Source organism: Dasypus novemcinctus, chromosome 17, assembly GCF_030445035.2.
Source record: "Dasypus novemcinctus isolate mDasNov1 chromosome 17, mDasNov1.1.hap2, whole genome shotgun sequence".
Classification (NCBI taxonomy): Eukaryota; Metazoa; Chordata; class Mammalia; order Cingulata; family Dasypodidae; genus Dasypus; species Dasypus novemcinctus.
The window spans coordinates 79,564,456-79,672,230 of record NC_080689.1 but is presented as its reverse complement, the minus strand read 5'-3'; the positions used below and the strand labels follow the sequence as shown (position 1 = coordinate 79,672,230).

Genomic DNA, 107,775 nt, shown 5'->3' with positions numbered 1-107,775 from the left:
CGTGATCCTTCCCCCCCCTGCACCTCTGCCCTCCTCTCTACAGTGATTCCCCTGTGGTCCTTCCCCCCCCCATGCACATCTGCCCTCCTCTACAGTGATTCCCCTGTGGTCCTTCCCCCCCCATGCACCTCTGCCCTCCTCTACAGTGATTCCCCTCGTGGTCCTTCCCCCCCCTGCACCTCTGCCCTCCTCTCTACAGTGATTCCCCTCGTGGTCCTTCCCCCCCCCATGCACCTCTGCCCTCCTCTCTACAGTGATTCCCCTTGTGGTCCTTCCCTCCCCATGCACCCCTGCCCTCCTCTCTACAGTGATTCCCCTTGTGGTCCTTCCCTCCCCATGCACCCCTGCCCTCCTCTGTACAGTGATTCCCCTCGTTGTCCTCCCCCCCCTGCACCTCTGCCCTCCTCTCTACGGTGATTCCCCTCGTTGTCCTCCCCACCCATGCACCTCTGCCCTCCTCTCTACAGTGATTCCCCTGTGGTCCTCCCCCCCCATGCACCTCTGCCCTCCTCTCTACAGTGATTCCCCTGTGGTCCTTCCCTCCCCCATGCACCTCTGCCCTCCTCTCTACAGTGATTCCCCTGTGGTCCTCCCCCCCCATGCACCTCTGCCCTCCTCTCTACAGTGATTCCCCTGTGGTCCTTCCCTCCCCCATGCACCTCTGCCCTCCTCTCTACAGTGATTCCCCTGTGGTCCTTTCCCCCCCCCCGCACCTCTGCCCTCCTCTCTACAGTGATTCCCCTCGTGGTCCTTCCCCCCCCCCCCCATGCACATCTGCCCTCCTCTACAGTGATTCCCCTGTGGTCCTTCCCCCCCCATGCACCTCTGCCCTCCTCTACAGTGATTCCCCTCGTGATCCTTCCCCCCCTGCACCTCTGCCCTCCTCTCTACAGTGATTCCCCTCGTGGTCCTTCCCCCCCCCCCCCATGCACATCTACCCTCCTCTACAGTGATTCCCCTGTGGTCCTTCCCCCCCCATGCACCTCTGCCCTCCTCTACAGTGATTCCCCTCGTGATCCTTCCCCCCCCCATGCACCTCTGCCCTCCTCTCTACAGTGATTCCCCTGTGGTCCTTCCCTCCCCATGCACCCCTGCCCTCCTCTGTACAGTGATTCCCCTGTGGTCCTTCCCCCCCCATGCACCTCTGCCCTCCTCTACAGTGATTCCCCTCGTGATCCTTCCCCCCCCCCCCCATGCACCTCTGCCCTCCTCTCTACAGTGATTCCCTGTGGTCCTTCCCCCCCCATGCACCTCTGCCCTCCTCTACAGTGATTCCCCTCGTGATCCTTCCCCCCCCCCCATGCACCTCTGCCCTCCTCTCTACAGTGATTCCCCTGTGGTCCTTCCCTCCCCATGCACCCCTGCCCTCCTCTGTACAGTGATTCCCCTCGTTGTCCTCCCCCCCATGCACCTCTGCCCTCCTCTACGGTGATTCCCCTCGTTGTCCTCCCCCCCCTGCACCTCTGCCCTCCTCTCTACAGTGATTCCCCTCGTTGTCCTCCCCCCCATGCACCTCTGCCCTCCTCTCTACAGTGATTCCCCTGTGGTCCTTCCCTCCCCCATGCACCTCTGCCCTCCTCTCTACAGTGATTCCCCTCGTGGTCCTTCCCCCCCCCCCCATGCACCTCTGCCCTCCTCTCTACAGTGATTCCCCTGTGGTCCTTCCCCCCCCCCCCCGCACCTCTGCCCTCCTCTCTACAGTGATTCCCCTGTGGTCCTTCCCCCACCATGCACCTCTGCTCTCCTCTACAGTGATTCCCCTCGTGGTCCTTCCCCCCCCCCATGCACATCTGCCCTCCTCTACAGTGATTCCCCTGTGGTCCTTCCCCCCCCCATGCACCTCTGCCCTCCTCTACAGTGATTCCCCTCGTGATCCTTCTCCCCCCCATGCACCTCTGCCCTCCTCTCTACAGTGATTCCCCTGTGGTCCTTCCCCCCCCTGCACCTCTGCCCTCCTCTCTACAGTGATTCCCCTCGTGGTCCTTCCCCCCCCTGCACCTCTGCCCTCCTCTCTACAGTGATTCCCCTGTGGTCCTCCCCCCCCCCATGCACCTCTGCCCTCCTCTCTACAGTGATTCCCCTGTGGTCCTCCCCCCCCATGCACCTCTGCCCTCCTCTCTACAGTGATTCCCCTGTGGTCCTCCCCCCCCCATGCACCTCTGCCCTCCTCTCTACAGTGATTCCCCTGTGGTCCTTCCCCCCCCCCCATGCACCTCTGCCCTCCTCTCTACAGTGATTCCCCTCGTGGTCCTTCCCCCCCCCCATGCACCTCTGCCTTCCTCTCTACAGTGATTCCCCTGTGGTCCTCCCCCCCCCATGCACCTCTGCCCTCCTCTCTACAGTGATTCCCCTCGTGGTCCTTCCCCCCCCCCCATGCACCCCTTCCCTCCTCTCTACAGTGATGCACTTCCCTCCAGCTGAGGCGGGGCAGTAGTGGGAAGGAGGGAAGGCTGGTCAGAGAGGAGCCATCACAGCCGGGGCCCTCTCTCATCAGGGCTTAGGGGGAGCCCCCTGAGGGGAGCCGCTGAGCGAGGACAAAGCCATCCCCCTGCCTGCCTAAAAGCCCCCGAGACCCGGTCACGAGGTCCCTCTGAAACTCTCATCTGAGAAGTCCCAGATGCCTCCCCACAGAAAGGCCCCCTCTTCCAGGTGCGGGTGGACAAGCAGCCAGTTAGGACAGGTAGGGGCTGAGGTCCCTCGACCCGGGGAGCGCGCACGGCAGGCCCGAGGAAGGGGCCCCACGCACGTCCCCCCGCAGCACCCCTGCACCCGTGTCTCGGGTGTTACGCCCCTTCTTTCCCATTTCTCAGTACAGTCTCGTACTGGCCTCACCTCTCTGCACTCTTTCTTGCAATGACACCGAGAACCTAGACCCCCGCAGCCCAGCGCGCTGGAAGGAGCCCCCTCCCGGGCCGAGGGCGGCAGGCGCGGGCGACGCGGGGCACCCGGCGGGCGGGGGCGCGGGGCGCCGCCTCGGGCTGTCGCCGGGGGTCGCGCCGCCCACGGCCTGCCCGGCCGCCCCGCGCCCCCGCGCGCCCCCGGGACCCGCGCCGCGCTGCCCAGGACGCCGCGCCCCGTGGGGGCAGCCACTCCCGCCCCAGCGCGGGGAGGAGCCGCCACGCGCGCCGCGTCCCTGGAGCCAGCCAAGTCGGATTCGGAGAAAAAGGCCTTGCGGCCCAAGAAGAGCCTGAGCCGCGGAGGAGGAAACGGGCCTGCACGCGGGGCCCAGCCCGCCCGGATCTCCGGGACAGCGGCCCCGCGGGGATGCGGGCCTTTCGTGCGGCTGGAGAACAGCGGGCAGTGCGCCTCTGCAGGCGCGGCGGCGCAGCCTGGTGCCGAGGGCAGAGCCCAGGCGAGGCCGCTTCCTGCCTTACCCTTCCAGAGACAGGAGTCTCCAGTGCTTGTATAAAGGAGCAAAATTACTAATCACAATAGGTCCGTAGTAGAGTATCAGTAAGTCCACTCTAATGCACACTCTACTCCTCCATCCTGTGGACCCTGGGATGGCTATGCCCACACCACCTCTACATCAAGAGGGGGCTTAGATCCCACGTGGATGCTGGATGCAATTCTCCTGCTCTCAGTTGTAGGCACTCTAGGCTCCCTGGTGTGGTGGTTGACATTCTTCACCTCCCTGTTAGCTGGCTGGGTTAAGTCCAATAAGCCAGAGGGTAGGAGTTGCAAGACTGCTGAGGCTCAGGGCCTGGCTGTCACATGGACGGTCCAGAGATTCAGGTCCCCTGAGTATACACCAACCCTGCGCCAACTACAGATCCAGTAAAAGTAACAGGAGAGGCTTGTGAACTGTGAACAAAGATGTGAAGAAAGTGGCCACAGTAGCTGCTGAGGGAGGGAGAGGGAAGAAGAGATGTGATGTGGGGCATTTTCAAGACTTGGGGTTGTCCTGGGTGGTGCTGCAGGGACAGCTGCTGGACATTGTGTGTCCTGCCATGGCCCACTGGGTGGACTGGGGAGAGTGCGGACTACAATGTAAACCATTACCCATGTGGAGTACAGTGCCCCAAAATGTATTAACCAAATGCAGTGAATGTGCCACAATGATGAAAGAGGTTGTTGATACGGGAGGAGTGGGGCAAGGGGGGTGGGGGTATGTGGAGACCTCATTTTTTTAAATGTAACATTAAAAAAATTTTTTTTTAAATAAATAAATTTTAAAAATTATCTTGGTACCAAACGATACAGGCTTAATATTGAAATAGGTTAGTTAATGTTTTTCCATGCAAACCATCAAAACGGGTGGGTGCAGGATTAAAATGCCAGTGTGATGGTGAGGAGAATGGGCAGTGCACTTAAAAATTTAAGTAGATGCCACAGAATAGTATTAGCTGCAAGGCATTTTATGTCCTCCAGTGATTTCACAGAGCATGCACTCATCCCTTGTTTTACTGCAGCTTCAGTATATTTGTAGCTCAACTGGTTTAACATTGAGGAATTTTTAAAAATGAGAGAGGGAGAGAAAGAGTCTGTCCCTTGTTCCCAAATTGCTTCATTAACTTTAGTGAACACGAATATGTGCTTTTTGGATGTTACATTAATGTGATTAAAAGCAGTTTTTAGGTTTAAAAAAAAACAACTTCTGGAAGAAACAAAGTCCTGCGCACCTTTTATCCTCCAATTTTGAATACTCCTGGGGAAAAAAAGGCATTAGGATATTAAACATTTAATATTGGAGCAAGAAATCAAAAGAAGAAAAGCGATTCAGGACATTTTTCATTTCATTTCTTTGGCCCTTTTGAAGTCTACATGTGAATGAAGAGATAGGCAACCTCTTTTGTGTGACAACTTTGCACTTAAGAAGCCCCTCTGCTGTCCAGCCTACGCAGGGAAAATCCAGAACCTCTAGAGGCACTCCCTGAGGCAGCTTGAGTCGGGTTGTTTTTGAAAGCCGCTTCGCGGCCCTGAGTCACACGGCCGACGGCGCAGAGCTGGCGTGTGCACAGCTGTCGCGCGCTGCGTGCCTGTCCTGCAGGCGCCTCCCTCTGCCCCGACCTGCTGGACCCCACGGCGCACCGCTCCCTTCTGGCCCGAGATGCTGCCAGCTGCTTTTCTAGACGCTTCCAGAGTGGACGGGGGAGGGGGGTGATTGGAGAGAGCCTGGGGCCAGGAGCCAGGGGGCCAAGAGGCCTGGCCGGCGCTGGGGCGAGGCGCACCCCCGCCTGCTTTCACCAGGACCGGGAGGAGCGCGGCTCAGGGTTTATTTTGCTGGAGTAGCTGCTTCTAGAGGGACCACAGCGCCACCTGGTGCCCACGAGGCGTGTGCGCGGCCTCTCTCTCCCCCACCAGGGTCCCTTCCGGGGGATCACCTCCTCTCCTGGGTCCAAGCACCACCCTCCATGCTGTCTTTTTTCATTCCCGTGCCAGGTCTGCAGTGGGGCGTCCTCCTCCCATCCCAGCACGTCCAACTTCCTCAAGACTCTGCCTCCTCCCGGGCCAGCCTGGACCTTGGACTCCAGAGGCTGGAAGCCCTGAGCTCACCCCCCAGCTGGCCCAGCGTCCCATCACGGGCCTCCGTGCCGGCAGGTGCGCTCTCCCAGGCACAGGACTCAGAATCGGGGCTCCTCTTTCCTTCTGCTCCCCCACCTCCACCCACGGGCAGATCCGGGGCACTCTCCCTCTGCCAGGTCTCTTTTTTTTTTTTTTTTTTAAAGATTTATTTATTTTATTTAATTTCCCCCCCTCCCCCGGTTGTCTGTTCTTGGTGTCGATTTGCTGCGTCTTGTTTCTTTGTCTCTGCCAGGTCTCTTACAACCTCTCTGTCCCTTGGCGGTGGGGAGGCCTGGGAGGGTCAGGCTCTGAAAAGAAAGGGAGTCCCCAGACCCCGCAGAGCCCGGCTCTGCCCTGGAACTTTCTGGATGCCCCTGGTCCCTGCCCAGCCACCACCCCGGACTCCTCGTCCCGCCATCAGCAAGAAACCACACAACATGCGTGTTTTTCTTTATGACACAAATAATATATATATATTGCAGAATATGTTTAAATACATATATTCATGGAAAAACAAGAATAATACATTTACTATTGCCCAAAGCCCCATCTAGAAGTACCCCCTCTTAAGAGTTTAAGGTATATTCTCCAAGACTGTTTTTCAATGCCTGTGTGTACATAGAATGAGCCAGAATGATTATACATAGACTAGATTTTTACCAACAGAACTGCATGGGCCAAACTTCCCTTTAATATTCCCCAACCTTTAATAGATGTATGTTAACTCACAGAGAGCTATCTAATCCTTTTTATGCCATATTTGAATGTACAGGCATACCTCAGAGGTATTGCAGGCACCATTCTGACAACACAAAAGCAAATATCACAAAGCAAGTCACACGAATTTTTTGGTTTCCAAGGGCATTTAAAAGTCATGCTTACACTGTACCGTAGTCTATTAAGTGTGCCTATATAATAGCACTATGTCTTTAAAAACCAATGTACATCCCTTAGTTTAAAAATACTTTTTTTTTAAAAAAAATGCTAGGCATATTCTCAGCCTTTTTGCAATGTGGATGGCTGCTGAATGATCAGGGTGGTTGCTGAAGGCAGGGGTGGGGGGAGGCCTGTGGCAAGTTCTCAAAATAGAACAACAGTGACATTTTCCACATGCATTGATGCCTCCGTTCATGAAAGATTTCTCTGTAGCATGTGACACTGTTTGATAGCATCTGATCCATGGTATAACTTCTGCCAAAACTGGAGTCAATCCTCTCAAACCCTGCCACTACTTTATCAACAAAATTTATGGAATATTCTAAATCCTTTGTTGCCATTTCAACAATGTTCATTAGCATCTTCACCAGGAGTAGGTTCTATCTCAAGAAACCACTTTCTTCGCTCATCCAGCAGAAGCAACTCTTCATCCGTTCACGTGTCATCATGAGATTGCACCAATTCATTCCCATCTTCAGGCTCCACTTCTAATTCTAGGTCTCTTGCTATTTCTACCACATCTGCAGTGACTTCCTCCACTGGGGTCTTGAAATCCTCAAATTCAACCATGAGGGTTGAAATAAACTTTTTCCAAACTCCTGTGAATGTTATTTTGACCTCCTCCCAAGAATCACAAATGTTCCCAATGGCGAATGGTGACTCCTTTCCAGAAGGTTTCCAATTGATTTTGCCCAGATCCCTCAGAAAGATCACCGTCCAGTGCAGCTATAGCCTTATAAAATGTATTGCATAAATAATAAGTCTTGAAAGTCAAAATGACTCCTTGGTCCATGGGCTGCAAAATGGATGTTATGTTAGCAGGCATGAAACATGAAAACAACATTCATCTCATCGTACATCTCCATCAGAGCGCTTGGCTGACCAGGTGCATTGTCAACAGGCAGTAATATTTTGAAAGGAATCTTTTTTCCTGAGCAGCCGATCTCAACAGTGGGCTTAAAATATGCAGTAAACCATGTTGTAAACAGATGTGCTGTCACCCAGGCTTTGCTGTTTCATTTAGAGGACAGGGTGAGTGGATTTAACATCATTCTTCAGGGCCCTAGGATTTTCAGAATGGTAAATGAGCCTTGGAGTCAACTTCAAGTCCCCAGGTTCGTTAGCCCCTAGCAAGAGAGTCGGGCTGTCGTTTGAAGCTTTGAAACCAGGCATTGATTTCTGCTAAGTATAAAAGTCCTAGATACCATCTTCTTCCAATAGAAGGTTGTTTTGTCTGCATTGAAAATCTTGTTTGGTGTAGCCACCTTCACAACTATCTCAGCTAGAGCTTCTGGATAACTCGCTGCAGCTCTGCACCAGCAGCTGCTGCTTGACCTTGTCCTTCCATGTTATGGAGATGGCTCCTTTCCTTAAGCCTCAGGAACCAACCTCTGCTAGCTTCCTTTCTTCTGCGCTTGCCTCACCTCTATCAGCCTTCACAGCTCCAGCCCTGCTCTGGATTAGGCTTTGGCTTAAGGGAACATCATATCTGGTTTGATTTTCTACCCAGAGCACTAAAGCATTCTCCTTATCAGCAATGTAAGGCCGCTTAGCTTTTTTATTGTTCATGTGTGCACTGGAGCAGCACTTTTAATTTTCTTCAAGAACTCTTCCTTTGCCCTCACACTCTTTCCTCAAGAGTGCTGGCTTTCAGCTCCTCTTGGCTTTCGACATGCCTTCCTCACGAAGCTTCATCATTTCTAGCTTTGGATTTACAGTGAGAAACATACAACTCTTCCTTTCCCTTGAACACTTAGAGCATGCTGTAGGGTTAGTAACTTGCCTAATTGCAACACTGCTGCGGGGGGGGGCTCAGGGAACAGGGAGACCTGAGGAGGGGGGGGAGATGGGAACGGCCAGTGGGTGGAGTGGTGAGAACACGCAGCAGTTATCAATCAAGTTCACCGTCCTGCATCGGTGCGGTTCACAGCACCCCAAAACAATCACAAGAGTAACATCAAAGACCACAGCCCACAGGGAAGCGGACTTGGCCCAGCGGTTAGGGCGTCCGTCTACCACATGGGAGGTCCGCGGTTCAAACCCCGGGCCTCCTTGACCCGTGTGGAGCTGGCCATGCGCAGTGCTGATGCGCGCAGGGAGTGCTGTGCCATGCAGGGGTGTCTCCCGCGTAGGGGAGCCCTACGTGCAAGGAGTGCACCCCGTAAGGAGAGCCGCCCAGCGCGAAAGAAAGTGCAGCCTGCCCAGGAATGGCGCCTCACACATGGAGAGCTGACACAGCAAGACAATGCAACAAAAAGAAACACAGATTCCCGTGCCGCTGTCAACAACAGAAGCAGACAAAATAAGAACACACAGCAAATGGACACAGAGAGCAGACGACTGGGGAGGGGGGAGGAATAAATTTTTCTAAAAATCTTTAAAAAAAAAAAAAACATCACTGGCCACAGATCACCATAGCAGATATAATAATGACAAATTAGAAATACCACAAGAATTACCAAAACGTGACCCACAGACGTGATGTGAGCACACGCTATTGGAAAAATGGCATCGATAGACTTGCTTGAAGCAGGGTTGCCAGAAACCTTCAATTTTAAGATACAATCTCTGCGAAGCACAGTAAAGCAAAGCACAATAAAATAAGGTGTGCCTGTACCTTATTACACCAATCTCTTAAGAAAAGACAGTTAGGGTGTTTTGATCTTGAACATGAATAATAATACATATTTGGCTTCTTATCAGATCACATCCTTAGGATAAATTCCTAGTAGTGGTATTGCTGGGTTAAACATGTTTCGTTTTGTTTTGTTTCCATCTGGATACCTATTGTGAAATTGCCCTTCAGAATGGTCACGTTAATTTATACTCCCAACCACACGGGACAGTGTCAGTTTATACGTTGGCCTCGACAGTCCTGAGTATTATTACTTCTCTCTTTGACAATTTGATGAGTAAAATGAGGGAGTGGATGTGGCTCAGGTGGATGAGCACCTGCTTCCCACATGGGAGGTCCCGGTGCCTCCTGAAAACAAGCAGACAAGAAGCAAAACAAATGAGAAAACCAACTCAGGGAGCTGACGTGGCTCAGTGGTTGAGTGCCAGCGTCTCACATAAGAGGTCCCGGGTTCAATCCCCAGCCCCGGTACCTCGAAAAAAAAAAAAAAAGAAAGCAAAAAAGAGTAAACTGATATCTTATTTTCAGCTGCATATTTGATTACTAGTGAGACTAAATAGCTTTCTGTGTTAATTGGGCATTTGTATTTTTTTCTAAAGTAAATTGCCTATTAATGCTTTTTGCTCTTTTTTCTGTGTGGTTCAAGTTTTTCCTAATAATTATATAAGAACCCTTTATTTGTTTAAAAAAAAACAAAAACAAGAATTGCTTAGTTCTACTTCTGGAATGACAGTGTGCAGAGCTGCACAGAACTCCCTCCTCAATGAAATAAGCAAAGGGGGTGAAAACTGTTTTCAAAATATTTTAAGTCTCTTCAAATTGTCCTAAGGACATATAGCAAATGAAGATTTATTCAAGAAAATCTACTAAATCTTGGCAAGAACACCCCCCAACCAGCTCAGATTGATGGAAGCTCTGTTCTGGACAAGTGCGGTCAAGACCTCACCACCCAGGGAATGGAGATGGCTCAACGGATAGAACATCCGCCTACTACATGGGAGGTCCAGGGTTCAAGCCCAGGAGTGTCGTGCCATGCAGGGGTGTCCCCGCGTAGGGGAGCCCCATATGCAAGGAGTGCACCCCGTAAGGAGCACCGCCCCACACAAGAAAAGCACAGCCTGCCTAGGAGTGGCACCACACACCCAGAGAGCTGACGCAGCAAGGTGACACAGCAAAAAGACACAGATTCCCGGTGCCGCTGACAAGAATATGAGTGGACACAGAAGAACCCGCAGTGAAATGGACCCAGAGAGCAGACAACTGGGGCGGGGGGAGAAATATGTAAAAAATAAATCTTAAAAAAAAAAGATATAGCATGCAAACAGTAACCATAAGAAAGGTGGAGTAGCTATACTAATTTCAGACAAAATGGACTTTAAAACAAAAACATTACTAGAGATAAAGAAAGACATTTTATAATGATAAAAGAGTCATTCCATAAGGAAATTATAGCAATTATAAACACAGATGCCTCTAACAATAGAGCCCAAAAAGATATGAAGCAAAGACTGACAAAATTGAGGGGAGAAATAGACAATTCAACAATAATAGTTGGAAACTTCAATAATTCAATGTCAATATTGGGTAAAATAACTAGGCGGATAATAAGCAAGGAAATAGAAGAGCTGAACAACTCTACACACAAGCTAGACCTAACAGACATCCACAAAATACTCCATCCATCAGCAGCAAAATATATATTCTTCTCAAGGGCATATGGAACATTCTCCAAGATAGACCATATGCTAGAACATAAAACAAGACTAAATCAATTTAAAATGATTGAAATCATACAAAATATGTTCTCTGATCATAATGGTGTGGAATTGGAAATTAATAAAAGAAATCTGGGAAATTCACATATATGTGAAAATTAACATACAACATAGTAACCAGAGTTTTTAAAAAATCTCAAGGGAAATTAGAAAATACTTTGAGATGAATGAAAATGAAGTCACAATATACCAAAATTTATGGGATACAGCTGAAGCCGTGCTTAGAGTTAAAGCAGGCAGAAGGAAGGAAATAATAAGGATTAGAGTGGAAATTAATGATGTAGAAATAGAAAAATAATAGGGAATGTCAACAAACCCAAAAACTGGTTCTTTGAAAAGATCAACAAAATTGACAAACCTTTAGCTACAATGACCAAGTGAAAAAAAAGAGAAGACTCAAGTTATTAAAATCAGAAATGAAAGAGGGGACATTATTTCTGATATAACAGAAATAAAAGGAATTATAAAGGGCTACTATAAATAGCTTTATGTCAACAAATTAGATGGATGAAATGAACAATTCCTAGAAAGATAAAAACTACCAAAACTGACTCAAGAAAGACTAGAAAAGCTGAATAGCTCTATAACAAGTAAAGAAATTGAATTAGCAATTAACTGAAAAAATAATCATAATAAACTTTCCACAAAGAAAAGCCCAGGACCATATAGCTTCATTTGTGAATTCTACCAAACACCTCACAAACTCATCCCCCAGAAAAAAAAAAAAGGAAGGGGAAGGAACACTTCCTAACTCATTCTATGAGACCAGTATTACCATGATACCAAAATCAGACAGACATAGTAAGAAAAGAAAACTACAGATCAATATCGCTTATGAGTATAGAAATAAAAATCATGAACAAAATACTAGCAATTGAATCCAGCAATATATAAAAAGGAGTTTATACCATGACCAGGTGGGACTTATCCAAGAATGCAAGGTTGGTTTAACGTCTGAAAATTAATTAATGTAATACACCATACAAACAAAATAAAAAATAAAACTACATGACCATCTCTCTATATATAGAAAGAGCATTCAACAGAAATCAACACCCCATTCATGATAAAAACTCTCAACAAACTAGGAATAGAAGGGAATTTCCTCAGCCTGATAAAGAGCATCTATGAAAAACTCACAGCTAACATCCTATCTAATGGTGAAAACTAAATGCTTTCTTCCAAAAATCAGGAACAATACATGGATATCTGACTCACCACTTTTTTTAAAAGATTTATTTTATTTATTTATTCCTCTCTCCGCCCTCATTGTTTGTACTTGCTGTCTGCTTTCTGTGTCCATTTGTTGTGTGTTCTCTGTGTCTGCTCGTCTTCTCTTTAGGAGGCTCTGGGAACCAAACCTAGAACCTACCATGTGGGAGAGAGGCACTCAATTGCTTGAGCCACCTCAGCTCCCTGGTTTGTTGTGTCTCTTATTGTCTCTTTGTTGCATCACCTTGTTGTGTCAGCTTGCTGCACCTGTCCTTTGTGCTAGCTCACTGTCTTGCTCGACTTCTCCAGGAGGCACCAGGAATCAAACCCAGGGCTACCTATGTGACAGGAAGGAGCTCAATCACTTGAGACACATCCGCTTCCCATCTCACCACTTTTTTCAACATTGTGCTGGAGGTTCTAGTCAGGGCAATTAGGCAATAAATTGAAATAAATAGGTTGAATGGGACCTCATATATTTTTTTTAATGTAATTTAAAAAAATAATAATAAATAAATATTAAAAAAAAAAAAAGATAGAAGCTGTCACAGAAGAACACACAATGAATGGACACAGCAGACAACTGGGGGGGGAGGGGAGAGAAATAAATAAATCTCTAAAAAAAAAAAAAAGAAATAAATATGCCCAGATTGAAATGAAGTAAAACTATTTCTAGTTGCAGATGACATCATCTTGTACATAGAAATTTCTAAAGAATGTACTAAGAAAAAATTACTAAAATAATAAACAGTTCAACAAGGTTGCAGAATAGAAAGTTGATATGAAAAAACAATTTTATTTCTGTACAGTAGCAATGAGCAAACCAAAAAGGGAATTAGGAAAACAATCCCATTTAAAATGGTATCAAAAGAAGAAACAAAACGTATACTCCGGAAAACTATAAAACATTGCTGAAAGAAAGTAAAGAAGGTCTAAGTAAATGCAAAGACTTCCCCTGTTCATGTAACAACTTAATGTTGTTAAGATGGTAATACCCCCCAAAAAAACTGATACATAGATTCAACACAGTTTCTAAAAAAATCCCAGATGACTTTTTGCACAAATTGATACAATGATCTTAAAAATCATATGAAATTGCAAGGAACCCTGACTAGCCAAAACAATCTCAAAAAAGAACAACAAGTTGGAGCATTCACGCTTTGTGATTTCAAAACTTACTGTAAGAAGTAGATGTAGCTCAAGTGGTTGAGCACATGTTTCCATATAAGAGATCCTGGTTTCAATTCCTGGTACCTCCTTGAAAAAAAAAACAAAACAACTTACTACAGAGCTACAATAACCAAGACAGTGCTGTACTGGTATAATGGTAGACATACAACCCAAATGAATCGGATTGAGAGTCTGGAAATAAACCCATGCACGATGGTCATTGATTTTTTTTTTTTTTTTTTTTTTACTGTGGTTCCAAAACCATTCAATGGGGAAAGAATAGTCTTTTCAACAAATGGTTCTGAGACAACTGGTTATCTACAACCAAAGAATGAAATTGAGCCTTAACCTCACACCATACACAAAATGGATCAAAGACCTACATATAAGAGTTAAAATTATATAGCTCTTAGAAGAAAATCTAAGAATTAGGCAATCTGAGTTAGATATAACACCAAAAGCACAAGCAACAAAAGAAAAAACATATATATGTATATAGTGGACCTCATCATAATTAAAACCTTTTGTGCTTCAAAGAACGCCATCAAGAATGTGAAAAGAGGGAAACGGACTTTGGCCCAGTGGTTAGGGCGTCCGTCTACCACATGGGAGGTCCGCGGTTCAAACCCCGGGCCTCCTTGACCCGTGTGGAGCTGGCCATGCGCAGTGCTGATGCGCGCAAGGAGTGCCGTGCCACGCAAGGGTGTCCCCCGCGTGCGGGAGCCCCACGCACAAAAGTCTTCGCCCAGCGTGAAAAGAAAGAGCAGCCTGCCCAGGAATGGCGCCGCCCACACTTCCCGTGCCGCTGACGACAACAGAAGCGGACAAAGAAACAAGACGCAGCCAATAAACACCAAGAACAGACAACCAGGGGAGGGGGGGGAATTAAATAAATAAATAAATCTTTAAAAAAAAAAAAAAAAGAATGTGAAAAGACAATCCACAAAATGGAAGAGAACTTTTGCAAATCATATATATAATAAGGGACTTGTGTCTAGAATGTGTAAAGAACTATTACAACTCAAGTATAAAATGACAAACAATGAAAAATGGGAAAAGATCGGAATAGACATTTCTCCAAAGAAGATACACGAATGACCAAAAAGCACATGAGCAGATGCTCCATATCATCACCTGTCAAAGAAATACAAGCCAAAACCACACCCATTAGGGTGGCTATAATAAAAAAGGTAGAAAATAACAAGTGCTAGCAAGGATGTGGAGAAATCGGAACCGTCATTCACTGCCAGTGGGAATGTATAAGGGTGCAGCTGCTTTGAAACCGCCTGGCAGTTCCTCAATCGGTTAAATATAGTTACCATATGACTCAGCAATTCCACTCCTATATATACCCAAGAGAAAGGAAAACAGATGTCCACACAACTTGTACATAATGTTCGTAACAGCATTATTCATATAGCCATAAAGTGGAAATAACCCAAATGTCCACTGACTGTAGAATGGATAAATAAAATACGGTACATCTATATAAAGGATTATTACTCAGCCATAGGAAAGAATGAAGTACTGACATGTGCTACAACATAAGTGAACTTCGAATGCCTTATGCTAAGTGAAAGAAGGCAGTTAGAAAGGACCACATGATTGCTTTTGTAGAAGTGTCCAGAAGAAGCAAATGTATGGAGACAGAAAGTGGGTAAGCGGTTGACTAGGCTTGGGGCAGGCGGGTGTGTTTTGGGGGGGCAGGTTGGGGGGTGATTGCTGAGGGGTACCGAGTTTCCTTTTGGGGTAATGAAATGTCCTAGAATAGATTGTGGTGATGGATGTGGAGCTCTGTGAATACGCTAAGAGCTGTTAAATTGCACCCTTGAAATGGGTAAATTGTACGGTTCGTGAATTCTATCCCAATAAAGCTGTTAAACATTTTTGGTCGAGTTTCCTTCCTCCTTCTGGAGATGCTCAGGCTCTGCGGCCTGCTCAGGACACCCTTTGTGGCTTCAGTCCAGGCACCAGCAGTCCTTGGCCTCTTTCGCGTCCAGCTGTAGCCAGCCTCCTGCCGTGCACCTCACCCCCTCCCCAGGCAAGACCCCTTCTCTTTGTGCTGCTAAAAGCTGCTGGGAGCAGCATACCAGAAATGGGTTGGCTTTTATGACGGGAATTTATTAGGTTAAAAGCTCACAGTTTGGGGAAACGGGTATGATTCAAGCAATTGAGCTCCTGCCTACCACATAGGAGGTCCCAAGTTCGTTTCCCAGAGCCTCCTGGAGAAAACAAGACAGCATGCTGGCGCAATGAGCAGGCGTGGCAAGCTGATGCAACAAGATGGCAGAACAAGGTCAACTATTGGCGATCATGGCAGGACCCAGAACGGCGGCTCTGCCGGTCTCTGCCTTCTCCTCCAGCCTCATTTTCTCCCCAATTTCAGCTGCTGATGATAAGCCACACGGCGGGGTCAGCTGAGCTCTCTGCTCTCCTCCAGGCCTCGTTGCTTTCAGCTTCAGGCTACTCTGTGTCTTTTCTCTCTCCCCTGCAGCCTCTTGCGTGTGCCTGGGGCTTTTATCCTCCATTTATAAAGGACTCCAGGAAGAGGATTAAAACCCACCCTGGGCCATGCCCTACCGAAGCGATCTAATCAGAAGGAAGTGCCTTAACTGAATCCAACCAAAAGGTCCCACCGACAACAGTTTTGTTTTTTTCAAGGAGATACCCAGGATTGAACCCGGGACCTCGTACATGTGAAGCTGCACTCAACCACGAGCTACACATGCTCCTGCGGTAGGTTTTACACACACAGGAATGGACTAGCGCCAAGGACATGATCTTCTGGGGTCCACCCAGCCTCAAGCTGTCACAATCGGGAGCCTCAGTGATCACGTACGGCTAATCCCGCAGCTGCCGCAGCATGACACATTCCCTGGAAAGGCTCTTCCATCTGGTCGGGGGTTGCTGCTTACCCGGCAGCTGGGTGGACGACTGCCCACAGACCCAAGAAGGCCCAGAGGTCAGCAGGGAAACATCATCTAGACCCAAGGAAGGGTGCCATGCAGCTGCCTCGGTGAGCTCCCCAAGGACAGGGGGAGACTCGAATGCCTCCCCCCATTTCCACCTCCCCCCTGTTCCCAGACCATGAATCCAGCAGCAGCCTCGACTGTGCCCTGGGGGTGATCAGCCCCCTTGCTGGGTCCTGTACACAGAGCTCCTTTCCCTGCATGTCCCAGGGCCCCGCCACAGAGAGGCAGAGTCCAGCTCCTGCCCTGCCTGAGACCCGGTTCCCGGCAGAGGCAGACGAGCCACGGAGCCGTGGAGCCTGAGCTCAGGGCTCTCGCCTGCCCCAGAGGCCCCGGAGGCCCCTCGTCATGCTTTCACGTGGAATGTGCTTTTGGAAAATTTGCAAAACTAATAATTTTAAGTTGCAATTGGTTAATACCGCTGTCTCTTTCCCATCTGCTTCTGTCACTACCCCAGTGTAGGGCGGTTTTGGTAGAGCCATAAGCATTTTTAGAGTATGGCTAGCGGGAAGTGGAGCTGGAGAGACATTTAGTTTGCGTTTAATGGGCTAGATGGACGGGCTTACCATCAATCCCGTATATAGCTGTTACTGCTAGCATCCTCCCGCCCATTGCACAAACACAGCTGCTGTCTTGAGTTCAAGGTGCAGGGTCGGAGAGCGCGCTGTGACGTAGAATGCACCTACAGCTCCTGGCGTGGGAGGTGTATGAGAATGAAAATGTAAGGAGCCCCAGGCTAGCCAAAATTCCTGCCACTTACCACACATGTAAACTTGTAAGTGGAAGATTCAGTTATCACCAATGCTTAATCCAAAAGAGAAGTTCTCTTCTACCAGGAATATACTCGATAATGCAGAATATACAATTATAAATGCACTATTTTCATTTTTGAAGTGTGAAATAGCATTCATCAGAATTTCTATGTTTGCAGGACATAAGCATGAAGCCATTCTATAAATATCAAAATATGTCTGTGTGTGAAGTCACATGATTTTAGGCATCCAACTATCATCAATGAAAACAAATTCTGGTCCATCACACTTGGGAAAGCTGGAACAATCTTTCTACTCTTTCCCTAGTGCAGCAGTTTGATATTATCGATGCATTCCAAAAAGAAATATTGGATTATGTTTGTAATCTGATCTGTACCTGGGCGTGATTGAGCTATGATCAGGGCGTTGAGTACCCACCCCTTGGTGGGTGGGGACTCACAGATACAAGGCATGGCAAAGCACAGAGTTGAGGGTTTTTAACTTTGGAGTTTTGATGTTGGAGTTTGATGCTGAAGACTTAAGCTGGAGCCCTGGGAAGTCAGCACACAGAGGAAAGAGAAGCCAGTCCCAGGAGGAAAGGAACCTTGAACCCAGAGAAAAGCAAGTCCCAGGAACGTAGGAACCCAGGAAGCCTGAGCCCTCGCAGACGTCGGCAGCCAGCTTGCTCCAAAGAGACTTTGGTGAGGGAAGTAACTTATGCTTTATGGCCTGGTAGCAGTAAGCTCCTACCCCAAATAAATACCGTTTATTAAAAACCACCAATTTCTGGTATTTTGCATCAGCACCCCTTTGCATGACTGATATACCTAGAAAATGGCATTATGAAATTTTTATCATATGAAGAAGTAACAAAAATATGTAGCCAAAACATGTTGGAAAAATGTTTTAGAAGTGCATCATGCCATTCATTAATTTATATATATATATGTATATATATGTATGTATGTATGGAAGTGGATTTGGTTCAACTGACAGGGCGCCCGTCTACCACATGGGAGGTCCGCGGTTCAAACCCCGGGCCTCCTCGACCCATGTGGAGCTGGCCCATGCGCAGTGCTGATGCGCGCAAGAAGTGCCCTGCCACGCAGGGGTGTCCCTGCCTAGGGGAGCCCCACGTGCAAGGAGTGCGCCCCATAAGGAGAGCTGCCCGGTGCGAAAAAGGCGCAGCCTGCCCAGGAATGATGCCGCACACACGGAGAGCTGATGCAGCAAGATGACACAACAAAAAGAAACACAGATTCCCGGTGCCACTGACAAGAATGCAAGCAGACAGAGAACACAGAGTGAATGGACACAGAGAGCAGACAACGGGGGGGGGGGGGTGGGGAGAGGTAGGAGAGAGAAATAAAAAATCTAAAAAAATATATATATGTATAGTGCTGTGCCTTTAAATTTTGGGGTGTTTGAAAACTATTGTTATTTCTTTTCTCATTCTAAAGAAATATGAACTTTGGTAGCTGATTTTACAGTTGTATTTTTAATTTTTGTCCAGAAGAGCCCCCTCCCCCCCAGTTCCCGGGTCTCCCCTCGTGGGGTGGGGCTGCATCTTGTGGCCCGGCTCCCCAGAGCCTGACGCAGGGGCCCCGGCAGGGCTCGGTCACGTCGCTGTGTCAATGCGTTGATGAAAGCAGGGGGCCGGGGAGCGGGGCCCCCGAGCCAGACCCCGCCCGGCGCGGGTACACGAGAGAAGACCCAGGGCTGCCCCTTCCATAACCCCAGGGTCCACTCTGCGCAAAGGCAAGTCACTGTCCAGAGGAAGCAGCGCTTTCACCCCCGCCTGCGCCTCGGCCTTGGTGCTCAGGCTCAGTGGGCGCCGAGCACCCGGGACCGGCTCCACGTGCAGTAGCAAGGGCTGCTTGTGAGTTAACGTGCTTTTTAACTGTGTAAAATTAGATCGGACTCAGGGCCATTCTCAAACCATAGTTCTTCTGTGCATTCTGATTTGCTGTTTCATTAATCGATTTTATTTTTTAGAACAGTTTCGGAGTTACAGAAAAATTGAGCGGAGAGGACAGAGAAGTCCCATCTCTCTCCCCGGCCCCGCACTCAGTTTGCCCTTATAACATCTGGCATTACTGTAGTAAATTTGTTGCAAGTGATGAGCTAATATTGATACATTAGTAACTAATGTCCATGGTTTATATTAGGCTTCACTCTTTGTGTTGTACAGTTCTCTGACTTTTGACAAATGTATAATATCATGTATCCACCATTACAGCATCATCCAGACGAGTTTCCCTGCCTGAGAAGTCCCCTGGGCTTCACTGCTCTTTCCTCTCTTCTACCCCCGAAACCCCTGGCAAACACTGACCATTTCACAGTCTCTATAGTTTTGCCTTTTCCAGTCAGTCATATAGTTGGAAACATATAATAGGGCTAAAGCCGTTGTAGACTGGCTTCTTTCACTTAGCAGTACGTGTTTAAATTCCCCAGAGTCTTTTTGTGACTTGATAGTTCATTTCTTTTTATCACTGAATAATATTCCATTGTATAGATGTAGTACAGCTTGTTTATCCATTCATCCATTGAAGGAATTTTGGTTGCTATCAGCTTTTGGCAATTATGAATTAATCTGCTATTTTTGCATGACATAAGTTTTCAATCCAATGGAGTAAATGCCCAGGAGTGCGATTGCGGGATCACATGGTAAGGCTATGTTCAGCTCTGCAGGACACTGCCAAATTGTCTTCCGAAGTGGCCATCCCATTTTGCATTCCCACCAGCAATGGATGAGAGTCCCTGTCGTTCCACACCCTCCTCAGCATTTGGTAGTGAGTTTTTTTGTATATAACCATTTCGAGAGGTGTGTAGTGGTGTCTCACTGTTGTTTAAAGTTGCAGTTCTCTAACGATGTAAAACATCCTTTCACATGCTTATTTGCCATCAGTATATCTTTGGTGAGATGTCTTCAGATTTTCTACCCATTTTTAAAAAGGTTTGTTTTATTTATTTATTTATTTATTTCCCCTTCCCCATCCCCATTGTTTGGGCTCACTACCTGCTCTCTGTTGTGTGTTCTTCTTTTTTAGGAGTCACTGGGAACTGAATCTAGGACCACCCATGTAGGAAGGAGGTGCCCAATCGCTTGAGCCACCTCTGCTCCCTGCTTGTTGTGTCTCTCATTGTGTTTCTCCATTGTGTCTCTTCATTGCATCATCTCACTGTCTTGCTTTTCTTTTTTAGGAGGCACCAGGAACGAAACCCAGGACCTCCCATGTGGTAGGCTGGTGCCCAACTGCTTGAGCCACATCAGTTTCCCCTTCCCCTTCTGCCCATTTTTTAACTGAGTTGCTTGTTTTTTTATTGTTGAGTTTTAAGAGTTCTTTGTATATTTTGGATACAAGTCCTTTATCAGATATGTGTTTTGCAAATATTTTCTCAGTCAATGGCTTATCTTTTCATTCTCTTAACAGTGTCTCTCACAGAGCGGAACCTTTTCATTTCAATAAAGCCCAACTTGTCAATTTTTTTCATTGATTTTATTTTTGGTGTTGTATCTGTAAACTCATCAAAGAACCTGAGGTCACCTAGATTTTCTCATAGGTTATCGTCTAGAAGTTTTATAGTTTTGCATTTTACATTTAGGTCTCTGATCCTTTTTTTTTTTAGGTACCAGAGTTGGGGATTGAACCTGGGACCTCCCATGTGGGAGCCACATCCACTCCCTCTGATTAATTTTCATTTAACTTTTGTGAAAGGTCTAAGGTCTGTGTCTAGATTCATTTTTTGCATGTGGTTATCCAATTGTTCTAGCACAATTTGTTGAAAAGACTACCCTTTCTGCATTGAATTGCCTTTGCTCCTTTCTCAAAGATCAGACAACTATATTTGTGTGGGTCTATTTCCGAGCTCTCTATTCTGTTCCATTGATCTAATTGTCCATTTCTTCACCAATACCATGTTGTCTTAATTCTTATAACTTTATCGTAAGTAGTGAAGTCAGGTAGTGTCTCTTTTCCTACTTTGTTCTTTTTCAGTATTATATTGCCTATTGCAAGTCTTTTGCCTTTCCATATTAACTTTAGAATTTCAGTGTGTTGATATACACAAATAAGTAGCTGGAAGTTTGATTGGGATCGCATTTGAATCTATAGAGCCTATTGGAAAGAAGTGACAGCTTAACAATACTGTCCTATCCATGAACATGGGATATCTCTCCTTTTATTTAGTTTTTCTTTGATTTCTTTCATCAGAGTCTTGTAGATTGCCTCATATAGATCCTGAACATATTTTGCTAGATTTGTACCAAGTATATCTTTGGGGTGGGTTGTTAATACAAACTGTATTGTCTTTTAAATTTCAAATTCCAATCATTAATTACTGGTATATAAGGAAAACAACTGGCTTTTTGTATATTAACCTTGTATCCTGCAACCTTGCTAGAACTGCTTATTAGTTCCAGGAGGGTTTTTTTTTTTTGTTTTAATTCTTTGACATTTTCTACATAGACAATTATGTCGTTTGTAAAAAGAAAAAAAAGACAATTTTATTTCTTCCTTCCCAATCCCTACACGTTTTATTTCCTTTTCTTGTCTTAGAGCATTAGTTAGGACTTCTAGTACAACATTGAACAGGAGAGATGCCTTGTTCTTGATCTTAGGGGGAAAGCACCTAGTTGCTGACCATTAAATATGATGTTGGCTGTAGTTATTTGTAGATGTTCTTTTTCAGGTTGAAGATGTCCCCCTCTATTCTTTTTTTTTTTTTAAAGATTTATTTATTTATTTTTAATTCCTCCCCCGCTCCCCTGGTTGTCTGTTCTCTGTGTCTATTTGCTGAGTCTTGTTTCTTTGTCTGCTTCTGTTGTCGTCAGCGGCACGGGAAGTGTGGGCGGCGCCATTCCTGGGCAGGCTGCACTTTCCTTCGCGCTGGGCGGCTCTCCTTACAGGGCGCACTCCTTGTGCGTGGGGCTCCCCTACACGGGGGACACCCCTGCGTGGCAGGGCACTCCTTGCGCGCATCAGCACCGTGCATGGGTCAGCTCCACATGGGTCAAGGAGGCCTGGGGTTTGAACCGCGGACCTCCCATGTGGTAGACGGACGCCCTAGCCACTGGGCCAAGTCCGTTTCCCCCCTCTATTCTTAATTTGCTGAGAGTTTTTATCATGAATGGGTATTGGATTTTGTCAAATGCTTTCTCTGTACCTAATGGTAGGATCATATGCTTCTTCTTCTGTAGCCTGTTGCTTCGTTGGCATGTGTTAATTGGATTTTGAATGTTGAACCAGTTGTGCTAGCCTGGAACAAATCCCACTTGACCATGGTCCTACAATTATTTTTATACATTGTTGAATTCAATTTGCTAGTATTCTGTTGAGGATTTTTGAGATATTGGTCCATAGTTTTCCTTTCTTGTAATGTCTTTACTTTGGTACTAGGGCAATGCTAGCCTAATGAGTTAAGAGAGTGTTCCCTCTGCATCTATTTTCTGGAAGTGGTTGCAGATCATTGGTATCATTTCTTACTTAAGTGTTTGGTAGAATTCACAGGGATGCCATCTGGGCCTGTTGCTTTCTGGTTATATCAATCAGTCAAAGGGGTTTTTATAAAGGGTACTTATTTGGGGTAGAAGCTTACAGTTACCAGGCCATAAAGCACAAGTTACTTCCCTCACCAAAATTCTTTGCCATGTGTTGGAGCAAGATGACTACTGATGTCTGTGAGGGTTCAGGCTTCCTGGGTTCCTCTTTTCTCAGGACTTGCCTCTCTCCAGGCTCAGCTGCTCTGGTAGTGCCACAAGGCCAGCTGTAAACTATTAGGCAAATGGCTGGCTTCTCTTCCCAGGGCCTTCTCTCCTTCCTCACAACCAAGCTCCTCTGTGTGCTTACTTCCCAGGGCTCCAGCTCAAGACTCAACACCAAACTCCAAATCAAAACTCCAACTAACTCCTCTGTTCTGCCTTGTTGTTTTATCTGTGGGGACCCCTTTAGTGGGTGGGGGCTCCATGTCTTACCGACATGGCCCAATCAAAGCCCTAATCATAATTTAATCTTGCCCAGGTACAGACCAGTTTACAAACACAATCCCGTATCTATTTTTGGAATTCATAAACCATATCACACTGCTATACTGTGTTTTTTTTAAGGTGATAGTGATTCAAAATCTTTGATAGATACAGAGCTGTTCACATTATATATTTCTTCTTGTATAAGTTTTGGTACTTTGTTGTCTTTCAAAGAACTGGCCCCTTTCACCTACGTTATGCAGATGGGGGATAGAGTTGCTCATAGTATCCCTTTATTATCCTTTTAATGTCCATGGCACAGGGAGTGATAGCAAATTCATTTCTGATGTAGCAATTTGTTCTTCTCTATTTTTTCTTGGTTAGCCTAGGTAAAGGTTTATCAATGTTATTGATCTTTTCAATGGACCATTGATTTTCTCTATTGATTTTATGTTTTCAGTTTAATTGATTTCTGCTATAATTTTTTTTCCTGGTTGCTTTAGGTTTATATTACTCTTCTTTCTCTAGTTTCCTAAGATGCAAACTTACGTAACTGATTTAAGATCTTTCTTCTTTTCTAACATTTGCTTTGAATAGTATCAGTTTACCCCTAAGCACTACTTCACTGCATTCCATAAATTTTGATAAGTTGTATTTTCATTTTCATTTAGTTAAAAATATTTTTAATTTCTTTCGAGAATTTTTCTTTGACTCATGTGTGGTGGTTTGAGACTTTTGTGGACCCCAGAAAATCATGTCCTTAGAGCTAATCCATTCCTGGGAGTGTAAACCTATCGTAGGTGGGGGACTTTTGATTAAATTGCTTCAGTTAAAGGCCTTTGATTAGATTGTATGACCCAGAGTGGGCCTTAATCCTCTGATCGGGGTCCTTTATAAACTGGAGTAATACGTAAAGAGCCCACAGGGAAGTGGCTGTGGCTCAATCAGCTGGGCTCCCGTCTACCATCTGGGAGGCCCTGGGCTCGCGTCCCGGGGCCTCCTTGTGAAGGCAGGCTGGCCCCCACGCTGCAGAGTGCCGCCCGGCCCGCAGGTGCCGTGGAGAGCCGACTCAGCAAGGTGACACAACAACAACAAAAAGGGGAGACAAGCAAAAACGCAGAAAAGCACACAGCAAATGGACACAGAGAACAAACAGCAAGCAAGCTGCAAGGGGGGAGGGGAAATAAAATAAATAAATACATGCTGAGACCAGCTCAGCAACAGGTTTGCACGAAGGGAAGGTGACACAGAACTGAAGAAATAAAAGGACAGAAAGAAAGACACAAGAGAGAAAATAAAGATGGGACCAGGGGACTCAACAGCTTTTGGAACTGAGAGCCTCGACCCTAGTTTCCACATCGTATTTATTAGAAATTACAAAGCAGGAGTTATCGATGTTTATTTTCAAGGCTGCTTGTTATTAAAGCTGCAGCACCTGCAATGCTAGGGAGCAGGCCATACAAAGTTCAAATGTCTTCACATGCAAACAATTTTCCTGCTGACCAGACAGCGTTCCGTCCAGTCAAGGCCAGTGTTCCTAAGCCCACACTTTTTATCTGCATTATGGAAACGTTTCAACTTCAAGCCAGGTTCCCATGTTCAAATTCAAGCTATTTCCCCTCAAATACAGACACAGAAGAACACACAGCGAATGGACACAGAGAGCAGACAGCACACAAAGGCGGGGTGGGGGGGATAAAAAAAAATTAAGAGAAGGCCACAGAGACAGAGAGAAAGTCCTGGGAGCCAGAAGCTAAAATCAGTGGAACACGGAAGCTGCGACGAGCCACTGAAACCAGAAGCTGAAAGCAACAGGGCCAAGGAGAAAGGAGAGATGAGCAGACGCTGCTGTGACGCTGCAGCTTGGGAAGATGGCATCTCTTGGTGATGCCTCGATCTGGACACTTTTGTGGCTTCAGAACTGTAAGCTTCTAAGTTAATAAATCCCCATTGTGAAATTCAACCCACTTCTGGTATATAGCTTTGGCATCCTTTAGCAAACTAAAACACCCAGTATTATTTAGACATCTGTTGTTCATCTGTAAACATTTCACAATTTTTCAGCTATCTTTCTGTGACCTCAATTCTCTGATGGGTAAGAAAAGTCATTATTTTTCAGTTAGCTCAGCTTTTGTCTTGTGAAGACAGGGGTGATAACTTCCAAGCTCTTCACGTATTGAACATCTCCCTGATTTGCTTTGTTTTGAGCCCGAGAGAAGGAGGTAGAGTTACAAATAGGAGGCAGTGAGTTGGGAAGTTGCAGACAGCCTCATCCCAGGGCGCCCTGAGAATTATGTGGATGACGTGTGTTCATACATGTAAGATGGAGAGGAAATATAAAGATGGGCTGGAGGTGGGCGCAGCGAAGGAGGAGGAAGCAGCAGCTTCTTAGAAGGCCTGGAGTCCATGGCCCCAGGACCAGGGAAGGTTGGGGAGCCCTGTCTGGTGTTCCCACAGGGCATTCTAGGAGAGGGTTTACAAACTCAGAGAGACCCCAGAGCCTAGGCATGAGGGGCTCTGCGGGCTTTGTTTTTGGTGTATGGGCTGGACAGCAACCATTTGGGATTTCAGCGGTTTATGTGATTGAGAGAACAGAATATTAGATATTGTAGCTGCTCCTACCAGCCACAAATCGCTACCAATCATTGTGCCAGGCACTTTGCAAACATTATCTCTAATCCTTATAATAAACTTGCAAAGGCAAGTACTACCCTCATGTCATGGATGGAAAAACGAAGGCCCCAAGTCATTCCGAGAGTCAGAGGCCAAGATTTGATCCCAGGGGTATGTTTCCAAACCCCATCCTCCATTCACGGGGCGCCGTTAGTGAAGTGTGGCAGAGAAAGGCTCGGGAGTGGCCACTCCCTTGGACCGAAGGCCCTGGAGATGCTGACTGGAAGACTCTGGTGTTGCCAAGAAGTCTAACAAATGGAAGTGTGGTGGTTTGGAGCTGACTGTACCCCAAGGAAAACATGTTCTTAAGCTTAACCCATTCCTGTGGGTGTGAGCCCATTGTAAGTAGGACCTTTCGACGAGGCTACTTCGGTTAAGGTGTGGCCCACCTCAGTTAGGATGGGGCTTAAGCTTATTACTGGAGTTCTTTAAAAGAGAACGAGGGAGGTGGACGTGGCTCAACTGATGGAATGTCCATCTACCATATAGGAGGTCCAGGGTTCGATCCCCAGGGCCTCCTGACCCATGTGGTGAGCTGGCCCATGCACAGTGCTACCAGGTGCAAGGAATGCCATGCCCCGCAGGGGTGTCCCCCGTGTAGAGGAGCCCCACATGCAAGGATTGCACCCTGCAAGGAGAGCTGCCCCATGCGAAAAAAGCGCAGCCTGCCTAGGAGTGGCACCGCACACATGGAGAGCTGACACAGCAAGATGATGCAACAAAAAAGAGGTGCAGTTTCCCAGTTCCACCGGATAATGCAAGCAGATGCAGAAAAACACACAGCAAATGGACAGAGAGAGCAGACGATGGGGGGAAAGGGGGAAGGGGAGGAAGGGGAGAGAAATAAATAAGAATAAATCTTAAAAAAAAAGAGAGAGAGAATGAAATGGAGAGAGAGAGGAGGGAAGAAAGAGAGAGAGAGAGAGAGAGAGAGAGAGAGAGAGAGTCACACAAGCAAGAAGCTGAAAACAACAGGACCCAGAAGAGAAGGGAGAGGCCAGGAAACGCCTCCATGTGCCTCGCCATGTGGCACGACGAGGACCAAGGACCACCAGTATCCAGGTCAGAATGCCACAGTGTCCAAGGAGAAAGCACTGCCTTGACGACAGCTTGATTTGGACTTCCTCTTAACCTCCAAGCCCAGAGCAAATAAAATCCCACTGCTTAAGCCAAACCATTGAATGGTATTTCCTTAAGTATAAAAAGTATATGTAAAAGGCGCATCTCACCCTGTAGCACACCCCCACCCATGTCTCGAGTGTGTACTTGTTCTTTTTTCTCATTTATCAATAAACTCTTTCCCGTAGCCTCAAAAGAAAAGTATATGTATAAGAAGTAAAAGTAAAACCCTAAATGGAAGTATGGGCAGTCTAAACATAAGAATAAGTGCAAGAACTATATGTATGAGGGGCACATAAGAAGTAAAAGTATAGAATGAAGTATCAACATGAGTGTTAAAATATCAGCGTGGTTGGGATGGTAAGAGAGGCTACAGGACCTCCTGCACGGCCAGCCCTGTGCTAGGCATCTTACACAGCCATTCTAAAACCCGCACAGCAACATGGGGACATGCAAATCACTCCCATTTTACAGATGAGGTGACAGAGGTCCAGAGAAGTCAAGTTCCTTGCATGAGATCACGTGGATGCCAAGCTTTGGGCAGGGACTGGACTCGCTGCTGCCCCTTCACATCAGGCAAACTTACACAGACACTGCCCCCTCCCCTGCCCTGAGGTTGGGGCTGTGGAGCCTCACCCACCCCAGGGGCTCTGGGCTCAGGTAAGGACCCGGGCCCTGCAGAAATCGGGAAACCACAGAACGGCCTCAATGGCACGGCAGTAGAGGAGAGTCTGGAGGGATTCAGTTAGTTATCTCTGGAGAGATGGTGCTATGAGCCAAAAGGTTATTAGACCCTTGCTGCCAGAGCTCCAGTGGAATACTCGGGCTGTCTGTTAAGAATTCTGAACTTCATTGCAGCATTGTTGAGAAATAGCAGAAAAAATGGACAATGCCTAACTGTCCAACAAAAATAAATAGACAGTGTTTGCTAGGTTCTTGCTGCATGCCAGGCAATCTTCTGAGCACTTTATATATATTATCTCATTCAAGTCTCATAACATCCTAACGAGGTGGGTACTATTATTATCTCCATTTTACAGATGGGGAAACTAAGGCACAGGGACGTTAAGCAACTGTTCCAAGGTCACACAACTAGTAAATAGTGGAGCTGACTTGCACTCTGACTCCAGAAGCTGTTATCCTCAATACTGTTCTAGTTGCCTCAATGGTAGGAGTGGATTCTAGTTGGTGCTTTATATTTTTAGAAGATTTTTTTTCATATACAAATGGGGAAAGGAACATGGATAAGAATACATAGCGCCGTTGGGCGGCAGTGTGGGCACCCACCCCTGGGAAGGGGACAGGTGCAGGACAGCCAGCGCACACCCCATCAGGTACTATGCAGCAGTTAGAGGCAAGAGACCTGGCATCTGTGCCCAAACCGGATGGATCTTAAACATCAAAGAGCTGTGTTCGAAAGGCAAATGAGAGAGTACAGGCTGTGTCAGTGTCCAAGGAGCGAAACAGAAACTGCCATAGACATTCCAGAGTGGACTGGAGGAAAACGTGTCGGAGTTGCTGTCGGAACAGAAGCAGAAGGCAAGGCTACCTGAAGACTAGTATCTGCAGGAAGCAAAAGGGGAGATGGCATCGTCCAGACGCCAGCGCTCCTCAGCTGCCGGGTCTGCCGCCCCAGCTGCCATCCTCTGTGGCTGCTGCTGCTTCTGCCAGAGCTCCTGCCGGATGTCTCACCCCCAGAAAGGCTTCTCTCTTCCTCCCCCTTCCAACCGCCCACCAGTGCCACTCGTTGGCAGAACCTAATCGGCAGGAAGGAAGAGAATCTGGGAAAGAGAATTTTCAGATTTCGCACCCCGGCCGTCAAGAGGACGGTACAGCCGGGCAGGTGGGAGGCGACACACCGGACGCAGCACCGTCCAAACAACTGTGATGTGAGAATAACCACCAAACCTTGCTTCTGCCCTACAGGATGCAGCTCTCACGCCTCTCCTGAAGACACGCTCGCCCTGTCCGCAAAGACAACACAACACCACAGTGCCTCCACTCTGGACAATGCTAATTCCTCTTCTAGTTCATCACCAGTCCTCCCTGAGTTTTCTGTTACCCAAAAACTGTATTGTAAAGTTAAAACACCACCACCAGTTATCACATAAATTATTAGGGAAAGAGAGGGGGGCAGCCACTAATAGGCACAAGGAAGAAAACAGGTTTGGCTTTTGCGGTTGCCATCTCTAACAAGACCTCGGCCGATATCGGAATTTCTGGTGTATAAGACACAGGGGCAGAGCAGTTCGACGAAAGGCATTTGGGGTTCAGGTTTGGACACTGCTGAGCACCAGTGTGGCGGGGCAGGGGCCGATGGAGTGCTGATGGGAACGCCTCCACTGGCTTATGTCGGGGAAGTGGGAGCCCGTTTCCCAATGTGGGCATCGGACATCCCGGCCCCCGAGTCACGGGACACCGTGGTTCAGCTTGAAGCCCCACAGTCCAGGAGCCAAGCTCAAGTCCACCTCGGGCCACGTCCTAGGCGGGTGGCCTCGCAAGTTACTCAGCTCCTCCAGCTCAGCGGTTCTCGTCCGTAAAGGGAGGTTGAGACGCTGGCTAGAGCACTCCAGAAATGTTAGCGGCTGTTATTATTAATAGCTGTCTGTGTGAATTGCTTTTTATGTCTGAGGGCAGTCCAGAAAGGACTTCTTACAGTTTCTCGAGTTTTAAATTAAAGTTCCTTTTATTAAAATCAAAATAACTGAGTTATCCCTAAGTCTTTATGTCCAGTCTACAAATGTCGTTATTCTGTTCATAAATATGGCACGATAAGAACAGTGACCCTCAATTTCCTTTGGTTAATGATCTATTAAGTCAACTCAAAGAGACTCAACTCCCTTTAAAAATCATTTCACAAACTTAATTAAATTTCTTTAAACATTTTGAACTGCACTTATAAATTTAATATATTGCATTTCCTTTGCAAGCCCTTCAGTTACCTAACAAAGGAAATTTATGATACTAATAAGAAAACTATCTTCAAGTAATAAACTCTTAAAGCTCCAAGAAATAAAATATATTAATACAGTGAAGCTCCAGTTTTGTTTTGTTTTTTAATTCTGATCATATTTACAGACAATGGAGTCGAATTTTCTTTCCCCCTTGAACTTAAAATCAAATGTCTAAAGTCGATGACATGTTTTAGACTAGAACCATCAGGCTAATCTGCCCGTGTTTACTGTGTTGATTTTCTTGGTGATTACAATATTTTAAAGAAGCAAACATGATGAAGCTTAACTTGCATCATTATTTTCATGTTTCACCTAAACTCTCCCAGATGAGATAAGGGCCCTGGAAACTTTTTGGTCAACGATTCAAGACAGAGGATTGTGGGTCTGGGGGCTGCAGAGTGTGGTAGACAGTGGGTGGACAGCCAGGCCCTTTTTATAGTTGCAGTGGCAGCAGGGAACCCCCTAGAGCTTCCTTTCCGGTTCCCCCTTTCTGAAATTTCCATAACCTCTTTTAATTTTCATTGATTTCATCAGGGAAGTGGAATTTGACAGTTAAAGCCTTTCCCAGGTATAGCAGTTTGGTATTTATGAAATATAAAAATAGATGTTGGATTATGTTTGTATACTGGGCTGTACCTGGGCATGATTAAATGATGATTAGAGCTTTGATTGGGCCATGTCAGTAGGGTGTTCGAGTCCCCACCCCCTGGTGGGTGGAGCCTCACAGATAAAGAAATGGCAAAAGACAGAGTTGGAGTTTAGAGCTGGAGCCTGGACAGTGAACACACAGGAGAAGAACACAGAGGAACAGAGATGGCTGCTTGGACATGGCAGAAGCCCTGGGGAGAGAGACAGGAACATTTGCCTGAAAGTTTACAGCTGGCCTTGTGGAGACAGCACAGCAGCTGAGCCCAGAGAGAAATGAGCCCCAGGAAGAGAGGAACCCAGGAAGCCTGAACCCTCACAGACGTCAGCAGCCATCTTGCTCCAACACATGGGAATAGACTTTGGTGAGGGAAGTAACTAATGCTTTATGGCCTGGTATCTGTAAGCCCCTACTCCAAATAAACACCCTTTATAAAAACCAACTGATTTCTGGTATTTTGCATCAGCACCCCTTTGGCTGACTAATACAGCAGGTTTCTGCAGTTGGATTCACTCACCTGCTGCCTGCAGCAAGAAGGTCATTCCAAGGACACGGTGTGTCCCCATTGGCACATGCTGCTGCCCAGCCCAGAGGCTCGAGGGGCAGGAACTTTCCTTGAGAGACTCATTCACCAATTGTTCTTGATATATTTTCCTCGCCCCTTTCCACTTAACTCTCCTGCTTTTATTTTTCAGACTTTTGAGCAATTTAAGGGGATTTGGCTGGGAGAGTGGGAAGTGGCTTTGAGAGCCCTCAGTGGTCAAGGAGCAGCGGGCCCCCCGGGGAGGGCAGGGCCTCCGGGGACAGGGCCGGGCTGGGTGGGACGTGGGTCCCAAGGCTGACCGTCGTGGCAAGGAAGCAGCAGGGCCTCCCTGAGGCTGGGACGGGAGCTCTCACAGTGGCCCTGGCACCCTGAGGATTCACATCAGCCACCGTCCGCTCCGTCTTCTGGCACAACATTGGGCCTCTGCTTTCAGCAGGGCCTAGAGAAGAGCGCCCCACCCCTCACCTGCTCCCCCTCCAACCAAGGACGAGTTTCCTCCGGCCCTGGCAGAGGCGGAGTCAGGGTCGCATCTAGTTTGATGTTAACGACATAAAGAAGGGTGCTATTTCCAGCAGGCCTGAGTTCTGTTGCATTAGCTGCATCATTGGGCCATTCGATGGCTGTACTTCTCTGACCCTCGGTTTTCTCTTCTTTCAAATGGGAAGGAGGTTCCAACCTGCCAGCCCGGGGGCCTGGCTGGTCCGCCTGAGTGCGGGATGTGGGGGCGCTGCCCGGGGTGGGGGACTTGGGGTCCGCCCTGTGCTGAGGGACGGCAGCCTCGGCCGGCCTGGGCAGCAGGGGGCGCTGCCGCGCCGCGCAGAGCCCTGCCTCCCCCTGCAGGAACCCGCCACGCGTCCCGGGGCTGCGCGGGGTGGGCGCGGCTTCGGGGCCACGAGCGGGTGCGGGGTGCAGCGGCCACCGTGCTTCCAGCGGCGGGCCCGATGCCGGCGTCCTCGGGCCTGTCACCCTGCAGGCCCCGGGTGACAGGCCCCCACTCGCGCTTCTTCAGCCCTGGGTGCCGTGGCCCCTTTGGGAGCCCGCGGGGGGCTGCACCCCGGGGCACCTCTGCAGCTCTGCCGGGCGCCGGGGACATCCCGCGTGACCCCCACGCGCCCCGGACGCCCGGCAGCCGCCACTCCCCAGAGCGTGGAAGCGGAGTCCGGCTCGGCCGAAACCCACCCGCGCCCGCGGGGTTCGGGCAGTCTCCAGCTTTTCCGTGGAGCAGGTCTCAGCCTCCCACAGGTGTCCGCGGCGACCCCTCTGCTGCCCCTCCTCACGGCTCCCGCTCGGCCCGCCCCCCGGCCCACCCGCGAGGGGCCAGGTGACCCACTCGAGGCGCTTACCCACGCGGTTTCCCGCCGTGAGCCTCACTCCTAATCACCCCCCTCCGCCAACGCTTCCGCTCCCACGCGCTGCCGCGGAGCTCAGATCCCTTATGTTACCATCGCTCCCTGGGGAAACTGAGGCTCAGAGACGCTCGGTACCCCCTCTTGATCTAGAGGTGGAGGGGACATCGCCATCCCAGGGTCCACAGATGGAGGAATAAAATATGGACTAGAGTGGACTTACTGATATTCTACTATAAAGCTATTGAGATGAGTAATATTTACCATCGAGATGGAGAAAGTGGCCACAGTAGTTGCTAAGGGCAGGGAGAGGGTGGAAGAGATGTGATGTGGGGGGATTTGGGGACTTTGAGTTGTCCTTAATGATATTACAGGGTCAGATGCTGGACTTTATATATCCTGCCATAACCCACTGAATGTACTGGGGGAGAGAGTGAACTACAGGGTAAACTATTATCTATGTGGTGCAGCAGTGCTCCAAAATGTGTTCACTGAGTGCAATGAGTGTGCCGCAATGATGGAGGAGGTTGTTGGTGTGGGAGGAGTGGGTGAGCGGGTAGGGCGTATACAGGAACCTCTTATATTTTTTAGTGTAACACTTTTTTTGTGATGTATATATCTTCAAAAAAATACAGTTTACAAAAATGATGTGGTGGCCAGGCTTGTGACTCCTACCCTCTGGTTTCTTGGACTTACCCTGGCCAGCTGATAGGGAGGTGAAGAGGGTCAACCACCACACCAGGGAGCCGAGAGTGCCTGCAGCTGCCAGCAGGAGAATTGCACCCATCACCCATGTGGAATCTAAGCCCCCTCTTGAGGTAGAGGGGGACTGGACATAGCCATCCCAGGGTCCACAGCATGGAGTAATAGAGTATGGATTAGAGTGGACTTACTGGTATTCTGCTGGGGAAATATTGTGATTAGTAAGGGAAGAAATTGTAGTATTAATGTGGAGAGGGTGGCCACGGTGGCTGCTGATGTTTGGAAGACAGAAGAAGAGATATGGTGTGGGGGCATTTTCAGAATTTGGAGTTGTCCTGGGTGGTGCTGCAGGGACGGATGCTGGACGTTGTGTGTCCTGTCGTGGCCCACTGGGTGGACTGGGGGAGAGTGTGGACTACAATGTGGACCCCTGTCCATGTGCTGCAGCGGTGCTCCAGAATGTATTCACCGGGTGCAGTGGATGTGCCACAACGATGGAAGAGGTTTTTGATGTGGGAGGGGTGGGGGGTATATGGGGGCCTCATATTTTTTTAATGTAACATTTAAAAGAAAAGAAAGAATAAAAAAAAGAGAGAGAGAAATGATGTGGTGGGGAGTGGGTTATATGGGAACCTCTTATGTTTTCTGTTTTTTAATGTGACATTCCTTGTGTTCTATTAATTTAAAACATTTTTTAAAAAAGAAGACACAAGAAGAGAGAGAGAGCTCTGTCAGGTTTGATCCTGGGGCTCCAGGGAGAGATGAGCCATTCACCTGATAGTGTGTAGCTGAAAAGAACAGAGCAGCTCAACAGCTGAGAAGGCCTGAAAGAAACAAACCCAGTGCCAGAGACTGATCCAGGAAGCCCTGGGAGAGGGGCAGGGGTCAGCGAGCATCTTGCTTCCACACGTGGCAACTGACTTTGGTGAGAAGACAGCCTTGAGTTGGACTCTTTAGGGCCTTGTGACTTTAAGCTTCTACCCCAAATAAATACCCTTTATGAAAGCCAAAATAAATAAATAAATTATGCCTTACCATCAAAAAAAAAAAAAAAAAAAAAGGAAAAAGAAAAGAGAGGCTAAGTGGCTTGCCCAAGGCCTCTGCGTCGCCCCGGCAGCACTAGGGAAAAGCGCGCTCTCTCCACCCCCCCAGGGGCCTCTGGGGCGTGGCCCTGGGGGTCGCGAGTGTTTGGAGGAAGCAGTGGAGGCTTGAGGGGCCCAGCACAGTCAGGTACCACCCAAACCAGAACGATGTCACCTGAGCAAGGGCAGGCCTGGAGACCTCCGCCCCCAGGACGGCCGCCCCTGGCAGGAGCTCGGCCCGGGGGGGTCCCACTTGGCTGAGACGGCCTGGCTCCCCCGCACCTGGCAACACAGTGGGGGGCGGGGAGGGGGGGGCAGGGGCCCGGGAGGCGCTCTCGCCTGGTCCCGCTGCGGCCCAGGCAGGCGGCAGATGTCGGGTCGCGGGCAGATGCTCCCCCGGGGCCCCCCACCTCCTGGAAGCAGGCCCACCCGGGCCCCCCTTCTGCGTCCCTCACATCTGTGCAACGTCACCCATCGCCCCGGATCTGCCATCAGCGGTGAACTCAGCGCCCAAAGGTGAGACCCGGCTCTGCGCCAGCGACAGGGCCAGAACCAGGGGGACAAACTCATCCACAGACCAGGCAGCCCCGGGTGGGGGGGGACCTGGCCAGGCAGGGGCGTGGGGGCGTGGGGGGTGCCACGGCAAGGGCCGAGCTTAGCGCCAGGGGCAGGGGTGAGGCCAGGCCCCGAGGCGGGACCGGGGCTGGGGTCAGAGCCAGCGAGGTGCCCGGCCGGCCCGCAGGGGTGAGAGTTTAGGGGCACCTGCTGGGGCGACCCCGGAGGGCGGGGGTCTCCCTGCCGGCTTCAGGGCGGCGGTCGCCCGCTGGGGGCCTCGGGCGGGGCATCGGGCGCTGCTCGGGACCCTCGGCAAGGCGGGGCTGAGGCGAGCGAGACCCCCAGGCGGGAAGCCGAGCGTGCCGGGGGCACCACGGTGCGTCCCCCGCCCCCCAGGCCCGTCCCCTGCGGCTTCGCAGGAGGCCCCCGGGGGGGCCGGCCCGTCTTGCGCCCATGCTCCAGCCGCGCGCGCCGAGCCCCGAGCCCACCGGCACCGCCGGGGGTGGGGGGGCTGAGAACCCCCGAAGGGGCGCGGGCTCCTCCGGCCTGCGGGGCGAGGGCCCGGTCGGGAGCGCGCGGCGGCGGGGGGTTGGGGGGCGTGACGCGGAGGGGCGCGGGGGCGGGAGGGAAGGCGGCCCCCCGCCGGCGCCCCCCCGGCCCGCGCTCGGGGTCAAGGGCAGGCAGCGGAGGAGGAGGGGGGAGCCCTTCTGGGAGCACCCCGCCCCCGGACGCCCGGCGCGCAGACGGGAGTTGTGTAGACAGGATTTTAGTATTTCCTCTCCGGCTCCAGCCCCAATTTGAGAGCCTGTAAAAGCTTGAACGGCTTCCAGGCCGGCGTGGTTTGCCGGCGCGCGGCCGCCGGCGCGGAGTCAAGCGCGGCCCACACAGGGCCGGGGCGCCCGCGGGGGGCCGGGGCGGCGGGGCACCCCACCGCAGCCAGCCCGGGCGGCCGCCGCCTGCCGCCCCCCGCGCGCCGCCGCCCGCGCTGGCAGCGCCGCCTCCGCGGAGGCCTGGGGGAAGGGGGGGGTGCTGGCGAGGGTCTGGGGGGCGACCCCTCGCCTCCCCTGCGCCCGGGAAGCTGGAAACCTCTCCCGCTTCACTTCTGGGAGGAGAGCTCGGCTGCCGCTGCGGCTGGCAGGCTGCCTTCACTTGCCTTGTCTGAACTCTCTTAGGACCACAGCCCCCTACCGCCCCCGGTTTTGTAAACACGCCCCCCCCCCCCCAGCTCCCCATCTGACACACGCAGGCACAGGTCACTGGCTCACGAGGCCTCCTGTGGGAGCCAACGCCACTCGCTGGCCCCCTCTCGACCCCCCGGGCCCTCTTCTCTAAAAGCAAGCTGGGTACAGGTGGGCTGCATCGCAGGTGCTGCCACCTCCACACCTGCCGCCTGGAGCCTGACGGGTGGCGCACAGCTTGATCCCGGGGTCCCCTGGGCTGCAGCGGGCAGGGAGGCCGTCCCCTCCCCAAGGGCCCTGAGCCACACAGGCGGTCAGCAACAGGAGGCGCCTCTTTCAGGGCCGGGAAGTGAGCCGGGGGGCCCCCACCCCAGCGCTCACACCTGGCCACGGAGAAGTGAGATGGGGCCTGGACCCTACTCGGTGGGAGCCTCGGGACACATTCCGTTTGCAAGCCGCCGGCTGCAGCTCCGACTTTGCGAAAACCAAACTCGTGTTTGTGCATCCCAAGGTCAGGGGCTAAAAAGCTGATCTGAGCTGAATGCATCCGTTGGCCAGACCTCACTTGAACTGATGGGAGATTACTGATCATCTGCCTTTATCCCGCTGGCTGTGAATATTCATACGTTGTTTTAATGACTATGCATGGAAGATGTAGGTGTGGGATTACCGGGGGCTGCCCCAGTCCCTGCTGGTGGGTGGGAGGTATAATAAACACCATAGCATTTATATTGCTTTTAACCCCCCCCCCAAAAAAAAAAAACCTTCAAAACTTCCTGGCTCAAGGGGTTCAGATAAGAAGCTGTAGATCTTCAAAGACCATAAAAGAGAGCGAGCTAGCAGTAGGGCCCCCGGCTCCTCGGCCCACCTCGGCTCCCAGAGGCCTGCACACTGGGGGCATCTTACAAAACTAAGGGGGATTTGGGTGTTTACATATATGGACGTTTGGGGACAAAATGGCCCCTAAAGCCATTTCTGGATGGGTAGCCGAATGCATTCTACTTTTTAAATTTTCATTTGGAAAGAATTAGAGATGCACCAGAAGGTGCAAAAGAAATGCCCAGAGCTCCCGCGCACCCTTCGCCCAGCCTCGTCCTGCGTCGATGCCTCGCGTGTCTGTGAACGATGTCGAGACCCAGGAAAGGGCCTCGCGTTAGCCCCGAGCACGGCCTCGGGTTTCACCTTGTATGGCTGCACTCGCGTGTGTGTCCGAGCCACGTGATCACCTGTGTAGCTTTGTGTAACACAACAGTGCAGAGACCTGACTCGACCGCAAGCCTCCCTCGCGCTACCCCTTTCTAGCCACATCCAGCCCGTCCCATCCGTAACCCCTGGCAACCTCACATCTCTTCCCCATCTGTAACAGTTTATTTGAAGAACGTTACATAAATGCAATCGTGATGCATGTTACATAAATGCATGTCGCCTTTTTTTATTGGAGAAGTTGTCGTGCATCAGATTACGGGATTCCCGTATCCCACCCAATTGTTAACACCTTGCAGTGGCGTGGAACGTTTGCCACCACGGATGAAAGGGCGTTTTATAGCTGTGCTAGTAACGCTAGTCCACAGTTTAACAGGGCTCCCTGTTTGTGTTGGCTCTTTTACTCAGCATGATTTCCTTGAGCTTCATCCAAGTTGTGTGTATCAAGAGTTTGTTCCATTTTATGACTGGGGAGTTTTCCATGATACGGATGTTGCCACCGTTTGTTTAACTAGTCTCCCATTGGAGGATATTCGAGCCATTTCCAGTTTGGAGCTATTATGATTTAAAGCTTCTATGCACATTCATGTACAACTTTCTGCATGAAAATACGTTTTCACTCCTCTGAAATGCCTAATTGTGCGATTTCTGGGTACCGTGGTAAGTCCATTTTTAGTTTTAAAAGCAACTGCTGAACTATTTTCCAGAGTGGCTGCACCGCTTCACAATTCCACCAGTAACGTCTGGGTGGCCCAGTTATCTCCACATCCTCCCTAGCATTTGGTGTTATCACTGTTTTTTATTTTAGCCATTCTCAGAGGTGTATAGTGATATAGTTGGGGTTTTTTGTTGTTGTTTTGTTGTTTTTGTTTTTTTGAGGTACCAGGGCCCAGGGATGGAACCTGGGACCCTGTAAGTGGAAAGCCAGCACTCAACCACTGAGCCACATCAGCTCCCTTGAGTTGGTTTTTTTTGTTTTGCTTGTTGTTTTTGTTTTTTTTTCAGGAGTCACTGGGAACCGAATCTGGGATCTCCCATGTGGGAAGACGGCACCCATTGTCTTGAGCTACCTCCACTCCCCACTTGTGTCTCTCATTGTGTTTCCTTGTTGCATCTCTTCGTTGTGTCAGCTTATTACGTCAGCTTGCCACACCAGCCTGTTGTGTCAGCTCACTGTTTTACTTTTCTTTAGGAGGCACCAGGAACCAAACCCAGGACCTCTCATGTAGTAGGCAGGCACCCAACTCTTGAGCCACATCTGCTCCCTCCATGATAGAGTTTTTTGTTTCGTTTTGTTTTGAAGATCTTTTTATTTATTCCTCCCTCCCCCCATGTCTGCACTTGCTGCGGGCTCATTGTGTGCTCATCTTCTTTTAAGGAGGTTCAGAGAACTGAACCCATGACGTCCCATGTGGGAGGGAGGCACCCAATTGCTGAGTCACATCCACACCCTGCTTGTTGTGTCTCTCATTGTGTTTCCTTGTTGTGTCTCTTTGTTGTGTCATCTCATTGATTAGCTTGCCACACTAGCCCATCGCATCAGCTCACCGTCCTGCTTATCTTCTTTAGGAGGCGTCAGAAACCAAGCCCAGGACCTCCCATGTGGTAAGCGGGCACCCAGCTGCTTGAGGCACATTCGCTCCCCTCGTGATAGAGTTTGTGCCTCCCCATACCGGTCTTTTTGTTTTTACCAGGAGGTCCCAGGGATCGAATCCAGGTCCTCCTCATGGTAAACAGGAGCTCACTTGCTTGAACTACAGCCGCTTCCCCATGACATAGTTTTAATCTGCATTTCTCTAGAGGCTAGCAGGGCAGGGACCCTCTTGTCATGTGCTTATTTCCCATCTGTAGGGTAAAGAGTCCTGTCTTTTTGGTGAAATGTCTGTCTGTGTCTTTTACCCATTTTCTAATTGGACTGTTTAGGTTTTACTTTTAATGTTGAGTTTTGAGAGTTCTTTATATACTCGCAATACAAGTCCTTTGTCAGATAGGTGGTGTGCAAATGTTTTCTCCCACTCTGCAATTTGCCTTTGAACTTCTCAACAGGGTCTTTTGCAGAGCAAACATTTTTCATTTTTCATGTATCCATTTTCCCTTTTGTGGATGATATTTTGGGTGTCAAGTGTAAGGCCTCTTTGACTAGTCCTAGCTCCCAAAGATTTTCTCCTTTTTTTTTTTTTTCTAGAAGTTTTGTAGTTTTATGTCTGACATCTAAGTCCACGATCCATTTTGAGTTAGTTGTTGTGTTCGGCCTGAGGTTGAGGTCAAGTTTCATTTTGTACCCATGGCCCCCTAACAGCTGATGGGATTTTTAACCCTCAACCACACCCACTTAGTGCTGTTTACTGAATATTTCCTGCTTTCCTGTCCTCCAGGCTGGGTCACCCTGGGCCCCTCTGTGGAATGTGAGGCCTCGTGACTGGCTGTGGCCAGCGAGTTGTGAGCCTCTTATGAACTGGGGCACTCAGATGCCTTTGCGAGACCCTCCTCCCTTCCCCACCGTCGCGGCAACTAGCACGTTTGTGACGGCTGCTTCATCCGTTGGACCTGAGGAGTAGCGCGGGTGCCCCCGTGGACTGAGGATGAACGTGTAACTTGAGCACAGAGTACACCTTTGTGGTTAAGCCATTCCTCTTTTGGGGTCACTTGTTACCCAGCATGACGCAGCCTGACGAATACAGCTACCAGGCTGGGGCCGTCACTCCCCGGGCGTGTGCTCTGCTGGGCACTGCAAATGCCCTTCCTGTCCGTTCCCAAGAGCCCTCAGGGTTCACCATAAGAGGGGGCCGCGAGGGAGTTTGGAGCCCTCCCTGCTCCAGGGACACCGGCGTCCAAGCAGCAGCTGTCCCCCGGGCCCGCCATGCCCGCTCCGCTCCACAGAGAAGCCCAGTGACCCGGGGACCCTCCCGCTCTGCTTGGCACGAGTCACCCGCCCCCTCCCCAGCGGCTGGATCACCTTCTGAGGGCCCCTCCAAGGGACGAATGGACCCACTGAGGCAGGGGCCGGAACGGGCGTGGGGGGGCCCGGGGAGCATCGTGGCGTTGAGTCCAGAAGGCAGGAGGCCTGAGCCCTCGGCGTGGTACCGGGTCATCAAGCGGCAGAGAAGACCCCCCTTCAGGCTGTGCCTGGGGGAGATGCCCCTGTCCCCCGGTCCCTACTGCCCTCCTTCCTCCTTAGCAAACCCGAGGCGTTGGGGCTGGGCACGGAGGAGCTGTGTCTAGTCTACCCCAGGCACGGCGGCTGCTCCTGGTTCCCAGCCTCCCTTGCATCGAGGGCTGAGCGCTAAGACGTCTGCTGACGGGCGCTGGGGTGAGTGTCGGGTGGAACCTCTGCTTTCCTGGTAAAAGGGGACGGAGGCCCTTCTCTTTCCTCCTTTCTGTCTGTCTGTCCGCTTTTGAATGCAGCTGTGATGCCCAGAGTCATAGCAACCATCTCGAGACAACAAGGAAGAGGCCGAAAGAATCTGTCGCCCTAACGTCGTGGAGGTACCAAGCCTGCGTCCGCAGCCACCGCCCCTGATTTTAAACCTCTGCAGTCAGTTTCCTGTGAGTTACAGCCAAATGCCTTCCTAGCCGGGGCAGTGCCCTAGCAGGGAAATTAGTTACCCACCCCTGCACTTTCCCCTTTCCTGTCCCCGGAAGTTGGTCCCATCTCGATTCTGAGCTGCAGCAGACAGTGGGCTGTTAAACTGCCCCACACCCTGCGCTCTGCGGCAGCAGCCCTTTGCATCGTCTACATCTCGGCCGAGTTATCTCCCCAAAACAGCAACCTGCACGCGGTGCACCTCAGCTAAGCACTTCTCCCAGCCTCCCTGAGACTCAGGAGTGAGCTAGACTCCTTTCCCAGGGCGTCAAGGCTTTTCCCAACTTGCCTTCCGCTACCCTTTACTCGAATAAATAAAACTGCAGTTCCTTGGTTGTTCTTTGGATATTAATCCTCCATGGTCTCTTTATGGAGACCTATGAAATTCTCGCACTAACAAAAGGACTTACTTAGTTACCTTTTAAGCAATATTTTTCACATACCTACTATGCACTTGTATCAGTTAGCTATCATTATAATAATGCTATGTAACAAATATCCACCAAAAGAAATCCCAGTGGCATGCAGCCGTGAGCATTTATTTCACACTCATCTGAGGATTAGCTGGGGGTGGGTGGTATTACAAGTCCCACTTTGCAGATGAGGAAGCCATAGGTATAAAGAGGGTATAAAGTATAGTCCACATTTACGTATTTTATAAACAGCAGAGCTGGGGAGTCTGGCTCGAGTGTAGATTCCTATTTTTATCTTTTTGCTTAAAAATCTATTAGCTCACAGTTTTTTTTTATTTTTTTAACTTTATTTTAATTTCAAAAATAAAATAACATCCTGACCTGGCAGGGGAGATACCAGGGTCATGAAGGTGGTTTTCCCAAGGCAAGGCTTTCCATTGCACTCCGAATGGGCTGACTCCTGTGATTTCCCCAAATAAAGGAAACTCCACTGCATAAATTATGGTACTGGAAGGCTGCATTCACGCTCTTCCCTGAGGGAAAAATAAAAAAAAATAGCAGACAAAAGGCGTCTTAACAAATTATGGAAGCATTGCTTTAAAAACTCCTGGCACATTTACCTTATCTAATCCTAAAACAAACTCAATTGCTTTCTCCAGTGTCCTGAAAGATGAATAAATGAGCAAAGATTGGTTAAATTACATGACCAAGGTCTCCTTATTAAGGAAGAAGATAAAAATTTTTTTAAAAAAGCTTGATCATATATACATCTCATAAAACGAAATCCCATATTCTTTTTTTACCTTTAGCATTAATATAGTACCATCTTTACCTTTTCTACAAACATAATACAATATTACTGTTAGCTATATTCTATAAGTTACATTAGTTGTATTTTTCCCATGCATTACCATATTCTTAATACCTTGGAATGAAGAAACATTCTTGTATTTGTACTATTAACAAAGTTTACACATTTGATATGCAGCAGAGCAGGGGAGCCTGGCTCAAATCTGAATTCTTTTGTTTTTTTGTTGCTGTTTTTGTTTTTTCCTTTTTTTTCTCCCTGAGTCTGGATTCTTAACCATTATACTGCACTGCCCTTCCATTTTGGAGAGCATCCTACCTTGGTGCATAAAGTGTTTACTCATTTTTTAAAAATTACAACCTAATACTCCAATGAATGGATATTCATACACCATAATGATTTCACCAATCCCTATTGGTAGACATTCACATCATTTTTCAATCCCGTGCCTACACCACTCAGCATCTGTGAAATATATCTGCAAGAAAAATATGTAGGAGTGGAATTTCTGGGTCAAAATTACATGCCTCTATAATTTTGATCGATACCGCTAAACTGCTCCCCAGCAATCTGCAGTTGCGATTTCCCCACCCCTTCCTATACGGCGTGTTAGCAAGCTTCTTGATCAGTTATGACGGTTATCTCAGTGTAGTTTCAAATTGCATGCCTCTGACATTGAGTAGGACTGAAAAAAAATAACAGTGCCACTTGGTGGGGTTGTTGTGAGGATTAAATGAATGAGGACGATTAATACATATTAAGTTCTTAGTGTCCAGACATAGTAGCAGTTACTAAATATGTGCTGTTTTTACTGCTATATATTGTTTGGGTACAGGGAGAGCAAGGCACGGAGCTGTATGGATAATATACGACTGTGATAAAAACAGGAAGCAAGAATATCCTGTCTCTATGTACTTACTCCTACATACATGTATACAAATACATCTGTGTATGAATGGTCAGAACATTTCTCAGGGACGATTTACAAAAGCAGGAACTACCGATGCCTGCAAGGCTGGTGCAGTGGGGGGAAGAAACCTTGTCCTGCCCTCGCCGCGTCTGTCTTCATGTCGGAACCCTGCGCACGAGCCCTGTATTCTCAAGTGGGCTGTAGCTGCGGGCGTCTTCCTGCAGAGAGGCCACAGGACAGAGTCCTCGGGCCTCCTGGCTTTAACCCGCGTCCCCAGGGGCCGCCGCAGCCGGCTCTGCCCCCTTGCCCCGGCCCGCTGGGGGCAGCCGGCAGCCCTGACGGCGTCCCTAAGGAGGCCAGCTGCGGCACCGCCCAGGAAGGGAGGGGCTGCGCACCTGCCACCACCTCCCCACGCTCTGCAGACCCTATCGCCGCCGTCCCCGTAGAGGCGGGAGGAGAGGGACAGCGGGAGGAGAGCTCCCAGAGCCTTTGCTGCCTTCAAGAAGCCATGGGGGGGAAGCGGACTTGGCCCAGTGGTTAGGGCGTCCGTCTACCACACGGGAGGTCCGCGGTTCAAACCCCGGACCTCCTTGACCCGTGTGGAGCTGGCCCATGCGCAGTGCTGATGCGCACAAGGAGTGCCCTGCCACGCAGGGGTGTCCCCTGTGTAGGGGAGTCCCACGCGCAAGGAGCGCACCCTGTAAGGAGAGCCGCCCAGCGCAACAGAAAGTGCAGCCTGCCCAGGAATGGCCCTGCACACATGGAGAGCTGACACGTCAAGATGACGCTATGAAAAAGAGACACAGATTCCCGTGCCGCTGACAACAACAGAAGCGGACAAAGAAGACGACACAGCAAATAGACACAGAAAACAGACAACGGGGGCGGGAAGAGAAGAGAAATAAATCTTAAAAAAAAAAAAAAAAAGAAGCCGTGGGGGTTGGGGACAGGGAACGGAAAGACGTCCTGGGACCTGGGACCGTGGGGTCCAGGCCCAACTCTGCAGGGGAGGTGAGAGCCATCGCCTCCTAGGGCCCTGGGCTCCGCGCGGTGTGGCGGTGGTGAGGACCGTGGTGGACAATGTGAATACGGGACTGTTCTTCCACTGCAGGGTGTTAAGAGTGGTGGTAAACGGGAAAACCATAATGAACGTAATTCATAATGGACTACAGTTAACAACACTATGTAATGTTTTTGTAGAGAAAGCAAAAGAAGGGACTATATTAATGCTAAAGGTAAAAAAAATATGAGGCTTGGTTTCGTGAAATATGAATATGATTAGGCATTTTTTTTCTCCTCTTTGTTTTTGTTCATTAATAAGGAGACCTTGACTATGCCATTTAAGCAGTCTCTGCTCGTCGGTGTCTTTCTGAACATGGGAGGAACAATGGGGTTCATTGTGGGAATTAGATGAGATAAAAGTGTCTGGACAGAACTTTTTAGGTGTAACCTAAAAGCCTGTTGAGCTGCCTTTTGTTTGCAATTTTATTTTTTTGAATTTGAAATAAAGTCTGAATGATGTAAAAAAAAGAGTTTTCTCACTGTGGTGGTTTGAGGCTTTTATGGACCCCAGAAAAATCGTGTCCTTAGAGCTAATCCATTCCTGTGGGTGTGAACCTACTGTACGTAGGGTCTTTTGTTATGAGTCATTTGATTAGTTTACATCAGTAAGATGGGTCTTAATCCTCTTACTGGAGTCTTTATAAATGGAATGAGTGCAGAAAGAGAGACAGTGAAAAGACACAGAAGAGAGAAAGTCATAAGAGCTGCAAGAAAACCAGGAGAAGCCAGAAGTTGAAAATGACGAAACCGGGAAGAGAAGGGAGAGGCCAGCAGAAGCCGCCATGTGCCTTGCCATGTGACGGAGGCGCCGAGAGTACCGGCAGCTGATGAGGCCTTGCTTTGTATATTTTTCTCAGCCTCAAAGCTGTCAGCTTGCGACCTTGTAAATCCCCACTGTGAAAGCCAGCCCGTTTCTGGTATACTATATTCCAGCAGCCTAGCAGACTAAAACACTGACACTTTGCCTACATCAAGCAGTTTGGATTAAATCAATAAGAAACGCGAAACGACAGTGAGAAAACCCAAGGGTTGTGCTAAGGCAGGCTGGAGAAGATGGGTGTGGAGGATAACAGCAGTGCTCCTGGGTCATCTCCAAAGAGAGGGGCATCTGGCAGTCTTCCAAGGCTGCCCCTCCAGGGGACGTCGGTACCCGGCTCAGACCTCCAACCTGGAACTGCCTCTTCTCTTCCAGGAGGATGGAGTGCGACACCATTCCCAGGCCCTCCCCAGGTGCCATGGAAGGAAAAAGAGAACGAAGATGCAGGAACAAGATCAACCGGGGCCAGGTTTAGGAAGCGTCTGTGGGGATTTTGCAGAATGTATGGGAAACATCAACCCTCGGGGGGAATCCATACGTTAAAAACTGACTGCTCGAAGCGAACTCCACGAAGCGCCTAAGCAGAAGCTGAGACTCATTTGAGAATAAGGGCTCTGAGACAAGAAGAAGAATCCAGCCCCAAGGCCAGCAGTGTGGGGGCAGCACGGCATGGAGGGTGGGAGGGATCGGCAGGGCCTGGCGGCCGACGCGGCCGTGCAGGTGGGCGCAGGCACCGTCTCCTGGCCACACGACCAGGCCTGCCCACCCGTTTACTGGCGAGGGGCTTCTGCGCGTGACCCCAAAGCCCACCACTGCCGTGTATTTATGGTCATATATTTTTTGAGTCTGTGCAGGCAGAGGCACTATGGTAAAAGTTATATGGTTCTGATATCACCTCGTAAGGCCACTCATGCTAAAACAAATCCCTTGGTTGATTTCACATCGTCCTGAGGGGGACTTTTTGGTTTGTTTTTTTAAAGGGCTCTCTTCGGCTGGGCTACCTGGGTTGGGTAAACCACGTCCAACTGGTAGAACTGCGATTCTGCTCTTCTGCGAGGGCAATATCAGTCCCTTCCCGTTTTAGTTTGCCAGTGGCTACCAATGCGAAAATACCAGAAATGACTTTTAAATGGGGACTTATTTGGGGTAAAAGCTTACAGCTCTGAGGCTGTGAAAATGTCCAAATCGAGGCATCATCAGAGATGCTGTCTCACCAATGTCCGGCTGCTGGCGAGCCTGGATTTCTGCCGCGTGGAGAGGCGAGATGGCGGGTGCGCCGGTCCCGTGCGCTTCTCCCTGAGCTCGGCTGCGGGCGATCGGGCCTCTCTCTGTGGGCCTCGTCTCCTTGACCTCTCGGGCTTCTCCGTCTTTCTGCAGCTGTAGGCGATCCTGGGATCCTCCCTCTTACAGGGCAGGGTGAGAATGATGGGGGCTCTCTTTTTTCTGTGTCTGCACCTTCTCTCTGTGTGTTCTCATTTTCTACAAGACCCAGCGAGAGGACAGAGGCCCAACCTGCATCATGCCTCACTGAAGGAGTCCAGTCAAGTGCCCTACAGTGTGCTAATCAAGTGGATCTAATCAAAAGTCCCTTGAATGAATTTAAGGAAGCCAAAGGGCCCCACACCCACAGGAATGGACTCGCTCAGGAGCAAACCTTTTCTGGGATTCACACGATTGAAACTGCCACACCTCTGCCCAAGGAGAACCAAATGGGGCTTGGCTCTACCTGGGTGTATGGCCCATTCCAGCCATCGGGGAGAAATGGCATTATTAAACAGCGTATCAGAGGTTGAAGTACGACACCCTCTGCTACTCTTGCCCCAGAGTTGGGCAGAGGCTGAGAGGAGAAGGGAGGTTTGTGTGTGGACGCAGCTCGGACGGAGGCGAGCCAGAGTTAAACACAGAACCCAGGTCTTGGCGGGAGGGTCTGCCCTCTGGGGCCCTCGGCCCTGGGGAGAGCCTGACCACCTGGCCGCCACCAGCCTACCCGCCAAAGTCTTACAGACCTCTTTTGGGCTTGTTGAGGAGCAGCGCACGTGTACAGGCTATTCATCCAGGTCTCTCTTTGGAAAGTGTCTGTTAGGATCACGTCTGGCTACTGGGACAGAGACCCAAGGCATCCAAACTTTATTCCCATCACAGCACACAGAGAAAATGAGGATAATCGTAGAGCTCAGCAGAATGACAGAAGAAGGCTGCTGTGTGCATAAGCAACTGGCCAGGGCTGGAGGGGAACCATCGTTCCCGCCCCAGGAGCCCCTTTACAGCATGCCAGGGGGGTCCAGGGTCAGTTGAGAAGCTCTGGCTTAATTAACACAGACGTTTGTTTCCATCTCATATAGAAGTCTGAATTATTACAAAGCCACCAAGAGCCCTAAAATTGTTGCTTGTTCCACCCTCCCTGGGGTGTTTTCCTCGTGCCCCAGACCCAAGATGGCGCACTACCACAGCGTTTCAGTGTGCCAAAGGCTGCCAGTGCAAAATACCAGCAAGGGGTTGGCGTTTATCATAGGAATTTATTAGGGTAAGGCAGTTCCTGGGAGAAGCAGATATGGCTCAAGCGACTGGGCTCCCATCTACCATATGGGAGGTCCAGGGTTTGATTCCCATAGCCTCCTGGTGAAGGCAAGCTGGCCTGAGCAGAAAGCTGGTGCAGCAAAATGATACAACAAAAAGAGACACAGAGGAGAGACAATAAGAGACACAGCAGACCAGGGAGCTGAGGTGGTGCAAGAGATTGAGCTCTTCTCTCCCACTCTGGAAGGTCCCAGGATCAATTCCTGACACTGCCTAACAGAGACAAGCAGACACAGAAGAACACACAGTGAATGGACACAGAGAGCAGACAACGGGGGCTGAGGGGGTAGGGAGATGGGGGAATAAGTAAATAAATCTTAAAGAGAAAAAGTTTGCAGTTCCAAGACTATGAAAATGTTCAAATCATTGCACCATCAAGAGCTGCTGTCTCATCAAACGTTGGCTGCTAGTGATCCTGGTCCCCTGCCATATGGCGAAGCAAAATGGTGGCTGGACTCTGCCTTCTGCTCCAGGCTCACTTTCTCAGCTGTGGGCCATCAGGCACACGGCTCGTCTCCCCCCCCTCTCTCTTCTGGCTTCGTTACTCCAGCTTCAGCTGCTCCACTGAGTCTAACATCTGGCCTCTCTCTCAGCCTCTCGGGGTTTCTCTGTTTTTCTGCAGCTGCAAGTGGTCGTAGAATCCTCTCTCACGTGGCAGGATAAGACGGCAGCTCTGCTCGTCTCTCCTGGCTTCTCTGCAGCTCTTTTCCTGCGTGTGGCTTTTTAGTTCTATGTTTATAAAGGACTTCAGTAAGCGGAGTAATGAATGAGGTGGGTCACATCATAACTTAAGATGCTACTTGCCAAAAGATCCTGCTTACAGTGAGTCCACACCCACAGGAGTGGATTAGCTGCAGGAGCATTCTTTTCTGGGGTCCACAAAAGACTCCGGCCAGCACATGTGTCTACCTTCCATCCAAAGAGAGGGTACAGAGGAGGGGAGCCCTGCCCGTCCCTTCTAGGACATGCCTTAGATGTCTATTGCTGCATAACAAATTACCCCCAAACTTGGTTGTTTAAAGCAATAAACACTTACTATCTCATAGTTTCTGTGGGTCAGGAACTCAGAGGTGACCATCAACATATCATCTGAAGGCTCAACCGGGGCTGGGCATTCGCTTCCCAAGTGGCTGCCCGCCATGGCGGTTGGCAGAAGCCACATGGGCCTCTCTGCACAGAGTAGCTTGAGTGTCCTCATGATACGGCTGCCCCAGAGGCTGATCTGAGAGAAGGCAAGGAGGAAGCCTTCTACGTCTTTACTGTGGACATCACACACTAACACTTCTGCCAAGAGTGAATCAGGGAGCAGATGCTGGTCAACGGATAGAGCGTCTGCCTACCATATAGGAGGTCCAGGGTTCAAACCCAGGGCCTCCTGGCCCGTGTGGTGAGCTGGCCCACGCGCAGAGCTGCCACACGTGCAAGGAGTGCCATGCCATGCAGGGGTGTCCCCCATGTAGGGGAGCCCCATGCCAAGGAGTACACCCCACAAGGAGAGCTGCCCAGTGCAAAAAGCACAGCCCACCCAGGAGTGGCGCCACACACACGGAGAGCTGACGCAGCAAGATGACGCAACATAAAGAGACACGTTCCTGTGCCGCCTGACGAGGATGCAAGCGGACACAGAAGAACACACAGTGAATGGACACAAGAAAGCAGACGACAGCAGGGGGGAGAAGGTGAGAGAGAAAAAAAAGAGTGAATCACTGTTGCAGATGTAGCTCAAGTGGTTTGAGCACCTGCTTCCCATGTACAAGGTCCCAGGTTCAATCCCCAGGACCTCCTAAAAATCAAACAACAACAAAAGCCAATTTTCTTTGGGGAGCCGATGTAGCTCAGAGGTTGAGTGCCCAGTTCCCAAGTACGAGGTCTTGGGTTCAATCCCCACTACCTCCTAAAAAAATAAAAATAAGGAATGAATCACTAAGCACAGCCTGCCTTTAAGGGGGCTGTGATTAGGCCCCTGCTCATAAAAGGAAGCGTGTCAAAGAATTTGTGGGCCTGTATGAAAACTACCACCGGGTACATTCAGGAAGTTGTCTACACAGCTCTCTGCTCACATCCCTCGACTGGAACTCAGTCACGAGGCCATTTAAGAGGAGCTGCCACATACTGTCTCCACTGTTATGGCTGCATGCCAAAAAATCGGTGGTCTGGTGCTATGGGAGAAAACGGGAAATGAATAAAGTTTTGCCTCAGAGAAGAAGCAAAAACACATGGATATGCGAAGAGTAGAAAAAATTGTATGTGGAATATAATTGACATCTAGGAAAGGGAAGACATGCTCCCCATCCCTGGCATTCTTTCAGCTGCTCGTGACTTATGGTTGGATGGAAAACGCAGGTTAAGTCCCAGCGTGAGCCCACTGGTGACGATTTATTTACACGCGTGTCTTGATGGTCTGGAGGCCGAGCGGTGAGTGGAAAGCTGACTGCCAAGGCGGTAACTGTGGTTATCTCCAGGTGGTTGGATTCCTGGTGATTTTTCCAGACATCGCCGTATCATTTGATTTTCCTTTTGTCGAGCATTTGTTTCATCGAACGTTTTCTCAGCACAGGAAAAGCTAGCTAGAAATATGTCTTCCCCTGCTTGCTGAACGACGCGCTGTCCCCAGCTGGCCCGGACAAGGAGGGCTGATGAGGAGCTCTTGTGTTTTCTGCAGGCTTTGAGGCAGGCCCGGCTGGGCAGGAAGGCAGGAGGGGCGGGACCAGGGCCCCAGGTAGACCACCTGGATGTGCCAGTGGGAGCAGCATCAGGGCCGGGAGTCAGAGCTGGGAGCACGGACAGTGGGGATGGGCCGTCCCCAGAATCCCAAGAACAGAGGTCGGCAGCCAAGGGGGCTGCCCTGGGGGCCGTGTGTCCAGGCTGAGCCCACGGTCCTGGATCCTGCAGCCCCAGGGTCCAGGAGGAGGGAAAACCCAGAGAGGGATGCTTGGTTTCAGAGATGGGAGCCACTGCCGAATGAAAAGGGCTCTCCCCCATGGTGAACGGTGTTGCCCCAAGCAAGAGCAGAGCCTGCACTGCCTCCTGCTCGAGGCGAGAATGGGAAATGGGTTTAAGTCATCTGTGAGTAGTCGCCACCTGGTGTTCTGGGTTGTGAAAGAGTCTGAGTCTGAGCAGGAACTGCTGCAGCGATTGATTAGTGATGTCTGCCAAGGCATGGGAGGAGGCTGTAGCCCAAGTGCCATCATTCCAATAGCACAATATTTTCCACTAAGGGTTCACCCTCATTCCCCCCTCCCTACCACTTACCTACCTGTGATAATAAGGAAAAATTACCCATAAGCCAGCCCTTTTCATTTTAGCTGATTCATTGTTAGAGACTATTTATCTAGTAGCAATCTAAGAGTATTAATACATCCTCATTATAAATGCTTTTTCCATTACAGCACACGGATTTTCCTATGATTGTTTTTAATATCCTTTTTTTTAAAAAAAGTAACACAAGTTGGGAAGCGGATGTGGTTCAATTGATAGGGCATCCGCCTACCGTATAGGAGGTCCATGGTTGGGTACCCAGGGCCTCCTGACCCATGTGGAGAGCTGGCCCACGTGCAGTGCTGCTGCGCAAGGAGTGCCGTGCCATGCAGGGGTGTCCCCTGCATAGGGGAGCCCCATGTGCAAGGAGCGTGCCCCACAAGGAGAGCCACCCCATGCAACAAAAGTGTAGCCCACCCAGGAGTGGCACTACACACACGGAGAGCTGATGCAGCAAGATGACGCAACAAAAAAGAGACACAGATTCCCAGTGCTGCTGACAAGAATACAAGCAAACACAGAAGAACACACAGAGAATGGACACAGAGAGCAGACAACAGGGGTGGGGGGGAGAGCGGGGAAGGGGAGAGAAATAAATAAAAATTAAAAATAAATAAATAAATAACACAAGTTTATTGTAGAAAATACAGTGAAGCAACAAGAAAAACACTTTAAATTCTAAAACCCATAGAGGACCCCAGAGCTCATCAGGCAGTGACAAACCAGAAGCTCCTAAACCTGTCAAGCATCAGAATTATCTGGGATGCTTTCCTAAAAATGCAGATTCCCTACTACAAACCTAGAAAAGGTCTGCTCTCTCCACCCCCCAAAAAAAAGAAGAAAAAAGGGGCAAAGGCTATGAACAAGATAATTCACAGAAATAGAAATTCAAGTGGCCAATAAACATGAAAAATGTTCCTTCCGATTATTCAGGAAAATGAAAATTAAAACAATGGGATGTCTTTACCCCCTCCCCAACAGATTGGCAAAAACTCAAGCATGATAACATCCAGTGGAGGCAGGAAAATGGCCATGAATTGCTGCAACCTCTTGGGAATGTAATCTGGAGTTGTTTATTAAAATTAAAAATACTCTTCTACATGCACGTGGCAGAACAGCCTGTCTTCTAGGAGCAGCTCTACGGAGGCGTCAACCTGGGACGTGAAGACGCAAGTACAAGGGCCTTTGTGGAAGCAAGTTTTTTGATCGAGTGCTACTTGCCAGGTGCTATCCTAGGCGCTAGGGACGCAGACGCGAACCAAGAAAACAAAAATCCCTGCTCGCCTGCAGCTTACCTTTCGGAGGGAGGAGGCAGTCAGTAAGCAATAAGGACACCTGAAAGACACAGCACGTCAGTTGGTGACTAGGGTTACGAAGAGAAATAAAACGGGAGAGAGAGAGCGCGAGAACACCCAGAAGGGGGAAGGTTGCCATTTAAAATAGAGTCTTTGGACAGGGCTGCACTGAAAAGGGGGCATTTGACCAAAAAGCTGAGGAAGCTGAGAGAACAGGCCACGGGAACGTTTGGGGGAAGAGCATGCCAGGCCAAGGGATCAGCCTGGGCGGCGGCCTAGAGGCAGGGTGAGTCTGATAGGTGGAGGAACAACGTGGAGGGAGAGGATGGACGCAGCAGTGAGGCCAGAGGGGCAGGCAGTTGCTGCGGGGCCTCGGCTTTACCCCAGTGAGACCTGGCCATCCCGGATACCGAGATGCGCCCGGAGGGCCACAGCCCATAGGGCACTGAAAAGCCACCGGCCGGGACGGAGCCCCATGAGGGGGTGGGGAGAGAAGAAGCGAGAGCTGTGGGCCGCACTGGTGCAGGCCAGCCCTTAGGAGGAGCACGCAAAGGAGGCCGGCTGGCCAGAAGGGCAGGAGACCACCACGGCTGGGGAGGACGGCTTCGGGAGGCGGGGGCCTGCGCCTGCTGGGCCACGGGCCAGCCTGGACGGCGCCCACTCCTGACCATCGCACTGAGCCACGGCACACCCAGGACACTGGGGGGACGTCGCCAGCCCCGGGGGAGGCACCTGCTGCAGCGGGAGGGGAGGGCACTGGCCTGAGCCCCTCGTGGGCGTGTGGAAAGACCAGGACGGCCAGGGGCAGGCAGGGCCACGGCTGGGGGCACTGCGGGTGGCAGCTGCGCATCTCCAAGAACAATGGGGGGCCCTGTGGCCTGCAGGCCGGGCGGGGGCCTCTCCCCAGGGTGTGAAGGAAGGTGAGGGGGCCTGGCCCAGCCTCTCGGCCCGCGCTCCCGGCGCCTTGGCCCCGAGCTTGGGCAGCGGGCCGGGCCGGGGTCCCTGGGAAAGCGCGCGGGCTGGAGAAGGGAACGGGCCTGGCTGGGGCACCAGGAGGCCGGGCTGGGGCGGGGGGCGCCGGGGCCTGGGGAGGAGGCCGCGCCAGCCCAGGCCAGGGCCGAGCAGAGAAACCAGCAGAGTGATGCCCGGGGCTCCCAGCAGGCCTCGGAAGGGGGGTTTAGGGTAGAGCTTGGATTTCGGACCCGTCTGGTGTTGAGTGAGTGGGTGTTTCCTAGAGGGGTGCAAAGGCGCAGCTGAAAGGGGCTCTAGGCGTCATCTCGCACAACCAAGTATTTTGCAAAAGGAGAAACTGAGGCTCAGGGAGGGACATGATTGCCCCGCCTCCCACGCAGGGAGCAGCAGGGTCCCGGGCGCCCTGTGACGCCCACGCACCGGGGGGTGTCCAGGGGTCATCGCCACCCACCCCAAGCCACGACCCGAGGAAACCTGGCTGGGAGAGGGGCCGGCAGGACGCGGGAGCAGCAGAAAGGGCTGGCACAGAGGCGGAGAGCAGAGCCGCTGGGGCGGACGGGGGTCCCTGGGAACCGCCCCCGCGTCTGGCCGACTCCCGCTCCCTTCACGGGGAGGGCTCTCCACCCACGTGATGCTTCCCACCCCCTCCTGCATCTCTACCGGACGCTGCAGGGCAGGCTGGGAACGGGCTGGGGGGCGCTCTGGGCAGCCCCCTCGCCGAGCAGAGAATCCCCAGGCGCCCGCCGGGCCCTAGGCCCATGTCACTGTCCATCAGGGCCTCCACCAGTCCCGGGGCGGCCCAGCCCCCAGCCGGGATGAGCCTCGGAGGGGAGGGCGCGGCAGGGAGGCCGGGGCGGGGGTTCCAGGACGCAGGTGACAGGGGAGATCTGGGGCCTGGGGAGGGGGGCCTGTGTCTGGGCACGAAGGCTGGCGTCTGTGTCCTCGTGGTTGTCCCCAGGCGCTCTCTTGGTTTGAGTCTGTGGGCGGCTGAGCCACACTGCTCCCTCAGGGACGCCTGGGCTCATAGCTCCTGCTCGAGAGGAGAAGGAGGTGGGCCCCCGGCTCCCTGTGGCCGCAGAGCCAGTGCGGGGAGTTTTCAGCTCAGACCGGCGCCCCAACACCAGGCGGGAAGCCCCAGGGGGGGCCACTGCCCGCACAGGAGGGGCTCAGAGGTGGGGACCGCTGCCCCCTGTGCTCGGGAGAGCCTCTGGGGCGGGCAGGACACGGCTGAAGGCCAGGGCCTCCCGGTTCCCGGGGGGGCGTGCTCTGTGCGTGTCGGGGAGACCCCACTGGCCCAGATCCCTCCCGCAGGCCACCCCCTGCCCTCTGCCCTGGGGAGATCGGAGCCGCCGCGGGAGGCTCTCTGGAAGGACAGGGAGGGCCGTGCTGATCGCCCACTGAGTGGCCCATCCCTGCACCCCACACCTGCCAGCTGCAGAGAGGTCCTGGGGGGGCGGGGCTGCAGGGCGGGAGGCGGGGCTGTGGGGTCAGGACAGCCCGTCCAGCTGGCCGCGGGAGCGGGACACGGTGCACCTGTGCGGCTGCCAAGACGGGGCCGGGGCCTCCGGGCAGCTGCTCCCGGGCAAGCTTGGCTCGGGGCCAGCCCCGTCCGCGCAGCCGGGGAGGCGGCCTTGACAGATGTCCCACAGGCCCGAGCTGCCAGTCTTCCCGGAAGGCCCTTGGCTCGGCGCGGCCACGCGTCCTGGCGGCTCTCGGGGACGAGCGTCTCACGCATGCTCCCCAGGGCTGACCACCAGCGGCCCTTCCAGGGGGTCCACTCGGGGCCTCAGCCTCTGCCTGAGTTTGGAGACCGAGGCAGCCAGAGCCCCCCTCGTCAGTGCCTGGGGCAGCCACGCCGGTTAGAAAACCCTGGCCCGTCCTGGATCCAAAACTTCCAGTGGAGCCCGCAACCAGTGTTCCCCAAACTGTGTTCCAGGCACCCCTGTCGGGGCCCCATGAGAGGTCAGAGCGTGCAAAAAAAGATCAAGTGCTCAAGTAAGTTCTGGAGGCGCTGAGTTAAGGTTAAACGAGTCCTTCTGCGGGACTTCTCAGAGCCTTTAATGTATTAACATGCGCCACGAAGGGACCCTGCCCTGCTGTGTCCCAGTGGAAAGGTCCACGAACCTTTGTGCTCAGAAGGCCTAGTCCTGTTACTCTCACAGCTGTCCCCCAAATTACAATATGTTGGCCCCTAGGCTGCCCCTCCTACCTGGAAGAGGCACCAAACGCCTTCGTCAAACCCTTTGCCCTGACTTTTGTTTAGGAAATAAAGATCAGTACAGCTGTCCTGAAATGCACAAAAAACTTGCTTTTCTTCTGTTCTCTTTTCCTCTCCAAAAATGGAAATTTCTTTCCTGAGACTTGGAAGCCCTTTATTTTTTTTTAATGCGTGTGTGTACGCATGTGCATTGCGCACATCTGGGCGCCTGTGAGAGGAGAATTCTCTAGAAACTTCTGCTTGCGGGGCTGGCACTGAAATCCCAGAGGAGGACAGCATGCTGTGTGGGCCAGAGGGCCCTGGAGGGGGCTCGGGCCGGGCCGACTCGCGGCTACATTCTGGGCTCTGCCGGCCTCTTGGCGGGGGGCTTGGTCCCGTCCCCGGGTCTCGTGCGCGGCCAGCCCTGGTGACAAGAGCAAAGAGGAGGCACGTGCCGGTCCAGCCGCTGCTCAGGTGCGTGCCCGGCCCTCCACCCGCTGCCGGGTTCGCTCCTGACTTTTTCACCCTATTTTACATTCTCATGCTTTCCGGGATTGGTGGTGACCGAAGGTGGTTTGGGGGCCAGATTGAAGGCAAAAGACTGGACTTGAGCTCCAGCTGTGGGGTGAATTTGGGTGAGTCACAGCCCAGAAATGTTGTGTCAGAGAGGGAAGCCAGAGGGGGAGGAAAGTGCCGGAAACATGACGAATCTGTCAAAAATACAAGAAAGTCGCTACATGCATTAGGAAGCAGCAGGCAAGGTTCTGTGTTTTCTGTAAACATTTAAAACAACTCGTCAAGAAAAATAATCCCACCACACACACCTGCCTTGCACACGATGCTGCAGGGAAATCGAGGCAAGTGGCTGCGCGGCATGAGCTGAAGCAGAGGAGGGAGGTGGATGGGTAGAGCCAGGAGGTCAGGCCAGCGTCACCGAGCGCCGGTGAGCACCCCAGACTCCTCAGGAGATCAGGCCAGTGTAACCGAGGGCCGGCGAGCACCCCGAGCTCCTCAGCGGCGAAGCAGGGCGGCCACGGAGGCGTTTTCACTCACCTGCGGAAAGGAAAGCGCCCAGGACCTGCGGACCGAGGACAAGCCCCGAGGGCTGAGGGCCCAGCCCGTCTGTCCCCCGAGGGCCTGGGTGGAGAGGACCCGAGTTCCCCGGGGCCAGCAGAGGTGGGGTGGTCTCAGGTGACCACAGGACTGCCGAGGCAGAGCGGAAATGGGTTGCTTTTATAACGGGGACCTTATTTAGGGTAGGAGCTCACAGTTCCGAGGCTGTGCAATGTCCAGCCCAAGGTACCACCAATGCCAGCTCCAAAGGACCCCAGGTCCCGTCCCATGGAGAAGATGCGGCCGCCTCCGCCGAGCTCCCGGCCTCCCCCCAGGATCCGCCGTCTCCAGGAGCCCGGCCGTGGGCGGCCAGGCATGGGGCTGCGCTCTTCCCGGGCCTCCTCCCTCAGTCTCGCTTTCTCCCCGAGTCCAGCTGTGGCGGTCAGGCCTGCTCATCTCCTCTGCTGTGAGCTGCCCCATGGGCCCAGCCTCCCGGGGCCTCGTGCTGCAGCCCCGGCTGCCAGCGAGCCTCAAGTCCTCTCTGGCAGGGCAGGTCGGAACGGCCGCTTCCTTTCTCTGCTTCTGCCTGTGTCTCGTTTATATAAAGCTCCAGGAAGAGGGCGGCACCCAGCCTAAGCCACGCCCACTGGTGTTGTCTAATCAGAAGGACCCCACGCCCCCAGGAAGGGATCAGTTCAAGAGCACAATCTCTTTTGGGGATTCACCGGATTCAACCTCTCCCACCAGGCCTGGCACAGAGAGGAAGGCTCGATGGAAAGGAAACGAGTCAGTAGGTCCAGAAGGAGCCTGTTTCACGCACAGAGAAAAGAGCAGCGGCCTGCGAGTGACTGAGAGCTGGGGTTCTTGACGTCTCAGGGCAGCACCAGCCAGTGCCCCCAGACGGCCAAACTGGGGGCCACGGCCAGGCTTGGGGGGACGCAGGAGACCCAGAGACAGCTCCAGAGGGGAGGGGTCCGTCGCGGCAGGTCTGATGAGCGGCTGAGGTGCCGGCCATGGATTTCAAACACGCAAGCGACTGGAAATGCACCTCCGCCGGCCGTGGTGGGGGCTGGACCGGAGAGGCCCAGCCGGAGGCGGGGAGGCCCAGCGGGGCAGGGGGCTGCGGCGGAGCCCGCACAGGCAGGTCCCCGGGGGCCGGCGGCCCGAGCGCGCCCACCTGCAGACCGAGTGCCCCCGCCTGCCTCACTCCCTCCTCAGCCACCTCTGGGCGCAGGGTGGAGGGAAAGCCCAGCTCTCCCCCCGACGAGTGGTCCCTGCACGGACAAGTCCTGAAAAGAACTTTCTAGCAGCGTCAGGCCCACGGGGAGAAGAGTCGCCGTGGGTGAGTGATGTCGAGGCGGCGCTGGTCGGTGCTCCGCACGCAGTCAGCAGTTTACTGTGGACAGCACCCTCCGCGCCCACCGTGGGCAGGGAATCCCCTTGGAGGAGCCAAGGGGCGGATGCCTGAAGCGGGCCCCGAGGCCCTGCTCCTCTCTGCTGGGACCCTCCTCCCTTCCGGCCCCCCCCCCATTCTCTCAGTGTCTTGAGCAATTGAGATGCTGGGTGGTTATTTGTGGAAGAGAAAACAAAAAGAGTGAATGGTCATAGTTTCCAATTTTTATTCATGCTTTCAACAAAGAAACCAAGACACACTTTGCAAGGCCCTGGGAGGACCTGAGGATGCATTAGAACCCATCATGGCCCTTGAGGAATTCCTAGGACCATCCGGAGAGCAGACACGCACCCAGAGCTGTAAAATAAGTTAGAAATTAGAAATCAGAGTTTCCTGGGCGCCGGCCTGGCCGCAGGGAGGGCAGACATGGCTCGTCTGGGGTGGAAGGGGCCAGAAGGGAGATGGGAGGGTGCAAAGGGCGACGCCAGCACCTCCCCCAGCAGGACCCCTCCGTGCCTCCTCTCCTCTCGGAGCCTGGAAACCGAAGCAGCTGAGCAGGTGGGGGGGCAGCGGGGCCCGGTGTGGAGGGGGCAAGGCCAAGCCCCCTTGGAGGAAGCACTTGCCGAGGCCCGGGCTGCCGGCCGCGCGTGCTCCGGAGGCGGACAGGACAGCGGCCGCCCGTGACTGCCCCTGCACAGCGCCTGTGTTCACCTAGTTAGCTGCAGCCCCTCTGTCCCCTGGATGACGGGCGAGTGCTGGGGGACACGGGGCTCCCAGCAGGGCCCTGGCACGCGTGGGCTGCCGGCCCCGGCCCCTGGACCTGCCCACAGGTGCTCCCCTGGCTTGTGAAGGTGGCGTCGTGGGTGAAAGCAGCAGGGCGGTGACAGGCCTTGAAAGAGGAGGTGACGGAGAGGCTGGAGGGAAGGGTCCCAGGACACAGTGCGGGGCACAGAGTGTGGGGTGCGGGTAGACAGGCATCCAGAAGGGGGTCCCGGGGACGCAGGGTGTCCCCTCCCCTGAGCTGAAGCCTGTTTCCCAGGACGGGCTGAGGCTCTGACGGCGCCACGCGCAGACAGGTGTGCACGCTCGCAGGCCTCAGGTGTGCACGTACGCGGGCCTCAGGTGTGCGCGCTCTCGGGCCTCAGGTGCGCACGCTCTCGGGCCTCAGGTGTGTGCGCATGCAAGCCTCAGGTGTGTGCGCTCTCGGGCCTCAGGTGTGCACGTACGCGGGCCTCAGGTGTGTGCACTCTCGGGCCTCAGGTGTGCGCGCTCGCAGGCCCTGGCTGGGCCGTCGTTCCCCTGTGGCCAGCGCCTGGTGAGCCAGGGGACATGTGGGCAGGGGCTCAGAGCAAAGGGCGAACAAGGAGGACGAGCGGTGAACAGACGCACAGGCGGCCCTGGAGCGCCAAAGCCCTCGGCACCGGGCCCCTCCTCAGATTCCAGGCCCGGGGGCTGCCCCACACTGTCTACACAAGAGTGCTCAGAGGTCCCTGGGAAACGGGTCCTTCGGACACGGATCTCCCTTAACCGGAAAGTGCGCAGTGTGTCTGGGTGTGCATGTGCACACGAGGAGTGTGTATGTGTGCACACAAGTTCATGGACGTGTATGCATGTGCACACGAGGGGTGGATGTGTGCCCACGAGCGTGTGTACGCACACGAGTTCATAGGCGTGCATGCGTGTGCACACGAGGAGCGTGTGTGTGCACACGAGGAGTGTATACGTGTGTGAGCACTCAAGGTGTGAATGTGCGCACACAAGGAATGCACATATGTGCGCCAAGGAGTGCGTGTGCCTGTGTGCACACGTGAAAGAATTCAAGCCGCCATCAGGGCAGCAAGCTGGGAATGGAAAGGACGATTGAGGCTGCTTCCCGCACACTCGGGCTGCGCCAGCTCCAGCTTTAGCACAGCCGCCCCTCTCGGGCTCTCGGGCTCTTTCTGTTCCCTTGGACCCCGGGGGCTCAACCTTGCCTGCACGTTAGAATCACCTAGGGGACTTTAAAAGCCCAGTGCCCCGGCCAGCCCCAGAATACCACAGCAGACGTTCTGGAGCTGGGGTTTGGGCATGGGAGCACTTTGAGATTGTTTATGAATTCCAAAAAAAAGATGCTGTGTTTGTAAACTGGCTTGTCCCTCTGGGTGTGATGCCCTTTGATTGTATTAAGTGCAACGGTTTTATGTTTACTCGATTAAATCAACCTGAGGGCTTTGATTCTGCCTGGTCAGGAGGGCGTGACTCAGGTTGTGCCCTGCGCCCTGGGTGGGCTGATAGAAACAGACACTCAGGAAGACACACAGAAGATGCACGAGAAAAGAGAGCGCTCCACAGGCACGGAAGGGGACTTTTGACCCTGCTGCCCCAAGGAGAGATGACCCACTTGCCTGACAGCTTGCAGCCACAGAGAACAGAGCAGCTGAGCAGGCCCGAGAGACCGGGCAGGGACCGCCTCCCATCTCGCTTCCACACGTGGCAGCTGTGGTGAGAAAGCAGCCTTGAGGTGGACTCTGTGGGGCCTCGTGACTGTGAGCTTCTACCCCAAATAAACACCCCTAATAAAAGCCAACAGAGTTCTGGTACTTTGCATCAGCACCCCTTTATTGACCAATACAGGCATTAATACTTTTTATCAATATTTCATCATCTCCTGAGGTGATTCTCATGTCCTGCCAAGGCTGAGTATGCTTCTGCATGGAACACCTTTCTCCCACGCCTCTGCTCAGAAAACTCCTATTCATCCTTCAAGACCCGATGGGCATGGCACCTTCCAAGAAAACCTTTCCTGATGCCCCCCAGGGAGAGTCTGTTTCTTCATTCCTGAAGCCCCCAACACTGTATCACAATCAGGAGCTTAGCTGTCTGTCTGTCCCACCTCCTGTACAGAACCAGGAGCTCCAAGAAGGCGCTGTGTAAGGTTCCCCTCTCTCTTCCCAGCACCAGTGATGGACAGATGCTCAGAATGAAAGGAAAGATGTAGCAGAGGCTGTGGGCAGGAGGGGTGCCAGTGGAGCCTGGGGGCTTCTGGGTGGTGAGGCCGGGGGTCCTCTCCCCGGTAGCGGGAGGGGGGCGCCCCCACGCTTTGGTAACACACAGAGCCCTTAGGTCAACAAGTGGGAGGCTGGCTGGTCCTGCTTCCCTGGGAAGGGCCAGCACGGCGACTCTGAGGTTCAGAGGGACGGGGGAGCTGGGCGAGCCGTGTCCCCGCCCTTCCCAGCTGCCCCGAGCCCCCACCTGAGCCCACCCATCTCGACTGCCTCCGGGGAACCTTTGCTGGGGGCGGCCCTCCAAGGAGCCAGGTCTCCTGCTTCTATCCCGCCCCCAGGGCTCCTCTGGCCCCCCGGCCAGGGGCCGATTCTGGGCTTCCTCGGGGCCCAGGGCGCCCAGCACAGGGGTAGGGGGCTCCCTCCCACCAGCCCCCCCTGCAGAAGCTCCTGCCCCCGCCCCCCACCGGCCTGCCAAAGTCCCGGGTCGCCCACAGAGTCCACTCGACACAGGCAAGTCTTTTCTTGACATGTTGTGGCTTTTACTTCAATTTGAAGCAGATGGCGGAGCACAGATGTGAGGCGCCCCGGCCCGCCGCCCGCGAGGGAGGAGCGGGCCCCTCCCACACTCGGCCTGGCCCCTTCCCCGGCCCCCTCCTCCCCGCCGCTCCCCCCACACCACCTGTAACAGCGGGGGGGGGGGGGGGAGGGCGGGGATGTCAAGGGGGGTGCCATCTTATCACCCCCGCGAGGCCGTGGGCGACGGGTGGCTAGAGAAGCAGAGCTCCTGCGGCAGGCCTCCTGGGGGCAGGACCCTGGGTGGGTGGCCAGCGCGGCCTCCTCTGCCCCGGCCCCCTCCCCACCAGGCTCGGGGTTCGAGGGGCAGCCTCACGCCCCGCGGGCGGCCCGTGAGCGGGACAGGCGGCGGGCGGTTCAGACCCTCCCCCTGTCCCTCCCGAGCCCCCCGGCTGCCCCCAGCCAGCTCAGGGGCCCGGACAAAGACAGCGAGCGCCAGGTCAGAGCGTCCGGCGCCTCCCTCCGTCACCGAGTGTCCCTTGCCTTCCACGGGTCCCCGGCGGACGAGCGGGTGGAGATGGGCCCGGGCAAGCGACGGAGCTGGGGGACGAGCGCCTTGGTGGCTGCGCCGCCCCGCGCCGTCCGGTGTCTCTCGCATCTTCGGCCCTGGGTTTCTGCGCCTGGCGGCGGGGAGGCTGGCGTCCAGCCCCGAGGGGCGGCGGGCTGGGTCCGGGGGCTTCGGAGGAGCAGGCGGGGGGGCGTGGCTGCGCGCCGCTCCGCAGCAGCTGTGTCCCTGGTCTCGTCCGGGCCGGTCACTCCTGAAAGAAAGGCCCGTTAGCGGTGGCCCGCACTCGTCGACTCCCGCCTCTGGAGGCTCGCCTGGGGCCCGGGGCCGGCGCCCGCAGCACCTCCTCCTGCTCAGCCCTCCCAGGGGCCCCCAAGGACTCCACGGGCCCAGCTGGAGCGGCGAGGCAGGACTCGAACCCGGGACGGGCCAGCCCCAAAGCCCGTGCTGCTCCCGTGACTCCCACGCCTGCGTTTCGGAGCGACCACTGCTTTTGTCAGTCTGGGAGAGCAGAGAAGATGGCGGGGTGCGGGTAGCCCCTCCACGCAGGGGTCCCCGAGTCTCACCTCTGCTCGTGCAGAGCCAGGCTGGCCCCCACCCCCACCCCGTGCTAAGCAGGGCTCCTCGGCCCCCCCGGGGGAATGTGGGACCCCTACGCCATTCAGACAACCTCCCCGAGCCTCAGTTTCCCCATCCGTAAAATGGCACAGCTGGGCAGACTGAAACCTCTCAAGCTCTCTTGTAAGATGTGGAAACTGACTCTGGCCAGTGGAACCCTCCCACAGAGAGCAGGTGAACTGAGTTGGGGCTGGGTGGCGCAGTGTGGGGGGAAGGGGAGCCGGGGGGAAGGGGACACACAGGCCTGCTCCATTCCCTCCAAAGCAGGGCAGGGGAACTGTCCACAGAAGGGCCGCAGTTTAAAAACCACTGGGTTTCAGGAAGCGGACTTGGCCCAGTGGTTAGGGTGTCCGTCTACCACATGGGAGGTCCACGGTTCAAACCCCAGGCCTCCCTGACCCATGTGCAGCTGGCCCATGCTCAGTGCTGATGCGCACAAGGAATGCCCTGCCACACAGGGGTGTCCCCCGCGTAGGGGAGCCCCACGTGCAAGGAGAGCGCCCCGTAAGGAGAGCCGCCCAGTGCAAAAAGAAAGTGCAGCCTGCCCAGGAATGGTGCCGCACATATGGAGAGCTGACACAGCAAGATGACGCACCAAAAAGAAACACAGATTCCCGTGCCGCTGATAAGGATAGAAGCGTTCACAGAAGACACACAGCAAATGGACACGAGAACAGACAACTGGGGGAGGTGGGGGGCCAGGGAAGGGGAGAGGAAGAAATAAAAATAAATAAATCTTCCGAAAAAAAAAAATCGCTGGGTTAGGCCACCAGCTCTGGGCTCCGGAATCTTCCCTCCTGATGCTCCTGAGAATGTGGCCAGAGGGTGTGGCTGGCTGCCAGAAGGACAGAGGATGGGGACGGCACGGGGCTGCAGGAGAGGCCAGCCCGGGGGGTGGGCCATGAGGGCTCCTGGACCCGCCAGAGGAAAACAACAGTCCCTTCGCCTGGCACGGCGCATCCCCCACCCCGCGGTGCCAAGGACCTCTTGCTTTGGAGGCCGCAGCCGCCCTGCACAAACAGCCGTGCATTTGTTCTAACAGCAGGACGCTCGCCGGGCACCCACCGCGGCCAGCGCGCTCCCCGGCCCGGCCTCCGAGGGAGAGTCCCGGGCCCGGGGCAGCGGCGCCGGCAGCTGGCAGCGCCCGGCCGACCCCCGGCCAGCGGGGTCTGTTCCGCCCTACGGCGGCCCCCGCCGACGGGAGGCCCGGGGGGCCGGGAGGCGGCCAGACCGCGAACCGCAAGGCCCCGGGGAGCCGCGCGGGCCGCGTGGCCGGGGGCCAGGGTGCCAGGCGGGCAGGGCCGGACGAGGCGCTCGGTGGCCGGGGAGGGCGAGGAGCAGCACGGGGGCGGCGCCCGGCACGGGGACCCCAGCCCGCGTCCCCGGGGCATGCGGGGCAGGCCCGGTGAGGTCTGCTTTCTGTTAGGAGCCGGGAGGAGGCGGATTAGGCGGCGGGAAGGAATCCCGCGGGGCCGGCGCTGGGCCTGCGGTCTGCGGGGTGATTTACGGCCGCGCCGGCCCGGCGCTGGCGGCCTGGGCGGCCCGCTGGCCCCCGCAGCCCCTCTCGTGTTCGATCTGCCGCGGTTTGGGGGGGGTGGGGGGGCAGGAGACCCGCGCTGGACACCCGCGAAGGCCCTGCTGAGGCCGCCGCTACCACCCAAGGGTCAGGGAGGGGGTTTCTGGGCTACGCCCGGCCTTGGCCGTGACCCATCCCGGGCCCACCCTTCCCCGGGTGTCGCGCCGACTCGCCTTCCCACCCCTGACCGCAGCCCGGGAATCCCTTCCCCGTGCATCATCTTTCCAAGGAAGCCGCCCGCGGCCGCTGGGGCGCGGGGGAGGGACGCCGGGAAGCCGAGGCCATCTCCGCAATTAGCCGGCGGCGTGACCTCGGCCCACGCCTGCAGAGAAGGGAGTGTCCGTGGACGAGCGTTCCCCAAAGGGCGCTCTGCAGGACGCCGGGCGGCAAGGCGTCCGTGGCTGGGAGGGTGGAAACACAGCTCTCCTCGGCCCCGCCTGGGAAGTCACTGTGTGCTAGAACGCTAAAGGCTCTGAAAAGTCCTGCAGGAAGGAAATTTCCCGTAGCTTCATTCACTCAGTGTTTTCCAAACTGATCCGACCGGGTGACGGTGACTGCAGCGTGGAGGAGAAACTCACTAAAGTAGAGGAACGCCTGTGCGAGGCTACAAAGGGGCATTTCACAGAGGCGGAGGACGAGGCCACAGGAAGCAGGCAACCTGCGGCCCAGGCGCGCTGCGCCTGCCGGAACCAGCCCTCGGCCACGTGGAGGCAGCTGCTGTTTTCCTGTCTCATCTCGGGGCGCTCTTCTTTCAGCACCCCAAAACCAAGCTCCCAGCACCCGCAGCCGACCAGCCCCACCTGGTCGGATTTCCTTCCAGAGACCACTCAGCTGTGCCCGAGGGACAGGAGTCGAGCAGGCCTGCCCGCCGCTCCAGGAGGGGCTGCGTGTGCCGGCAGCCCCCGCACAAAGCCGCTTCCACCCGTGAGAGGCGCCGCGGGAGGGAATCCCCCCAGCCCTCCCGCTCCGGCCTCTGTGGGCCGTGCTTCCTGGGGGCGACCCCGGCAGGGCAGCTGACTGGAAATCCTCTTTTTATCCGACCACTTGTGTTTGTAGGCAGGGGCACGGTGTTTTCCTCACCGCTGCAGCTCTGACCCGCGGGAGACCCACAATAAATATTTGTCAAAAGAACGTCTAGATATTTCCGGTCACAGGCATTTTGTTCTGGTAGTTTTTCAGTCCTTTGGGAGATTTCTCCTACGGCAAATGTAACAGGGAGGATTTTGGGTAGTATCTGTGAACCCCAGAACAAGCTCGCCTCTTTTTTTGTTTTTGTACACTTCCAGCTTTCCCGGTTTTCGCACATTTCTAACGGATCGCATTGATTTTCAGTTTGGCCTGCTCTGCCTCCTAAGCTTGTCTCTGGCGTTAAGCCAATTGTTTTCCTCTCTTGATCAACTCTGTGCACTGCAGGGTCCTTGTATCCCTTTACGTGCCACCTACGTTTCTTTACCTTTTAAATTTATTTTCAGTCAGTGATGTCCACTTTACCTTCTTAACCAATTTTTGCTATTTAAAAAGCATACATCTTCCTTTATTTAAGCGATTTTGATACAGCCTTCTACATGAAGAAAATGACATTCAGTGGGATTGAAAGCCTGGTGAGTTAAAAAAAAAAAAATCACTTTATCCTAAAAGGAGCAGTCCAGATTTCAAATGTTATTTTAAAACTAAATTATGAAGGAAAGAAGATATAGAAGGGTTTTTCAAGAACCACATTACAGGCATTCTCTGACGGTTCACTTTTAAGTACACCGACGAGTGGGCTGGACAGGGCTTTCGGGTCAGGCTCAGAATGCTGCTCTTGATTCACAGGGAGGTTTGCTCCAGGCTCCAGGCCCAGCCGGCCCTGCACAGCACCTCTCTGCCTCAGTTTCCCCACCTTTAAAATGAGTGCCCCCTCGTAGGTCAGGGGCAAAGAATCGATGAGACAATGGGAGGGGCTGGCAAGTGACCCCACCAAGAGCCGCAGCCTCGGTTTGACCAACTGGCGTTTGAAAAGGTAAACTGGCATCACTGGCTGAGAAGTCTCTCACGAAGAAACCCAACGTAGGCCTTTTTGAACCAGTTGTCATCTTGACCCGTTTGTTTTTAACCCATTCCTTTAAAAAAAAAAAGACTAATTTAAAAAATCACATCATAGAAAAATCACAACAGGAGAGAGAGCTGAAGGAAAAAAGGTCGCATCGGCCCCGTCTCTCCGTCCCGAGAAAGCCACCGGCAGCGTTCTGGGGACTGCTCTTCGGCACACTTTTCCTGGGTATCTCACAACAGGCGGCGACGTGGGGCCGAGCGCCTCGCCGGCGGGCTTCGCCCCCGAGCCCGCGCCCCCAGCCCCTGCCTCCGACAGCCCTGTTGTCACGGCGTCTTCTCCGAGGACCCGGCCCTCCGAGGCTATTTCTGGGCACGGGCACGGCCTGGGCTTCCGGCCTTTAAACCTCGCCGGGAGCTGGGGGCAGGTAGGGCCGGCCCACCCCCGCGCGCCCCGCCCGCCCGGGCGCCACCGGTGACAGGCAGGAAATTTACGAGCCGCCGGCGCTGGCTGCCGTGTCCAGGGGCGGGGCCCGGGTGGGAACCGAGGGCCGGTGCGCCCAGGCCGGGAGGGGCCGCGAGGTCCCAGCGTCTGGCCAGGGCCCCGGGTGGGGGGGTGGCCTGGGGGAGAGAGTCGTTGGTGCCGCAAAGAGCCCTTGGGCTCTTCCCAGCACCCGCTCGGCGAGGGCGTTGCCGTCCCCGCGTCCTCGGCCTGCGGCGGCTGCCCCCGCTCCTCCCGGGACGCACCGGGGGCTGCTCGGCCCGGAGCACGGCGGACGCGGTGGACCCGGGGGCCGCGCGCTGGTGGGCCCCGCGCTCAGGGCCAGCCGTGCGGGTGGGTGCGGCAGGTTGAGTCCCTCCTTCGAGGAGGCCAGGGCAGGCCCCTTGGATGTAGGTCAGACGCCCAGAAGAACTTTCCCACCGGGAAAGCGACGATTGCCACCACAGGCCGGGTGAGGACGGCGGCGGGCCACGGTGGGGCCCCTTCCCACGCCGGGATGCCACGGGCGGTGCTGGGACCCAGGAATCCCGAGCATTTACTGGGCGCCTGCCACGGGCCCCGTGTCCCCGGGCCTTGGGGTCACTCCCGCCGCCAGAACGCGCGGGGGGCGTCCGTCGATGGAGTCTCTGCCACGCGCCCGGCGAGCTCCCGCTTCGCCCAGCTCCTCTCCTCGTGCCACGAGCCGGCCCAGGTCATGCCTGCTGCCGCCGTCACCCCAAGTCACCCTGCGCCACGCCACGCCCTTTCACCTGCCCTGTCCTACACAGTCCCGGTACGACGGTCACTGCCCCATGTCACAGCACCGCCTCGCCTGCCCCAGGTCACGCTGTTGGAGGTGGCAGAAGCGGGCTGGGCCCCCGGAGACCTCAGGGACCTCAGGGTCTCCATGGGCCAAACGGGCCGGCAGGTCCCTGAGCCATCGTCCCCGCTTCCAAGCAAGCTCAGCCTCTGTTGCCCGGAGCCCAGGGGATGGGGCTGGCTGGGGGTCTGGGGAGCCCCCAGGGGACAGCCAGGGAGACCCGAGGCCCCGCCATGCCCTCACCATCCCAGTGCGTGGGCCTCTCCAGGGCCACCCGTCCCCCTGCCCCGCCTCGCCGGTGCGTGGGCCTCTCCAGGGCCACCCGTCCCCCTGCCCCGCCTCCCCGGTGCGTGGGCCTCTCCAGGGCCACCCGTCCCCCTGCCCCGCCTCCCCGGTGCGTGGGCCTCTCCGGGGCCACCCGTCCCTCTGCCCTCGCCCCGCCCCCACCCGACTGCCGCTCCGCGTCGCGGGGAGGTGGAGCTGGCCCAGCTGCCTGCAGCTTCCCACCTGCCGCCCGACCTGCAGCGCCACCTGCTCTCGCGGCCGCGGCAGCTCGAGGGGCCTGCGCCCTCGCCCTGTGGCCCGACAAGGCGCCCAGGCTGGGGGCGCGGCGGCGGGGGAGGCCCTGCAGCCTCGGCGCGTCCCTGCCCCCAATCCTGGGAGGGTGTGCGGCAGTGGGTGTCAGGGCAGCGGGGGCCGGGCAGCCCCTTCCAGCCCAAACCACAGAACCATTTCAGCAAGATGCCGTGCATTCTGGCAACGCGGCTTTACAGTGAGAAAAATACACAGAGCCAGCCCTTCTCTTCGCCCATGAGCCCCTCCTGGCTAGGGCCTCAGGGGGCTCCGCTGGGGGACCCAGGCTGCTAGGGTCACCTGGGCCCAGGGCCACGCCTGCCCACCCAGGGCCCACGAAGCAGCGTCCAGCTGCACAAGGGCGAGGCCGAGATGGGCAGAAGGGTTTTCTCACGCAGATATGTGCACGAGGCGGCCCACGGCGCGGTGCTGAGGGGTGCGGCCGGGCTCCACCAACCTCCCCATGGCGTGACCGTGAGCAAGCTCCCTGGCCTCTCCATGCCTCGGTGTCTACACCTCTAGATGGGAAACCACGGCCTAGCGAACGAGACGGCGGCGAGGCCGAGCGCTGGGCGTCGGGGCAGGGCACCTCTGCGCGTGGCTGCGTGTCCCCGTCGCCCGGCAGCTCCGCCAGGCGCGTCCGCTCTCCAGCGCCTCGCTCGGCGCCAGGCACAGAAGAGCAGCCCGCCAGCGGCTGGTGGCCGGCCAGCGGACGCACACCTCGTGCAGGATTTCGCGCTTCCTTCCCAGCCAACTCCAGTCCAGGCACGGGCTGACGGGGGCGAACAGAGCAGCAAACCAGCCGGGGGGGCGGGAGCCCTTGTGCGCCACGAACCTCCCCACAGAGGGGCAGCCACGCGGCCCCTCCGCCCAAACAGCCCGGCAGGTCCTCTCCCAGCACCCAAGGCACCTCCAGCGACCTGGGCCGGGCGTCGCTGGACGTCTGTCCGCAGCCTCAAGGCCAGCCCACGGATACCTGTCTCCGGGCCTTCCTGGGCCTTGCTCGAGGTGGTTTTCCCGTGTCTTCCCACACTGCTCGGCCGTCAGCTGGGATTCTGGGAGCCGTGAGTGCACCTGCTGCTCCGTGCAGCGTCCGACTGGGATGGGTCGTTTCTGTCCGGCTGCTAGACGCCGAGAGTCCAGCCTGGAAGGGGTGGGCGCAAAGCAGGGGCAGCGGGCGCCAGGATGGCCCCCACGGCCTTGCCCGGGAGCTTGCCCACGTGGCCTTGATGGCGGAGAGCTGGCTCTCAGTTCCAAAGAGCGGGGCCTCGTGTCTGCTGTGTTCTCTGACGCGACCCCGGCGTCAGAACACAAACGTGCAAGCCCTTGCTGCTTTCTCCGAGGTCCTCGATGGGCCCAGCAGAGCCTCGTCTCTGTGCTCCAGGCGAGCTGTGAGCAGGGGCTGGCGGGAGCGGCACCCACCCCGACACACCCCGCTTCCTGGGTCTGTCCTGAGCCGGTGCGCGGCCGTCTCTAGGGGCTCCTGGAGACAGGGTGGGGAGCAAGCGCGGAGACCCCCAAAGGCCACCAGCGGCCTCTCGGGTGCACCCCTTCCCACCAGCTCGGGAAACCGGCCCACGGCGTGGGAGGCCCGGCCCACGGGCTGCCAGGCACACCCGCCGCCCGCCCGCACGTGGAGCTGTGCACACGCGAGCCGCAGAGGGACAGACGTCTGCCCTGCCACGGGTCACCCCAGCCTGGCCTCCGTCCTGTGGGTCTCCACCCACCTCCCCTGGGGCCAGCAGGGCCCCCCAGCCGCCCCCTCAGGCCACGCGGCGTTTCCGGCGGGCAAAGCCCGCGCCCAGCCGCCGTTTCCTCGATGAAGGTCATTCTCTGCTCACTTTGGGACGAAAGCGAAAACTGGGGAAGGCAAGGGCCTGAGGTTACAGGGCCCCTGAGCGGCTGGGCAGGCACCGGGACCCCATGCCCCCCGCCCCGGGCCCCGAGCTGCCCCTCAAGAGCACGCGTCACCTCCGGCGGGGACGGCGGGGGCGCGCACTCGGGGGCGCGTGCTTCACGGATGGGCCTGCAGGCCCAGCCGCCCCCCGTCCCAGCCCCTCGCCGAGCACGTGGACAGCAGTGGGAACCTCGTGGGCCAGGTGTGCGGATCAAGAAACCAATGAGCGTGAAGGGCTTTGCAAACTGTAAAGGGCTGGGCAGAGGTCCGAGGCTGCCGGGGGCCTGGTCTCGTCATTCAGGTTCTCTGACCTTTGGAGGCATCAAGCGGAAACGGGAGCGGGCTGGATGCACTCGTGCAGGTGGGGTCCTGAGCACGTAGTTATGGGTATGACACGGGTTAGTCCCATTGTCTGGCTGAAGGGAGAAAACCCGACTACCTCGAATCAGGACCAACCTCCCGGGAAAAGAGTGGGGCCCTTTTCCCTGCAGCCCCTCCCAACTGATTGGTTTTTTTTTTTCAGACTCAAATGCATCGCCCTTCCTTCAGGGTAGGTAGGGATATCTGGGCCTGACTGACTACTCTGATGAAAGAAATGTCTTCTTAGTACAGCCCTGACCTGCCTTTGGATGCAGAGCGAGGGATGAAGTGCCGGCTCCACGGCAGCTGCCATGCAACCATGAGGCAAAGACCAGAAGAAGCCTGGAGCCCTGGCTTCATGGAGCTCTGAAGCCCAGGGATTAGCCTCCTCTCCTCAGACTTCTGAGCCGTGAGAAACACGAGCCCCTGTTAGTTTAAGCTGCTGGCCAAGTGTTTTGGTTATCTGAAACTCAGAGCTTTTCTTGCTGATTTATGGGAACTGAGGTACAAGGGTGCAAGTATACCCAAACAGAGGCCTGGGGGAGCCTGGGGGCATTTTCCTGGCTGGTTCCTGAGGCCCCTAGTTCATCTCTCCCCAGAGTCCTTGCCTTCAGCACAGGAATATTCAGCCCGGTCGTGCGGATTTTAGTTGAAGGAATGGTATGTCATCATTTGGGGGCCTACGATGTGCCAGAGCTGGGACGCAAGGATGAAAAGCCTCACGATCTAGCTAGAGAGGCAGGCACTAAGCAAACACTGTGTAACGTAACAAATGTAGTACAATACAATATCCCCAACGCAGCACCTAAAATGTGACAATACAGCGTCATGACGCAGAGTGAAACATCTCGCAAGACAGAACACCTGCCTCGTCTGCATAGGGCATGGCCCACGACGCTCTCACCTCCTCGTCCCCCAGGGCACGGCCCACAACGCTCATGCATCCTCGTCCCCCAGGGCATGGCCCACGATGCTCTCGCCTCCTCGTCCCCCAGGGCACGGCCCACGATGCTCTCGCCTCCTCGTCCCCCAGGGCACAGCCCACGACGCTCATGCATCCTCGTCCCCGTAGAGCACAGCCCACGATGCTCTTGTCTCCTCGTAGGGCACAGCCCATGATGCTCTCACCTTCTTGTCCCCCCAGGGCATGGCCCACGATGCTCTCTCCCCCTCTTCCCCCTGGGTACAGCCCACGACCCTCTCGCCCCCTTCTTCCCCAGGGTACAGCCCACTACGCTCTCACCTTCTCGTCCCCCAGGGCACGGCCCACGACGTTCTTGCATCCTCGTCCCCGTAGAGCACAGCCCACGATGCTCTCACCTTCTTGTCCCCCAGGGCATGGCCCACGATGCTCTCGCCCCCTCTCTCCCCAGGGTACAGCCCACTACGCTCTCGCCTCCTTGTCCCCCAGGGCACGGCCCACAACGCTCTTGTCTGCCTCCTCGTAGGGCACGGCCCACGACGCTCTCGCCCCCCCGTCCCCCAGGGCACAGCCCACGACGCTCTCGCCTCCTCATAGGGCACGGCCCACGACGCTCTCGCCTCCTCATCCCCGCAGGGCACGGCCCACGATGCTCTCACCTCCTCGTCCCCCAGGGCACGGCCCACGACGCTCTCCTGAACAAGACTACGTGCACCATGAGGTTGCCGTGCGATGGGCCCTGAGAAGGGGGCTGGGGTGGGTCACGGATGGAGGGCTTCCAGGAGGAGGTGAGCCTTCCAGACAGAGCCAGAGGTGGCCAGGCAGGCAGGGGCACTCAGGGCAGGCCTGAGGTGACGTGAGCAGAGAGGCCGAAAAGCGCCCCTTTGGGCTGGGGGTTCCACATTGTCGAGTGTAAGCCGGGACGCAGGAGTGACCAGCTGGGGCGGGTCACTGGGCGGGGCAGGTGCCCCGATGCCCGTGGCCCGTGGGAGCCCCTAAGAGGTACCGCGCAGGGGTGCAAAGTGGGAGGACCCGGCTTGCGGAAAAGCAGGTCTGCACGGGGAGCTCGAAGGCGGCAGGAGTCCGTTATCTCCGGCTCTAGGTCTGCCGGGGCAGGGAGAAAGGGCCGCCCCGAGCGAGGTCAAGTGCTCAGGGCTGGGGCTGGGTCCTTGGCAGGCGAGGCCCCGTCCCCCCGTGGAGGGCAGCCCCGCCGGCCCCCCCGCCCTGGCCGAGCACTGGGCTGCACTCCACGTCCTCACCTTGACCCCCCAGACGGGCTTCCCAGGCAGGAGACGGAGGGGAGGGTGGGGTCTGCCAAACCGCTTCACACCCTTTAGCCCCCTGACCCTCCCGGGCCAGGCCCAGGGACAGGGTGGGCGTTGGGCAGATCAACGAGAGGGGGGGAAGCGGGGGCCCTGCGGGCAGCCAGAGCCCAGACCCCCAGGCCCGCCCGCCGGGGTGTCCGCAGAAGGGGATAAGCCTGAACGTTCCGTCCGTCTGCGCTCGGCCGCCCTCTCTCCAACCCCGGCTGGAAAGAGAAGAGCGGAGGGAGGCGAGGAGGAGCGGAGGGAGGCGAGGAGGAGCGGAGGGCCGCAGCCTGAGCAGATGAAAGACAAAACGTGCCCTCCGCGGCCCCCTCGGCTGTGAAAATCCGGCCACCCACGGCAGCACGACGACAGGTTTTTTCCACTGCCGGGGCGGAGGGGCTGCGGGGGCTGATGGCAAACGGGGAGGCGGGCCGTGGCAAAGGGGCACGGAGAGCCGGGACGGGGACGCCCCAGTCCCCTGCCCCTGACCTGTACCCCTCCCCAGTACATCCCCAGCATCTGGCATCTGGGGGCCCCCCACTGCCGGTCCTGCCCCCCCACGCCTGGGGACAGGCCACCCTGCGACGGCTCCCGGGACGCGTCCAGATTCCAGGTCTCCCAGGAGCCTCGGGGGGCGGCGGCCAGTGTTCTTAAAAAAGGCCGCGGGTCACGCTGCCGTCAGCTGAGGGGCCGGCGCGGGGCGTTGGCTGGCGGGGGGCCGTCTCCAGCACCGGCTCCCGGGGGAGCTGCCAGGGGCTCCCCGAGGCCACCTGGCGCAGGCCCCGGCCTGGCCGTGCCCAAACCAGAAAGAAGTCACTTCCCACCGTCCCCCGATGTTAACGGCTTTACAAGGAAAAGTGAGAAAATCTCTGACAGCTTCAAAATACAATTAAATTTTTAAAATGCAAGTTCCGAGGCGAGCAGGAGACCTAATTGATTGGGTGACCCGAGGCGCCCTGGAGGAGGAAAAAAAGTCAAGAGGAGTGAATAAAGAGGAAAGAACCAGCACTAAGGGAAAGCGAGCCGGGAGGGGACAAGAGCGGGGCCCCAGGGCGGAGGGGAAGCGCCCCGGCCCCCGCCTCCAGCCCTGCCCCTCCTAGGAAGTCCCCTCTCTCACAAAGGCGCCTGTGCGCGGCTTTCCCCGCTCCCCCAGCCCAGCTGCTCGCGCCCGGCGGCCGAGCGGGGAGGCGGCGCTGGAAGGGCTTTCTGGGAACAGATGGCCAGGCAGAGCTGGGGAATGTGCCAGCGGAGGCCGGGCGGGCTGCCAAGGCCCGCGGTGGCTGAGTGCCTGGGCTCCCAGCTCGCGTGCTTTCCCTGCCCTCTGCCCTCCGTGGCGCCAGCAGGCCTTCCCAGCGAGCGCGCGGAACATCTGGAGTCTGGGCCCGCCGGGAGGGGGGCCGCGGCGGCCGGGAGAGGGGGGCCCCCCCGTTCCCGGGGACTCACCTCGCAGAGCAGCTAATCAAAACCACAGCGCCCGGATGGGAGCCAGGCGCGCGCCCAGCTGCGGCCAGATGCCGCCCCGCGGCCCGGCCCGGTGTCAGGCCCGGCGGGCGGGCGCGGCGCAGGGGGGGCGCCCGGGGCCGGCCACCCCACCCCCACCCCCGGCCCACCCCCAACGCCACCCCCGGCGGGCTGCCGGCCCCCTGCGGCTCAACGGGGGCCTCCGCCGGCAGCTTACGTAAGAGCCGCCGGCTCCGGGCGGGGCACCGCGGCCGGGCATTGGTGCGGGCCGCCGCGCCGGGCAGGGGGGCGGGCTCCGGGCAGCGGGCAGGCTCGGGCCCTGTCGGCCACGGGAGCAGAAGAGCCGAGGGACGGTTCGCAATCGAGCTCCACCCTGTCTAAGTTACTGCCCCGCTCTTGGCCTCAGTTTCCCTCCCATGGGACGGGGCGTGTGGGCCTGACTTGCGGGGCTGGTGGAATACGGGGCAGCGGTGATGCACGGGCGGCGCCTGGGGCACATGGCGTGGTCCGGGTCGCGGCTGGTGGCGGTCTTTTCGATCAGCGCGGCGACCCCAGACGACCCGTCGCCACGCGGCGGGGGCGCGGGGTTCTGGGTGGGCTGCCCACAGCTCCCATTTTAAGGGTACAGGGCTGGACGGGGAGGAGGCCCACCCGCTCAGAACTGTTCACCACCCGTCCTGCGGCCGCTCTGCTTCTCTCCCGGGCACCGCCCTTGCCTGAGACGTTCCCCTGGGGTCCCACATCCATCCATTACTTAATAAACTCTAAATTTGAGAGACTTATTTTCTGGCACTCACTGAGAAAATGAGAAAACGCCAGCTTTTTCTCATATGGGATCTTGTATTAATCCTTGTTTAATCAGTCCAGGCAAGGAAGGTATAGATGTGCTCCCACTTCACAGACGGGAGAACTGGGATCAGAGAGGTTAAGCAACATGCCCAAGATGACACAGCGAGGAACATCCCTGACTCCAAAGTGCTACCCTTCACTCATTTCACGGTCTTGCCAAGGACCTCCCTGGCATGCTTTTGTGTGCCTTAAATTTAAATGACAGCGCCACGGAGAACTGAAAAGAATTGGAGAGTTCTCTGGACTTCAAAGACCTCTGTGCCTTCCCCTTCTCCAGCGCCTGGACCGAGGACAAGGAGCCTCTGTCGGGGGTTTCTGGAGGGGAGCCCCGGCTCCGAGGGGGACCCCAGGGCTCTCCGAAGGGTCTGCCTGCAGGCCTGCAGTGGTCGGTTAGGGCAGCGGGGGCTTTGACTTTCCCAGTGTGAACAGTTGGTTCTTTCTCGGTGGCTGAGTGCACATGGCAAGGGAGCGCCTTGGGGAGGAGGAGAAAGGGGAGAAGAGAGCGGGGGACGACAGAGGAAAGCAGCCCCGCCTCGGGACCCCAGGACGGCACGGGGGAGCGGGCTTCGACGTCCCCTGGAGGTGGCCCAGCCCGGGGCCATCGTGTCAAACGGGAGAGGAGCAACGGCAGCTGAAGCACAGTCTGCGCTGGAACAAACAGCTGGCGACAAACGTCTGTGCGACTGGAATGCCAGAGAAAATAAACGGCTTCCCTTTTCACGACTCGAGGGGGGCCGGAGGGTGGTTTCCCACCTGCCCCTGCCCCGGCAGGGACGCCCGTGAGCTCGGGGAGCGAGCCGGCCAGAGCCGGCAGCAGGGCCCACCTCCACCCAGGAAGCTGCAGCCCGGGCGCCCCCCGACTGGCTCTGAGGCTCGGGGGGCCGCACGAATCCCGCGGTCGCAGGGGTGGCGTGAGGTTGGGGCGAGGGGCCCCTCGGAAGGGGTTGCCCGTGTGCTCGGCGCCCGCGCTGGGGTCCCCAATGCCAGGGGCCCCAGGAAAGCACCCCCAGACTTTCGGACGTGCCCAAGACGGGCAGAGGGGCCGAGGGGTCCCGCGGGGGCCGCTCGAGCGGGCCTCAGCTCAGAGCGTCAGACAGAAGGGGCCCCAGAAACCCCCGCTGCCTACCCTCGCGGAGCAGGGCTGAGGCCCCGGTGGGGACGGGTGGGGCCGGTGGCCCCCGATGGCACCTGGGGGACAGAGGCCCTGCACACAGGGGCGGGGGCGTCGGTCCAACAGGCCGGGAGCTCCGGAGACCCTGCCTCGCACACCCAGCGGGTCTGGGGAGGGTTCACGGCACCCGGGGGTCCTTCCCCCTCACGCTCACCCCCAGCCCCGGCCCCAACAGACGTGCCTCCTGGCGCGTCCCTGCACCAAGGGTCCAGAAGTCCACACCCCGGCCATTCTTCCAAAGAGCAGACGCCGTGGGTGGGCCAGCCCCGAGGAAAGCCAGCAGCCCCCAAGAAGGCAGGAAAAGGGGGGACACAGATCTGACCGGCTGGAAGGTGCCTCTGGCTCCAGCATCCACGCGGCGAAGGACAAACGTGGGCCCTGGTGGGCATCGGCCCTCCTGAGCGGGCGCGGCTCCCCGGGGCGGGGAAGGGTCCCCTCAAAGCTCTCCCGGCCCCTGCACAGCCGTGCCTCGGTGCCCCAGGAATCCGCCCGCCCGGGGCTGGGGAGCGACCCCAGGGCAGGGCCCCCGCCGCCGCGCCCACCTGCAGGCAGGAGCGACCGTGTGCAGGGTCATCACCAGGCCGTGACTGAGCGGCGCTGAAAGGGGGTGCCCGGCCGCGGGCAAGGGGCCAGCCTGGGTGCCAGGAGGGCCTCTGCCTGCCTCCCTCCACCTCTTCCTCTTCCTCGCAGCTCCCAGGAGCCACTGCTCAGCCAACGGGAGCCGTGGAGTCGGGGCCCCACGCCAGGTGCTTCATGGCAGTGACCCCACCAGGCCCGAGCTCCCCGAGCGCGCCCCCCGCCTGTGGCCTCCGCTCTGCCCCCCCCCCGGGGCCCTGAGCCGCCCCCAAGCCCTGGGAGGTCCAAGGAGGGAGGACTCCCCGGTGGAGGGGCCGGGCCCTCACCCCCACCGCCGGCAGGGCCGGGAGGGACAGCCACAAGGAGACTCCGCGGGCCGCAAGGGCTCTCAGGGGGTCCCCCGCAGAGGCTGGCCCGGGGGCGCTCTCCCCAAACGGGCAGCTCCAGGCGCCACTGGTCAGCGGGCGCCACCTCCGCCCCTGGCGCCGAGCCGCGGGGAGCAGGGGAGGAGCTGGCGCCCCCGCCTGCGGCCCAGCCCGACAGCCCACCCTTGGCCTCGGGCTCCGCAGCCTGCCCAGGCGCCCGGAGGGGGACCACGTGCAGCGGGAGACAAGCTGGTTTCCCAGGCCGGCCCCCCCCCACTGTCTGGGGAAGAGGGCAGGAGGGTCTGGCAAGCAAGCAGGCCTGAGGGGCTCAGCGGAGGACAGCGAGGGACCCCAGACTCCCGAGTCGCCTGAAGCCAGGCGCAGGGGCCCGCCGCAGGGAAGCCGCGCCGCCCGGGCCCAGCCGGGGCTCCCGTGCCCCCGTTTAGCGTCCTTCCAGCGGGGACGGCTGCCTCGGGCCGGGCCCACGGGGACGCGGGTGGCCAGGAGCCCGCGGGGTGGGGCCTGCCCACCCAGGAAGGGCAGAGCGCACCCCCGCGCAGAAGGTTCTAGATTCCACCCCAGCTCCAGCCCCCCTGCTTCCGCAGGGCTCTAGGCCTTCTCCTCATCCCTGCCCTGGGCCCTCCAAGCCCGGCCCCCCTGCCGCCACCCCCACCCCTCGGCCACTTCCTGCTGGCCCGATGGCTGGAGGCTTGCCTTAGGAACAAGGACCCTGGCATTCCCTCTTCCCTTTTCTCACCCTGACCGCCTCTGTTCCCAGATACTCTAGGTCGGGCATATCGGCTGCTGTTTGGTGGCGGGGACCCCGTGGGGACGCATTGGGTAGCTTCGCGGGGCCTGGCCCAAGGGAGTCACCCAGCAGCGCGACGACCAGCCTGGCGTCACCCCCATAGCGCTTGCCTAGACCAGCAGTTTGATACTACTGATGAATTCCAAGAAGAAATACTGGATTATGTTTGTAGTCTGATCTTTTCCTCTGGGCATATTAGATTATATTGGATTCATACATTTACTTGATTAAGTAATTACATAAACCTCTTGTGCCAGTAGGGCATTGAGTGCCAGCCCCTTGGTGGGTGGGGACGCACAGATAAGAGGCATGGCAAGGGACGGAGTTAGGGGTACCTGATGTTGGAGTTTGATGCTGAAGACCTAAGCTGGAGCCCTGGGAAGTCAGGACCAGAGGAAAGAGAAGCCAGCCCCAGGAAGGAAGGAACCTTGAACCCAGAGAAAAGCAAGCCCCAGGAACATAGGAACCCAGGAAGCCTGAGCCCTCGCAGATGTCGGCAGCCGTCTTGCTCCAAATAGACTTTGGTGAGGGAAGTAACTTATGCTTTATGGCCTGGTATCTGTAAGCTCCTGCCCCAAATAAGTACCCTTTACGTAAAATCAACCACTTTCTGGTATTTTATCAGCACCCCTTGGGCTGAGTAACGCACCTCATAATTCCAGGAGCCCCGAAGCTGGGGAGCCAGCCCCCAGCAAGCCCCCCGGGGCCGTCTCTCTGGCCCCTTTGGGGTGCCCGCCTCCCGCCCCCTCCCTGCCCCGCCCTACCTTGCGCTTCTTGGCGCGCCCCTCGGCCTGCAGGGTGCGGGTGCAGCGCTGCACGCACTCGGAGAAGCTGAGGTTGCTGCGGTCGGCGCTGTAGTCCAGGTCGGCCAGCCGCGCCAGGGACAGGATGTAGTTGCAGGCGATCCTCAGGATGGCCAGCTTGGACAGCTTCTGCCCATATGAGTAGCACGGCACCTGGGGAGGGGCACGAGAGGGCGTGGGGGCGCTGCGGGGGCCCGGCGGCGGGGCGCCACGGCACCTGCGCGCACACTGCGCCTGGGGAGGGGCGCGAGAGGGCGTGGGGGCACTGCGGGGCCCGGCGGCGGGGCGCCACGGCACCTGCGCGCAAGCGGCCTGCCGGGGGACGGGGCCCGGGGCGCCAAGCGGGGCCTGCCTGTGTCCCCTCTGTCCACACGCTCTCCCCGCTCAAGCCCTCGCCAGCTCCGGGGGGAGCACCGCGGCGGGCGCAGGCGTTGTGTCCATTCGTTCAGCCCGCCCCTCCGTCCTCGTTGGTGTTGCGGGGCCCCTGGGGGGGCCCAAAAGAAACAGTCGTTCAATCCCTGCCCTCCCAGAGCTTCCACCTGAGAGGGACGCGCCATCGTGTGAACAGAGATGGGTCCCGGGGGCTCCGGGGATGCTCAAGAAGGCCAGCTCCAGGGCTCAGCTGCGAGGAGCGACTCGCGCTGGCTTTCTCCCTATTTTTATAGGAGGTAGCAGGAATTGAACGCAGACCTGGCACACGGGAAGCAGGCGCTCCGCCACTGAGCTACACCCGCTCCCTCTTCTTTCTTTCCTTTCCTCTTCCCCGCCTTCCTTCTTCCTTCCCACCCCCCTTCCTTGTCTTTCATTTTTCTTTTCTCTATGTCCTCTGGACCTGGGATGCTGTACACAACCGGTGCATAATAAGTGCCCACAGACCCAACCAGCCTTGGCACGTTTGCCGGCGATCCACCCCCCACCTGACTCTTGCTAGCCGCGCAGGGACTGGATCGGGGTGAGGAGAGGCGGCTCTCGCTTCTACACACCGTCGCCAGCCTCGGTGCTGCGCCAGCAAGGCCGCCAGGCCGGGGAGCGGCCTCGAGCCCCGTCCAGTCCTCGTGTGGAGCCGTTACGACAAAACCGAGCTGCGGGGGCAACAGGCCTACTGCCGCCCCGAGGCCTGCCCCCAGCGGCTGCACGGGTCCCTCTCGCCCAGCCAGCCAGGCCCCCCAATGCCTCCCGCCCCTGGCCCCCAGGGTCTGTGCACGCATCCACCCACCAGCACCCTGTAAGCCTCCATCCCACCATACTCGGGACCCACGGGACTTCTGGAGGCCCCCGAGGGCCAGGCACTGCCTGGGCCAGGGCGGTCAACCAGGGGCGGTTTCGTTCTCAGGGGAGTGGGGAGAGGGGCTCCCGGCAGCTGCTGGGCGGGGGCCAGGGACCCTGCCCCACAGCCCCGTCCAGGCCACGTCGGCCCCGGCCCGAAGGATGACCCCAACTGGAAACCGCGCCGAGGGCGAGAGCTCCTATTCGGGGCCCGGGGGGTCGAGCCCGAATGAGGCAGCTGAGCTGGGGACCCCAGAGGCACCAGCCGTTCAGCCCTCGCGCTCAGCCTGCTGTGCCCGAGGCCCTGCCCTGCGCCCCCCGCCCTTCACAGGGACCTCACGGCGCCCCACCTGCCCAAAACGGGTGTCTGGGGCTCGGGGAACGGCTGGTCTCCCCGGGAAGCTATGGGGAAGGTCCCCCACCAGGGAATGAATGAATGAACAAGTGACGTCCCTCCGCAGTCAGCAGTGGACTCCAGATCTTTCTGGACTGGGACCGAAAGCCTTTCCTCTCCCCACAGTCGCAGACCGCGGGGCGCCCCCACAAGCGAGGCCCGAGTGCAGGCTTACGCGCAGGCCTGTGCCCCTCCTGCCTCCCGCTCTCGCGGCCCTGAGACCTGGGGCCAGCGACGTCGCCTTCCTGCACCTCGGTCCCCCATCCTATGGGCACGCGTCGGGCCTCGCAGGGCAGGGAGGACGAGACGAGGGGACAGCCGAGCGCCCCAGTCACCGTCAGGGCTGGGACCCCCAGAGACGGGACCCAGGGGTCAAGGAGCAAGAGAAGCCTGGGGCCTGGGGTCGGCACTCCTTGCGGGCGAGAGGCCCAGGGGCAGCCTGGGAGTCTCCCATCTGCACCCACTGGTTGGAGCCCTGGGCCCCGGCACAGCGGGGCTCCCCGGCCAGCGGGCAGCAGGGGGCTGGGGAGGCCAAGGTCACCTGCCAGGCTCCTACTGCGGGTGCCGTGTCTCAGACCCGTCACTCTGCCCCCTTGCTCTGGCCTCGCAAGGAAGCCATCGGCCGAGTGTGTGTCCACTCGGCACTGTGCTAGCTGCCACCCCAAATAAAGGTGGTCATCCCAGCTGCAGGGAAGGACACAGAGAGGGGGTCTCCTGAGTCCAGGTCACCCAGCTGGAGCCAGAAGTTTGAGCCTAGGAGGGCTTGCCCCACGACCACCACCCAGGGCCCCCAGCCTTTCCCCGGGGGTCTCCTCAGCTCACCTGGGAAATTCCAGATCTTCCTGGTCCCTCACCTGGAAATGCACCCCGCCGACCTCCCCCCAAAGGCAAAGCGGGGGTCTGGGGGCGCAATTCTGGAGGTTTGGAGTAGTGGGGAAAGAGCTGGTCTGAATGCCAGGCCCTTGCTGGTATGACCCTGGCAAGTGCCGCCACCACTCTGGTCTGCAGGGGGAAGTGACCGAGCCTGGGGTCCCAGGGCCCGCGCCACCCAGGACCCTCGTTCCCTTCCTCCTTCCTCGGGGTGGGACCGGCCACCGCTCACCAGGCAGGAACAACGGACCCCAGGGAGGCCGTCCCCAGGGGCCCTGCAGCTGTACCAGCGCCTGCCCGGGGGGCAGCCCTCACCCCGGGGTGGAGCCCCCAGGGCCAGCAGGCGGGTGCCCCACTCCCTGAGCAGACGTGCACAGGCTTCTGGGGGGGGCGCTGACACCCCATGGGGTCTGAGAGGGAGGGAGGGGCTCGGGGTGCCGGTCTCCCTTCACTGCATGAGGGCTCCAGGGGGCGGGGGTCCCGAAGGCCAAGGCAGGGCACGGCCCGTGAGCCCAGGTCCTGCTCCAGAAGGTTCCACCAGGAGGCCTTTCCCTGCGACCCCTCCCTCCAGGGCCCCAAGCAGTGGCGGCCAGGCCCCCTGCCCTGCACCTCCCAGGCCCGGGCTCGGTCGCCCCACAGCCCCAAGGGCCTCCCCCACCTCCACCCTGCAGCCCGCAGCCGCCGCCCTGCTCCCTTCCTGGCTGGAGGACGGTCGCTCGTGGAGCGGCTAGATGGCTCCGGGGTGTCGCTCAGGCCCAGGGGCAGGACTGGTCACCAGAGCGGCTCAACTCCAGCCCCAGGCCTCAGCGGCGATCCCGGGTGTGAGGGCAGCGACCGGACGGGCCCGGGAGGCACGCGGGGGCCTCGTGAAAGGCGGACTAAAAAGAGCTGCGGCGAGGCCAAGGACACACGCTGGCTGAACCTCGGGGTCACCATCTGCAAAAATGGGTGCGCGTGCGCCAACGGCGTGCCTGTCGTTAGGCCTGCCGAGACACATCGTGTCCTCAGCCCAGCGCCTGCTACGCAGCAGGCACCTGACGGGAGCGCCAGATTCTCATTTCTGCATCTGTCGAGACCTCGCCCGGCCCCGAACCCACGGTAGACGGTCCAGCCAGCTTCCTTCCACCCACGGCCCCTTTCTAAGCTTCGGGTACGAGATAAGCGCTGTCCCCGCGTTAGCACTTTAGCCACTGCTGTCCAGAGAGGGAGAGCGACTTGTCCATGGCCACACAGCAAGCACGCAGCAGAGGCACCGTGCACAGCCGGGCTCAGAGCTCCAGGTCCAGAGGCCTTTGCGCTTCCAGGAAGCTGCTCAGGGAGCAAGGCCCCACACCCGAACAGCTCCCCGGAACCCAACCCGTGCCCCATCTGCTAAGCCCCCATTTCAGGCAGAACGCCTCCTTTCCCAAGGACCTAGCTCAACCAGTCAGACCTCAGCCCTGATCCCAGCGCTGGATTGGGGCGTGTGGGGATGGTGGGTGCATTTTACAGGTGGGGAGACTGAGGCGAAGAGACAGAAATGCTCCTGCAGGGCCCAGCGCTTTCCCCAAGGGACGGGTGTCTTGGGAGGAGAGAGGCAGGTGGGGGTCGCCTCAGCCCCTGGCTTTGTGGCCAGAGGGTCCCTGGCCATATTTCCTTCCTTCCCTGCCAGCGGACAGGTGCCCCCTGGGGAAGGGACAGAACGGCATGGCAAGAGGGGACAGGGGGAGCCGGCACCCTGACTGCATGTTGGTGCGTGTCCTCGGGCACAGGCCACGGGCACGGGGGTGTGCCGCTGCGTGTGCTCCCGAGAGCATTTGGGTTTGCCTTCTGCTCAGAGCCGCTGGACTTGCCCCTTTCAGATGGGACCTCCCCCCGGGGAGGGCGGAAGAGAAGAGTGGGTTCCACGACCTTCTCAGAGCACCTGCCAGTGCCCAGCCTCCCCGGGCCGAGACCCAGGAGGCCAGCAGGGACGGCAGCGGGGAAACCGTGCCACCTTCCCTTCACCCACAAGGTGACCCCAGACAAGTCTCCGTCCTCCTTCGGGCCTCAGGTCTCCCTTCCACAAAATGCGGCCGTCCAATCGCCACGGGGAGTTAGGATAAACAGGGGGAAATTTTATTTTGAAAGACGTCAAGGCCAGTTAGACCAGTGGGATGTAGCAGAACCTTCAGAAACCGTGATGTTCTCTCCCTCGAAACCGGAAGAGGCGGCTGGCAGGGGGGAAGGAACCCAGAACTTTCCCTAAGGGCCAGCCTCGCCCTGCCCTGCCCCTCTCCAGCCACCAGGCTCCGGGCACGTGGCCTCCCCAGTCTGCGAGGGTGTTTCAAGGCGGGCAGCTGGGGGGACAGCTCTCTGACCCTTCTGTCCTTCTACCCTGGGCAGCCGGGGGCAGGATGACCCACAGGCGGCCCCTCCCAGGGCAAGAGACACAGGGCCGCTGCCCCAGGTGGGACTGACCGCTCCACGTGGCGCACTGCCCAGGGTCGCAGCTGGTGTGGCTGCAGATGGCGGCTCGGCCTGGTCTGTGGCAGCTGCCTGACCCTGCCCATCACCCTCGCTGACCTAATGTCCCACTCAAACCCGCCCTAGACACATTGGTTCAAAAGTCAGGAGACCTTGTCCCCTCAGGGTTCCATTCCCTTCCCCTTCCTGTGGCTGGATATACCCCAAAACCCCAAGGGGGTTAGAGGAGAGTGTGGTCCAAAACGAAAACCGTGTTTTCCAAAACACTTTGCTGTAGCTAAAGCCCAGAGAGGCGGAGGAACTTTCCTGGAGTCACACAGCTGCTCAACAGCAAAGAATGAAAAAAAAAAACAACAACAGCACAAAAACTGACTCCTCACACCTGCCCCTAGCCCTTCCTCACGCCCTGTGGGGGCCAGGGGTGGGGGCACTTACCAACTCCTCCCTAAACCTCCCTTCTCTCTGAGAAAACAGTAAGTCTGGAGCCCGAGGGCAGTGCCAAGCTGGTGGCCTGCTGCTTCCGACCAGGGGGGCAAGTATTTCTCCCGCTATTGAGAGGAGCCCCAAACTGAGAACCACCCCCCATGCACGCCAAAACTAGGCTCAGAGGAATCCCCAGGGCCCCTCCACCCACCCCACCAGCCGATCCTCTCGGCAGAATCCCTGGGCCGACCCCGGTGGCGGGGCACGGGCTTGTACCCGGGTCCTTAGGGCGCCGGGGCAGGCTGCAGAGCCCAGAAGGAACCAGTGTGGACGCGGCTTCCCTGCTGGGGTAGCCCAGCAGAGGGGCTGGCGGCTCCCTCCCCTTCTCCCGAGATCAGAGTTCCCTCTTCCCCCTTCCCCACTCCCCTCCCGCACCCGAGGGACTCCGGGGGACAGATGCCACCAAAGCGAACTAGCAGAGGGCTGGGGTCAGACGCCCGGCCGGGCGGGGCGCGGGGTCTTGGACGCTCAGCGCACTCTCGGGACCGAGCGCTGTCCCGACGCGGTGGCAAAGGTCGTTTCCCCCCGGGGCTGGCCTCGGCCCGGCCGGGCGGCAACCGCGGGGCCCCGCACCTCGGCTCCCCGCTCCCCCCAAGACCCCCGGCCTCCCCGCGCGGCGCGGGGGCGCGGCGGGGCGCGGGTACCTGCTTCCGGAGCGCCTCGAAGGCGGCGCTGATGGTGTGCACGCGCGTCCGCTCGCGGGCGTTGGCCAGGAGCCTGCGGGTCTGCTGCAAGGCTTTGATCTCCGGGGAGCCGGCGGGGGCTTCGCCGGGCCGTTTCCTAGGCGACGCGGCGGCATCCGGGGGGTGGCTGTAAATTACGTGTGAAATGGACGGGTAGGCGCTCTCCCCCGGGCGCGCGGCGGGCGCGGGGGGCGCGCACAGCAGGATGCGGGGTCGCAGGCCGGGCTCCCGGAAAGCCTGCGCCTCGGGCGCCCCGGGCGCCTGGTCCTGGGGCGGCGGCGGCGGCGTGGGGAGTCCCGCAGCCGCTTCGCCCAGGGCGAAGCCACGTTTCCGCGTGTCCAAGGGGTCGGGCGCGCGGGCGCCCCCACGCTCCCCGGCCGCGGCGGCGCCCCCAGCGGGCGGCACGGCCGGCACCCCCCGGGCTGGCCCCGGGGCGGGCGCGGGCTGCAGCCGCGGGGGCCGGTCCCGCAGCCCCGGGGCGGCGGCGGCGGCGGCGGCGGCGCCGGCGGGCTCGGGCGCGTCCAAGTCCAGGCGGAAAGTTTGCGCGCCGTTCGCGCGCCGCGCCGGCTCCTTGCCTTTCCGCTTGAGCTTCTTGAGGCCGTTGAGCTCCTTCCCGCACACGGGCTTCCACGGCCCGTCCTCCAGCGCCGGGAGGTGCTTCATGGCGCGGGGCCCGGGCCGCGGGGCCTCCCGCGCGCCCTCCCGCCCTGGCCCGGGGCAGCTGCGCCGCGGGCTCCGCGGGGCCGCGGGGCGGTGCGTTCCCGGCGCGCTCAGAGTGTCATGTGAAGTCGCGGCCGCGCCGCCAGCCTTGCCGGAGCACGCCCGCTGCGCTCCATCTGTGTTTGTTTAGCCTCAGTTTACACAGAAGCCCGGCTCGCCAGATCAGTCAGCGCCGCCGCGCGCAGCCCCGAGCCCCGCCGCCGCCCCGGCCCCGGCCCCGGCCGCCCGCGCCGCCCGCGCCTTTAAAGAAACAGGAAGCGGGTTTCCAAACAGCTGGGCGGCCGCGCCGCCTTTGTCCGCGGCCTCCCCGCCTCGGCCCCCACCCCCGCGCGCGGCCCCAACCTGCCTCCCCGCGCCCGCCCTCCCGGCCCGCCTCCCGGCCCAGGCGCTCCCCTGCCCCCCGGGACCCTCCGCCGCCCTGCCCGGCCGCCCGAGCACGTGGCTGCCCGGCGCTTCGGCCCTGCCCCCGAGCGGCGCGCGGCGAGCCCCTCCGTGACGCGGCCCCGGCCTTCCCCCCCAGAACCCTGCCGCCCACCCCCCCACCTCGCCAAACGCAGGGGAGGAAAATGTAAAATCGCCGAGCCGTGCCTTCTCCTGGGGAGTCTCTGGGGGAAGGGGACGATGCCGGAGGGGCCCGGCGACCCTCAGCCCCGCCGTGCGGCCAAGGAGCAGGAGAGGGCCTAGGCGACAGGGAAACTGAGGCTCCGAAAGGGATGGGGCTTTCCCAGAGGCCGACAGGGGCGCCAAGAGGCGGGGGCGATGGAAGCTTTGGGTTCGGGCAGACCTGGCATCCGTGAGCATCTCCTGAGCGGCCTCAACCCCTGGCAGCCTGCAGTACCCAGCCTATGAAATGAGAAATGCGGGGGGCATCAGCATTAAACAGAATTCAAGCACCAGGCACCGAGGAGGTGCTAGTCAGAAGGCAGAGGCAGAAAGCCTCTAGGAGCAGATTTCCCGGATCCCAGTTGCAGCCAGGCTGCTTGCAGGCACAGCGACCTTGGGCAGGCCACATGACCTCTCTGTGCCTCCCTTTACACATCTGTAAAATAGGGGCAATTGTACCTTAAAATCCCGAGTTGTTGGGAAAATTAAATGAGTGTGTGTTTGTGCGAAGCACTGGACCAAGTGGGCACTTTCCCAGCGTCCGCCCTTAGGGCCAGGGCCAGAGCCCAGCGCCTTGGCCATCCCACTCGGGGTTCTGGAAAGAAGGCAAGCCAGGAGCCGTCCTCTCCTGCCACCCACCTCCCCGCCGGGCCTTTCTCGGTGGCACTTCCTCCTGGAGGCAGGTGGTGATGGCCAAAGGCCCAGAGGGGAGTCTGGGAGAAGAGTGGCCTGGGGCTCCGGCCTCTGCAGCTGCTGGCACCCTCAGCGCCCCGGTCTCGGCCCTCCTCTCCCCAGACCCGCCTGTTCTCCCACGGGAACGCAGGGGCCACGCAGCTCGCGCACCCCTGCCGAAGCTGGGGTGCTCTCTGTCCCCCCTGGCAGAACACCATGTGCTTGATCTGCAGCACGCAGCGTCCCGGGGTGGGGGCGCTGAGCGGAAGTTTCGCGGGCAGGAGGAAGGAGCTGGGGCCCAGAGCCCATGCTGGGCCCCCGGTTTCACCCACGAGGCCCAGCAAGGCTCTGTTTTCTCATCTCTCCTTGGGGATAATATTTCTATCCAGCCAGGACAGTTGGGAAAGTCAAACGTCACTCGTAAAAAAACTTTGACATAAGCCTTAGAACGCACAGGCACGCGTGTTGAGCCTGGCTTTTTCCCATTGAGGTGGGTCACAGCTCCCCGAGACACCCCCTTTCCCAAGACACCCAGCATCTTCCCATACCTGATGGCCACCCCAAAACCCTAAGGATGAGCTCCCAGAGAGAAGCCCTCCTTCTCCTGCAATTTCCTCGGGTTTCCCCATCTCTGCAGAGCAAGCTCGCCCTTGATGACCCACCCCGGTCTCCACCGGTGCCCACACTGACATCTGCACTTGCTCCTGGGTATTGCCGCAACTTGCCCTCCGCGGCAGACCTGCCGCCCCCTGGCCTGTGAGCTCCTGAAAGACCACCGTTTCCTCCCTGTCTCTAAGAGCCCGGCCTCCCGAGTCGGTGCCCCGGAAACCGTTGCTGAAGCACGACCTGCCCCACGCCCTTTGCATCCCTGTGTCTGCAGACCCAAATGCCAAGCACAGGCGAAGGCCCCAGCTTGCCCACCCCTCTGCAGCTGGCCAGTCTGTGGCAGAGGTGGGCGAAGAAGCCGAGACCCCCTCCCGGGGACGGCTAAGTTCCCTCCGTAGCACGGCCTCAGTGTCCCCTCTGTCACATGGGGCTGGAAGCATGCCAGCGGGAAGCTCAAATGAGGCTGCGTGGCATCTAAAGCACAGTGAGCCGTGGCCTTGGGCATCCCAGGTTCGCTCAGCTGCCAGGCCCCTCGCACCCCAGGACCCAGAGTGCACCCAACGCGGGGTGCAGCTGCAGGCTGGGGCGCCGTGGCTCGTTGGGGAGTAGGAGGAGGCTCTGGTGTGATTGAAGGTGTCCCTAAAGAGGCCAGGCTGCACTGCGGGAAATTCACGTGTCTAAGTGGAGTGTGGCCCGCTCCACCCGCGCCGGCCCCGAGCCCCTCCCTAGAAGAGAAGGTCAGGGAGACTTCCAAGGGTGAGCAGGGGGGATTGCGGCGGTCAGCGGGGTGGGGACGGAGCTGCACTTGCGGCTCAGGGCACACACCTCCTGCCGCCTCGCCCGCGGCTCAGGTGCTGGGTCCTGGGCTTGGCACCAAGCCAGCTGCTTAGCTGTGCCACCCCAGCCTGCCCTTCCGAGCCCCAGGAACGGGCTGTTGTGGGAACAGGAGGCAAACTGTAAATGGCCCGACTGACCCCAAGGGCCCCTGCCCTTGCTATTCTGGGCCCGCCAGCTCGCAGGCCCTCAAGGTCCGGGCCGGCCGCCCACACCCCCCCCAGCCTCGGGTCACACCGGCCTCTCGGGAATTCAGCCTTCCCTCTGCCCAGTGGAGAAGCTGGGAGACAGGGGGCGAGCAGCCGGGCAGCGCCCCCTGGTGGCCGGCCCGGCCTGGCCTGCCCGTGGCAGCCCCGGCTCCCCCCCCAGGAAACTTGTGCTGACTTTGGAGTGAGAGTAGCAGTCCTGGGATGACATGGGCACAGATGTCATAAATGCATAGAGTTAGCAGTGCAGAAAAGCTCTCGTGGCTCCAGGTGGCTCTGCCCCCTGCCTGGGCTGCGACGAGGCAGGCACCCCAAGAAAATCCATGTCCTCCCTTAAAAACCGCCCCCCTGCATCAGCTGTTCGAGGCTGCCCTGGGCCAGCCCCCCTGGGAGGCCCCACGTCCTCTGGTTGGCTGGGCCAGGCAACAGGAACGAAGCTAAACCAGAGAAGAGAAAGCCAGAGCTGCGGGCTTTGACCTGTCAGGAACAGATGCCAAACCGGGCAACGACAAGTCCCGCTACCCAGGAGATGATGGCACTAAATCCTTAAAATGTCCCAGCGAGGTAAACCCATTTTACAGGTAAGGAAAGGGAGGTTCATAGAGGAAAGCAAAACAAAGCTTGCCAATAAAAAGGAAATAACCGGAAGTGGGATTTGAGCCCTCCTGACCCCACCCCAAGCTCTGAACCACGGTGCTTCATTGCCCCTTGAGAGCCCGGCGGCAGGCATCGTGGGGAGGGGAGTGAGGAGCCGCTGTGGTCAGGCAGCCCCCCGGGGCTGGGGCCGAGGGTCCGTCCCCTGGCCTCTTTGGCAGCCTGGCCAACCCTGCCAGCCTGGGTAGGCTTCAGCTGGGGGCACTTTAGGACCAGCCTAAAGTCCATCGGCTCCTTCCAGCCCAGGGCCCCTGCCCGGGGCATCGTCTCGGGCTGGGGTGGGGAGGGGCACAGGGCCTGGGCCTCGGCATCCAGGCACTGGGTGGAGCCTGCCCCGCCGTTCCTTGGTGCATACGTGCCACCCACGGGTGGGGACAGGAGAGCTCTACGAGGGCAGTGTCCAGGGGCGGCCGTCTCCCTGGCAGCACGGCACGGAAGCTTGGGTCCTTGCTATACCCTCGAACCCGGAGGCCCTGTTGCGGGGTGCTTAGATCATTCCACAGAGGGCGTTTCACCCATGGGAGGAAGGGAGGAAGAGGGAAATTGGACTGCTGGGAGGAAACCCTCCAGTGGGAACAATGCAAAGGAAAGGTGCCCTGGAGTACCCTCCGGGCAGTGAGCAGAAAGGCGCGAGTGGAACCTGGTCGCCTGGCCCCGGGTCCCCTCCCGGCCTCCCTGGCAGCCTCCCAGCCTCCACCGTCGAGACATCGGGTCCAGTGGACAGTGAGAAAACACCCAGGCAGGGAGCGCTGCCCGACGCCGGCTCCAGTCTTCCCTCTCCCTCCCGCTAGCCAAGGGCCTGTGATGCCGAGGCCAGTGTGACAACCCGGCCAGGTAAGGGTGCCCAGGTGTCTGGCCAAGCGAGCACGGGGCTGCTTGTAACAGGAGGGCATTTCAGGGGCTTTCGTCATCGGTGCGCGGATTGCACAGGCGGCGGGTTCCACCTACAACCGAGGAGGTTGCTGTCAGCACCGAGTGACGTCTCACCCGTTCGGCTGAGGCCTTCAAAGGGGAAGTGACTTCAGCCTCCAGAGAGAGCATCCCCGTCTCTGCTTCAGGCAGCCAGCGTCCCCCGGGGACTCAGGGACCTCCATCGGGGCCCCTGGCTTGCAGCCTGCCCTGCGGAAGTTGGACTTGGGCATCCCCACGGCCGCGTGAGACAATTCTGTAAAATCGCACGCTCTTTGCAGATGCGTCCTTTCGGTTCTGTTTCCCTAGAGAACCTGACTAACACAGGGAGCAAGGCCACCGTGGGAACGGAGGGCCTCTGTGGGCTGGGGACAGAGGGCTGCAGGGGGAGGCAGCCGGGCTGCAGAGCCCCCTCCCTGAGGCTCGCGGGGTGCTTGTCCGCCTTTAACGGAGCAGGTTCCCATGCGGGGGAGGGGGGAGCCCCCAGGCTGGCTCTCGGGTCAGGGAGGGGCAGAAAGGGAGAGAGGGACAACTGGGAGGGCAGTGGCCCCGAGCACGAGCCTGGCCCGAGGCAGGCCCGGACCAGGCCTCCCCACGGCTCCCCCCACGGCTGGGCATGTCCTTCCCCTGCCCCAGACATCCCAGTGGCTTCCCGCCCCCCTCCATGGTACACCTCACCCCCCGCGGGGCTGCCAGCGGCCCCCTGCCTGCCCGATGCGTGGCCAGGCGGCGGCTCCCCTCCGCTCCATAGGGAAGTCCAGGTTATTCTGCTGGAGAGAGGAGCCACGCGGAGAGCGCCGTGGCGCCAGGCGTGGCAGCGCAGGAGACGCCCTGGACACCCGCCCGGAGGGGCCTTGGACGCCTCCAGCCCCAGCCCAGTCTGCAGCCGGAGCCGGGGAGCCCGAGCCAGCAGCGCCTGGCCGGGGGAGCCGCTGCATTTTGGGATCCGCGGTTGCGCTGCAGTCGAGAACCGGAGGAGAGTGGGAGCCAGACTCTACATCCGCTGCCCCATTTCCTCTCTGACCTCGGCTCCTGTCACTCTCCAGACCCATTCACTCTGCTCTCACCAAGCTGGGATCCTGCTGCTCCTGCCCCAGGGCCTTTGCACTGGCTGTTGCCTGCACTGCCCCTCCCCCAGGTAGCATCATGCCCTCAGCCCTTAGCCCCTGTAGGCATTTGTCTGGCAACTTCTCAGTGAGTCTGTCCCTGACTACCCTGTCTAAGTTTGGACCTAGTGTTTCCCACATCTTACCTGCTTTATTTTTCTCAATGGCACTCACCATCATCTGACATGACATATATATATATATATTACTATATATATAGCGTGTGTATTACTATTACATGCTAGTTATATGACATGACATGACATGACATGACATGGTTTTTATCTGTCTCCCCCCACTAAAATGGCAGCTCCTTGAGGTCAGGGCATTTTGTCCACCTTACCCCAGTTGTGTCCTAGCCTTGAGAACAGTGCCTGGCACACAGTAGGACTCCATAAATTCACGTGGAATGAATCAAAGCCCACTCCCCACCTTGGACCAGGACCTGCTCAGCGACTTTGACAAAAGAAAGCGCTGTGTCCAGAAAAAGAGGCGGCCGTGTCAGAGGAGGCCTGGGGCCGGGTTGGAGTCGCTGCCGTGGTCTGGCTTGGAGTCTCCCAGGCTGATCAACTGAGTAGGGGGCAAGGGGATCGAATCTACAGTCATTCATTCCCTCCCCAGGGCTGGGGCAGACAGGTGCGCGGGGCGAGGTTTCTACCCCAAGAGCTCAGGGGCTGAGGCTGGACCGTCCCTCCCCACCCCAGCCTTTCTCCTTGTCCACCTGGAACAGTCCAGAGGCCTCTTTAGAAACCTCCTGGGGCTGGGCGCGCAGCCGTGAAGGGAGCGAGAACCCCTGCCCTCGTGGAGCAGACGTTCAGGAGCTGCGATCCGGCAGAGAAGATACAAGCACGGGTCTGCCGAGAGCCAGGAGCTGCAGGCCAGAGCAGTCCCGGCTCCCGAGCGGGGCAGCCCTGGGAGGCTTCCTGGAAGAAGGAGTGCTTGTCTCAGGCTGGAAAGGCCGTAGGATTTCCACTTCCCTGACATGTCCTCGTCCTCAAGCCTTTGCTCTGTCACCTCCTCCCCTCGCTGGCCGTCTGCAGTGGGAACTGCCACCCTGGATTTCTCTTCCTGCCTTTGTCGCTTGGAACATGTCGTGGGAGTGGCTTGGGAAGAATGTGCAGGTAAGACCACCCCTGGAAGGGGGTGAGTCCCAGCCAGGGGTCTTCTGGTCGGCAGGCAGGAGAGGAGGGGGGACGAGGGGACAGTAGAGGACACTGCCCTGGCCGGCCAGGACCTGCTAAGAAGTGAGGGGAGCATTTCAGCCTCAAGCAGCACTGCCCGTGGGGGAAAACAGCGAGGCAGGCCACTCTGGGCGAGTGACCCCAAGAGGGCTCAGGGGCTGTCGGCAAGCGCTCTGGGCTCCCTGACAAGGCTTCTCTGCTGGGGAAGCTGTGGGGGCGCAGGGAGGACGGCTCCGGTCCACTGCTTTCCCCATGGGGTTCTGTTTCAGCAAAACGGTATCGCCCATTCCTAGGAACTTAATGCTCTCAATGCAGATTTTAGCGCCTTTGTAGTCTGGCTGCTTTTTAATTGATTAGTTGTTTCAGTTCCATAGTTATAGAAAAATGAGGCACATAAGGATATGATTAAAATACTGGGGCCCCACAACGATGTGCTTTCTTTCAGGACAGGGGTGTGAATTCCTCAGATTGGAGAAGGTCTCTCCTTTTCCTTCTAGCTCTCCTCCGTGGCTCTGGGAGTCAAGAGCTGCTTTCTCGGCTGAGGGTGAACTATTGCAGAATTGGTCAAAAGGCGCTGGCGTGGTTCAAGCAGTTGGGCACCTGCCTACCACATTCCCGGTGCCTCCTAAGGAAGACGAGCAAGACAGCAAGCGGACGCGACAGGCTGGCAGAATGAGGAGGCACAAGGCGAGACGCAACAAGCAGGGAGCAGATGTGGCTCAGGCGATTGGGAGCCGCTCTCCCACCTGGGAAGTCCCAGATTTGGTTCCCGGTGCCTCCCCAAAAAGAACAGACACAGAGAGCACACAACAAACAGACACAAAGAGCAGACAGTAAGTGCCAACAACAAGGGGGAGGGGGAGAAATAAATAAATACTTTTTAATAAAAAGTTGTGTGTTAATTTCGGGAAATGAATAGAAAAAGTGAAAGCACAGCATAATGTTTATAACTAGCAGTGCGATAATATGGGTTTGACAGTGGTTGAAAGGGAAAGTCTAAGGTCATGTATATTACTAGTATAAAAGGAAAGCCAAAAAATGTAACGTGGGACTGTATGGCATAGTAAAGCCCCATGTGAAATGTCGATACGGGTAATATTGCATGTGTAAGACTGTTTCTTTGAAACTAAACAAATGTTATGTTAATATTACACGATGTAACTATCATTTAAAAAAACAACAACACATAATGCCAAGTGAAAGAACCCAGACACCAACTACTATGTATTGTATGATTCCGTTTATGTAAAATGTAAAGAAAAATCAGTTTATAAAGATGGAATTAAATTGGTGATTATGTAGGGCTTGGGAAGGACAGAGGGATGGAGAGGTGGCTGCTCAGGGGCGTGGGGTTTTTCTTTCTGCAGCAGTGAAGTTGCTCTAAAACTTTTTGTGGAGATGAATGCACGACATTGTGATTATATTGAAAGCCATTGATTGTACGCCTTGGGTAGATTGTATGGTATGTGAACATAGGTCAATAAAACCGCTTTTTTAAAAACAGGAAGAAAGAGCTGCTTTCTCTTCCCAGGACCTCTGAGAGTTCTTGGACGCCTGCCTCCCCACCCAGCACTCCTTGCGAGCCTCAGTTTATCCATCTGTAAAATGGGCCAGAGGGAGAAAGAGGTGGAACCCATGTCTCTCAAGCTCCTCCATTCCTTAGTATTCTAGAATTTTCTTACGCCTCTCCAAACCCCAGAGCACCCCAGGGGAAAATGGGAAACATTCACTGGGGGAAAAAAAAAAAAAGGCTCCCCTGCCTGCCTTGCCTCCGTAGCCACCAGGAAAAGCCAGGGGGACGGGCTGTGAGCAAGCGGCTCTCCATGAAGGCTTTGTTCTCAGGCCGGAGTTGTCAACAGCCTAACAAGACTCAGAAGCTTGGGGTCCCCTGGGAGCGGTAACCCATCCACTCCACAGCTCTGCGGAGAGATGTGAAACCACAGCGAGAGCCGCTGCTGCTGCTCTTTTTCTCTTTTTTTTTTAAGGAAAACAACTTTAAATTCCCCCAAGGAATGCATTCCTTCATTGTGAAGTATTCCCTACCCATCTGCCCCATTCCCTCAAAAAAAAAAAAGAAACCAAAAAAAAGAAGGCTTGGCTGCTGCTTCTGTGCAGGCTCCTCAAGAAAACTATTTTTACAGCTCCCTGAAAAAGTCCCCGCTGGTGGCGGCAGCCGGGCACATGAGGGGGCAGAACGGAGCTGACGCCATGCACATTTATTAGCAGCGAGGAAAATTAATAAAGCAGCCGCGCAGCCACGGCCCAGCTCAAAGGCGGCTCCGCAGGCCTGGGAAGCCCCGGGGACAGCTGCAGATCTGGTGGTCCCCAGCCCGAGTCCTCTAGACGCCTCATCACGTGCGATCCTAGCTCGGCGCAGCTGGAGGGAGGCTTGGAGACCGGCTGGTGCCTGGGGGACAAATGCTTTTCATCATGCTGCCAAATCTAATTGATTGGTAAGGGCTGCCCGAAGTCCCGCTGAAAAGGATCCTGAGCTGCCTCTGGGTTTCCTTGGGAAGGAGCGCGGTCATCGATTAGCAATGTCTGCCGTGGGTGGCAGCAGGAGTGGAGGTGTCCATGTCATGGGTTTTCTTGGGAAGGAGTGCAGTCATCGATTAGCAATGTCTGCCGTGGGTGGCAGCAGGAGTGGCGGTGTCCATGTCATGGGTTTTCTTGGGAAGGAACGCGGTCATCGATTAGCAATGTCTGCCGTGGGTGGCAGCAGGAGTGGCGTGTCCGTGGGTGGCAGCAGGAGTGGCGGCGTCCATGTCATGGGTTTTCTCGGGAAGGAGCACGGTCATCGATTAGCAATGTCTGCCGTGGGTGGCAGCAGGAGTAGCAGTGTCCACGCCAGGGTTTGCCAACCCTCCCGTCTGTGAATGGGGGATTCTGAGGCCCAAAGCCCCGTTGCAGGCATCGGCTGCTGTTGGTAAATGGCACCTGGTCTAACTCTCTCTGACCCATAGACCATCTCTGAGAAGCCAGACAACCAGTTCAGTCAGAGCCTGTTCTGGGGAAACGACCAGTGAAACCAATTGTCTCGTGGAGCCGGTCGGTTCAGCCCAGGCAGCTGGTGTGACGGGGCCAGGCCTGATCTCTCCAACACGAGGGGTCAGTTCCTTCCAAAAGGATCCCTGGGTGAGACCAAGCAACTCTTTGGGCTCGGGACAGTAAAACCTCCAGCTGGTCACTGGAGTGGTTCTCAGCAGGCGGTGAGGGAGGCTGAACTGTGTCCCCCACTTTCCACCTGTCCGTAACCTGCGTCCCCGTCCCTGGGTGAGTAGGACCCCCTGAAGGTGTGGTTCTGGGGAAGGTGTGGTCCACCTGAATGAGGGTGGGTCCGCGTCCACATTCCCGTGGAGGCCGTATAGAGAGAAGACCCCGGAATCCAGAAGTCAGAGAAAACTGGAATGGCAGGGGAAAGGAGAGCCACCTGCCTGGGATAGGAAAGTCAAGGAGCGCCAAGGCCGGCTAGAAAACACCGACCCTGGGAGAAGGCGTGGTCTCGCCGGCAGGCTTGACTGAGACTTCTGCCTCTGATCCGCTCTCGTTGTTGAAGCCAGCGCCAGGTTACGGTGTTTGTCACAGCAGCTCAGGCACACTGAGACAGGCGGGTTACTGTCCATCTGATTTCTTCCCGACTGGGATCAAGCTGGCCTAACCACCCTCCCCACACCGTCTCCCACCTGCCGAGCCTGGCTTCTTTCCTTCTCCTCGTGGGGCTTGTGACAGGCCCGGCCTCCTCTGGCCGAGAATCCCCGCGGGGGGGCTGGACAGCTGGGAGTCCTCCATGCCCCTGCCATGCCTGCTCCCACTTTCCCCACCTTTGAGCGGCTCCTGTTCCATGAGACAGCGCAGAAGCCGGCCGAGGACTGAGGAGAGGAGGCCGAAGGGTAACGGCTGGTTTTGATATCAGGCAGGAGTGACGGCAGCTCCAGTTCACTGCCCGGCTCAGGGTAGCGCAGATAACATCTGAGGAGCCTCCGAGCAGAGGACGGCATGGGAGAGGCTGTGGCGTGAGGAGGCGGCATGTCGGGGAGTGGGGCCGTGGGTGACAGGCCAGGCCGTGGGAGAGGCCAGGTGCAAACCCCGCCACCCCACACCCCGGGAACGGTGAGGTGCACAGCTTGCCTCTCGGGTCTCCCAGCGCTTGTTGCATCGCCCCCTGCCGAGTCTGCCCTGGTAGCTTAGGTCCCCACATCCCCCCTTGATTCTAACAGTTTTCTTTCCAGGGGAAAGCAAAACAAAACAAAACAAACCAGGGAAGCAGATGCGACTCAAGCAGTTGGGCGCCTGCCTATCTGTCATATGGGAGGACCCGGGTTCGATTTCCAGTGCCTCCTAAAGAAGACGAGCAAGACAATAAGGTGATGCGATGAGCTGGCACGGCAGGTTGATGCAGCAAGATGATGCAATGAGATGGCACAACGAGGAAACACAATGAGAGACACAACAAGCAGGGAGCGGAGGTGGCTCGAGTGATTGGTTGCCTCATTCCCACATGGGAAGTCCTGGCTTCACTTCCCAGTGCCTCCTAAAAAGAAGACGAGCAGATAGAAAGACACAGAGAACACACAATAACCAGACATGGAGAGCAGACAGTGAGCACAATGAGGGGAGGAGGGGAGAGATAAATAAATAAGTAAACCTAAAAAAAAAAACAAAAACAGAAAAACCCACAGGGCCTCCCCCAGGGCTCTTCCTTTTTTCCTAGGGATTGAACCCAGGCTGGTACGTGTGAAGCAGGTGCTCAACCACTGACCTACGCCCACTCCCTGCCAGGTGGCGGGCAGGGCCAGCCCTGAGTTGAAGTCCGCTCGCCTTGCCAGGGGAGCTAGGCTGAGTTCCCTCATCTCGCTTGGCCTCAGTGACCTCGTGTCACCAAGTGGGGACAGAGCAATCACCGCCCCTCAGGGGTCTGTTGTGAGGATTAGAGGACCTGGGCTGGGGTCGGGCCTGTGGCAGATCCTCGCAGTCCCTTGAACTTGTCTTCTAACCTTTCAGCCCAAACCACATAGGCTGCGGGGCTCTGGGCCCGCCACGCCTCCTCCAGGAAGCCCTCCCTGAACCGAGGTGGGCCCATTCATGCCTCCTGCTCTGGGGGCGTTCAGGCTACCCCGCCCTGCCCGGCCCACCCCGAGTTCTGTAACCAAGAGTCTTGCTCCTCCAAAGAGCCTGTGAGTCACGGGGCGGGGGAGGGCGGCAGGAGGGCCCGCAGCCCGCCTCACTCCCGCAGGCCCCCGGGGCGGGGCCGAGAGCCCGGTGGGTGCTGAATACAGCGGCCGCACAGAGGCTGCCTCCCCCACCGCCTCCGCCCGCCTCCGCCCTCCCCAGGCCCCCCTGATTTCCCAGGCCCCTCGTCTCGCTCGCTCGCAATGCTTCTGTCTCCACGGCTCCGGGACTCTGTTTGCACAAGGGAAAACCGCCCTCCGCGCGCACACACACAGCCCAGAAAGCACGCGGCTGCTCCAGGCAGGCTGCCAGCGATTGAGTGACCTGCAGCTTCCTTCCCAGATCACATTCCGCTGGCAGCGATCTCGCCCTGCCTGACGCCAGCCTCCACGCTCACCCCCAGAGCAAACATTTCCAGTTGGCAGCTCGGCCTTGTTTTTCTGAGGCCCTGATTGAGACTCCCTGTAGCAAACAGAAAACAAAACGGCATGGAACAAAAAAATAAATAACATAAATTGTAAGCGGAGGGGGGCTGGGGTGAGGTGGGAGGCGTTGGCTCCAGGACTTATGGAGGGAAAAAAAAAATCTAAATAAGCTCTGGGGTGTGCAACGAGTTTTTCAGGAGCAAACACACAAATGCTGGCCACCGCCCCCCCCCCCCCCCCCCCCCCCCCCGGCTCCAGAGGCTGTGATCGGCTCATTCAGGCGCCCTGCTCAGAGGCTGACTGTGTTCTCATTCACAGCTGCGAGGGGAGACGGGCTAGGGGGAAGGGGGGGCAGGCCACTGCTCTAAAGGGGGGGTCAGAGTCACAGGAACAGTGTTTGTGCTGAAGGGGAAACGGGGAGGAAAATAAACCCTGCTGGCCAGGTTAGAACCGAGGTGTGGGAGGCGTCGGGGCCATGCAAGGGGTGTGGGGGCGCCCCTGGGTTTGCCTTCTCAAACTGAGAGGCGAGATGTCACAGTCCAGGGGTGGACGGGGGGGGGGGCCGGGCCAGCTGGGGAGCGCCGAGGCGCGTGGCCCGGCCTGCCCCGTGGGGTCAGGCACAGGCCGGGTGTCAGGGCAGGGCAGCTCGACCGGGGCCCGTCGGGCACAAGCTGGACGGGTGGGGACAGATGTCTGAAGATCAGAAAGGACGGAGGTCAGGTGCTCGGCTCATCAGGGGCGGGGGAGCTAGGGAGGGGTCTAGGGGCCTCGGGGAAGTGGGGGGGGGGGCTCCACTGTCCCAGGGAAAGAGGACAGAGGGGGTGGGTAAGAGACCCCCGGGGGGGTGGGGCGGGGACAGACCAGCCCCAGGACTCTGAGCCACAGAGCGTGGCTGCGGGCGGCAAAAACCGGTAGCCCGGGGTTCGGGAGAGGCCCCCAGCCCACGGGCCACTCTGGGGTCCGGGCTGAGAGGCGGGGGTCCCCGGCCCAGCAGAGCCCAAGCAGGGCTCCCGGGCGCCAGCGGCCCACCTGCGGGGGACGCGGCGAGAGGGGGCGAGGGCAGGCAGCCTGAGCGATGCTGCGACTCCAGCGGTGGGCCCCTGCGCCAGGGAGCCAGCCTCCCCCCACCGGGAATGCTGAAGGGGTCGGGGGTGCGAAAGAGGCCTCAGGGCGAGGGGCGCGGGCCAGGCGAGTGGGGCGGCCGCGAGTGTTCGGCTGTGCCGTCCAGGCTGCTGGGGCTCCACGGCCACGCAGAAGATCCAGTAGTTCTGGTCCCGCACCTTCCAGGAGAGGCTGGGAGGACACGGTGTCCGAGTCCCCCGGGGTGTGTAACAAATGCACCTGCCTGCCCTTCGGACCTGGCCCGGCCCTGCGGATCGGGCCGCCGGGGAACCATCCCGTGGGTTCTAGTGCACGTGGAAGGAGATGGATCACTGCCTCGACAACGCCGCCGAGCTTGTTGGTTCTCCCCACCTCTCTTCTGCAGCTGTACCCCTATCTTTCTGGACCCAAAGACCCAAAGGACTTCCACAACATGGGAGGACAGCAGCCAACAAACCTTTCCACAGGGTATTTTGGCTTTGACTCACGAAGGGTATTTCTTAACCCAAAGAAATTAATCTCTAATGGTGGAAACTCATGTCTGGAGTGTTTAGGGGTTTAGGGGCTACTGACCCTCAAATATTCTATATCATTGAGTCCTCAAAGTTCTTTTTTAAAAGGAAAAAAAAAAAACCTTTCCCTTTATTTATCAATTCTCAGAGTAATGTGTTAGTTCTCTAGCATCTGTGATGGTCGAAGCTGCGTGTACCCCCAGGAAAACATGTTCTTAAATCTAACCCATTCCTGTGGGTGTGCGCCCAGTGAAAGCAGGACCTTTTGATGAGGCTGCTTCAGTAAAGGTGTGCCCACCTCAGCCAGGATGGGGCTCAATCCTCTCAACGGAGTCCTTCGTAAAGGAAACGAATACCGAGAGAGAGTCGTGGGAGCAAGAAGCTGGAAGCAGTGGACCTGGAGGAGAAGAGCGGGACCCGCGGCGCCACCACGTGCCTTGTCCTCTGGCACAGGCGCCCAGGCCCGCCAGCAGCTGGTCTCAGGAAGAGAGCATCACCTTGGTGGGGCCTGGATTTGGGCAGTTCCTCGACATCAAAAGTGTTAATAAATTCCTCTTGTGCAAGCCAAACCATTTGCTTTATGCAGCCTAGGAAACTAAAACAGCATCACTCAAAAGTATTTTTTAAGTATCATTTTGAACTCATGGATTTTTTAAATATTTGATGCATTTTTATTCATTCCAGGGATTTTTGGTTTTGGTTTTATTTCATTTTTAACGGCCAAATTATCTCTTTTGTCCAGAGGGAGCTCCTTTGAGTCGACATTTGCTTCCTTTGACATGACTCCAGTGGTGTTTGATAGCTTTCCTGCTTTCTGGTAGAAGATGCTCCAGGCTCACCTGGTGTATTTGCTGCTCCAGACGTGGAAACAGCCAGTTCCCCCAAGAAAGCTGGTTTACTTGCAAGGAAAAAGGTGCATAGAGACCATAAATGGGGTACAAGATGTGCTCAGTCAAAGACAGCCTATTTCCCTTCAGTTGCTTCATTTTCAAGAACTTGACTCTGGGACCAAGAACATCTTCCCCATTAAGTGTGTTTTTCCCAGATCCAAGCCGTCTCCTCTTGGGAGATACGCTCCCTCCACACCCAGTGCAGCCTCTGCCCTTCTCCCTCCCTAGCTATTACCCTCAGCCCCAAAGCTCCCCTCACCACCACTCCTGGTAGAGAGCAATGTGAGAAGTGCAGATATTAAAGTCAGAGAGTTGCTTGCCACGCTATGCCACAGTTTCTTCATCTCCACAGCGAAGGTGGAAGTATTTTAAATTAGATAACTCAGGCAAAGTTCTTAGCCCAGTGCTTGGCAAACGTAATCACTTGGAAACTTGCCAGGAAAACCTACAGAAACTCTATTGGTGTGCAAACAGAGTTTACAGCAGTCTTCTCTGATATGCCTCTGTTAGTTTCTGGCCTCTAAAACAAATACCATATAATGGGGTTGGCTTAAGAAGAGGAATTTATCAGTTCATGGTTTCGAGGTCAGGAGAAATCCAAAACCGAGGCATCGGCAAAGTGATGCTTTCTCCCCAAAGACGGTGGCATCCTGGGGCTGGCTGCCAGCCATCCTTGGTCCTTGGCTGTTCTGTCACATGGCAGTGCACATGGCGGCCCCTTCTCCTCACTCACCCAGAGTCCACTGGCTTCCAGCTTCTGGCTGCTCCCCACGGCTCCCCTCTCTGGGGCCTTCCCTATAAGACCTCCAGTAACAGGATTAAGACCCATCCTAATCGAGCTGGGTCACACCTTAACCAAAGCTGTTTACAACGGGCTCCTACCCAGAGGAATGGATTAAGAGCAAGAACATGTTTTTCTAGGACACATGACTCAAGTCACCGCGATTCACAGGGCAGGGGGGCCCATAAAGCCCCACACTGCTATAAAACAGAGACACAGAGGTGATTCATGCCAGCATCAGGCTCCTGAGGGAGGGAGTCTCCATTTGGGGAAGGAGCAGTCGAAGGAAATAAATAGTCCATTATTTATTTTATTTTAAGCTGCAAGAAATAGAGTCTCCCCCATACTGACTCCAGCACGTGTTTGGGGGGGCAGAGAATAAATCAGGATGGCAGGATGGCCGAGCCTCATAGAATCAGGAACTGAGGGTAGCTGAGGCAGCCCAAGTGACCAGCTCCTCTCCTCGTGCAGCCATTAAGGCTGGTCACAAAGATTCCTGTTCCTCGTCCTTCTAGGTACATGGTGAGATTGCATGACTCTTCCATCTTTTCACTGAGGCACAGCCGTGAGACTTGCTCTCACCAATGAATTGCAAGCAGAAGGGACATGTGTCACTTCCAGACAGAAGTCTTAAAAGTTGATGTGCGGGGAAGCAGATGTGACTCAAGTGATTGGGTTCCTGCCTACCACATGGGAAGTCCCGAGTTTGGTTCCAGGTGGCTCCTGAAGAAGGCGAGCTGGCGCGACTGGCAGATGTGGCAAGCTGGTGCAGCAATGTGATACAACAAAGAGACAAAGGGGAAAGGCAATGAGAGACACAACAAACCAGGGAGCGGAGGTGGCTCAGGTGATTGAGCGCCTCTCTTCCACATGGGAGGTCCCAGGTTCAGTTCCTGGTGCCTCCTAAAGAGAAGACGAGCAGACACAGAGAGCAGACAATAACCACAAACAACTGGGGGAAGTAGGGGAGAGAAGTAAATAAATAAAAAATAAATAAATTTTTTAACAGCCAATGTGTGATGGACAGAATCTCCCTCCTTGCCCCTGCAAAATCCAGGTGTCAGGATGGAACATCTGACGGGCTAAGTTTTCACATGCTACAGGAGGTAGCGCCTCCCCAGCTGACTGGGGAGGGACAGGTGGCATGTGATCAAGAATAAATTCTTGTTGGGTTAAGTCATGGAAGGCTGGGGGTTGTTTGTTTCCCCAGCAGAACCTAGTCTATCCTGACCACTTGTGTACCATCTCTTTCTCAATGGCTCACTCCCTCTCTCAGTGAGTCTGATAATCAACTCCATCCTCTTCCTGCTACCAATGAGCTTATTCCTTCTCTAGACTCTAGAATAGTTCTTTCCCTGTCATCCTCACCTGCAACTTCTTTTTTCCATTTATTCTCCACCCCCCCTTGCCATCTGCACTCACTGCCACTCTCTGTGCCCACTCACTGTACCTTCTTCTGTGTCTGCTCATCTTCTCTCTAGGAGGTACCAGGAACCGATCCTGGGAACTCCAACATGGGAAAGAGGCGCTGTATTGCTTGAGCCACCTTGGCTCCATGATTTGTTGTGTTTCTCACTGTGTTTCCTCTGTGTCTCTTTTTTGTTGTGTTCATCTTGTTGCATCAGCTTGTGGTGCAAGCCAGCTTGCCTTCACCAGGAGGCCCCAGGAACTGAACCTGGGACCCCCCTTCCCAATACAGTAGATGGCCGCCCAATCGCTTAAGCCACATCTGCTTCCCAACCTGCTCCTTCGTCTGCTCCCCTGGCCCTGTCTCTCCTTCGTTGCTCCAACTGTAAGTGTCGCATTTCTCAGGATATTGACAGAGAGACAAATGGATGCTCGATTGCCCCTGTTCATCTTTTTGTGCCAGGCCACACATCGGTTGTGGTCCAGCCCCTAGGCTCGCTCTCCAGGATAGATACCAGCCCTTGGTCCAAATAGCTATGGAGGAAGGAGACAAGTGGGGGCAGGTACCACAGACTACAAAGCACGGCTCCTGCTCTGGGGCACGGCCGCCTGGAAGGGGGGCAGGCAGGGTTCACTGCTGCACATTAACCTTCCATCCGCAAGGGCCGAAACATCTGGCGGGAACAGGAGCCCTGGAAGAGAACATCTGGAGCGTGCTCCGCAGCAGTGGGAAACAGCTGCGTCCCTGGCAGCGTCTGCGTGAGTAACTGATGCGGGGTCTCCTCCGTACGTTCAGCGTCACATGTGTGCTTCCCCTTGCCGGTAACAGAAAACCAGATTCAAAGGGGCTTAAATATTTTTAAGAGAAATTCTTAGCTCACTGGGCTGAAAAGTCCAGAGACCAGGCTGGCTCCAGGGGAGGCATTAATCTAGCAGCTGAACAATCTCACTGGAGACCCAGTTTCTCTCTATCCTGCTAATCAGCTCTGTCCCTGAATTGAGTCCCTTTTGGAGGTCCCCAAATGGCTGCCAGAAGTCCCCAAAATTCTTGTGCTTGTCCCAGCATGCCTAGCAAGAGGCCCAGCACTGACTCTGATTGGCCAAGACAAAGTCACATGCCACAAGTGATCCAACCTCGGTGACCAGAGGGAAGTGGACTACACTGGCTCGCTTGCATGCCCCCCACTTGGGACCAGCTTCCTCGGGCCTGCAGGGGTCCCCAAGGGGACGCTGAAGAATGTTAGATGGAGAAAAAGGTGCATGGGAATTTATCTACTGTGCCACACAGGGTTGGGACTAAGGTAAGGCGAGTGAGAAGCCAAAGGCACAAAATCTAAAGGGCGCTGGTTGCCAGGGTCATGCAAGCACAGGGTCAGTTTTTTTGTTGTTTTTTGTTGGGTTGTATTGTGTTTGCCTGACTCTGAGAGCCACTGACTCCTGAAATTTTGTGCTCTAGGCATGTCACTTACCTCCCCCAAATCCCAGCCTTGGTCATATAACGGATGAACCCAAAACTTGGTGATTTAAAACAATAAGTGTTTATCATCTCACAGTTTCTGTTGGTCAAGCTAGGGGTTCCCGGCTTGGAGTCTCCCGCGAGGTTACAAACCTGGGCTGCCGTCAGCTGACGACCCAACTGGGGCTGATGGATCTGGTTCCAAGATGGCGCCCTCAGTTCCTCTCTAGGGGGACGTCTTCAGAGGACTGTTGGAGAGCTCTCAACATGGGGGCTGGCTTCTCCCAGAGTGAGCCGTCCAAGAAAGAGCCAGGTAAAAGCTACCATGCCTTGTCTGACTTGTCTCAAAGCACATACCCTCACTTCTGCCACCTTCTATTCATTAGAAGTGAGTCACCAAGTACAGCCCACACTGAAGAGAGGGGAACGAGCTGCCACCGTTGGAAGGAAAAAGTGTGAAAAGCATCTGTGGACATCGTTTAAAGCCACCTCCTGAGGCAAAGACAACACGATCGGGCAACTGAAGCTGCTACGGAACCCTGAATTTTGGCTTCCTTACTTCCCATTACCTTAAAACGAGAGGACACTGAGGCAGTATCTCATGTGCCAGCTTGGTTCGATTGGTAATGACTGAGAAAGAGCACTGTGATTGATTATTGATGTCTGCCCTAGGCCAGACCCACAGCCATTGCTCCCTTTATCTTTGAAAACAGAATTTGGTTTTGTTCAGGGATGCCCTGGCAAGGTGCTCACAGAAGACGTGCCTCAGGCGATGAAGCACGATCGGCCTGAACCTACCTGGCGATCCGTCCCCCTGCCAGCGATTGCTTTAGGAATGCAGATATGACCCAGTCCTGGCCAAGTTAGGGTGAATCTGATGGAGGGATCCTGGGAAAGGTTTTCCTCCCAGAGAAAATGCCGCAGGCAAGGAGAAAGCTTCCTTCCTCGGAAAGCAACTGTAGGCAGACAGGTGCTTAGAGGGCTGGCTGTCTCCTTAGAGCCAAGAGGAGGCCAGAGCCCCAGCACCACAGAGCTGCTGAATTAGGAGATCCTGGAACCTCCCACCTCTGGACTGCTTGTTTGGGGAGGTAGGAAATGCTCGCTTGGGACAGTTTGGCTGGGTTTTCTGTTACTTGCGGCCCAAGATAACTCAACTGCTACACGAGGCGGCCTTACCTGTTTCATGTACTTTCACATACCTTGAAGAAACCTGGACAAGTCCCTTCCTCACATCCTGAAGAAATCGGATTCAGCCTGTATCACAGCCTTCCTGATCACCTGGTATGCACTGGGTCACTTTTCTTGCTAAGGAGATCCTACACTCGTCTTCTTTCATACAGACCTTTTTCAAGAGACTCTTACGAAGGTGTTCCCAGCCCACCTCAGGTCTAAGACCCAGTAGCAGACCCATCAGTCTCTGGGGAAAGTGTAGAACTCCCAGACCCCAAGGAACTCACCTAGGACAGACCCCCAGACCTGGTCACCCTGGGCTGGGAGCCCAGTGCACTATGAGATGCCAGATCCAGCAGTGGAGGCAGTGCTCCAAAGAGCCTTTCCTCCCCTTCTTCCCAGTTCCCTCCCCTCCTCCTAAGGGTTTCCCTTTCTTTTTATTTTCTTCTTCCCCTCTGGGGCATAAGTCCCCAGTATCCATCATCTTCTCCTTTCTCATTGTAATAGGTTTTTATTCTGGGCATATAGAAGCTCAGAACAAAGACGGCATTTCCCAGCCTCCCTTGCAGCTAGATGGCTACGTTCTGACCAGGGAGCTGTCAGGGACCGTGATGTGGGTACCACGGCCCTAAAGTGAGGCGTGAGGAATGCTGTGCCCTCCCTCTACCCCTTCCCTCCTGACATAGGGTATTGTTTGGTGTTTTTTGTTTGTTTCGAGGGGTGCACTTTGGGCCATGAGGATGAGAGTAGCACCTACAAATTATGCAGGGAAAAAAAAAAAGAGTGTGCCAGCATTTGCAGATTAGCCCTGGACCACCACCTGTGGCTGTTTCATAAGCCATATAAGCTTCCATCTGTTTGAGCTGCTCTTATCTGGGGTCCATGTTCCCTGCAGCCCAACCTCTCACGTCTCCTGCCTTTCCTTTCCCTCCCCTCCCCTCTCGTATTTTTCTTTTCCTTCTCCCTCTCCTCTTCCTACTCTTACCCCTCTCCTCCCCAAACCTCAAATCCCCCTCTCTTTCTCTTCTCTCTTCCCTCCAACCCACTGGTCTCTTCCCAGGCAGCAGGTGATGGGAGCAGGCAGCCAAAGGTACTCCTGCCCAACCCCTGTCCCCCAGCGGCGTGTCCCCACCCCAAGGCCCTCGACCAGCTGGGGGTTTGTTCCCAGCCAGAGGCGTCCCCTGCCAGGTCCAGCCCTGGACCCAGCCTGCTCAGGGGAGGGGTGGGGAGCCAGTCAGGGCACCAAGCCCCTCAGAGCCCACCCCATGGCCTGACGCCCAGGGTCCAGCTCCATCTCCTGATCCCGCCGCAACTCCTGGGCTGGAGACCATCTGTCTGTGCCCTCTGGCTCCCCCAGACCCAAATGACCTTAGACGTCGGGGACACGAAAACCAGCCTGAGTAGGCTCTGACCACCACTTCCGACTCGTTCTCCTTCAACCCCAGGACCCAACCATACCAGTGCGGGCAATGGTGGCAGGAGAAGAGGCAGCCAAAGGCACGCTGTCCCACCAGGACCACCTCGAGAAAGCCAACTTGCCGGCCTCTTGGGACTCCATGTCCCCCCCCCACCCCTGCCCTGGGAGCCCAGTGCCAGCCTTCTGTCCCCGGCCGGCCCTCACGGGCGACAGGTGGTGCCTTGAAGACAAGTCCTGGCCTGAGGCCCAGGGCGGGGTGTCAGCGGGTGCAGGGCCCTGGGCTTCCTTCCCCTGGCGGGTGCGTGGGGCAGCCCCGGCTCTCCCCCTGGCTGAGCAGGGCTGAGAGGGGCCGGAGCGGCAAGAGGCCACGCGGAACCTCCGGGGCCCTTCGGGAGTGGACGCCTGGCCCGGGGGAGGCAGGAGAGCCCCAGCGCCACCCAGCTGGCCTGGCCCCGCGCCACCCTCAGCTCCACCCCCACCCACCCGCCAAGCCGAGCTCTTCGATCTGACCCTGCCCTCGACCCCCGGCCACCCCCAGATCGAGGCCCGCCAGCACCACGTCCTGGTGCTGTGACGACGTCACGTCAGAAGTCTCTAGAACTTTCCATCTGCAGTCAGCGCCGTCTCCGCAGCTGCTCCGGGGGCCACGCCCCGCCGTCCACCCTGGGAGGGGATCGAGTGTCCCCCTGGGGGCCGGGCTGACGGCCAGGCTGCGGAAGAACAAACTCAGAGGCGGCTCCGGGAGGCGGAGGCTGCTGCGGGCAGGGGGGGGCGGCGGGGGCGGCGGGGGCGGCGGCAACGAGCCCAGGCGGGAGCCGAGGGGGGAGCCCGGGCGGGGCCGGGAGAGCCGGGGCGGGCAAGGTGTCGCGGGGGCAGGCCAGAGACCGCACGGCGGGGACGAAGAGACCCTCGTGCCCACGTGCGCGCCCTCCCTCAGGGCGCCGCGAGCCCGGGGCCGTGCCCCTGCTCTGCCTGGGGACGTCCTCGTCCCACCCGCCCCGGGTCCACCCGGTGACAATTCCTTCCAGCCTGCAGAGGGTGGCTCGTGGGTCGCTCCCCAGCTGGTCCCCTACCCTGGCCCCTGCCGCTCTTCCTGCGCAGTCACTGGCTCCCTCCTGTGAGCCCCCCCTTCCCCCCCCCCCCCCCCCCCGTGTGTTCACCACGGCCCCTCCCGCGCCCGGTCAGCAGGTGGCCTCACAGCCCACCCGTGCATCTCCCCTCCTGGCCGCGGGCCCTCCAGGCCAGGCTGCGGCCTAGCCAAGCGCGGGCACGGCGGAATCTTCCAGAGACACAGTCCCCGGGGCCGCACAGGAGGGCAGCACCGGTTCACCCTGGAGAATTATTCACCCCTTGCTGAGCACACAGTTCAGAACCCCAACACCCACAGTTATTGAACGAATGCAGTTAAATAGGCCTTTCCCACAGACCCACAGCACTCCACCTCCGTGCCCAGAGGCCTCTTGCGTCAAAGTCTTGGAGCTCTTTGGGGTTGGCTCTCAGTTTGAGGGTGAAAGACACGAAAGAGCAATCCAGGGAAGTGATGTGACTCAAGTGATAGAGCTTCCGCCTACCATATGGGAGGACCCGGTTCAATCCCTGGGGCCTCCTGGTGAAAAAGAAGAAGAGAAAGCACACCTGAACAGTGAGCCAGTGCCCACACAGTGAGCTGAGCCGAGTGCCCACGCGACGAGCCAGTGCCCATCGGTGAGCCAGGGTCCACACAAGTGAGTCACGCAGCGAGATGATGACGCAACAAGAGAGACAAAGGGGAGGGTCAAGGTGAAGCGCAGCTGAGACCAGGACCTGAGGTGGCGCAATTGACAGGGAACCTCTCTCCCCATCAGAGGTCCCCAGGATCGAATCCCAGTGAATCCTA

General features: G+C 56.5%; 1 protein-coding gene, 1 long non-coding RNA gene and 1 other non-coding gene across 11 annotated transcripts; 2 read left to right on the top strand and 1 right to left on the bottom strand.

The window, feature by feature from the left end:
• Positions 1-41,290: 41,290 nt before the first annotated feature.
• Positions 41,291-41,453, top strand: LOC131274115 (U1 spliceosomal RNA). The gene has a single exon (XR_009181329.1). It is a non-coding gene; the product is annotated as a U1 spliceosomal RNA (small nuclear RNA).
• Positions 41,454-60,758: 19,305 nt separating this feature from the next.
• Positions 60,759-85,105, bottom strand: ATOH8 (atonal bHLH transcription factor 8). 7 transcript variants are annotated; one of them, XM_058279035.2, is made up of 4 exons: positions 84,042-85,096; positions 77,901-78,092; positions 68,397-68,564; positions 60,759-61,574 (listed from the first exon to the last, which is right to left on the bottom strand). In XM_058279035.2, the coding sequence occupies exons 1-4, from the start codon at positions 84,741-84,743 to the stop codon at positions 61,569-61,571; spliced, it is 1,068 nt and encodes a 355-aa protein (XP_058135018.1). In that variant the 5' UTR covers positions 84,744-85,096; the 3' UTR covers positions 60,759-61,568. The 7 variants fall into 7 exon arrangements, with proteins under 7 accessions (XP_058135018.1, XP_058135020.1, XP_058135014.1 ...); XM_058279031.2 differs by lacking the exon at positions 60,759-61,574 and adding an exon at positions 65,028-65,617 and having other exon boundaries at positions 84,042-85,100; XM_058279037.2 differs by lacking the exon at positions 68,397-68,564 and having other exon boundaries at positions 84,042-85,094.
• Positions 85,106-85,429: 324 nt separating this feature from the next.
• LOC131274030 (uncharacterized) lies at positions 85,430-93,082 on the top strand. 3 transcript variants are annotated; one of them, XR_011646204.1, is made up of 3 exons: positions 87,923-88,302; positions 89,274-91,511; positions 92,069-93,082. It is a non-coding gene; the product is annotated as an uncharacterized lncRNA (long non-coding RNA). The 3 variants fall into 3 exon arrangements; XR_009181235.2 differs by having other exon boundaries at positions 87,972-90,422; positions 91,095-91,511; XR_011646203.1 differs by having other exon boundaries at positions 85,430-91,511.
• The last annotated feature ends 14,693 nt before the right edge of the window (positions 93,083-107,775 follow it).

Excerpts from the sequence above, each read along its gene's own strand:
- ATOH8 (XM_058279031.2), bottom strand. The coding sequence starts at position 84,743 with ATGAAGCACCTCCCGGCGCTGGAGGACGGGCCGTGGAAGCCCGTGTGC. Across the intron at positions 68,565-77,900 it reads GGCGCGCCAAGAAGCGCAAG|GCTGGACTCTCGGCGTCTAG; the intron begins GTAGGGCGGGGC and ends CACCCCTTCCAG. Across the intron at positions 65,618-68,396 it reads CCAGGAAGGCCCGGAGACAG|GAATGGGTTAAAAACAAACG; the intron begins GTATCCGTGGGC and ends TTTTTTTTAAAG.